At 46.1% G+C, this 126,756-nt stretch overlaps 3 protein-coding genes across 3 annotated transcripts; 2 read left to right on the top strand and 1 right to left on the bottom strand.

The window, feature by feature from the left end:
- The first annotated feature begins 5,839 nt into the window (after positions 1 to 5,839).
- On the top strand, positions 5,840 to 71,686 carry LOC140214368 (hemicentin-1-like). The gene is made up of 11 exons (XM_072285747.1): positions 5,840 to 6,167; positions 8,369 to 8,559; positions 24,167 to 24,509; positions 39,733 to 39,900; positions 42,330 to 42,518; positions 47,113 to 47,283; positions 49,043 to 49,219; positions 51,600 to 51,746; positions 52,934 to 53,053; positions 66,237 to 66,363; positions 70,410 to 71,686. Exons 1-11 carry the CDS (start codon positions 5,918 to 5,920, stop codon positions 70,768 to 70,770), a joined length of 2,244 nt encoding a protein of 747 aa, XP_072141848.1. The 5' UTR covers positions 5,840 to 5,917; the 3' UTR covers positions 70,771 to 71,686.
- A 23,007-nt stretch (positions 71,687 to 94,693) lies between these two features.
- On the bottom strand, positions 94,694 to 97,313 carry LOC126516564 (uncharacterized). The gene has a single exon (XM_050166690.2). The coding sequence runs from the start codon at positions 97,075 to 97,077 to the stop codon at positions 95,605 to 95,607; it is 1,473 nt and encodes a 490-aa protein (XP_050022647.2). The 5' UTR covers positions 97,078 to 97,313; the 3' UTR covers positions 94,694 to 95,604.
- Positions 97,314 to 117,342: 20,029 nt separating this feature from the next.
- On the top strand, positions 117,343 to 126,084 carry LOC126516563 (uncharacterized). Its single transcript, XM_050166689.1, has 3 exons — positions 117,343 to 117,914; positions 124,887 to 124,919; positions 126,009 to 126,084. Exons 1-3 carry the CDS (start codon positions 117,343 to 117,345, stop codon positions 126,082 to 126,084), a joined length of 681 nt encoding a protein of 226 aa, XP_050022646.1.
- Positions 126,085 to 126,756: the final 672 nt, after the last annotated feature.

Here is a 126,756-nt window from a genome sequence, read left to right as displayed (position 1 = left end):
CCTTAAACTGGCTCTCTTAACTACTACACGCAGAGACACAGCAACAGCGCGCGCATGCGATCCCATAGATGAGATGAATATATATATATATATAGAAAACTATCAGTCATAGCTCTCATAGTATAGCCCTCTGGGCCGTTTCCCTTTTTTTCTCTCTTTCGAAAGTAGTCCTATTAGGGTTATTATAATTACACGAAGGTATTTCGCCCTCGTCAGCAGCAGTCCTTGATATAGTTATTCTGGCGGCTAGCTTCCCACGCTATGCGTGCCGCCATCGCACCTGGTTAAGCTTTTCCTAGACGCTAGAGTTATGCTTTGTCCGCGCAACCTTGAGCGATCGGAAAGCGCGTTTTCCCCTCTTGGCCGGCGGAGAGGGGAGGCTTCGTTCCGGCCGCGAAGCTCTCCACATCTCTGTAAGGTGCCTTGTGGTGGTCTCGTGCTGACGATGCCCTCTCGGTGAGCGCATATTTCCCCCCTCATCTTTTAAGAGGTTCAATACATACAAGCATTTGTCTCGCAAACCAGATTTTTTTCAAGGGAATTTCCACGTCTCAGTAATTTCTCTCGTCATATTCGAGTGCTGATTGCCGTGTTATAGTTTGTTAACGAAGCTTTCCCTCAAGTCTAAATATTTTAAAGCAGTTTTCCTGGCCTCTAAAGCCGCTCGAGTTCGCTCTTCTCCTCGAGCGGCCATTTTTCCTAGAAAGTATGCCTTCTCTTTCCACGTAAGTGTGAGGCTCGGAGCAGGAGCTGTGGCGCTTGAAAGTAGCCTGGGGCCTGACGAACCAGCCGACTGAGCTATCTTTCCGGGCAACATCGAAGGGTCACGAGTTCAAATCACCTGTTATGTTCCTTTTTTTTGCCCCTTTTTCTTTCTTTTTTTTTTCTTTCTTTTAATGTCTTTTCCTTTATTTTATCACTGTACGGGAACCCTCCTAAAAAAAAAAAGAAAGATATATATCTTCAAATATGTATGGCCTCACATGTGCAGGTCATAAATACCAGGTTCTCTAGCCGAGTGCCATCCATGCGGTATAACCGAGCTCAGATTGGTCCACCTTGACTGATCAAATAGGGCACCACTGTAGGTTAAATGAGGCGTACAACTCCTGCGGGAGCCGCCGTGGTTGCTCAGTGGTTATGGTGTTGGACTGCTGAGCACGAGGTCGCGGGATCGGACCGCGACCACGGCGGCCGCATTTCGATGGGGGCGAAATGCGAAAACACCCGTGTACTTAGAATTAAGTGCACGTTAAAGAACCCAAGGTGGTCGAAATTTTCCGAGTCCTCCACTACGGCGTGCATAATCAGAAAGTGGTTTTGTCACGTAAAACCCCATAAATTAATTTTTAATTTAACTCCTACGGGGACGGTAGAGTATCCGTCTCCAGTGCAAGAGGAACGTGATTCAAATCCCGGTGCCGCGCAATTCTCCACCGGAACATACAAAAAAAAACCGTGTGTTGAGAAAATTGCACAAACAGGCGTGGAGTGCGGCCTGATCCCGGTGACCAGAACCGGTAACGCACTCTCTCACCAGAGCAGGATTGGCCACCCTGGTGCAGTACTCGGCCACAACCTCCTTTATGAATACAACAATCGAACCCCGGCCCTCAGTCCCCAGCAGCCGCGAAGCAACTGACCACGGCGGCGGTCAGATCTGTGACGCTGCAGAGGGTGCTAAGAATACCTGGCTCCGGACAGGCCGCCATTGGAATCTGAACCTGGCAACGTTTAACGTTAGAACGCTATCTAGTGAGGCGAGTCTAGCAGTGTTATTGGAGGAATTAGAGGGTAGTAAATGGGATATAGTAGGGCTCAGTGAGGTTAGGAGGACAAAAGAAGCACATACAGTGCTAAAAAGCGGGCATGTACTGTGTTACCGGGGCTTAGCGGAGAGACGAGAACTAGGAGTCGGATTCCTGATTAATAAGGAAATAGCTGGTAACATACAGGAATTCTATAGCATTAACGAGAGGGTGGCATGTCTTGTTGTGAAACTTAATAAGAGGTACAAAATGAAGGTTGTACAGGTCTACGCTCCTACATCTAGTCATGATGACCAGGAAGTCGAAAGCTTTTATGAAGACGTAGAATCGGCGATGGGTAAAGTCAAAACAAAATACACTATACTGATGGGCGACTTCAATGCCAGGGTAGGCAAGAAGCAGGCCGGAGACAAGTCAGTGGGGGAATATGGCTTAGGCTCTAGGAATAGCAGAGGAGAATTATTAGTAGAGTTTGCAGAACAGAATAATATGCGGATAATGAATACCTTTTTCCGCAAGCGGGTTAGTCGAAAGTGGACGTGGAGGAGCCCGAATGGTGAGACTAGAAATGAAATCGACTTCATACTCTGCGCGAACCCCGGCATCATTCAAGATGTAGACGTGCTCGGCAAGGTACGCTGCAGTGACCACAGGATGGTAAGAACTCGAATTAGCCTAGACTTGAGGAGGGAACGAAAGAAACTGGTACACAAGAAGCCAATCAATGAGTTAGCGGTAAGAGGGAAACTAGAGGAATTCCGGATCAAACTACAGAACAGGTATTCGGCTTTAACTCAGGAAGAGGACCTTAGTGTTGAAGCAATGAACGACAATCTCATGGGCATCATTAAGGAGTGCGGAATAGAAGTCGGTGGTAACGCCGTTAGACAGGAAACCAGTAAGCTATCGCAGGAGACGAAAGATCTGATCAAGAAACGCCAATGTATGAAAGCCTCTAATCCTACAGCTACAATAGAACTGGCAGAACTTTCTAAGATAATCAACAAGCGTAAGACAGCGGACATCAGGAACTACAATATGGATAGAATTTAACAGGCTCTCAGGAACGGAGGAAGCCTAAAAACAGTGAAGAAGAAACTAGGAATAGGCAAGAATCAGATGTGTGCGTTAAGAGACAAAGCCGGCAATATCGTTACTAATATGGATGACATAGTTCAAGTGGCTGAGGAGTTCTATAGAGATTTATCCAGTACCAGTGGCACCCACGACGATAGTGGAAGAGAGAATAGCCTAGAGGAATTCGAAATCCCACAGGTAACGCCAGAAGAAGTAAAGAAAGCCTTAGGAGCTATGCAAAGGGGGAAGGCAGCTGGGGAGGATCAGGTAACAGCAGATTTGTTGAAGGATGGTGGTCAGATGGTTCTAGAGAAACTGGCCACCCTGTATACGCAATGCCTCATAACCTCGAGCGCACCGGAATCTTGGAAGAACGCTAACATAATCCTAATCCATAAGAAAGGGGACGCCAAAGACTTCAAAAATTATAGACCGATCAGCTTACTGTCCGTTGCCTACAAAGTATTTACTAAGGTAATCGCAAATAGAATCAGGAACACCTTAGACTTCTGTCAACCAAAGGACCAGGCAGGATTCCGTAAAGGCTACTCAACAATAGACCATATTCACACTATCAATCAAGTGATAGAGAAATGTGCAGAATATAACCAACCCTTATATATAGCTTTCATTGATTACGAGAAAGCGTTTGATTCAGTCGAAACCTCAGCAGTCATGGAGGCATTACGGAATCAGGGTGTAGATGAGCCATATGTAAAAATACTGGAAGATATCTATAGCGGCTCCACAGCCACCGTAGTCCTCCACAAAGAAAGCAACAAAATCCCTATAAAGAAAGGCGTCAGACAGGGAGATACGATATCTCCAATGCTATTCACAGCATCTTTACAGGAGGTATTCAGAGGCCTGCAGTGGGAAGAATTGGGGATAAAAGTTGATGGAGAATACCTTAGCAACTTGCGATTCGCTGATTATATTGCCTTGCTTAGTAACTCAGGAGACCAATTGCAATGCATGCTCACTGACCTGGAGAGGCAAAGCAGAAGGGTGGGTCTGAAAATTAATCTGCAGAAAACTAAAGTACTGTTTAACAGTCTCGGAAGAGAGCAGCAGTTTACGATAGGTAGCGAAACACTGGAAGTGGTAAGGGAATACATCTACTTAGGGCAGGTAGTGACCACGGATCCGGATCATGAGACTGAAATAACCAGAAGAATAAGAATGGGTTGGGGTGCGTTTGGCAGGCATTCTCAAATCATGAACAGTAGGTTGCCACTATCCCTCAAAAGGAAAGTGTACAACAGCTGTGTGTTACCAGTACTCACATATGGGGCAGAAACCTGGAGGCTTACGAAAAGGGTTCTTCTGAAATTGAGGACGACGCAACGAGCTATGGAAAGAAGAATGCTGGGTATAACGTTAAGGGATAAGAAAAGAGCAGATTGGGTGAGGCAACAAACGCGGGTAAACGACATCTTAGTTGAAATCAAGAAAAAGAAATGGGCATGGGCCGGACATGTAATGAGGAGGGAAGATAACCGATGGTCACTAAGAGTTACGGACTGGATTCCAAGGGAAGGGAAGCGTAGCAGGGGGCGGCAGAAAGTTAGGTGGGCAGATGACATTAAGACGTTTGCAGGGACAACATGGCCACAATTAGTACATGACCGGGGTAGTTGGAGAAGTATGGGAGAGGCCTTTGCCCTGCAGTGGGCGTAACTAGGCTGATGATGATGATGATGATGATGATGATGATGATGATGATGATGACGACAGCCCGCAATAAAGGGACTGCATCTCCCTATTCCTATGCGCTTATTCACACAGGATTGCGAAACGGACACGTGTTTTGTTATTCTGAGTCTAATATTTGCCGCACAAAATGTTCCTGCCGCAATATAAGCGAACTCGATCCTCCGCCAAGCACCGGTATGATGGGGAAGCTGTTGGCTTCTGTCTTCATTCGAATGCGAACATCGTACACGCTGTTCAATTTCAATATCTTTTTCTGGCTACACACTTGCAGTCGGCACAACTGTTCTATTGGAGGTATCCACGAAAATGATGGAGTAAAGTCGAATGAAAAAAACAGTCACTCCATCACTATGGCGTGAGGAAACACAGGTCGCGAATTTGATTCTCTGCAGCGGCACAATCCTATTCTGGTGGAGGCTGAATGGAAAAACGATGTCGGCCCACCTCCGACAAGATATGCGGTCGACATCAGGCTGTACCTGCGCACTCCACTGTGGCTCTCCCTTCTATCCAGTGACGGGTCAAGAATGCAGGAGAAAGTCCTTGCCAGAAAACATGTTGCTTCTAGACTGAACTCCACAAGCGCTCATAAACATGAAAAACACTTCACTGTATTAGAAAAATCACTTAGCAAGGATAACAAGGGCTTCACAAAAGACAGCTTGGTGGCTTACAAAATGCAACCAAATTTATCCAGAACTACAACTTGGCTTCTCCTCAGAGAGAAAGCCGGAGCATAGAAGACATGAGAATCCTAGAGCCTGCATCCTAGGCTCTTGGAACCTGCATGCACTCGGTACAGTAGCTTTTTTTTTTAACGAGCTGTTTACTTTAGCTTTCCCAAATTTATCTTACGCAAGCGTCTGCATATTCCACTCAGAAGCAGCAAATCCTTGACCATCACTATCTGTACAGCCTTTTCTCCAAGTTATCTCTTGCCTTTGCCCTAACGGAAAGTACCAGCTCCCTCGCAGATTTCGCATTTTTATTGTGCTGATGTCTGCATACTTTCCTGTAGGTCACGCATTTTATTTCTCGCATTACTTTTGCTGCCTTTCACCCAAGCAGAGGTAATTCAGGCACCAATTGATTGCAACTGAAACATTATGGCCCGTTTCTCCTCTCTTTCTTCAGAGGTCACCTTCGTCGTCCATGTGTGGCATCATTCAAATGGCGTACAATCGGGTCTTCAAAAACACAAGCGAAGCTGAAATACAAAGGGCCAGCCCCAATACCCAATTTCCTCGGCCAGTCTGTCGCTCTTAATACAGCTAGGAAACCTAGCGTGCGAAGCGTTGCAACTTAGAAAGCTATTTTATTCTTCACACTGCAGCAAATAGGGGTCTTAACCGGTTATGGCTGAGGACAAAATAAAAATAGGAGGTTGTAAGTGCGCATCCGCTGTTCTACTACTACTACGTCGCAGTAAGTATGTGATATTGTATTATTTCCGCTTCCCTGCAGAGACGTATGCTGCTGGCGCGGAGGACGGCGTGAGTGAGCTGGTTCTGAAAAATGTTGTCCCACAAGACCAGGGCTCGTACACCTGTGTGGCTGAGAACGGTGCCGGGCAGCATAAGGCCACCGCAAACGTTGTAGTTGGAGGTGAGCGAGTAGTTGCTGCTGAGTCACGTATAATGACTGGCCTCTCGGCTATGCTTGATGACCACAGTGACCTGAGGTCATGGTTCAGCGCACTGTATTAATATGAACGACCATATTGTTTTGCTGACAAACATCACATTATTTCTTAATTTTTGTAGCGCCAGCCCCTCAGCTAAGAGGCACCTGTGAATTCTCGACACAACGCATGAAGTACAAGATCTCCGGAAACTAAGCCGAGAAATCTTGTTCACTTCTCCGTTTGTGTGATTGATGTTCAAATACAAAGAAAGGGCCGTCCACAGATAACTTTACAGTGACAGCGTTATGCACAGGCTACTTTACCAAATGTGTAGCATCCTTTTGTAGGATTTTGTTGTGGCATAGAAATATGTTTTGTATGCCTGTTCGATGTTAATTTGCCACCATCGACTGAGAAAAACATCACCTGTGCTTAATTCCCAGCATCGCTAGCAAAGTACTGTCCTGCTAGAAACCTTTTCATTTCTTAAGAAATCGGAAAGCTGGTTTTAGTTGTCTAAGAAGGACGCGCTACCCCGGCGCCTTAGGAGTAATTTTCTTAGCTCAGTGGGAAACGTGAAGTGGTCTCCCTCATACAGCTTTCCACCGAATGCAAAGTTTGTGGCGTTATATTTTAATGCATAAGCATAATTTGGCGAGTACCCCAGAAAAATCTTTGCGTAATGTGAAAAGTCTCACACCCTTCATATGCAAAATAAATGCATAATTCCTGAAGTTAAGACATTTGACATTATAGCAGTTTAAATATAGATTATTCGTAGGTTTAGAATCAATAAGAAAGGAATGGAAAATAAAAAAACACATATATATAAAGGATATAACTGTTCTCGTCATGCCCCCTCCTATGCTTATGTGCCTTGGAAGCTTTCTTTTCTGCTTTACTGCTGTGCATGCAAAGAAACCTGATCCGGGATTGCACAGTACAAAAAATAATAGAATAGCTGATTGGTAGATGTCATAACAATCTAATAGTAGATGAATGGTAGCCTTCAAAAATTGATGCCCTGGCAGTGTGAAGGTCGCAACAAAAAGAAAAGGACAATAATAAAGTGGAAAACAAAAAAGCTGGGGTGTGTCAAAAACAAGAAAACCGGTTGCGACGGCGTTTCGGCTCAGTTGATACGATATATCTGCAAAATAAATGCACAATTGGTCAAGATAACACATGGAATCGTTGTAGTGTAATAATATATGATTGGTAGCGATGGGTGTACATGCCTAAGGTAGCTAAATGAGTAAAAAAAGTGAAGTAGCAGCCCAGTCAAAGAATGCTTACGTAGTAGTAGACAGTGCTCATAATTTCTGTAGCATTTTTTGTCTATTTGCATGCAAGCAAGGTGGTGCTGGCAGAGATCCACGGATACTTGTACGACGCGACAGTGTCAGATGTAATGAGCGATGGTACGATCAGGCAATGGTGCAAGCAGTTCGAAGCAGGCTTATTCAATGTGCACGATGAATGCTGTACTGACTGCAGCCGTCTCGCGTTATAGTATGATAGAATGTGTGAGGCAAGCGACTAACAAAGTCGACACTTCACAACTTTTGAGCTCACCTTCCAAGTTTTCGGATACCAGCCGCTGCTTGCTGCATGGAACGACGCAATATTTGGCAGGTCGACATTTCGTTAGCGATGCTGTGGCTCAGGTAGAGGTGACGTCCTGGATTCAATGACTAGCGGCATATTATCATTACACTAGCATCCAAGAATTGGCCCTGTGCTACGACTAATTCCTACAAAAGCATAGTTCACTCCCGGTAGAATGGCCGGTACAATACTTAATCTGACAATATGAACTTTTTTTTGTATGTTCGTGCGCCGCGTAAAAAAAATCAGAACTTACTCACTAGACTGCCGTCGTACAAAGTGCTGAATGCCTTTCGCCATCGGTATCGATCACTTGTTTTGTATGATAACGATTCTTGTACCCAAGCGCTATGGAACTAAACCCTGGGCAACGTTGAAAGCTGATCTTCCATCCTTGTCCTACTTTTTCCAGTAACTTACACCACAGCACCTCGAGATCCCCCTCTTTTTATTTTTTTTCCCTTCCAGCTGCACAGATGGAATAGTGGTTGGTCTTGCAAGAGTGGTTGGTCTTACGTGTCTGGATGCTATTTTCTAAACTATCGCCTTCATACTTGTGCTTTGGCCGGCGCAGTCAGTCCTGTGATAGCAGAGGCGCCGTCGTACACCGAAGTGGCCGCAGGCGGCGAGCTGTGGCTGCACTGTGCCGCCAAAGGAGAACCTGTACCAAAGGTGTTCTGGCTCAGGGACGGACATCAGGTCGACAACGAAGGTGGTCGTATTCAGCATTGGCACAACGGCTCTCTGCAATTTAAGCCGGTCGAGGTACGTCGCAATCACAGTGATTGTCAGGTCATGCAAGATCGCATTTACAATTCCGAGGACAAATGGAGCCATATCCCAAAGCGTTAATTCTCTGAAACTCTGGAAACCGCTTCACGTCATCAGATGGGTGGATATTATGAGCATCTTCTTTGAAGCGTGTGGTCACGAATACCACTAAGCTCCTTATTCCCACCTTTCTGCTGCGCTCTTATTATCGGCAGTTCAAGGCTTTTTCAGGCCCACGTTTCGTGTTAACAAGCCATCAGCCCTCATATAAATTTGTTGCACTAAATTTTTTTTCCGTGTTCCCTGCTTTATCGCCTCCAACACTCGAGCCATTTTTTTAAATATCCACCAAAAATTCATTAACTTTTCCCTTATTACTCTTAACACTCGTGGCATCACGCTGGGTTACTGCGTCCTCGTAGACCTCTGGACAATTAGTGCTATATTCCAACAAAATACGCCCTGTGGTTTCCACACACTACATGTGTGCAGTTTGTCATCGGCAAATACTGTTCTCAGATATCTTTACCTGGCTTGGAACGCTAATGCACTGCCTGAATTATCCTAAAGCTTTTCTGTCTTGATATTATTCTTCACGTTTTACATAATTTCATCGCCGACTCCCCCATCGTGATTATTCAGTATGCTGTTCCATGTTTATGTAACTTTACGTTTACGTTTTGCTTTTTGCTGTCCATGCAGGTAACCTATTAGTTACTAGTCAATTTCCTGTTTTTTTTTCCTCCATTATGCGTGAACACTTCTCCTATATAGACATATAAAAACCTTATGTACCCCTTTATTTTCCTTGATCCCCGTCTATCATATCTAAAAGCAGATTTGGTTCTGGGCCTCTTATACTTCTATGGACGTCCTACCCATATCTTGCCTCATCTGTCTGCCAACGTCCGAAGCCAATTTTCCCCTAACTGAGGGCCATTGGGTAATTAAGTGAGTCATTTGGGAGGAAGTCGCCGAATACTGCACCAGGGAGGCCAATTCCTGTTCTGGTGAGGGAGTGTCTTGTTGAAGCTTACTGGGCCTTCCTAATTTGGTTGTACCTGGATTAGTATAGCCCCATTCACTCTCGGCATCTTTTGCCGATGACAGGCATCACTCCAAGCCTGCAGATGTTGTGCACTGGAGGAGGTGAATTTCAAGCTCACCATCGTCAAAAAAAAAAAAAAGCCTTATTGAGGGGTTTGAATTTCCGACTATGGCAACTGAGCATTCGACACAGCTCAGTCAGATAATCCCATAGGCGGCAAGGCCACCTTATCGCCGACAAGTACAGCCCAGAGGGCCCTACATGCCTAAAAACTTGTTTGATTTATCCGTGATAGAAGTGTTTTCCTGCTTGCGATTGGTCATTCAATATAGAACGATTTCTAAATGGTTCTGGCCTCGTAGTTCCGGAATAGCACGTGCGCAGTCTGCCGTGAGCTCGTCTAGGCAAACCCTACATGTGTAACGATGACCATTCACTGTTGCGAATACATGCTCGTGATCTACAGGAGTACAAACGGAACCCTGCGAAAGCTAATATAAGTGCAAATGTAGAAGAAATAACTAGACGCAAACTATGACTTCTTTTTTTTTTTACTTGATGAAAATCTTTATGTGAACTTTACAACTGTTGACGTTACGTTATTTATTTCTTATTGTTTACATGATACTGCAAACCTTCTCATCAGTTTTTCTAGTCCTTTAGCGCTGCAATATTTTTTGGGCGAGGAGGGGCTTTCATTAAAAAGCCAGCGCGAGGCATGTCGGTATTGTCAGATTATGTCCAGTTAGTATATATCAAAGGCCTGAAAACATGCTTGAATTATCCGCAGTATATAGGTTTTGATGATCGTGGCAGGTGGCACAGCATATTATTTCTCAATGGTTCTAACATTGTGGTTTCGGAGTCTCCCATATGCAACCGGTCATGAACGCGGCTCGATACACAATATATTTTCCGTGTAATTGAACAGCACTTAAAAGTAGTGTGGAAAACAAAGAAAATTAGAAACTGAAAAAGCTTTCAGCACTTACCGCGAATTCACTAGTTGCGTCTGGAGGGAGGTACACCACACAGTTCAAGGTCTCAGCGGCCTGTCTCATGCATTGGAGAAGTCTTTCAGAACGAGACGGAACTGGTAGTGATGCTCCGCGCAAGGCGGAGACGTCGGATGTGAGGAGGGTGCATTGACAGAGACTTTGGCTCAAAGACAAATTCTCAGTGGCGAGACGGGCCTCCAGACAATAGTTCTGAGCCGCGCGTAAAATAGGCGACATTGGAAGTGGCCTTGCTCTATGGTTGGAAAGCGCTTATACGACTCCTCCTTTAAGCTACAGCGTACGCTTCTGCCTGCGATCAGTTAGACATATTTTGGACACTTCTCGCGGGAAACCTATTGACGTCCCGTTTGTCGCCAAACTTGCAATACATGCAATTTAGCAGTTGCGTATACATGCTCGTAATCTACAGGAGTACAAACGGAAAACCACGTGAACGAATATACGTACATATATATGCAGTATATATATACGCAAATATATGCACACACGTATATATACGCAGAAACTTTCACTCCTGAACGAATCGAAAGACTGCGCCACTGGATTCTCTGCGACACAGAGCTCATACCGCTACCCGCGTTTAAAATAATAACGTGCACGATGCGCTCGCTTTGAACACAAAAAGGAGGGCATCTCAGTAGGCACATATAGGCAGCGGGATTCGGAGATTTCTGCAGCCCAGTTCGTAAATCTTACGTGCCTAAAAACTTGTTGATGTATCCGCGATAGATGTGTTTTTCTGATCGCGATGGCTAACTCAATACAGAACGATTTATAAACGCTTCTCGCTTCGTAGTTCCAGAATCGCGTGTACGCAGACGGCCGTGAGCTTGGCTAGGCAAACCCTACAGGCGTACCGACAACCATTCACAGTTGCGAATACATGCCCGTGATCTACAGGAGTACAAACGGAATCCCGCAAAAACGAATATAAGTGCTAGGCAAGGCACCAAGGCAACCAGTAGGCAAGATCTCCCAAGTAAGAAAGGACCTAATAAAGAAACAATAAAGAATGAAAGTGTCCAACTCAAGAGATAAGATAGAATTTGCGGAACTGTCTAAACTGATCACCAAGGCGAAAATAAGTGATATTCGAAACTATAACGTGAGAAAGACTGAAGAAGCCGTAAAAAAAATGGACGCAGCCTGAACTCAGTGAGGAAGTAACTTTGGCATATGACAAACCAAGATGTATGCACTGAAAGATAAGCAGGGTAATATAATCAGCAATCTCAAAGGTATGGTAAAAGAAGCGGAATAATTCTATACTGACCTGTACAATACCCAGAGGAGTCAGGATACCTCCATTAGAAACAGTAATGAACAGAACAGAAACTCCTCCTATAACTAGCGATAAGGTCAGAAGGGCCTTGCAAGACATGAAACGAGGAAGAGCGGCAGGAGAAAATGTAATAACAGTCGATTTAATGAAAGATGTAGGAGACATATTGCTATCGACGGCAAGGGTCCCAGAAAACATGAAGAATGCAAACATTATACTAATTCAAAAGAAAGGAGACATTAAAGAATAGAAAAAATATAGGCCCATTAGCTTATTCCTAGTATTATATCAAATATTTACCAAAATAATCTCCAACAGAATAACGGCAACACTGGACTTTCGTGAACCAAAGGAACAGGCTGGCTTTAGGAAGGGATACTTTACAATGGATCACATCCATGTCATTAATCAGGTTATCGTGAAGTCGTTAGAGTACAATAAGCCTCTCTATATTGGCTTTCATTGATTACGAAGAGGCATTTGATTCAGCAGAGATACCAGCAGTCATAGAGGCATTACATAATCAAGGAGTACAGAATGCTTACATAAATACCTTTGAAAATATCTACAGAGGTTCTACAGCTACCTTAATTCTACACAAGAAAAGCGGGAAGATACCTATAAAGAAAGGGGACAGGCAGGGAGACACAATCTATCCAATGCTATTCACTGCGTGCTTGGAAGAAGTATTTAAGCTATTAAACTGGGAAGGATTAGGAGTAAGGATCGACGACGAATATCTCGGCAACGTTTGGTTTGCCGATGGCATTGTTCTTTTCAGCAACAATGCAGACGACTTACAAAAAATGATTGAGGACCTTAACAGAGAGATTGTGAGAGTGGGGTTGAAGATTAATATGCAGAAGAACAAAAATAATGATGGATAGCCGGGCAAGGGAACAATAGTTCAAGATCGCCAGTCAGCCCATAGAGTCTGTGACAGAGTATGTTTACCTAGGTCAATTAATCACAGGGAACCCTCATCATGAGATGGAAATTCATAGAATAATAAAAATGGGTTGAATCACATATGGCAGGCATTATCAGCTGCTGACTGGAAGCTTACCGTTATCATTGAGAAGGAAGGTGTACGGTCAGTGCATTTTACCAGTGCTGACATATGGGGCAGAGACTTGGAGACTGACAAAGATGCTTGAGAGCAAGTTAAGGACTGCGCAAAGAGCGATGGAACAAAGATTGCTAGGCATAACGTTAAGAGACAGAAAGAGAGCGGTTTGGATCAGAGAGCAAACAGGTATAGACGATATTATAATCAACATCAAGAGAAAAAAAATGGAGCTGGGCAGATCATGTAATGCGTCGGTTAGATAACCGTTACAGATTAGGGTTACAGAATGGTTACCAAGAGAAGGGAAACGCAGTCGAGGACGCCAGAAGACTAGATGGAGCGATAAAGTTAGGATATTCGCAGGCGTTAGTTCGAATCGGTTGGCGCAGGACATGGGTAATTGGAGATCGCGGCGAAAGGCCTTCGTCCTGCAGTGGACATAAAACTGGCTGATGATGATGATGACGACCGTGTTCCAGCGCGTGATCATGCTCTGCGATCCGCTTGTTCTGCCTGAGTATTCGTGTAACACTGAATTATACTACTAGTCATGTGTCCTTGCGCACAGAGCGCAAAATCGTGCGCTCTGCAAAACGACACAATCACAGCAGCTCATGCGCAACGCCGTAAGCGCAAGTGCGCAGCGCTGAACAAAAAAAACTGAAGGCAGGGCCCGTGACGTATGGGTCACGCGATCCTCAAGGTCCAGTATGGGAGAACGCAGGGAAAGAATTTCGCTTGCGGAGGCTAGACGGGGCAAGTGGAGAGCGCTTCACTGTTTTCAGTGAAGCTGGCCTCCTGAAATCATGGGTTTGCGGCACTGAAATATTTCTATCTCGGCTATTAATGCGCCAATTTCCAACATTTTTGCCACAGAATGCTCCCTAGAGGACACGTAACAACTTCCGGCATAGAACCAAAATTTTGCTGTGGCACCTGGTGAGGGGCCCTTTAAATTTTTTTGCAAAATATGGTTTTCAGTCTGTCGATACGACTTCTGTAATGATAAGGTTTTGCTTGTGTTATGCAAATAGACTGCAAATCTTACAGTTAAATTTATTTCTAAGCATGTTTTAAAATAATCAAATAATGAAGTCACTGTGCTCAAGCTGAAATTAGGTCGCAGTGCAAGTTTTTAGGCTAACAATACAGCCTTCTGCTTGAAGCCATAATCGCAGAGGAAGGCATCAGCGTGCATATACTTTGTTGTTGTCCAAAGTTGCTTTGCACGTACACCAAATACAAATGATTACTCTTGTTGTACATGTAAGGAAGATGGGCGACGGACCCCGCTACAGAATGTAACTGTGCGGTACTTCACGAGACCAATCTAAAAAATAAGATTTTTTTAATGCCTTTTACTAACGCAGCACTAACACTTGCACGCCTATGCATCATTTGCAGCGAAGCATGAAGATCAGCCACTTACCCAAGGGGGGGCCCAGCCCCCCCCCCCTGCCCATGCCACCACTCCTCACACGCATTCCTAAAGCACCGCCAAATCAAGCTTGAGACTTGACAGCTACTCGGCGGTCAACATTTTGCTGCCTTTTTCACTCCTTTTGGATGGCGGTAGTTCCCGGATTCTGCTAGGGTGTGAAGGCCAGTTTTCACATTGATTCGTTGCCCATGCTGTTAACTCGAGATGCGTTCAGTTGTCATCATCTATTGCAACAGTCATGCGCATTGCTGTTCCTTCATTAGTTCAACCTTCTTTGTTTAGATTCATCGAGGGACCAGGAAAGGGATGCAGTTCGTAGTAAGCTAGTCTGTATGCTCTTAGAACGAGTTGCGGCTGGAGAAAATGCCAGCTGCCTTCAACTTTTCCTTTTGCCTCATTACTTCCTCGAGTGACAGTTCCGCGCGACGCTGGTAGATCCTTAGAACCATATGCCCATGATATGGGTTAGAAAGGTGGAAAATCATGCGAAACAGCGTCCGCCATCAAACCCTGCAATAACCGTTAAACCCCTAAGCAATACGAATGTCACCTGTTACCTCGGCTGGTATTTCCCTAATTGTACAGCACTTTTCGCCCAAATTGGCGACTGGAAACAAGAGTCGCAAGGAGGTTAGAATCTACGTGATCTACTAAGGGAGGTGCGATGCAACAGCAAACAGGAAGCAAATGTGAAAATTAACAAATTTAACCATTGTTTATGAAAATATTTATGTATCAACATCTTTTTATTTAAAAAGGAAGTAGAAAAAACACCGCCGGAAGTGGAGAATGATTCCGTGTGTTTTGAATGACACTTCTACAGTTATCAGTCGAGCCGCCTGACTTAGCCATTTCTCTGCTGTGCTTATGTGGGTATTTTTCTAACCTTCCGCGGTGGGCGCAGTACGTCTATAATTGCAGCGTCCTGTGCTGTAAGTGATTGTACGGGACTGGCCGCCACGCATCATTACGCAACTTCCCAAATAACATTACAAGTCGGTTTTGGGTCTTGGTAGAGCAGTAAACGAGGAATTCAAAGGAACTGTGATTGTTCCACAAATATATGTTTCTCTATAATTTTTCCAGACCTAATGCAAAAAACGTTACTAGAAATCTTTATTTTAGACTTTCGCTTGTTTACTTGTTCTTGGCAGTGTTCTTCCTGCGCTTCTTTCCTGCACGAGTCCATTTGGTGCGGTTCTTTGTTTGTCAAGTAAAGGACAGGCGTATCACACAGGCATACTTGTGAGATACACCTTATTTGATTTATCTTTTGCCAGTTTACGCGTCTTTATGGCAAACGGTAGGCATTATTCACGTTTGTACTAGTAAAAGTAGCCCCCCCCCCTTTTTTCATAGAAAAGTTACCTTGGGTTACCTCCCCCCCCCCCTCCGAAAAAAAATTCGCATGACGAAGATACATGGCTAATTTTTATATTTCCTCCAAAGCAGAACTCACCCAAACACATTACCACTGGTACTCTGTCCAAGGTTGTTCTACCTATAGGCGGTTTCCGGTAAATTTTAGTGCTATAGGCGTGCGCAGTCGGCTGTTTAGGCATTGTCTTGCTCAACGCTAGGTTAAGTGTCTGCTTATGACAGATTTGCCCGCGCTACTTTGTTTGGTGTTCCAGGATGCGTTTCTGTCGTCGGTTACAGATCATTGTTTACTTAAGAGTGCACAGAGATATACATGCCAGCTAGAGGTATGCACGGCAAAATCGCGGTTGCACTACTTTGTTAAAGGGCCCAGAGCATCCACACCGTGTCATTTACTGGGTGAGATACGTTCACTGAGCTCCTGTGCGATCAAAAGTCATAGTTCGCATGCTAATGCGAATCTAATTTGCTGTGACTGAAATCAGAAAATGCCGTCATTTCAATCAGTTTCAGCATTTCAATGTTGTAAGATGAAAGTTCCCTAGATTTGGGCAAGTTTTTCTATTTCCCTAAACAAAGCTTAAAATCCTTAGATATAAGGAAATTTTTCTATTGCTGGCAGCAATGTTTCTAGCCCTTTGACTATTCTCTAGTTCAGTTTGTCATTCGCATTTTGAGCACACCGTCAAGTTTCCATAATTAAGTCTAGAGATCCATAGCTCCTAATCAACTGGTCATACTACCTCATACTTGTCGTGCCCCCACAGCTCTCTATGCCTTTCGCTTTTGCTCGATGTTTCATTATGGCGGCGTTTGTCTGCCCTTTCGCTTTGAGCACTTGTTCATGTTTTTCCACGTAACTTTTCCCCTCTTTCATCTGCATTTGTATTCTTGAATCATCTGGGTTTCATTTGACTGTGTTCCGACCAACTGATCATATGCATCAGTAAACACTATAAGGCATGCACTTCTTTCCACTGAACCTGAATACCAGAGCGTCGCCCTCCTTTCTACAAATGTCTGCCACTAGCTGAATATATTTCTGGCTATCCGCGAACAAAGCAATGTCATCTGCGTACCTTGAACCTGGAAGACATTCATCCACCTGCGCACCGTCTTGTTCATAGGAACGACTCCCTGGCCTCTTTTTCAGACGTTTCCCTTTCGGTATAGCTTGAGAAGGGGCAGTGCATAAACATAAATGCACGAGGTTACACATTGCCTAGGATAAAAAAATCCAACCACACCTAAGCACTTCTTATGAGTTGTGAATGCGAAACCATTGATGTCCAAGTGAACAACGCTGAGCAGTCCTTCGAGTTTTTCGCTGCAAGTAGTGTAGCAGTAAGTGCTGGCTGAGCGCGTGAGCAAGGAGCAGCCTGCAATGTCAACGCCGCATGCCACTGACGCGGTGATGCACTCTCCCATCACGCAGCACCTGGCGCACTAGCAACCCAGCAGGTATTCCCTTTTGCCCACTCTGCCAATGCCTTCTAATAGCCCAAGGCCTGTGTACTTCGATCCATGACGTTATGCTACCTTGCCCTACTTCCATAGAATCGAATGGGGATGCTTCCGAATAAGCCGCGGAGATTTTAACGTCACCGCTTTTGTCGCAGCGCGCTTGACAGGAGAAATTTCGGTCCAAGTAGCATGACGTCATAAAGCAGAGTGCACAGGCCTACTATCTAGGAGGTGCTGGCTCTCCGCTGCCGCCCGCGACCACTAAGGCCTCGCAAGCCTGCCAGCCCGCAGCGGGAAAGTCGAAAAACGCCGCAAGAAGACGACGCCGATTCCGACGGTTCGTCGACTTTGAGCCGCATTCCCCACCCGTTGACGGCGGCGTTACTCACGATACCGCCGTCACTATCCTCTACCGGCCCATCGAGCGCAGAGCCACGTTCCTGGCTCTCTCACGAGACAGTGTCGCCGCTCAGCTATCCGCCGTGCCGGGAGTGAGGCGTGTCCGTGTCAACTTCCGTCGCAACGTGGTGGCTGTGGACGTGACACGCGGTGCCGACTCGGCGCCCCTTCTCGAGGTGTGCGTCATTGGTGACGTGGCGGTGCGCTCGAAGGCACTGCACAGCAACTCCTGTGTGGGTGTCATCTATGGGGTCGACCCTTCTTTCGACGCCCGCACAGTGAGCGAAAACCTGGAGGCACCCGTCGCGGTGCTGTCGTGCTCGCGGAGTGGCGCAAACGTCACCGTCACTTTCGTCGGGAGCGTCGTGCCTTCGAACGTGCGACTCTTCAAGCAGCTACGCGCCGTTTGTGCCCGTCTGCCCCGGCCACTTCAGTGCGACCGCTGCGGCGTTTTCGGCCATGCCGGCGCCACCTGTTTCCGCGACGCCCGCTGCCTCCGCTGCGGTGACTCGCATCCTACAGGAGACTGCCCCGCTGAGAAGCCACGCTGTGTAAATTGCGGTGGTCGACACCTTTCAACAGAGCCGAGCTGTCCCGAGTGGCAGCGCGAGAGGAAGGCGGCCGTGTTGTTGTCTACGTCTGAGCGGCCCCTCTCGAGAAAAAAAGCGCTTGAGCTGGCTAGCGCTACATCGTGCGAGCCGCATACAGCCGCTCCGCCGACGTCTGCTCGCACGCCGCAGGGCCGATCCTACAGTGACGCCCTTCGTGGCCGCAACACGCAGACGGCCGCCCCTGAGCCGTTGCGCGGTTTACAAACCGCTCCGAGCAGCGACCCCAGGGACGCGCTCATAGCCGCTCTCGCGGCTGCACTCCGTGCCCTGCTCGTTCAGTGCCCAGCTATCGACGGCAACGTGCGACAGATGTGCGACGCGGCTCTCGCCGCGCAGGAAGCTCTGCTTCACCACGACTAGGCGCGTCACCGCGCCTCATAAGCGAATGTCAACAACTTGCCCACGCGCGCTGTTTGGGCAGCCGCCGCCGCGTCTCTTTCACCCTTCTTTCAATTCCCTCTCCCACTTGTGCAGCGCGGTTGAGGTGTCCTCACCTGAGAGACAGTTACTGCGCTGCACTTTACCCCAATTTTTCCTTCCAACAAGAATCTCTCTCTCTCTCTCTCCCTCGCGGAGCACTCGCGTCGAGAGTGAGAGTGAGGGTGACATGGCGTCGCGGAGACGTGCCCTCTCCCCTCACGCAACACCTGGGGCGGCAGCACGTGCTCCATTTCGCCCGCTGTGCTCCGTCGAGACGCAGCTCGTGACGTGGAGTAGCAGCCAATGGCAATGCGATGTTAGGTGACGTTTCAGTGCTACAGACGACAGACGCAGGATTTTTCGCTCAAAAGGCCATTTGACGCATTCGCATCAAAAATAAAATTGTGCGCCTAAGATTTGGCTACGTAGCATTTAATTAACAATGTGACAAGAACTTCACTTCCTGAATGTTTGCATTAATCTTAATTTTATTTCCGCATGTCTTGTAAGTTAGATTAATTGTTCTCTGTCACCAGCTGTCTGGGATATTCTTCTATTCCAGTGATTTGGCTGACAATTTGCCCGTTTAGTGGCGCTATCTCATAGTCACAGTCATTCACCGGGCAACGATGGCTAATTGAATGGCAGTAATTAATAAAAATTATTTACTGACAAAAGATGGCAATGAAATTGCATTCGCGCTTGTATGTTCAACTCTCTCCCATCTCTAATTTGTAAAATTTCACCTTTGTACTAATTTCCAAAGGCTCATCTTTATATATATTGGCGCCTAAGTGCAGCCTTGCAAATGATACATTTGTACTTCCTAGCTAGGTATACTTGATCGGGGCTCGAAGTATATTTCGTGAAAAAGGGCATAGAAAAAAGAAGACAGTGAAGTGCCAATTACCTAGGAAATCTAAGCACTCTTAAAAAAGTTCACACCCTTTTGGGTGTATTTTGTCCCCCGACAATAATTGCCATCTCTCTTACCTGCATTTCCTTTCTTTCACACTGTGAGCCTAGTACTTCCAAGTCACGAACGGCATATGCTTTATCAGCGTGACCTAGCATTCTCTACAGGAAAGTAGCGAGCGAAGCATTTTCAAGAAAGGAAACACAAGCAAGGCAGATGACGATTATTGCTGTGGGACAAATATACATCCCAAAGGATGCAACTGTTTTAAGAGGGGACCAAATTGCCCAAGAAGAAGTCCTTTTCGAATATGTTTGTATACTGCATTGACATGATCGAGTGCGGGGCATCAAATTGCTCTAGGAGATTTTAGCTAGTATGTATGGTCCTAATTTCAACATGACGTAAAAGTTTTAGCCTTCACAGTGTACAGGGTGGTCCTTTATAAAAGGGAACACGTCAGCGGGTGGCCTGTGCCCTGCGGAGGCAAGTTCCCTCAATAAATTTAGAGGTAGTGACATGCTTTCATCTTGCCACCGCCGCTGCTGTGAGGAGCATTAGGGGAGGCAGGAGAGAAGGTCTGCATCTCCGAATTGGTTGAGCGTGGTCGCGTGGTACTTTTCGCACCCCTTTCTCTATCTTATTTTCTTTCTTTCCGCGTCCCGGCACCCTCACCACCATGACAGTTGGCCGTAGAGTTTCTCCGGCGAGGCTTTTACAAGTGATTCGGATGTTTTGACTAAGTTTCCTAGCTAACCGCATCATTTAAGAACTCAGTTTTTGTTTTGTTTTATGTTAGGGATTGATTTTAAGAGCACTAGAGGTGCAAACGTGTACGAACCAAGCTTTTTTTTTATTTTACGGGCTACGAAGCTCAAGCATGAGTAAGCTTATGAACGGGTGCTATTCTCGGTGCTCGTTCAGATTTGTTTTCCTGATCGCGCTATCGTAAACTGGTCTACGAAGCTATGGAGTGCGTAGTCAGTGTCCAGTCATATATCGTTCTAGAAACTTAAGACCAGCTATTGTTGTAGTACTGAGAGTGCGTAACTTTGACAGTCCATGCTTTCGTTAGGCAATGCAAGTGTATTTTTCAAGGACAAGCTGTTCACTACCAGTGCAAATTATTTTGACTATTGTGAGAAGGCTTTCTCCGCTTCGCCGTTTCGGCAGGATAAAGTGCATTAGTTTGTTGGCTCATGTTGACCTAATTGGTACTGCGCAAAGGGGGAAAGTACTCATTGATAGAAACTATTTCTATGTGTAACTTTCGTCCTTGCATACACTTTGTTCACAAATTAAGTACAGGTTCCACTATGATGTTTTCGCTTGAGAGCCAACGGCACCAGTTTGTCATAAAAGCGGAGGACCAGTTTCACTGCATAAAGAGAAGCCAGCGTCATGACGAAATTACGAAAATAGCTGAGATGCTCCGCGTTAAATTTGCACGTTTGTACATGACGCTCACGTTATTCGGGCGAATATATCCTGTGCCTTGCGTTCGGTCATCATGGTACTAAGATGATTAAATTACGAAGATGCACAAGCTGGACACATGACAGTCCATTCGGTACACGCAAGTACACACTTGCGTACTTCAAGCAGCGCAGACACAGCCAAGTTGTTGAATCGGCAGCTACATAGTGCTGCACACACGCTAGCACATCGCATTTGGCATGTACCGGCGAAACCTTCATCGTAGCCCTTTCACGCCGGGCAAGTGTCTTTAGAAAGCCAAATAAAGAGCCTGATCAATTCAATATAAATGAAAAATAAAATAAAGTACAATGCATGGCCTTAGACGACCTAACACTCAAACAAAGCTCTGGTATTTATTTAAGCATTGTGTACATTACGCATACGTTATTGGCTAGACAAAAAATTCTGAGTTTGTGCTAGTACTGGACACTAAAAAGAACTGGAAGCAGGCAGCCAAACCGAAGCGTGGAGTTATGCACTGAAAAATCACAAAAAACACCTGCTTCCGCCATTTTCATAGTGTTCCATCATCGCTGCCAGCACAGCACACAATAATCAAGCCTTAACTGCGCTAAAAATTCATGCGCAAACACCCAACAACAATTTTTAATGTCTCACCTCGTGTAACTCTATGGGCGGCTTCCGAGCGAACGGCCAAACTGCGAGGGTGAGCTACGAGAGAAAGAGTGAGCTGCGAGAAGGTTAGGAGATGGAGAGGCAGGGCGAGGAGGAATGTCGCTACCTTTAAGTTCTATTCAGGGACCTTATGCGGAGGCTGCTTAGAGTTCCAGCAAGTGGCAGCAAGAAGCAGCACGTCCGCTTGTGGCGTCATCTATTGGCAGCCAGGATAACCAGGCATGGCCGATAGGCAAGCGCCTGCTAGAATTTGCAGGAACCCCCCCTCGCATGACTGTTGTGCAAGATGCGGGGCCTACAGCTCAACGTCTGCTGCTAGCAAACAGCGTTGGGTACGCAAGCGCACTGGAAACGTGGAAGCACCAACATAAGCCCGGCAGTTATTCGGTAGTCTCAGCGTACCTACATTTATGCATAAGCATTCTAGGGCTACTTCCTTCGGAAGTCTGTCCATCCGTCCGTCCGTCGGTAAAGTGTGACACGATGCACTGCATGCATAGGTATACATGAGGTCCTACGGAGGTATATATAATGCCTTATGACTACGTATGACTACAGAGATTTATGATTATGAATATATATAGTGAGTACTGAGAGGTATAAGTTTACTTAAGGTTAATAAAGACTACCAAGATTAGTTACGATGAAATTAGTTAAACGTAACAACGATTAACTGAGGGTAATTAAGCATAGCGAGGCTAACTAAACTCAATTTATGGTAAAAATTTAGACTAATCTAGAGTTACTAAGGTTGAATCAATGGAGCCTAATAAAAATTATTAAGGGTACTTTGAGATTAGCGGGTACCTTAAGTAATCTTAATTATTAATTACAGATACAAACGTCTCCGTCATAACTTTAGCTAAGGCTAATAAATAATTAAGCAAATGTAGTCATTATAAAAATAACTAAATCTGCAATATTATCAAAATAACTACGTTTATTTACCGAAGCTAAAGTTTCACCTGAGTGCACTTGTCTCCTAAACCGCTCCGAATCAGGTGAGGTTTATTCACGCTATGGGGCGAGTGGGGAGCCAGAGCTTCGCACCGCAAGAAAGTATGCAGAAACTCTACTGGAATTGTGAAAGTGTGCATAAGCCTACCCTCAAATCTCAACTTAGCCCACTGCCAAATTTAAGTTGGCCGACATCTGCTATAGGCTTCCCCGCATTTTCTGTGTGTCCTATGTATCTCTATGGTTATTCTCTGTAACCATTTTTTTATTCTTCATTACCGCTTGCAAAGCTACCAATCATCTGCATTTACACTATATAATCGCCATCTGTCTTCCTTGCGTTTCCTTTCTTGCAAATGCTGCAGTCGTTACTTTCCTGTCGAGAATGCTCTGTCATGCTGATAACGCGCATGCCATTCCTGACTTCGAAGTAGCGTGCTCGCGGCGTTAAAGAAGGGAAATGCTGGCAAGATATATGGCGATTATTGTTATGTGGCAAATATATACCCCATAGGGTACAGCTGGTTTTGGAGTGCACGCCAACTTAGTGACCCAAATTGTATACTAGCTTGGGCCACGTGGTATCTGCTCGTACTCGGGATGCTGTTGTGGTCGTTTCATCGTCGTCTTTGCAGCTTCATCTTTCACTATTGTCATGCCGCAGTTATCAGGCTGTCAGCGAACCATCGTAAGTGATGACAATGGGCTTCCAGTTGTCGTCATGAAGTCGCTGTCGCATTGCCTTCGCCGTACAATCGACCTCGTTGCATCAGTCATAATTATGTTGTCGTCATTCAATGTTGATTATGGCGCTGTTATCATGCAGTTGTCATTGCGTCGTCGTCGTACAGTTGTTGTCATACCTTAGTCGTGAGGCTGTCGTGGTCGTTCCATAATCTTCATTCCAGTTTCGACATCCGATTCTCGTCAAACTGTCGTACTCTCATCTCCATCCCACTATCATCATGCCGTCGCGTCACGCAGTCACCAGTATACCATCGATATCATTTCAGAATCTTTACCCATTGTCGTCATACCACCGTCATCTTCCCATCGATGTCATTCTCTTCGTCGGTCACGACCATCACGGCGTGACAAGGAATGTATGGCGAAGACGTAGTAATAACGATGGAATGCACTTTCGCCGCAGCATCGTCATCATGTAGTCGCTTTCGTGTTGTCATCGTCATAGTCAGTGTTGTCATACGAGCAAGCGAGTGCGAGAAAATGGGCCGATCATGGATACAGTGTATGCCTCCTGTAAATGAAGTAATGGAAATCTCAGGATGACCACTGTAGATTGTAAATAAATGTGTCCTTCAGCCATGTCACTACATTTCTTGAATGCTATTCCCATTAACATTGAAAGTGATCGTGAGTTGGACTCTGCCGGCATGTTTCTCCCTTTCGAACCTACTCGACATCATCCAGCTGAAAGAGCGTGTTTAACGAAGAAAGTCCCTCTCCGTCATTCTTGCAGGTCGGCGACGCTGGGGAATACCATTGCTTGGCGAGCAACAAGTTTGGCATGGCCCAGGCCAACCTCACCCTGTCTGTCCTCACGCCGCCTTCATTCGACGAGCCACCTGCCGATGTCGTTGCACGTGAGAACGAACCTGTGACGCTTAAATGCGCCGCCAGTGGACGGCCGGCGCCCACGTATGCCTGGCTAAGGGTAGGGCAGGGCGCAGTCGAAACAAGCGCCTCGCCCAACGGAACGCTCCACATTTTACGGGCACAAGGCTCTGACGAAGGCCTCTACCGGTGCCAGGCGAGCAACACACTTGGCACGTCCACAGCTATAGCCCGCCTCCTCCTTCAAGGTAACTGCAAACCACTGAACAGGAGCATCGTGACTCTGTTGTGGGTCTGTAGACGGTGAACTCATTCCCTCAACTATTTCCTGCGATTTATGCGCTCTTTGACATCATCTCTTGCAACAGACATGAACATTTGCTCGCACAAGGAACAGCGGCAACATCTGCTCTTCCTGTCCACGTGGCTATTAGTCAATAGTATACAGTGATCGTGCGCCACCATGCAAAGGTTAGCTCAGCTCAGTGGCTCAATTATATTTCTGGTTTATGAAGTTCTCTTTAGACGTATACCGGGTTATTTCACTGTTCTTGAAAACGCGAAACTTCGCACCACACCTTGTTCAAAGTTGCTTTTGTGTAGATGCCTTGTATAATGCTACAATCTTGCCATCAGCATAACCACTGTTAAGAACACGTCTATACAACGCTACTGTAGCTGGCTGCAGTGTCGTTTAGCAGCACGACACAAAGGCAGCCATAAATGCAAACCTAAATGAATTGTGGTTTCGCTTCGAGACATAAAGGGAAGCTGAAGAGTCTGTCGAATTCAATAAGACGCTCATATACGGATGCGGGAACCTTATAAACCATGAAGGTAAAATTTTGGGGGGGATTTTTCACTTAGGAGCGACGCAATCGTCGGTTAAAATTGCGCTGTAGCTCCGCCCCCCGTCGAGCGCCGCGCGCTGCTGCTGACGCTGACGATGCGAGCGGAGACCGGAAACGGCGGCGTAGTGACGTCAACACTGGTGTTCCGCTCCTTCGCAGCCTCCGCGACCGTGCCTGACCGGGCTTATTTCTGCGTGCGTGCCGTTCTAACCTGCTTCGCTCGACCCTACATTCCTTTATTTGTGTGTATATATAGGAGTGGTAGTTGACGTGCGCAGCATCAATTGAACTTGTAGGCCGATCATGCCGGCGTTCTGTGCAGCCTACGCTTGCACGAACACCAGCGGCCGCGACGATGTTCCGATGTTCTATTAGTTCCTGCAAGACAAGAAGCTTTCAGCTAAGTGGGAGGCTGCTGTGAAGCGAAAGAACTTCAAGCGCTCAAGAACAAGTGTTGTGCTCTAACCACTTCCGTGACGATTACTACCGGAGTTTATCAATAATGCGTGCTTTGGGTTTTCCTAAAAAAGAAATAGTAGGCACGCTGAACGGAAGGTGCATGTTTATCGCCCACCCTTGACGGAGGTTTCATCGTCAAGCGCCGCGAATTTTCTTTTCGCACGTGTGTTGTGAAACAGTTTGCATGCAGCTACCTCAACGCAGTGCAAGAGTAAAGTTTGCATGTTTTGGAAAGCCTGCTCACGCCAAGACGCTGCACTCCCCCTTCTCTCGCACACATAAGAAACCGACCATCTCACGTAGCCGACGGAATTCGCTGGTTACGAGTAGCGTGCGGATGGCGCGCTGATGAAGGTTCTATACTACACGTGCTACAGCAGCCGGTAAACTTTTCCCGCGTTTAAACCGTCTGTGTAGATTGCCGACAGCTTTGGGGCAGCGCACAAATGTTGAAGATCGCATCACCGCTTACGTTCTACGAGGAGGCATGCAGGAACATAACACTACAGTTTTTTGCCCGGAAACGTACTCACTGGAACGCTGAATGCAGCTTAGCAAAAAACATACTCGCCAAAGAACATTTCCAACACAAGGAGATGCTAACACTTTGCCTTCGTTCGCGTGGAAAGCAGTGCTTGCACCAGCATTTTTTGCTTCTTGGAGAGGCCGGCTCTTCGCAATCGGCTCGTACATGTAGTATGTACAAGTATGTACGTACGTGTAGTATGTACAAGTATAAACCCCTTAGAAGTGATCTTGCACGTGACAGCGACAGCGCTACAAGCGAGGCGATGGCTGTCGCGTTCACTCGTCGTCTGCAAGCCGAACTCCACGCGAGCGACGGCTTTGAGCGACGACTTCCCGGAATGAGGGCAGCAATACACGCGCCGAAACTAACGTGACGCATGCTTATCAATTTAAGTTGATGTATTTTACTGAAGAAGGAGCATAAACTATTTCTGAAGGTCTTGCACTAGGTTCTTATTCTTGCACGTGTAAAATTCAATAGTTTGGTCGTTCCGTGCGACAAACAGCAGTATTTGAGTTATGTACATCCAGTTTCGGCTTCGCACAATTGGCTAGTCGCTCATAGCATTTCCGGACGACGAGCGACGAGTTCTAGATTTCTAGAAACGAGCGATCGAGCGACAACACCGAGCGATTTGTTCAAGCGACGGCCCGTTTTGTCGCTCGAAGCCGTCGCCCGTCACCGTCGTGCGCAAAATCGCTCTGGCAGAGTTTGGACTTAACGCCGAACTCCTCAGGGAAACGCAAGCTCTCGAAAATTTCCATGACCGTCTCAGCAAAACACCACCAAACTACTTTGCACCGTGCTTCGTGTGTAGCGGCAGCAGTCGGTCCGGACGAACACCATTGTTGACGTCACGAGGCGCCCGACCAATCACAGGCGGAAACGAGGCGCGCGAGCTGGGCGTGTCTGCTGCTGCACTTTTCGTCGAAATAAAATATGTTTGCGCTTTCTTTCACTCAATTTCGATGCGATATTCGAATTCAGAGAGTTGAAAACCACGGCGTACTGCTCTTCACTCATTTTTTCTAGAAAACCTTTCAGCTTCCCTTTAACGACTGTCGAATATCCGACCTAAAGATGGTGTTTTTTTTTTACACATCTTGAGTGTGGGGACCGAAACTAACGATTTCTCCCCTTAGTTTCGCTGCGATTCATGCAGACAGCGGAAATAAGCCGCGAACTCTGACACTACTCGTTGCGCACTGCAAGTCTTCGTTTGCGCCAACAAATAATTGGTTGCGTTTATAACTGTAAGTTGCATTGAATGTAAGGTCGCAAAAGGTTCAGACGATAGAGAAGTCAGTTGTAAAGCATATTGCAATGTATCGCAATACAGTGCTATTAAAGTTTTATTTAGTCCATCTCAAATACGGAAGGGCTTCTCATGGCACATGGCATCACACAGCCTCTAGTGCAAACTCAAAGTAGCGTTAGCAGTGGGTTTGAAGGGGCTGGTTTGTTCGTCATAGGAATAAAACAGAAACAGCGAGACACAGGACGAGCGAGTAAAGAGCGCAGCACAGAGCGCTGACTAGCAACCAAATGCTTTATTTGCAGAAGCAACATATAAAGATATCATTGAAGGTGATATAAAAGAAAAAAAAAGGAAGGATAAGCATTAGTCACTGAGTTAATCCAGCTCCTTTGTTGATAGCACGAGGGATGCAGAGCTGATGCATGCGCCGCCACTTGTAGATACGGAAAAGGCCTCCAAATATTTCCCCGAGCGTGCTCTTCACTATATCTTCCTATTTCGCATTTCTTAAAGATCGGAGTGCACCCACACGTGTTACAGTGGGCAACCAGATGACTGTACGGGTTTCCTTTCAGTGAAGCGGCATGCTCACGCAGGCGGTCATTAATGCACCTCCCCGTTTGCCTGATATAGCAACGTTTACAATCGAGCGGGATTTTATAGATGACCTGCATCGTAGAGTCAACGAACCCGCGAACATAATTTTTTAGCAGTTTTTTCGCATGATAGTATCCACCCTGTTGACTATTTTGCACAATCCGCTCTGTTTATTGGGGGCATTGCACATAACGTTCACTCCAGCCTTAGCCGCAATTTTCGTAATGTTATGCGAAACACGATGTACATATGGAATGACAGCAAGCCTAGATTTTGAAGGCTATGACTGCGTAGTTTGTTTTCTGACGTTCTTTAACTCTTTTACCAAGTCACCAGCAAAGCTGTACAACAACGCTGGTCGGGTAGCCTGCTAATGTTAGTCGGTTAACTTGTGCTGAAAAGCTCTGTTCAACAGAGTGCTCGCACAAATGCGTGAGAGCAGCTCGCAAACGTGCCTTAGTGATGCCTCGTTTTACGAGTTCGGAGTGTACGGACGAAAACGGGAGAAACCCTTTTTTGAGCGAGCCGAGTAGCTCCAGCACACGTGATGAGGCTTAAAAGCAATTTCAGTGTCTAGAAACCTTAAACAATCATTGATGGGCTCCTCCGTTGTTAATACAAAATGCCTCATTACCTCACTGAAAGCGTCTATAATTGTCTTGGAGGTTAACTCCATGTCACAAGTTTCAACTGGATAGAATACTAAAAAATTGGCAACAAAGCGAAATATTCCTACGGTTTTCAGCTGTAGGCAAGCAAGCAAGCCCTTGTATAGCGTGTGAACAAAATGTCGCCAAGTACGGGTGCCAAGCATGAACCTATCCACACTCCGTGCTTTTGAATTAAAAGCTTACTCATGACAAATGAAGGCGGATTTTAGGTAGTAGGCGAACATTTTCACGAAGCTGCCAACACTTGTTCCACAAGCATTTTGAAACTTCACTACCTCCTGCTTATTGATGCAATCGCCAACTTTCTCTGAAATCAGGTTACTTGGTAACGAATAGTACAAGCCTTTGACATCAATTGAAAAAGCGCGGGAGTTCGGTGGGCACTCACTTTTTTTTTTCGAATAAATTTTTTATCTTTTTATTTTTTTTTATTGCAGACATAGAACATACAGAAATACCAAAACTGGTTGGACCCATAGCCACAGGCTAGTTCCGGGTCCAATGAAAAATGCAAGAAAGTAGACACTTTATGTGGCTTCCGGATGAGGAAAGGGTCGTCCACTTCCAGATTTCCCAGGGTTTTTTGTTGGAAAACACCTAGGAGTAGCTGCCACGTTGCCTGCTTCGACACAATCACACGGAAAGGAGTTTCCACTTTATGGGTTTTTACCGAGAACACAATCAAAGTTGCACCTTTTGAACTCCTCACAGAGGATGCCAGCTTGGTCAGAACCCGACGACTCGCACAATTTGGCTGCTTCGGCCTTCACCTTTGCTGGCTTGACTCCACTTGCGTCCTTGAAGCGGCTGCTCAAGGCTTGGTCAGCCCTGAAATAGTAGGTCGCTGCAGGGGCGACTATGAAGCCACCTTCCTTGTCCGAAAGGAGCAGCCTCAGGTTATCGTCCCGGAGTCAGGAGACAACAGAGGCTACTTTCTCGCGTTCCTTGCGTGCATTGGGTCGCCCTCCAGGAAGACAATCGAGACACTCCTTGATAACAGGATTCTTTCCTGGTCCTTAGCCCTAGAAGCTGCGTTTGAGACCAAGCAGATCGTTTCAAACTTGTCCATTTTCTGGTGTGGGCAGTACTTCGGCCCCAATTTGAGGTACTGCTGTACGTCTTCAGGAACGCGGGTGTTGTCCAAAAGCACGACGTCTTGTCCGCAATCCTTGGAGGTGGGTTTCTTCTTGCATAACTGGAGCAGCTGCTGACGTCACAGGAATTCGGCTGTCTCACAAGCGAGGCGCAGATCTTGGTGAAAAATGGGGAGGTGCATTAATGATCGCCTGCGCGAGCATGCCGCTTCACTAAAAGGAAACCCATACAGTATTTGGCTGCCCACTGTAACACGTGCGGTTGCACCTCGATTTTTAAGAAGTGCTAAGTACATAATTGGACGATATAGTGAACAGCAAGCGCAGGAAATCTTTGAGGCCTTTTGCTTATTCACAAAGGCGAGCGTCTTTCATTGCCATCTCTCTCGCTTCGCTGTCGACTGTCGCCACAACTGGTGCCATAGCTGCACGATGTCAGCGACACAACACCTGTTTTTCTGTTTGCGCGCCGCTTGTTGCTCTCTCCACCAGCCGCTTGCTTTTTAACTACTTGACTAGACTGCATTTTCTTTATTTTTTCAAGGCCATCGCTCAACAAGCCACTTCATGCTTTCGCCTAAAAAATGGAAGCTGCTAAAGCTGTGCAAGAAGAAAGCTTCACTTTAAGTATTGCCACTTCTAACTACGATTATTTATATGATCGCACTGGTCTGGCTCACTGTTTCGCTTTTGTTGTTTCTATGGATACGGACAAAATTTGTTGAAGAAGGGGAGACAGTTGTTGCGGGTATCGCTTTAGAAAAGCATTGGGTAATCCGTCGGGCCCAGGTGATTTCTTTTCATCAAGCTGTAGAAGTAAGTTAAGAATGCTGCATTCTGTCATGACAAGGTGAGCATGCGGGAATGGTATTCCGCTTGATTGAATTCTGAGGCAGAAGCACGGGTGAACACGGACTGGAAATAGTGATTAAAGGCGTCCTCCATACAGTTTGCGTCATCTGTAATGGCTCCGTCTATTTCCGTTTGGTCGATCGAAGCCCCCAGTTTTGCCAGGTAACGCTGTAAGGTTTGGGGGCTCAATCCCATCGCTCGTAATCAGTTATCAAGATTGGAGTAGGGCATGAATTAGAAGGTAGCTTGCCCATGCCGTCGTCCAACTTATCCACGCTGAGGACGTTGTTGAAGGGAAGGACTGCTTCTCATCGAGAACGAGGAATATGGGTTTATTTACAGTATCTACATCAGGACGTTGCAGTTCATCAGTCTAGCATGACTGCGAGAGAAAGTACACTCGAGCAGCCGCACAACAGCGGTTTCTAAACACTCGGTCCTCCCTCGATCCCAAGGTGAGGGAAACGTTCGACCAGTCATCGCCTCTCTGCACGAGGGATTACACACACACACACTTCCGCACAGGTTCACGGTCCTCAACCGAGGTCAGGCGGTCGTCGCCTAACTCAGGGCTTATGTCAGGAAAGGTGCCTTTTATTCCCCGAGCTGACCCCCGCAGCGCAGACGGTTGCCCATTGTCTTGCGTATTGAACGGCGCGTGGGAAGGGGCCCCGAACTACGTTCCCTCGGGGACTCCCCCGTTCGCGGCAGACCGGGTAGGCGGTGTCGTGTTCCGGCACAAAGCCTGCTTCGTCGAACTCATCTCGGCTCCTGCGTCGGAAAGTCGAGAACGTGCGTATTGTCCTCCGGACACAGTCGACTTAGTGACGCTGTGGCTAGAGGGTTGCGCCGGCCTTCCGGGAAAAGTTTGACGCCGCTGTCGCAACCGGCTGGCAAAACTTGCACGTCAGCGGGCCGCTCTTAACAACGCCAGAACTTTCTTGGCTCGTGTATCATAAAATTGTTCAGCGTATTTGTGAAGAAATTGCTTCTTGCTGAAGAGATTTCTGCTCCGAGCATTTGCGAAAGCTCATTTGTGAAGCTCATCGACGTTGGATTTTTTACGCATTCTTTGTAACCTTCTTTTGAGGGGGATAATGCTGCGTGTAATCCAAAGTGTCTTCCTATTTACTTGCTTTTTTATTGTTGGGATAAATTTTTTCTCTCAGTACGCTACTATTAGTTTCAGCTTCCACCATAAGTCATTCATGTTTTCAAATCCCGACTGTAAATATCCCGACTTGCTGCGCAGCGGTGGCGTAGAGGTAGAACACCCGCCTCGCCTGCAAGAGGTCTGTGGTTCGAATCCCGGTGCCGCGCAATTTTCCAAGTGTCTCGGAAATGAAAACAAGATCAAGAATGGGGCTTGCTTGCTTTTGTATACGCGTTGGCTCACTAACCAACTGTGTTAAAGAAAAACTAAACATAACTTCAGAAGCATTTCACAACTACTGTGCTCGTTTCTACCAATTGTCAGATTTCCCCAGTCAATCCCCGTTAAGTTGCAGTCACCGACTAATATAAGCTTAGTACGCTCGTTAATTTTACGGCACAGAAAGTCGTGCAATTCAGCAAGATAGTCAGTTGATGCACTTGGTCGTCGGTATATGCCGCCAACAAACACCAACGTTCCAGTGATAGTGATACTGCACCACACGCTCTCGTGATTGGGTATTCCTTTGTATTTATTAAATTATAAGCCCTCTTTACCAGCAATGGCAACGCCCCCTTCCCGGCTATCGTGCTCGAAACGAACAAGAGAATATGAATTGGGAAGCACTTCTGAATCGTGAATGTGAGAATGCAACCAGGTTTCGGTGATGACAATTATATCGGGGCTGTATACCAGCGCTATTGCTTCAATTTTTTTTTTTTTATTGACAATGCTCCTTGCATTCATACATAATAGCGAGAGTTGAGGTGAATTTGGTCACGAGCTGGAGTGACTGTTTTCATAAGCCACATGGTTTTCGTGCTTCACGTGTGTCCTATTATTTTCAGTGCTATTCCAGGCATACAAATCGCTGTTTATCCTCACTTTATCAAATATTAGCTTGACCTTGTCTCCTCTGGTACGATTTTCTTGGGATGAACGCCATAGTTTCCGGCGCATCTCCCGTAATGCTGGTGAGAAGTCTTCCGAGATTGATATGGTTTCACCTTGGAACTTGGAACAGTTTCGAAGAACAGACGTTTTCTCAGTGAAATTGAAAAAAATGAAGAATTACTGGGCGTTCACGTGCACTACGTTTTTTGCCGATACAATGAATCCTTTCAATAGATTTAACATCAACTCCAAGAATGTCCTTCATGATGTCATGTATCACGCGTTTTTCCAATGTTGCCGGACTTTCGTTGTCTCCCTATTTAAGACTGTATACGATTAGATTGTTCCGTCGACTTCTGTTTTCCACATCTTCCAATTTATTGCCTAAGCGAGCCATCTCCCGATTCATAGTGTTAGTAGCTTCCTCGCATTGTAGAACCTTTTCGTTATAAAGCTGGAGAGAAGCAGGATTTGTCTCTATTTCTGTAAGCCTGACTGGGACACTCTGTAGACCTGACTTTAACTGATGTGACGTCTTAATTTCGGTAACAGCGCTTAAAATTACATCCAGTTTGTCTTGATCGGGCCCTGGGTTCTCTTCAACGTCACCACTATGCTTTAGTAACACGAAAATAACACGAGATAGGTCGACAGAACACTGGAAAAAGCATTGGGGACTGCGCAGCACCAATAATCCAACACAGTTACTTCTAAAAGGACTGCCACAAAATTGTTTCTCACCAACCTGTACAAAGCAGAACGCAAAATTCAGCATCGTGCGCCGTACGGTGCCGCCGAGTCCACTGAAAGGTGCGGCTGGTCGATCCATCATTTTATGCTCTTCTGATGACGTGATTCACCGGGCTCATGCGCAGAACGATGGGTCCATTGAGCAGCCCTGCGCAGCTGTCCTCTTGCGGCGGTGCTTTCGGTAGGAAAACGCGTGCATCGGTAGTCAGCACGTGATTGTGCAGGCACAATGCTGTTGGTGCCTCTGTACATGGACGGGATGCGTAGTCGGTCGGTGGCAAGGAACGGCCATGGGCGGATCCAGGCAGCCACAGGAACATCTGTACAAAGCAGAACACGAAATTCAGCATCGTGCGCCGTATGGTGCCGCCGAGTCCACTCATAGGATAGGATAACTTATCTTTGCCGTAAAAATACATGTATACCATTTGCAAACGGTAATTTCACTCTGCATCGGAACCACCAGAGCTGCCGTTCAGGTTGCTGGCCGCTTCATCCACATCCTGGTTCCACCACAGAATAAAGAACCGATGCGTCAGCCGCGCGAAGTCGGCGCGGCCTAGGCCAATAGCGCGTGGCGAAACTGAACGCACGATCTGTAGAACAGCGGCCTGCGATCGCGCCCAAGGAGAATAAAAAAACTGCTACAGTGGAGGGAGCGCCCGTCAGGTGAAGCCGCCGCGTCACCATCTTGTGGAGGGCAAAAGCACGCCAGTCGCCGCAGCTTGCGTTTCGGGCCGCTTATCTTGCCCTTCGCGATGCTATGGAGATCCCAAAATGTGCAAGTGCATTTGTGTATTTTTAGGAAAGCTGACGTACAAGCAGTTGACATATTAGCGTTATCCTTTTCAATTAAATAAGGTTGCAGATTAGCATTGCCTTGCTCGAGAATAAAGGAAAGTTTTATATTAAGGCTAAGAGGAAACGGGCACTGCCAAAGTTACGAGACCCTCCATGCAATGCTCATGATAAAGCACCGGCAACACCTGATGATGATGGACATAGTAATGAATAATTATGTTTGTTTCATGTACTATTATTTTTCATGCTACATTTTCAGCTTTTAATTGATTTTTGATCTGACAGTTTTCATGATTGATCAATTTCTACACTGCATTAAATAAAGTGAATAAACACTAGTTGTTATGCGAATCCTTTTTCTGTTTTGCAGCAGCTGCGTATTCATGTTGATAAAATGGGAAAATTCCCTAGTACTCGGATATCTGCGATTCAGAGACCTCCAATATGGCTCACCTCATAGTCCACAGTGTTGCATTAAAACTTAAAAATCCGGTAAATTGAAAACCATTGGAAAAGTCGGTGAACAGCGCTGCGAAGTTTTTGGCAGGCCGTGCCTCGCGCCCCACATGGCCGCCACTAGCTTCACCGGAGCCCATAGGCCGGTATAGGCCACTTTCACACCAGCAGTTTTTCTTTAACCTCCTTGATCGCACCCCAGCTCGTCCTCGCAGCCGCTTCCGACCATCTGCTGTTATCGCAAGCATCGCGTTGAAGCACACACCTATTTTGACAAGCACGCTGTGTGCGTCTCTTTCCTCAACCATCCTGATCATCTGTATCTCTGTCTGATCAGCATTTTCGTTTCGTTGGCAGATAAACTTTGTGTCCCGCAGCGGGCGTATATCACACACATCGAAACCCAAGACAGGCAGAAATGTGAGCCACAGGCATTCGCATTTGACACTACGCTCGACTATGATGCCGATCAAGTGCCAGCCACTTCGACTCTCCCGTGTGCCACAACCAGCCGCACATCCCGCGCGCGTGCTCTCGTATTGCGTCAGTCTAAAGTATGTAATCTGCGCATGTTGCAGCGAGCCAGTTGTGTTTTTTTCTCTCATGAATCTGCGAGGTGCCTTTGCGCCGGTACTGGCGGAAAAGATGCGTTAAGCATAAAGTGTGCTTGCTGTAAACACATTTGCGAGAGCCAAAGATTGTAGTCTCTCCGAAAAACAACAGCACTGCCGTTCAATCGTGGGACTGCACAGTACCAAACTTTGGGGTGCGTTCATCATGGGAGGGAAAAAAAATAATATTTTTTCACGACTAATTTGAGGGTGCGTTCATTACACGAGTAAATACAGTAATTACACGAAGAGGCTTGTATCACCTCAAGCATAGCCAATTATCATTGGAAACATCCACCCGCAGAAGAGCTGTTGTACTGATCTGGACGCCAGGCCATGCTGGGATAATTGGGAACAATGCTGCGCACGAAGCTGCCCGAGCAAGTATCAACCGGGAGAGTCGCTTGCGTCGCCCATCTCTCCCCGGACAACAAATTAACAAATATCCGAAGAGACCCAAACAGAACTATGCCGACCTGAACCAGATCAACAAAGAACAGTTTCCCAATACGAACAAATGGGAGATCAAATGACTACTCGCTGAGAAATCCTTGAATGCTATCGAAATGTTCGTTACTAATACTCTCCTCCTGACAAATCATTAAACAAGCATCAAGTAACTACGTGGAAACTTCTACAAACAAGCACTTTCCCTACACCGCTACCCATGCGCTGAATACACCCAGAAGTATACTCTTCACACTGTAAGACATGCAATACACCATGTGCAGATCATATTATATGGACATGCTCATCAGCTCCTAACAATATCAGAGGCTACAGTGCTCAGCGAATGCCCAGAAGACAAGCTCTGGGCTCTCGGGCTGGCTGAGGACACTGCTATAGTTCAAGGCCTGGCCTGTGTCTGACGTAAGGGGGAGCTTTACGGGACTAGCCTCCCGGCCCCTCCGATCCCCTTTCGAACCCAACAGAAACTTTTCAATAAATATGCTTTATCTGTCTCTCTCTCCCTTCTAATTTTTTTCTTCCCATTCTTGTGAATCTCGATGGCCTTTTTTGTTTCCATTCTTTGCATGCAATTCACTGTCTCTGTTTCTCTCACTTTCTTTTTTATGACTCCTGGTTGTGTATTTACACTTTTCATTACCCTGTACTTTGTGGCCAACTACCTTGACCTCTTCCTCCCTTCTGTTTACCCGCTCTTCTGGTACATATACCTGTGCACTTTAGCCACCCATTTATTTTGATGGGTGGCTTCTGCGACTTCAAAAGATTCCCAACCCATGTTACCCTGCACTGCCTCATTTGTGCTTTTACCATGGGCTTCCAAAGCTAACCGGCCTTCCGATCTTTGGTTAACTTCCAACCCCGAGAAGATTTCCAATTTTAAGAGCAGGCGCATTTGCGACTTGACGACGTCTCGCAGCAACAAGAAAAAAGAAAGAAGAGCACATATTATTGCTGTACTTTAAGTCGTTGCACGTGCGAACCTATAAAAAACACAACGCGGCTTGCATTAAGTGCATACGAATGTGTGGTACGTTTTCTTATGCGCAGAAGACCTTCCCATCTAGTTTCAAAGCGTCCTGATCAGTCGCCATCTTGTTTGGAGAGCAACGTAGCCTGCATCGTTCTTGACTTCGATGCTGTCTTTGCGGAGCTATCTCCTTTGATGTCTTCATCGGAGATAGAACGAGACTTAAGATGGCCGCTGTCATCTTAGCCGTCTATGGCGTGTATTGGAACATAACTAATAAAGGGACAGTTCGGGGACCTCGGGCAACATATGTCTTATCGCTTAAATGCCAGATGATGCGTCCATAATCATTAGATAAATCAGTACTCTTAATTAATGTTAGGCCCTATATACCACTGTTTCTTTCTCTTCACCTTGAGTACTACTTATTAACCTGAATTGACCACCAACCTTGTGTTTGGTGCTCTTTGGCCAGAGAATTCCCTTGTGCCAAAAAAAAAAAATCTACTACTAAGTCCCGTCGCTGAACCACGAAGCGGTGGTCATTCATTTATACGCGTATAGATGAGGTATGGCTCGCAGTATGACATGCGTGTTTAAGATAGCTTTTTTTTTTTCTATTGCTGACTGATTTTCCCACCACTTCACGTTTTATGGCATCATAAAAATTGCAGGATCACCAACACGTCACTACTAAAGGTGTCGCTGCGACCATTTATTTTGTTTAAAAGGGCGCAGGATGCTTTTTCTGGCAGGCTTCAAGCACAAAGTGGTAGCAAAATTGATATGATGGTGGCGAATGGATGGTGCGATGATCACATATCGCGTGCTAGACAAGTGCAGCCAGGGATCTTATTACAGCGCAAAGACTACATTGCAAAGTCGAATGCTTCTGTACATTGTTGAAAAATGAATCCCAGCATTTAGGTCAGCGCTACAAACTCGAAATAGTTTTCAGAGCATGTACACGACGTACGCGCACATGCAAACACGTGGTGGCGGCTAGTACACGATGCAACGCGCCATCCGCACAGTGTCCACCGGGAGGCGACTCCGCTCGATCTTGTGCCCTGAAGCTGCAGGGAATCCATTGGCACCCTTTAACGTTGCAGATCCATTACTGTGGCTAATACTATAATAATAGTACTAACTAATCATATGAATAATAAAATAATAATAAAAAGTCAGTTTCGCCGCAAGGGCGAAGCATTGGATTCGATAGCAACACATTGGAATGTTATACGAAGTAAGGTTAGACGCGGTATGCTGAATGCAACAAAGATACGTAGTGTTGTGAAGACTGCGTTTGAAGTATTTCCTGGTGCAGTGTCACAACATTGCCATGTCTGGAGATGCGATGAAGAGGGGCAGCTGAACACACGTGACGTGAGTCACATGTATAAAGTAGCACACTGGAACGGGCGCAGAAGTGAGCATGGAAGTTGCAGTGTGAAAGCGTAAAATGCCTACAAACGTGTTCGCCGACGTCTGCGGGCGAAGTGAAATGCGCCAGGTCGGTAAGTGACGCAGGTGATTGTGGTATTGGTATGGCTATAATGTCCGTAAATTCATAGCACCGTCATAACACAGTAAACACAATTACGTGTCGTGCATGCGGTTTCACGTTCTACCACGCGCTTTTAGGTACTGCCATGCGTATCAGACTTACGCAAGCAAAGTCTAACGGCACCCAAGTCGGCCATCGTGCATGGGCGGTCGTTTGTGGGCGCTGTGTCGTGACACTTTCTCGGCACACGGCGTCATCTGCGGTCACGCGATTGTGGCAGAGATGATTGCATATACAGCCGTGTGCAAGGGACAAAATTGTTTACCGTGTAATGTAAGGCGTGTGGACATACAATGCGTCACTGAAGGCACGCTTAATTAGGTTTGCCTTGCAGCGTGAATACAGTGGTCCATGCGCAACCAGGTGGATTTGAGTTCGTGCGCGTGGAGTTGAACATGCACATGAAAGCGCATCAAGAGTTGGTTATTTCCTCGACGCATTGTCACATCATGGCATGTGATGTAGTTATACTGATAAGACGCAGTGAAAGGAGTGTCGCAACGTAACTGTGTTGTTATTGTGCAGTTACGTAAGCAGGGAGCATCACATGAAGTCCCAGTTTCGCCCAAAAGGCGAAGCACTGACTGTGATAGCAAATTAGTGGACAGCAATAATCAGTAAGGATAGTACTTTTATTGGCCGTTTAATGTTGTAAACACAGGCATATTAAGTAAAGTAACAAGCATGGTGTCACGTGTGCACAAGCAAACATAAACACAGCTCACCCGATGACCTCGCAAACAAGCTGTCAAAACGCTGGAGGGAGTGAGCATGGCAACAGGAGTGAGCCAACTGACCTTCGTGCATCTGTCGCTTCAACGCGAACGAAACATCGATAGCGCAGCGCATGCGAAGCCACCGGCACTACGCGCACTCTACAAACATCACGGCCGTGCCGTAAGCAGCAGCCGCTGGAGAAGAACCCCCCCCCCCCCTCCCTCCCTCGCCGTGCCCTCGTGCCTCGCGTGCAAAAGGAGAGGGCGCGTTTCCGGCTGGCCTTCCTCGCTCAGGCACTGGAGATTGAGCCGTGTTCGCCGGCTCACCCTCGCACCCTTTCACTCACACATATAGCATACGGCGCGCGGCAAAGATATAATTGGCCTTGGACTTAATACGGCACCTCACGGCGACAGCGACGGCAATTACAGAAATGCACCTAGAGTGTATATGTAATTGCTATCTTAATAATAGTGTGTTTATGGGGAATTTAATACAGTAATATTCAACATTTTTACACCTGCGTCGCTTGTGTATACTTAATAATGTGTCTGCATAACTTAGGTACCCAGAAGCGTAGACTGTTGGGCCAGTTGGTGCATCATGTAGTGTCGTTGAACGTCTGTCTGTCCACTCGGTTTCTTCCCGCCCGTATTTCCGCTCAACGACACTACATTAGGTACCCACTTTTATGCAATACCCCTTTTGTTAGAGGTGTTACGGAAATGAAGTTAAACGAAATTAATTTTCAGCTTATGCGCACATACACGCAGTGGACGGCAAATGGTCCGAGTGGTCGGAGTGGAGTGAGTGCAACTGCGACGGCCTCCGGAACCGGACTCGACGCTGCGACTCACCGCCACCACGCAACGGCGGAGACGACTGTATCGGTGAAGCGCTCGAGACACAGGCGTGCAACGAGACGGCTACGTGTCAGCCTGGTTGGTCTCGCACTCCTCTGTGTACACGTACGACCGAACACTGGCCAAGTTCATGCCCTAGTTTTTCACTGTTACCAGCTGCCGTACCAGCTTAGAGCTGACAGTATTGCATTAGCTATCGAAACGACGCACTTCATCTAAGATGAGCGAAGCACCACAGTTTTCAGTTGCACTCTCTAGCACACGAATTTAGCGCAAAAGCCTTAGAGCACCCTGAACGCTGCTGTGTATCCAAGCGTATGATAAAATTTATGTCAATGTACAAGTTATTATTGTTACAAAGTTAATGTTTCCACCGTGGAGACAGGAGTGCCCGCGTGGAGTTGATGGATATTCTATGATGGCGTGTTTACAAGGAACGATATTACCAGACAGTACCAATAGGACAGGTAACTGTGCATGGAGCGGTGTTGGCCTGGATTTCATTTATACAGAGTGCACAAAGCATTAACTTCCGCGTCATGCTGTGAGGAAGACAAAGTCAATGTAGAAGACCACTTCCTATTTAAGTGTGAGCTGCGTCTGAGCTCGCTTTGTTACTATAGAGCAGATGACGTGCTCTCTTCTAACAATTAACGTTTTACAGAGTACAGTAATTAAACACTATAATTTAGAAGCTCAATAAAGTGCTGTTATATCACCGAATATGTAGCTGCACGTTCAGTGTTCGTCACACCAGCCTGCTGGCCACACAGTAATTTTCGCTCACCTTAAAAATGCTTCGTAAACACTGTATTTCTTGAATATTGAGCGCCGTGAATACTTTTTAACTGACAGTGCGACTTCAGTCCCCGAAGCACCTGTGTTACATAACCGGTTGCCGAGTCACTTCCACGAACAAAAGTGATGCTGCAAAAACAGGACCACCACTTGAGGAGTGTTATGCGATATTGATTTCGTGCTTCGGTATCAGATCGTTATCATCGTCTTTTATTCCCTGAAAGGCACCTGTCGGGGTATTACATACGAGAGAGGGTTACAGTAGACAATGGAGAGAAGAAAAGCATGCTTACATATGTCTCGCAAAAGCTCAGGCACAAGATTTCTTCGAGAACATGTCCAAACTAAAAAGTGCGTAGAATACAATGCAAAAGCTAATCAGTACGAAAAGTCCCTATACGGTACTTCTTTGTTTTTCGTTTCAATCGTACAGAAGTTATAAAATCACCTACGACAGGTAGCATAATTGTAGTCATTCAACTGGGTTTCTCGAAGTGGTGGACATTACTTGCACGAGATATCAAAGTACAAGATGGTCTAAATATCAAAATTGACTAATTACCATTTTAATGAATTACTTTACGGCACATACTGCAATTTAGGAATTGCACGATGAGTTCGCAAGTTAGAGGTCCACAATTTGTTCCAAGTGTATCCACTTGGAACAAATTTTCAAGGGGGCACCAGTTTCAGGATATTTATTCCCATTGTGCACAATGAAATACATGAACGTTCCAATTACTTTACTGATTCAGTGCATACAGCGGCGTTTCCTTAAAAAAGTAAGTGGTACAAAAACAGTGCATTTTTAGGGCTAGTTCCATGGCGCATATCTCAAAACCTGGGCCATCCTCGTTCGAAGTTGATATGCTTTGCAAGCTCACCGGCTACAATTCCTAAATTTCAATATGCGTTGTAAAACAACTAATGATAAAGCTAATTGTGATTTTTCTTAAATAGTTCATTGTGTATTTTGATTTCTCGTGAAGGTATTGTTCGCCTCATTGAGCAATTTAGTTCAAGGACTAGAAGTATGCCATATGCCATAGGCAATTTTAAATTTTGTGTATTGTCTAAAAAGAACATGCGGTATACATCACGAGTCGTAAAAATACACAGCATAACGTAAAATTTAAAGCTTTGATTATCAGACGATTGGTAAGCAGCTATTTAAGCTTGAGGAGGTTGCGCTTGTTGGTAATTCTGTCTGGTAAATTGATCCACTCTACGATGCAAAAAAGATTGGTTAAAAGAAGACTTTAGCGCACACAAGCACTGGCGGCTGCAAGAGTTAAAAGGTGATGAGATGTGCGGGTCGGTGGGATAAGAAGCTTCTACTTAGTTGTAGGAATGCTTAGTTGTAGGAATTTTACGTTATGCTGTGTATTTTAAAGCCAGTAGAAAAAAGGCGTATCTGAGCATTTTGCTGGCGGAATACCAATAATTCGAGTCTTAGACATGACTTTATCACATTACCACGTTCTTGACGGTACTAGGCAGTGATGAATCTGGCAGGGCAATATTGTATTGATTCTAAAAACAGACGCTCATTTTGTATTATCAGGGAGTGTGGCATGGTCTCCTCAATTTTTCGTTGCGGATGAATTTGCGTTTCCTTCAAATCTATTTCAAACTCTTATACGCATGGCCCAGCTTACCTGAAATGCAGAAATCTCATTATATGGAGACGCGGCGAAACTTGTTTGCAGTGGAGGAGCCGGACGAGGTAATGTGGGGCCCCTGGGGTCCGTGCAGTACGTCGTGCGGACCAGGGCTCAAGGAAAGACTCTGCGTCTCTGCCGCTTCCGGTCAGCCCTGGCACAGACCCGCCAACTCGGCATCAGCCTGCGAAGGGCGGATGCGTGACGTTGTTGCCTGCTTCGAGAGTTCCTGTCCCGGTAAAAAATGCGCCCACTGCGGGCACGCGCGTCATATTTAAGAGTTAACAGCTTTCGTGACAAGGCAGCATCATTTCTTCGGATGAGGTAGTACTATTGGGGTACAAGCATACTCTTGGCACAGTGTACATGTTTCTGTGCTCTTGAGGCTCTTCAGAAATATTTGGTGGCTATTCGCCCTGTTTTCCATAAAGTTTCCTGGAATAATTATTGGAGGGAACCCTGGCGCTGTGATCGTTCAGCCACTTTGTGAATAATGGATAGTACATCTTCGTGCTTGTGCCTTCGGAATTTCTTGTGGCTTTGGTTATTACGCTTTATCTGCCTTCATTGCCCTAATTTTTCTTCTAAGTGCTTCTCAAAGTGCTTTCATTCAATCTTTTCTAAGCGTAGAAGACTCTGTGAACACACATGAGCGCTGCTAACTACAGCAGTTCAGCCTGTCGAGGTGGCCAAATCGAAACGCGCCAAGTGTCTCACTGCGCTGGCTTGCCCGCAGGAAATTCATAAGCCCGTTCTACGCTGCTTGTCAACGCATGTGTCCGTGGTGCAATGGTTTCATTATTGGTTCTGTGCTCGAATCCCACCCTTGAGCAATTTTAATCATGCTTCTTTAATTATTCATTACACAGTACTTTGTTGAAAATGAGTTTACGAAGCCATTTGAAGCCAGAAGAATGGAAGTGTAGGCAAATCCATGTATAACCATCATTGCCATGCTGGCTGAATCACTCCGCTTGCAGCTCCCGTAGACACTATCGCCAGAGTTCCTTCTAGTAATTATTGTATGAAACTCCATTATTTTTTCAGAAACTGGCGATTTGGGATGCTCTAAGAGAAATAATGGCTACAGTATTTAGGGACAGGGTGTACATCTGCAATTGTTATTAAGTAGTCGCTGATCTCACACGTATATACTGAGCGAAGAAGTCATGGAAGCTGCTGCAAATATTGCTCGATAAATGCCTCGATGCACGCTGCTGGCTAAAACGCATATTGTGATAACAAAGACAGATACTGTATATGCATTGAAACTTTTGTCTCGCACCGGAGTGGTATGATGAGCGCTGTAGTTTAAGTGCCATGGCTTACTTTTGAGCATGGGTGCTACTCAGGATGTGATGAGTTTGGCGAAACTCGGTATCTTCACGAGCTCTGGTGACGCCGCAAGATAAAAGAACTAATGGTAGCAAGACAAATCTTGTCCCTTGGCACACCTCCAGTTTCATTGGTTTCTCTAGATTCCCTCGGTGTGGCCATCATTCCTTGGCCGTTGCCTTATAGGTGGTCAACAGACTGGGGCTCACGTGATTGTACCGTCGGTGCATGGCCGGGGCCTCCTTAAGCTGTTTGTCGTTCCACCAAGTGAATTACAAGCACAAGTTACAAAATAAATAAATTTAGCACAACATATTAGTCACTTTAATATGGTTTATAAGCATCTTAAAGTTTACAAGATGTACATTGTATGTGTACTAGACAAGATTTTAATCTAATACGTTTCGTGGTACATCACTAGGAAACGCTCCCCCAGCTCGCAACGTGCTTGCGCTCGCATTTATTTCCGAGCACAGATTGGTGTTCACCTGGTTCGTGCACTGGGCTTTTAACAGATCACTTGTTGCTTGCGCTAAAGTAAGGCTGAGACACGCGATGAGCAGCGGCTAGCGCAGATGTGGTTTGCGGCCCTTTCCGTGTAAGCACACAGGAATGCCTAAAAACACTCATACAAGCAAGGACTAAGAAAACTATGCTTTATTTCCCTTTACTTTGTGATGCACCTTCAGGCTGGGTAGCTTCGAGCGATGGCTTCTAACAAGCGTAAGAAGGGGTCATTGCAGCGCACGTGGCCGTTAATTCACTGCCACCACATCCATGTCAGGTGGGACTCCAGCAGCGGTGCAATTACCCTATACCCGCTGCTGACGAGAAGGCGCTTCACTTTATGGCACTAGCTTTCTATTTCTCTGCGTATGAGCTCTTGCGATGGGGTCCACAAAGTTCAGCTTGTGGTTGACTGTCTCCCAATGCAGACTGAGGCTCGCCCCGTTAGTATCCACTAAATTTGGGATACAGTTGTGTGTGGCCCATTCGACACTGTTAATAATGTTCCCCGATTGAGCATTAACTGCCATAATGGGGCCTAGCGTTGTCGGGTCTTGTCGGTGAACCTTTGAAAAGTTACCTATGGTCCACAATCTGATATGGTCCATGTTCCCGAGTTCAACTCGGGAGGGTTCCGCAGTGTACGAGTTTGGCACAAGTTCGCCTATCAATCAAAACCATAGGTGACGCCCCGCTCGTGGCATGTAACCCTTGTGCGCACAACCACCACGGTTGGACCACGCCCAAGTTACTTTTCGGCAACATCGGTGCGGTGCTCAGCTAAAAGGCATCAACAATCTTGACCGCCGAAATGAAACACGCACAACGCACTTTCATCGGTGCATATTGTGCTGAGCACCACTATCAATGAAGCTCCTGTGGTAAAAAGTCATGTTGCGGCACTGCGTTGCCATTCCCTTAATGGATAGGGAATGGTCAGATCATTGTCATGACTAACTTTATTGAGAATAGCACTGCAACACCCCTGACAACTGTTCATTGTATGAACTCCATCGTGCGTGTGACTCTGTAGAATGTATCCGCCTGCAAGGTTTCGCGTCACTGTCGCTACTCGCGGCAAGAAGTGCAAAATTTAATAATTCGCTCAATATCCGTCTGTCATTAGAAATTTAAAGCATTCAAAATGAAAAAAACAGACACTTTAAGAAAGAACATGTTTCTTTATTTGTTGTATTTTACCGTATTTGACTGAGGGAAAGGCGTAGGTCAAAGAATGCACTGCATGTGCCCTGTTCGCATTCGACGGATGATAGAAAGATAATGCCCGAAAGAGGAGGCACGCCCTTGACGCACCCGAAAAAGGCATGGTAAGCGGCTCACGGCAAGTGTGCAGATAGACAGCCGGACAATCATGGTATTGCTAAATTGCAACAATGTTGTCAAACACAACTTTTTCTCCGCTTCCCCCCACCCCCGCTGGTTTTGCGCGTTCCATGCTATCTCCTTTCACTGATTGCCATCGAGCAAACCGGGTGAAACCCGTTGGAATGAAAAGCTCGGCGCATCCTGCATAGCACCCCATATCTGGTAATTTGACGTGCGCTTAAGCCCCACTACAGATGGTCCTCCGCACAATGTAGGCCCTCCGGACTAGCATAGCGACTCGTTCAAAAGGACTCTTTTTTTCATGGCCTGCTCCTGTGCAGCAGTAAGTTGACCTTTGCAACCTTGATGCTGTTTGGCCTGGTGAGGCCTTTGCACTTTCTGTGCCCTCGTGTGTTAAGCATTAATTCATACCTGGGTGCAGCTGTCCCGGTCCACCCGTGCGATCGCTTGCATTACTTATATATTACGGCAAGCCAACAGAGATTCACTTGATGTCATGCTTAACCTGTTTAGATCTACAGGGTGTTTCTGCTAACTTTAGAGTTTAAAAATGTGCCGATCGACTCTAAGACGGCGCGACCAAACGCATCTTGCTCACTTTTGTGTGTAGTGTGTCAAGCTATTTTTTGTATTTTGCCTAATTCTATAATTAGTCAATACTGATTATTCAACTTCTGAAACAACGAAGCTAGGAAAAATTTAATTAGAAAGTTGCAGAGCGGTTTGCAAAATGTCCGAATAAACAGTTTCTGTCTTTCTCTCTATAAGGTATCAGTGTTTTTCAGCTTACTGCGGAAGCCCGCAAAATACAAAAGAACACCACGTGATATGCCCGCTTGCGTGTCGTGATTGCACTGCTCCCAAGCATTCCGCGCCCAAACGAACATAGAATTTAGCCTGGCGTGCTGCCGCCGCGTCTGCTTATCGCTATCATGAACCGCCGCGAGGGAAGCACATCGCTGGCGTAAATCGTGGAGCTAACGCCTTCGTCACTGGCCTGTCGCCTTTTAAGCGGCAGCACGCCCTGCTAGATGCTATGTTCGTTTGTACGCGGACATTTTGGGAGCGCTGCAATCACGGCGCGCAAGCGGGTATGACATGTGGTATTTTTGTTGTATTTCGCAGGCATCCGCAAAGCTGAAAAACACTTATACTTAATAGATAGAAAGTTAGAAACTGTCTATGCAGATGTTTTGCAAGGCGCTCTACAACTTTCTAATTGGAATTTTTTTGCCTAACTTCGTACTTCAGAAGTTGGTTAATTCATCTTGACTAATTATATAATTAAGCAAAATACAAAAAAATCGTGTGACACACTACATTCAAAAGTGAGCAACATGCACTTGGTGGCATTATCTTAGAGTGCATCGGCATATTTTTAAACAAGTTAGCTGAAACACCCTGTATAGCGAAATCGACCCTTTCTTATACTGCTATTTCTTCTTCCACCTAGTTTTCTTAATTTTAGTGGCGCTGTCATGCACTTTCTTTTGGCATTTATTCAATAAGTTTGCGCAAAGTAATCAGCTAATTCCTCGCGAATTGTACCCAAATGCGCGCCCATTTTTGTCATTTTCTTGACCACTCACTCTATCAAAGCCCTCACTGGAGATGAAGTGACGTCTCCTCCCCTTGCGTCCAGTGCATGGCGGCTGGGGTGCCTGGTCCGAGTGGTCCTCCTGCTCGGCGTCCTGCGGCGGGGGCATCCGGACCCGAAGGCGCAGCTGTGACTCGCCCGCACCTGCATGGGGAGGTCGCCAGTGTCAGGGGGAGCCTGAACAAGAAGACTTCTGCCACCCGGAGGCCTGTCCCGGTCAGCGCCCCGGTGTTTAAATGATGCACGATTCCGATTTCTTGCGTTTAAGTCATTGTAATAATAACTATGGCACTTTTAATGTCAAATTATTTGCTCGCCCATGAGAAACGTGTCGTGGTGAAGGTTTCCAGATTATTATGGTCCATGTGGGATTACTTAAACATCGACCAAAATCACAGCGAGAGAGCGTCCAGCAATCGAAATCGTTACCTCGCACTTAGCAGAAGAACGACATACCGTGTTTACTCGAATCTAGGCCGACCACGATTCTAAGCCAGCCCCCTAAAGTCCGAAGCCAACAAAAAAAAATACGTTGAATGTAGGCTGAACAAAAAAAGCGAGGACAGCGTTCATAAAATGCAAACAGCATTTATTGAATCTGAACGTGCAGAGCTCATTCAACGTCGTCGTCGGTGCTAGACTCGTCGCTCTGTTTCTTGTCACTGTCACCTTCAAACAGTGCACTATCTTCGGTACCGTCAAGCGCATTAGATATGCTGCACTTTTTAAAGGCGCGCACGATCAAAGTACCTGGGATGTCGTCCCACGCTGCAGCTAACCAACCCTCCAGCTGCGATAGCGATGCACGTTTAATGCGGCCCGTTGCCGTTAGCATGTTGTCTTCGTACAATCGCGATAACACCACGCCGCACACCGATACGGCCGACACGACACAGGTCAAAATGGCGACCTCGCTTGTGTGCGGTTGACTACTGGCACGGCTAGTAGTGGCTGCGATACTGACTTTTCTTGATGGCGCTAGCTATGCACCATATTTAGCAGTTTCAATGAAAAACTGGCGCGGTGTTTTCATATCCTCGAATCTAAGCCGACCCTAGAGTTTGGAATATGATTATTTGAAAAAAAGCTGCCGGCCTAGATTCGAATAAATACGGTAGTCACCATAGCCATAGACGCCATTGTTTCTGAAAACTTGATATGAAAAGAAAACAACCTCCCGCGAATACTAATTCGTGTATTTTTCTTGGAGGGATCACTCAAACTGTTACCCTTCAAGGCGATGCGGCCCATATTCGAACCGGTGCTTTTCAGTCACGTCATGTCGTTAATAGACTGCACATCAAAAATTATCACAGCGTGCTGCTGCTAAGTGCACGACATGGGCTGGGTGTCTTTCGTGCACTGCCACAGTCAAAGAAGAGTTAATATTCATGACAGATTGGCACATTTGATGCATTAAACTGAACACTCGGCAAGATGGATGTTCCGACGGTGCAGCAGCAGCATGGTGAGTGTGCCATGCCAGGGTACCAAAAACTTGAGCTCTGTGGTCCTCCCGGGCACTTACATCTCATATCCTTGCATGCTGTGGCAGCTCGCCTCCTGCCCTGGACATGTCATAGTTCACGTATCAGAGTAATTATGTACCGTGTATTCGCATGGGTTTTTCAAGGGAATTTGACATCTTAGGAGTATTTCATCGCCGCTGATATGCTTCTTAGGCTACCTCATAGTTAATAGCGAGAAGTACTTGGAAAGCATTTGAGCGTAGGAAGAATGGCACAAGGTGAAGGCACTGACGCCATTTTACAGGGTTTTTCTGTGTTTGGAGGGTTCATAGGGATTTACAAGGCATGGGCTCCTGCCCCTGCACAGCTAACCTATAGAGAAAACCCAGTGTGTTTATTTACCTTGTTCGTTGGTTACAACTTGAGGGACCAAACTGCAGACTTCTGGTTTCGCCCTCTCAGCACAGTGACCGAATGTATCACATTTTCCTGATGCGCCTGTGCAGTGCACGGTGGCTGGTCCGAGTGGTCGCCATGGGGCGAGTGTTCGGCCTCGTGCGGTAGGCGGCGCCACCGTCGCCGGTTCCGCACCTGCGACAACCCGCGCCCTGCTGCTGGGGGGCGCGGCTGCCTAGGTAGCGATCACGAGACGCGCCGTTGCCCGCACAAACCGTGTCCTCAAGGTGAGCCCATGGCACAAGTACCCATAGTCATGCCGTCCAATCAGTCGAGGATTAATTCTGCCACATAGCCCATTTATTTCCACTTAAGAAGCGGGAGGTGCATTAGATGAGAAACATTCTCTAAGCTCCCGTGTCCTACGCTCCTGGAAAAATTAATCGCAAGGCATAGATTCAAGTACACTCTTGCGTACAATAACTGGCGGCGCATGACTTTCCGATGGTCACGGTGAGAGCTGGAAGTACACTCGATCACGGTGCTCCAGAGCTGCCGACAATATCAACAACATGTGGCAAGTTCTTTAGACTTTACATGTACCGGCCTACACGAGTGGCGTTCACAGTATGGAGAACCAACGCTGGCAAGGAGGCCACGAAAGTGGTTTGGGATTTTGGATGATAACTGATGCGCGCCGGTGTCAACGTTTGCTTTAGCTCTATGCGTCCAGCCAAGCTCTGGCCATACCCACGTGCATTGGAGAAGCGCATGTGCTCATAAGTTCTAGCACGCTGTTTCCCAGCCAGGCCAGAATCTGGAAACATGTACCTCAATATGAGCAGTGAAATTGATGGCGCGATATCGCAGCATGCGCTACTGAAGAATGTTTCCACCGCTCGCTAGGCTGCGTGTTATGGCACTGCTGTTGACACTGCAAAGCTTCAGAGCTGGTTGCCAACTGACCATTTAGTACTGAGTAATACTGTCGCCGTTAAGTTTATTTTTCTAATATGCGGTTATCGTGCCTACAGCATTAAATTTCTATTGTCATCGGAAGCGATGCCAGACGTATGAATGGCGATAAGATATCGCGGGAACTAGTCAGTTTTTTTTTTTTTTAAATTGCAAGTATAATTTTTCTTTCTTATGAAAACTAATTGTTCAGTTGTTGACGATCATCTGCTCAGCACCCTTACATAATTGCATTCATGTCTTCTGGTTGGAGCTGCGTTTTCAGCGCGAATGAAGTGTAACATCTCACAGTCATGTTGTCGTTGTGGTTGTGTTTGTTTAATCATATTTTTTTCTGAAATACGAGAGTTTATTGAGCTCAAGCATTGAGAAGGAATTCGTGTGTATCAGGCATTTACCGTGTTTCCCCTAGACCACTGCCTCTCGACCAGTCGGTATCCTTAATGTTACCCATTTGGGTGGAAACTTAAAAATAATTATCTCAGCTGAAAAACAATTTCATCGTTCGTAAGATACCGTAAAACAGTGACTAATAGGCGTTCAAGTCTGGATTGGCCGATGTTTATCTTTAGGACAGTTTACATAATTTTCGTCTTTTTCATAGTTTGTATAGTTAGTAAACGAAGTATTTTCCCAGTAATTCCTTTTTATCAATGCACATCGCCCTCGCCAACACAGAACAGTTGAAGCATTAACGTAAATCATCCATACGCTCTTTTGTGTTATTTCTTTCCGTTTCAAAACTATGGTTGTTCCCACTTTAAGGTGAGTTTTCTTATAGATCATCTAATAAGTCTATATATCTGTAATGCGCGGCTCTTCGTTGGCCAGTTAAATCACCATAGAACCTTAGTCCCTGTAGAGATACAACGGCTATAACTCCTTTTTTTGCACACATATTATTTATTCACAACGTATTTGGAGTGCGGATTCCAAGGACTACTTGGAGAATATATAAAGTTTCTTTTTCACGCTAACAAATTTTTTTTTAAATCTCCTGTGGTTCATATAGCATCAGTCTATGCATTGAGCTAGATCACTTGAAGAGGCAGCCAACAGTTACAGTGCAAGTCAGAATGGATAATTGTTTTATTAGCAAAATTTTCCAAATGAACTTTTTAACTCATTACTTTAGCACACATATTGCAATACACGAAATGAAGCCAGTACTTTCACAAGGTACATGCGACTGAACAAATTTTAAAACTAGCACCAGTTGTGAGGTAAGTGCTGTCAAACTTGCACTAAAAATGCACGGTTGTTCCACTTACTTTTTTTAACAAAGCTGCAGCCTTGGAGGTCATTTTTATTGACGTTGTTAGTATTGGGGGCCAAAGTCTCAAAGCTTTTTTCTTTGCAAGTGTTCTTACCATTGACTGGCCACCTTCGTTAATAATATCTACATTATCTGGATTGGTTGGCATTGGTTGGCAGCTTTTTTTGTCTGTGTGATTGTGGTCAGAGGATTTTAGGCTTTTTGAGATGATAATCGAACAAACCAGAGAACTCAGGTTCACTTCACTCGCTCCTGATATGTAAATCCCATAATTCCCTATTCTTTGCCATGTGAAATCATTTACGTGCGTGCATGTGTGCGTGCAGTGTGCATGTGGGAAAAGCGCCACTCTTGAGAAATTACCTTTTTGTTTTACATTACAAACACCATGTTCACGTATCAAACGCTTCGCGCAGCACCTGCCCGTACCTCCACAAACCATCCTCGGAACAGCCCTCTGATCGCCGGAAGAATCCAAGAACTGCGCTCGGCGCCTATATCTGCCTTCATCAAGGACTGGACTTGTCCTGAAGGTTACCTAACAATGGACGGCGCGTGCGTGGGTGAGTGGCTCAATGTTCTGAATTACACAAAAGCTTACACCAGCACTTATCTTTCTTCCTTATGGGTGAACTTAAGTGCTTGGAAAAGATGAACTTCCATTCCAGTAGAGTCCACATATAAAAAGTGAACATTGCGAACGTCAATGAGAGACCTGTCAGTGGCTCCCAGGTTGTAGAGTCCCCACTGAGCAGATGCGTGAATAAGACCGAAATGCTTTGCGAGAAGGTTGAGCACAAAAACTACATACCCTCACCGGCCTTCTGTTTGAAATAGTGCTTGTCCTCTAGGCCCACCTCATACGTGGCTTCATCAGTTTGTGAACAGTGGGAAAGTTTTGGCAACAAGATGGAAAAAGTGTTGGCATGCCGACAATTTCTTTCCCTATCACACCCCTACCTCTGCATTCCTGGCGCTTGCGACATTAAACATCAAACATCAATGAACCCCTGCCCTCTTGTGTGGCTGGGTCAGTATATTGCCGACTTGACTTTTCTGGCTTATATGGCACAAAATTTGACCAACAATTGGTGCCAGTGAGAGTGCCACTGTTCTGCGCAATAAAGCAATCAATCACGAATAAAACGTATACGTATAATGTCAGTCCATAGGTATCTCTAAAGCACACAAGCAGGTCATTCAATGAAGCAGCGCATGATATGGAACGGCTTCTTCGATTTTGTTAAATTTCTCATATTTGGGCTGCCCCATTTTTCGGCAACTTGGCATGGGCCCATTTTGTGCCAGTGCTCCAGAATGGTTGTGTGCCACTATGAGACAAGGAGTATAGAGTCCTTAAATGCATTTAGATATGTGTCGTAATTTTCTGAGCATGCACTTGTTATCAGCAATCTTTGCTTGACAAGCACCAAGCATTGCCTCAGTCCTCCTCACATCGCTGCCACGACGTCTTAGTGTGTATTCGCCTAAAATCGTGCTTGCATTTCGTAACAGTTTGTCAACGCTGTAGTGCGTAAACATTGCACAGTTTCATTAGGTTAAAGTTGTGAGCTATGTGGTAGGCTAATGTAAGGATCGCACGAGGTTACGCCCATGCATAGGATGAATGTAAACACACCTGTACGCATTGGATTCGATTGCATAGCGTTTAATTAACGGCTCCACGAAAGCTTCGCACATTGGTTTGAAAACGTGTGCTGAATGTGCATAATCTTTTGCGGTGTTTCAGATGAAGACGAATGCGCAAACTACAATCAGTGCCAGCACGAATGTAAGAACAGGCCAGGCAGTTACGAGTGTGTGTGCCCGGTCGGCTACGAATTGGAAGATGACAGCTACACGTGCCACGGTAAGCAATTGCAAGGGACACGGGTGCCACCTAAAGATCTGCAGGTTTTTAGAGATGACCAGTGGCCCGTGTTAAGTGCACAGCCTCGTGAATTATTTTGTTGCACAACATCTTATACGATTCCAAATACTTCCTCCATTTTCTTAGGAAGCGTTACATGCTTCTTTTAGGTGATGAACAAGTGTGGGAAAGTTACAATAGGCAATCCTGTCCGTACAGTAATCACAGATTCGACATCTCGATCATAATAAGATTATTATAGAGAAGTAGACGGGACTGTCTACGCACACAGGTAGCGACAAGTGCAGTTTTGAGTACAGAAGCCATGTTAACATCAAAAGACTTCTCTATATTCACGTGTGTTTTTCTTATTTATTTCTTACTCATTTGATAATTTTCATATCATATGTCATCTTACATTTTGATCCTTTCACCATTTTCATTGTTTTGCCCCTTTTACTATTTAATTTCATTTATTTACTTGCAAGGCCGTACCGGCATTACAGAGAGGAGCGGCAATAGTAAAAAAAGAAAAAAAATGGCTAATGAGGCAGCACATGATCACAGATAGCCGATATGGACACATCATGATCTGTGATGGCGACGATGGAGGCGGCAAGGCGATTCCAGTCTTGACTTGTTTTCGGAATGAAGGTTTCGAGGTATTCATTGCTTTTACACTGAGGCACCCCAGCCTTCTTTCAATGATCAATGCGGGATGACAAACGGTTTGGAAGCGAAAAAAGTGTCACTTTAGGTCATTATTAGTGTAGTATGTATTGCGAAACAGCCATAAGCGGAAAATTCGACATCTACTAGAAAGGAGAGGTAGATCAAGCTGTTGCTCCATGCTAGAAACGCTGACTAAGCAATAATAGTTAGAGAAGGTAAATCTAGTTTAGTGGTTTTAACTGATTCTAAGGAATGTGTTAGTGAGGTAGTGTACGGGTCCCATATGGGTGAAGCGTACTCGAGTTTAAAACGCACAAGTGTTTTATACAGTAATGGTTTCAACGGAACAAGAGTGAGGCGGAAATTCCGGCGAAGAAAACCAAGGGTACTTTTAGCTTTGTTAATAACATGGTGGATATGTATCTGCCAAAACAGGTTTTTAGTAATATAGACGCCTAGACACTTGTAGCTGTCTACAAAGTGAAGAGGGCAACCGTTAAGATCGTAGCCTTGAGAAGTGGACGGGTCAATTTTTCGAGACACCCTCATTGCTTGCATTAGTTAATGTTTCGTTTCATAAGCCATGTGTCACGTCAAAAGGAAATATCATGAAGGTCAGATTGAAGAATGGGGAAGTCAAACTCATTAGAAATTATGCAGTACAGAACACAGTCTGCAAAGAGCCTTATATTAGAAGCAACAGAATCAGGCAGGTCGTTAATGTAAATTAGAAAAAGAAGAGGCCCAAGGACTGACCCATGAGGAACACCGGATGTTACATAGCATGATTTAGAGTCATGATTATTAACAGAAACATATTGTGTTCTATTCTGCAAGCAACATTCAATCCATTTAAGCGAGCTCCAACCAAGATGAAGTGCGCTCAGTTTCAGTAATAGTAGTCGATGTGAGACGGTGTCAAAAGCTTTCGCGAAGTCAAGGAAGATGCAGTCAATCACTGAAGCTCGATCTAAAGCGGAAGACAAATCATTATTAAGGGTTGTATTTGAGTCTCACAAGAACAATGTTTACGAAAACTATGCTGCTGTGACGTAAAAAATTTAATAGACTCGAGAAAACCAACAAGGTTGCAGTAGATTATGGGCTCTAGTAACTTGCATAGAATAGAACTTAAGAGGACGCTTTAACTCGGGGGCCCCTCTCTAAATACATGTAAGAGGAGAATCCGTTTTTCTTGACAACCACTGCACCAAATTTGACGAAGTTTGTTGCATTTAAAAGAAAAATTTAAAATATAGTGACTGCTGGTTTAGAATTTTTGAATTAGGTCGTCAACTTTTTATTAAAAATTGTCAAAAATCTAAAGTTTCCAGAAAACGATACTATCAAGTTTACAACTCCGTCACTCAGCAGTGAAAGATGCTATCACAATTTCGTGAATTGCATCTAATAGTACATCTAAAGCGGACAAGGTTGATTTGTTACAGATGAATTTCAAAAAATGTAGTATTATGAAAATACAGCTTTTGCGGAACCTGTGTACACAATGTAACAAATTAATGTAAAATGACATATAGAATGTGTCCGCTTGCAATGATCTAATGGGTGGCGTTTACAGAACCGTGATATCTGTTCTTGATGCAGAGCTATTAATTTGTAAACTTCGTTCTTCTATCTATTTCAAGCTTTCAAATTTTTGAAAATCTTTTAAACAAAATTCAAGTCCTAAATCAAAATTCAACTTCCAGCAGCCACTAGAATTTAACTTTCTTACTGAAATGCAGCAAATTTTATCAAAATCAGTGTAGGGGTTATCTCAGAAAAGCGTTTTTGCGTTTTACATGTATTTGAATAGGCCGCGTCGGAGTTGGGCCCGAGCCAAAGCTCCCTCTTAAGGAGATCGGCCGATTGTTTGAAGGGTTATGGATATCGCCAGAAGAATTTCAGAAGAATAAGAATGGGCTGGGTTGCGTTTGGCCGGCATTCTCAGATCACGAACAGCAGGTTGCCATTATCCCTCGAAAGAAAAATGTATAACAGCTGTGTCTTACCGGTACTCGCCTACGGGGCAGAAACCTGGCGGCTTACGAAAAGGGTTCTACTTAAATTGAGGACGACGCAACGAGCTATGGAAAGAAGAATGATGGGTGTAACGTTAAGGGGGGATAAAAGAGAGCAGATTGGGTGAGGGAACAAACGCGAGTTAATGACATCTTAGTTGAAATCAAGAAAAAGAAATGGGCATGGGCAGGGCATGCAATGAGGAGGGAAGATAACCGATGGTCATTAAGGGTTACGGACTGGATTCCAAGGGAAGAGAAACGTAGCAGGGGGCGGCAGAAAGTTAGGTTGGAGGATGAGATTAAGAAGTTTGCAGGGACAACATGGCCACAATTAGCACATGACCGGGGTTGTTGGAGAAGTATGGGAGAGGCCTTTGGGAGAGGGCGTAGCTAGGCTTATGATGATTATGATGATGAATATCACCAGGCTTGTGGACTGGATTCACCTTCGCCGTCTTCCAGTCGTCTAGAAGTGTTGAATTCTGCAAAGACTGAGTAAAAATATATGGCAAGAAAGCAGATGAGTATGCTACAGTACTCTTCAGGAATTTGTAATTTATGTTATCAACACCCGCGGATGAGAAGATTTAGCTTTTTTGAATCATATTGCATATGCCATCAACGTCGATCGAAATCGGCTCCATCTCAAGGTACATAAAGGCACGTGCTGACAGTGAAGTATCTGTTAGAGCGTCAGAAAAAGATAGTGAAAATGTGGCGTTAACAGCTGTTGAGCAAAGCTCACGGGCGACAGGAAATCCAGCGTCCGTTTTCTGAACAATTTCTTTAGGTTTGCGTACATTGATAACGTTCCAAAACTTCTTAGGATTGGTTGTGAGCATATGTGGTACTGTTTCAGAAAAAAAAGTAGTACTTGGCTGAGCAGATGGCCATGGTATATTAAGATGCAATACGTAGCTACATAGGCAGCTTTTGCTTTGGTTTCCCCCAGACAGCTTGAAGCATTGAAAAATGAGTTTTTTCTTGTTACGAAGCCGTTTTAAACAAACGTTAAACCAAGAAGCCCGATTGCATGAAGATAATAGGCGAGTCGGAAGATATTTTCAATTAGTGTTTCAGCCTTATTTTTGAAAAGGAGCCAGTTTTCTGCAATAGACCTTTCCCAGAACTGTGGAAAGAAGGAATTGGCAGCACTTTGTAACTCAGTATTGATTGAGGAAAACCTGCTCTACTGTAGTCGTGAATTTTCTTACAGTATTTTAGACGCTGGCACGAACGTAAGAGAATAGCAGAATGAATCACGGAATGGTCGCTTAAACCAGGTATAATTGATAATGAAAAATTGAATCAGGAGATGTGGTGAAGACGAGGTCAAGGATGTTGGAATAAATGGCAGTGACACAGGTAGACACAGGTAACTAGCTGGGTAAGGCCAAGGGTCGAACATATATCAAGAAAGGTTGAACATTGGGATGAGGACAGAGTCACTGATTGGAAGCAAACAGCCCAGTCAACATCGGGGAAATTGAAATCACCGAGCAACAATATTGGTGCCGCTGGATGTTCAACAAGGATTTGGTTAAGACAGTCAAATAGTTCATTGTAAAATGTGGGTGTACTATCGGGTGGTCGATAGCAAGCGGCAAATGTCACATCTTTTTTATTTATGTGACTACAACAGCACATGAATTCACTCTGTGAAGGCACGTGTATATCAAAAGAGGTGATATCCGATGTAATAACGATCATGGTCCCACCGCCACATCGTCCTATTCGATCATTTATATAAATATTGTAAGCATTACTGCACGCCAAAAGTTCCGAATTTTCAATTTTATCTGAAAGCCAGGACATCAACCAAAAGAACGATATCTGCATTACACGTGTCGATCACTACAGACAAGGCATCGCTCTTATTCATGATGGAGCGGATGTTAGTAAACAGTACAGAGTAATTGTTGCCATGCTTATTCTGTACGGCCGCGAAATGCTAACTTTAAACAGGGGAGGGGTATTCGCAGGGAAATTTATTGCGGTGCGGCCTACATTACTGCTGGCAGTAGCAATACTGTTCTGCTGAAGTTCATAAACAGTATCGGTTAGAGATCAATAGATGTAGCACGCTTTGTTGATGAACAGTTTGTTGTACCTGAGATGATACAATTGACCGGAGGACTTCCCAAGTTAATTAACGTATTCCTAGTTATTCTAATTGCCCGACAGAAGCTTTCTTGAATGGATAACCCGGATCCTTTTAGTTTCTTCTTTGTGTTAGTATGTTTTCCTTTACTTTAAATGATGCCAATTTCACCACCACTGGCCGACATTTCACCACCACTGGCCGACGTGCAGCGCCTAAGCGATGCACGTGTCCAGTTCCCTCTATACAAGTAATTGCAGCTAGAAAGATTGCACTAGAATTGAAAAAAAAATAAATTTTTCACTTTCCGTCCTAGTTCAAGTGGCAGTATCGGCGATGCCGTAGATACCATATTCGGGGTCTGTAGCGGCAATTGAAACTCTTGGAGGGGGGGGGGGCGAACTTAGCACCAAGAGGACATGTTCAAGGCTTCGAATAGAATAAAAGCCATAAACTTTGTTAAGTTCCAAAATCGTTGTTTTCTTGCCTACTAAGCTTACCTGATTTTCTCTAGACATTTGGCCGCAAAGTTGGTGCAGGGCATAGAGTTTCATACAATAACTAGGGAAAACTGTGGCACTAGTGACTACGGGAGCTGTAAGCAGAGCCGTTCTGCCAGCATGGTAATGAGGGGTAGTACATGGGTTTGCCTAAATTTCGTCCTTCTGGATTTAAAGGGCTTCGTCACTTTGCCATCATGTTATCATTTTTAAGAAGGTACTGTTTATAAATAATTAAATAGGCACTAATAAAATTCTCCGACAGCAGAATTAGAAGACAACACCCCTAGCACAAACGGCAGATTTGAAATCATTGCGCCACGGATGCATCGACAACTGGAACCACTGCAATAAGCCGCCATTATGCGTGCTTGCAGCGACAGCGTAATAAACAAAGCCACAAGAACACTGAAGCCCCAAGCCTGAAGATCGGACACATCCATAGACAATACCCATCATTCACATGGTGGCTGAATCATTGCAGGGCCAGAGCTCCCTCTGTAATTATTGTAGGAAACTCTATGGTGCAAAGCAAGAGTAAGACTGATACACCTTATTTAACAGGGGTGCTACTCTGGGGTCTCTATTCTCGAGACGCATGACAGCTGCACTGTCGCCATTATTCGCTAGGTTCACTCCTTGAATGGCTCTCGAGAGGTCGAGTGTTTTAAAATTTGTCCGGGAAAGCGGAAGTTTGCAAAATTCAATTTTGCGTTTTCATCAAGTTGATGAAACATCTAATACTTTTCTGATACGGGTAATATTTTTTTCTGGTTCTTGGGAGCTATATTGAGACGTTAGTGCTTCAAAAAGAAAAGTCAGCGGTAGCATGCAGAAGACAGTGCAATGCATCAGCAATTTTGCGAACATGTGGTGGCGGTCCAAGATAGCCACCATTTCGTCTTGCTGATTGGCTGAATGAATATGCCGTGAAGAGTGTCACAGGAAAGGCCATTTAGTAAGCGTCAATTGGAGGTTGCGTGACGTTGTGCTGGGCCGCCATTGCAAAGATTTTCCGTCAGAATTTGTGGTGCGACGAGCAGCGTGAATTATTTCAATGAGTGGTCATGTGCAATGGCGGCCAAGAGGTATGCGTATCACCGCATTTTCCCCGTCGTTTGGGGCCATGAAATTGTTTCGTTCATAATGCATTCTCATAGCATTTGCAGCACTTGTGGGTGTGTTAGCATTTGTGTTTCAGGCTTCATTATTTACGCATTTATTTGAAATAATATTGGTTGAACATTATAAACCTTGTGCGAGTTTTCGTACTTCTTAATTTCAATTTTTTTTCTTTAAATATCTGCGCACTTGTTACTTTCCTAGTGTACTGAATTACGCAACACACATAGGCTTGACATATTCTTTAGAATTGCTGTATCCCTCCGCTAAACTTTTTTTTTTTATTCAGGGCTCTCAAGTGCTAAAACAACGATGAGGCACACCGTTGTGGGGGACTCCGGATTAATTTCGACTGCCTAGGGTTCTTTACCGTGCACTCAATGCACAGCAGTAGACGGGCGTTCTTGCATTTAGCCCCGGTCGAAATACGGCCAGGTTCAGATTCTGAACCTGGCAACGTTTAACGCTAGAACGTTATCTAGCGAGGCGAGTCTAGCAGCTCTATTGGAGGAATTAGAGGGCAGTAAATGGGGTATAATAGGGCTCAATGAAGTTAGGAGGACGAAAGAAGCATATACAGTGCTGAAAAGCGGGCACATCCTGTGCTACCGAGCTTAGCGGAGAGACGAGAACTAGGAGTCGGATTCCTGATTAATAAGGATATTGCTGGTAGCGTACAGGAATTCTATAGGGTTAACGAGAGGGTGGCAGGTCTTGTTGTGAAACTTAATAAGAGGTACAAATTGATGCGCGTACAGGTCTACGCCCCTACATCCAGTCATGATGACCAGGAAGTCAAAAGCTTCTATGAAGACGTCGAATCGGCGATGGGTAAAGTCAAAACAAAATACACTATACTGATGGGCGACTTCAATGCCAGGGTAGGCAAGAAGCAGGCTGGAGAGAAGTCAGTGGGGGAATATGGCATAGGCTCTAGGAATAGCATGGGAGAGTTATTAGTAGAGTTTGCAGAACAGGATAATATGCGGATAATGAATACCTTATTCTGCAAGCGGGATAGCCGAGAGTTGACGTGGAGGAGTCCGAATGGCGAGACTGGAAATGAAATAGACTTTATACTTTGCGCTAACCCTGACATTATACAAGATGTGGACGTGCTCGGCAAGGTGCGCTGCAGTGACCATATGATGGTAAGAACTCGAATTAGCCTAGACTTGAGGTGGGAACGGCAGAAATTGGTACATAAGAAGCCAATGAATCAGTTAGCGGTAAGAGGGAAAATGGAGGAATTCCGGATCAAGCTACAGAACAGGTATTCGGCCTTAACTCAGGAAGATGACCTTAGTGTTCAAGATATAAACGGTAATCTTAAGGGCATCATTAAGGAATGTGCAATAGATGTCGGTGGTAACTACGTTAGAAAAGATGCCAATAAGCTATCGCAGGAGACGAAAGATCTGATCAAGAAACGCCAATGTATGAAAGCTTCTAACCCTACAGCTAGAAAAGAACTGGCAGAACTTTCCAAGTTAATCAACAAGCATAAGACAGCTGGCATAAGGAAATATAATATCGATAGAATTCAACATGCTCTCAGGAACGGAGGAAGCCCAAAAGCAGTGAATAAGAAACTAGGAATAGGCAAGAATCAGATGTATGCGTTAAGAGACAAAGCCCGCAATATCATTACTAATATGGATGAGATCGTTGAAGTGGCTGAGGAGTTCTATAGAGATTTATGCAGTACCAGTGGCACCCACGACGATAATGGAAGAGAGAATAGTCTCGAGGAATTTGAAATCCCACAAGTAACGCCGGAAGAAGTAAAGAAAGCCTTGGGAGCTATGCAAAGGGGGAAGGCAGCTGGGGAGGATCAGGTAACAGCAGATTTGTTCAAGGATGGTGGGCAAATTGTTCTAGAAAAACTGGCCACCCTGTATACGCAATGCCTCATGACTTCGAGCGTACCGCAATCTTGGAAGAACGCTAATATAATCCTAATCCATAAGAAACGGGACGCCAAATACCTGAAAAATTATAGACCGATCAGTTTACTGTCCGTTGCCTACAAAGTATTTACTAAGGTAATTACAAATAGAATCAGGAACACCTTAGACTTCCGCCAACCAAAGGACCAGGCAGCATTCCGTAAAGGCTACTCAACAATAGACCATATTCACACTATCAATCAGGTGATAGAGAAATGTGGGGAATGTAACCAACCCTTATATATAAATTTCGTTGATTACGAGAAAGCGCTTGATTCAGTCGAAACCTCAGCAGTCATTGAGGCATTACGGAATCAGGGTGTAGACTAGCCGTATGTAAAAGCACTGAAAGATATCTACAGCGGCTGCACAGCCACCGTAGTCCTCCATAAAGAAAGTAACAAAATCCCAATAAAGAAAGGCGTCACGCAGGGAGATACGACCTCTCCAATGCTATTCATAGCGTGTTTACAGGAGGTATTCAGCGACCTGGATTGGGAAGAATTGGGGATAAGTGTTAATGGAGAGTACCTTACTAACTTGCGATTCCCAGATGATATTGCCGTGCTTAGTAACTCAGGGGACCAACTGCAATGCATGCTCACTGACCTGGAGAGGAAAAGCAGAAAGGCGGGTCTAAAAATTTATCTGCAGAAAACTAAAGTGTTTAACAGTCTCGGAAGAGAACAGCAGTTTACGATAGATAGCGAGACACTGGAAGTGGTAAGGGAATACCTCTCCTTAGGGCAGGTAGTGACCGCGGATCCGGATCATGAGACTGAAATAGTCAGAAGAATAAGAATGGGCTGGGGTGCATATGAACAGCAGATTGCCATTATCCCTCAAGGTAAAAGTGTGTAACAGCCGTGTTTTACCAGTACTCACGTACGGGGCAGAAACCTGGAGGCTTACGAAAAGGGTTCTACTTAAATTGAGGACGACGCAACGAGCTATGGAAAGAAGAATGATAGGTGTAACGTTAAGGGCTAAGAAAAGAGCAGATTGGGTGAGGGAACAAACGCGAGTTAATGACATCTTAGTTGAAATCAAGAAAAAGGAATGGGCATGGGCAGGACATGTAATGAGGAGGGAAGATAACCGATGGTCATTAAGGGTTACGGCCTGGATTCCAAGGGAAGGGAAGCGTAGGAGGCGGCGGCAGAAAGTTAGGTGGGCGGATGAGATAAAGAAGTTTGCAGGGACAACATGGCCACAACTAGTACATGACCGGGGTAGTTGGAGAAATATGGGAGAGGCCTTTTCCCTGCAGTGGGCGTAACCAGGCTGCTGCTGCTGCTGATGATGATGATGGTGATGAAATACGGCCACCGTGGCCGGAATTTGGTACCACGCCCTCGAGCTTATTAACAGCGCAACTACATAGCCACTACGCCACTACGGCAGGTCCCTAAGCCTTTGCCGACATATTCATGGTCTGGTGCCCTCCTCGCTGGGCTTAAAGCGACGCTCTCCCTGCCTACTATCCCAGATTTCATGTCTTTCCATGTTCTTTCACCAGAAAGGACAAGCATACCAAGGTACAAGCTATACAAGCAAGCAAGCTTATAAGTGCGGAATTTACCCGCAAAATAGTGCCAGTGAACCCGGTTGTGTTCTTCATTATACAACACGACATAAAACCTGTACTTGTAATGTCAACGCATAAGCATCTTTAAAGCAGGCAAACCTGTCAATAGATATACACCTGATTTGCGACGACTTTTTTGATTTTTATAAATTTTTATCTTTCACCTACCCGATTCTTTGTGGGCTGGGTTTGTGTCAGCGGATGCTCCGGCCTGTATATAGAGCGGAATTTGGACAAAGTAATGACAGTGAATGTACCACTTTTCGATGTAATGAAACACTAAATCACGACATAAAACTTGCACATATAGCGTTGGCTCATAGGTATCTCCAAAGCACATGTACCTGTTATTGGAAAACCGCACGATATTCAGCGGCTTCTTTGGTATTTTTGATAAACTTACGATACATGGACTACCTATATTTGGCCACTTTGACACAAGTGGTGGCGAAGTTCTAAACGTACTTAGATACATATATTTTCTCAACAAATATGATACATCGCTTTACTCCTTGTGACATCGCTGTGTCGACGTATCACACTGCGCATATGCCTGATTTGCAGTTTACATTTCGACATGACTTGTGAATGGTGCAATGTATAAACATTAACATTGCATTAGATTAAAGTTGTGACCAGTGCTGTGCGTATAAATAAACACAATTTTAATCTTAGCTTTTAGTTGTATAGGATTTAAATAACCGATTCACCAAAGCTTTGCTTCACATAGATTTCAACACGTGTGTTGGACCTGCAGTGATGTTTTTGCTTAGTTTTGTCATGTTGCCACTTCATTACTTTGAGAAAAAGAATTTAGGAAATTCCCATTTCCTCGATTTGTTTTCTCCTGGAAGTTTCTGTTTTGTAAGTTTCATCTTTGTTTTGAAGCCTCGCCTAGGAAGGGATGTTTGTTCCACCACTCAGAATTTCCTCATCGATTGTAGCTGCTTGGCCCATTGAACTAGTTCTTTTTTCTTTCCTTTTTATACTTTTTAATTGATGTGCCTCTGTCAATTTATTTTTATGTTGTAGCTGTTGTTTTAATTGTTGCTCTTTACGTGCAACATGGTACTTTGAACTTTCTGACAGCGCTTGGTTATTATCAGTGCTATAGAAGTTGGCAATTTTAATTCAACTTTATTGGCTATCCTTGCGATGCCGTCATTACTTATAAAAAGAGAGAGGCGGTGGTACCGTATGGTACCAGTGCATTGAACGGCTATATCAAGGACTGTTAACGTCAGTGGCTCTCCTGCTTGGCGATGCAAAACAGGTGGATACCCAAGTGCAGCTATTATAGTGCATTAATATATAGTGCAGGTCGAATTACACCAATGTTTCGAAGCATGTAGTTAACCCGTACCAGCTGGCAGTCGAACTCCGTGACAGACGTAGATGTAAGTGCAGAGCCCAGACATTAGTATCATGTACCCACCCTGGGGGGTTGGTCAAGAACTGGGTAGTTCAATATAAATAAGACAGAAGAAATATAAAATAATCAAACAAAATTTGAGAATGGGTATCTTGCTCCTCTGCACACCTCGCATCATCGTCGTCTTGGTTGGGACTATGGTGAGCATATCAGCATCTCAAATGCACCGCCCCAAGAACCCTCACCTAGAGCTTTTTGGCAAATCCATCCATCATCCATCGATCAACTTCAAATTCCATCGATCAAATCAAATTCCATCGATCAGTAGATATTCGTACTTTACCAGCTCTGAACCCTGAAGGACATATTGTGGAGGTAATGAATCACCAGCTGGAAGCTCTCAAACCATATCCGTCTAATTAAAGGCATGGTACGACTGTCCCACAAATACGGCAAATAGTTTCAGAGTCCATTTGTCCAGTACACTTGTGGAATTCATTCCAACATACGACAGAAATGCTATATGTGCCAAAGATTGATGCGCACAGTGCTGGGTAGCCGTAACGTTAGGTCTTATCGTATTAAGCAGCGCTGTCAGTAACGTGTTTTTTTTTTCTAAAGACCTATTTTGACTAAGACACAAACAGGTGGTACAGTCCCTAAAGACTTAGTCCAAAGCTCCCAGGCCACCTTGACAGTGGTTGAGCATGCTACGTCACTTCCTAGGCATGGATCAGCGCTCACCGGCTCAGAGGATGAAGAAAACGAGAAGAGTACGGACTGTCGAGCCCTAATGATATCAACGTCTTGTCTCTGTATATTCAATGCCTTCATTGCGCTACTCTTGATGGAAAGATATGCGGTTAATCTGAGGGCCGCCACCGCATAAGGTTCTGATGACGCATGCAGTACGCTGCGTTTCTCCATTGTTTTTCAAATTTTTTCAAATCATTCTTTTTTCATCATGCGTGAATAGAGGCCTGAACAGAAAGTGAAAGTTATTTCACTTGGCTGAGGTACAGACCCCTTTTATGGTGAACACTGGCGCAATTGAGGGAGAATGACGACGTCCACATCCTGTGCGATACTGCATTTTCCTAGTTAAGGATACCACGTGACAGTTGCCCACCGCGGTGGCTTAGCGGCTATGGTGTTGCGCTGCCAAGCGCAACACCATAGCCGCTAAGGTAGCGGGATCAAAGGTAGCGGGATCAAAGACCGGCCGCGGTGGCCGCATTTCAATGGGGGCGAAATGGAAAACCGCCCGCGGTCCTCGGCTGGATGGATGGATGGATGTTATGAGCGTCCCCTTTGGAACGGGGCGGTGGGTTGCGCCACCAAGCTCTTGCTACTATGCTGCCTAATATCCTACCTAGGTTAACCAATGAAAAAAGAAAAAAAAAACGCTATGAACTACCACGTCCACACTTTCTAATCCCCTATTGCGAACTGTGCTTTTGTACGTCTCCGTCTTTTGTCGTTTCCCTAATTTTCTTCCACCAATCCTCCAATCGCCTCTTACTAATGTCTATTGCGGACCTGTTTGCTTTACCACTGCTCCCGCTGAACCCAAGGGCTTCAAGGAGGCCAGTGGTGCCATAATCGACCGCTGGGTAGACGTCTTCACATTCTAATAAAATATGCTCCGTCGTTTCCCTAGCTTTACCGCAGCAAGCACATAAGTGCTTGCTGCGGTAAAGGGGCTCAATAAGGTCCCCTGGTGGTCAAAATTAATCAAGCGTACCCCACTACAGTGTGCCTCGTAATCAAATCGTGTCTTTGGCGCATAAAACCCCGGAATTCATTCGTGCCACTTGACAGTGAATTTATATTTTCATCCGCCATTGCTTCGCAGATGTGGATGAGTGCCAGGAATCTCAACCAGACTGCGGCCTCGACCACGCCTGCTTCAACACGCGCGGAGCATTCGAGTGCGTCCATGTGCCTTGCCCGGCCGGCTACGAGAGGGACGCGCGGGAGAAGTGAGCACCTCCTTGTTCTTGCACGACGCTCGCCTTCGACTGAGCGGCAGTTTTTCGCAGCTATACTTCGGAGCACTTGCAGCGTTATGTCCATTCCTGTCTGGGTTCACCACTCTGTGCAACATGTGCTCGTGCTCATGCGGCACACGTGGCATGCGCACATGGTAGTGTCAGCGGTGAAGAGTTCATCCAGGCTTGTGGGGCCCGCAGGCACCTTTTGTACAATCGGCAGATGCATTGACCTATCGAGGTGAAAGATTCCTAGGAACCGAGTAGAGGCTGACCATACTCTGAAGATAGCAAAGCAAAATGCTAAATTACGTAAATAACTACCATTAAAATAAAATTTCATTTATTTATTTGTTTGTTTATAGTGGTACATACTGGTAATGTTGACTACATATACATTATGTCAGTAGCTTATTTTCCATAACATTATATGAAGGGTTGTGATACATGAAGTGAAGCAACACTACGTGAAATGCGTATTACATAAAAGTTTTTCCCAAGCCTGAAAAAGCCCACTGTAGCCAGCAAAAAGTGTCGTGCGTCTAGTCGCGTGGCACTTCGTGTTTCGCGGGCTTTCTTTCAGGCTTGGCAAAAAATCCTTTTATGTAGCATTATTGAGCAACAGAAAGCTGGATCAGGCATTTTTCAGGATGGTCTACAATCTTCTCATTCACACTTTTGCTTTGAATGTAATATTCAAAGTAAGCTTGATAATTAATAACTGATTATGTCATGCGGTGTACACAAGATCGTCTGACTTGCTCCAAGTGATGGCAAACAACATTACCTTGGCTCTGTCCCGCTACGTGGCACTTACATGTTTTTTAACTTTGGTACATGCTACGTAGGCCACAATGCACACACATGCACACACGCACGCATAGAAACGCACACACACACACAGTCGGCCGGTATTCAAAACGGCATAACGCGATCGTCACAGAGACAGACACAGGCAGATTGAAGACCTTATAAAAAACAAGAGATGTCATGGTAGAGAGCGAGCAGCAATTTCATTTTGACTAAGGCTTTTGCACCCAAATCTTGGTACACAAGCCATCAGGGGATGTATTCTGGGACGATCACTTTCGGCGATTCTATCGCCTCAGCCATCAGGCGCCCGCTGATCAGCTGGTTGATCAAATCCGGATGAGCTGATTGACTGGTTGAGCACCAAGTCACGCGAAAGCTGAAAGTGATCATCCAAGAATATGTCCCCTGCATACCGCCCCCACGAATCGAGGCCACGACCTCAGCAATAGAAAATCGCGGAGCCACATTTCGCCAAGGTATGTAGAAAAACAACACGCTTTTCCTCCGCAAATCTTGACAGCTCTGCACCAATTAGCTCAACACAGTGCTTGGTTGAGCCACAAGTTTATGGCTTCAGAACGCTGGTTTGTTCATCGAGTTGGGAATGCATGCTTTATTTAGGCAGCGCAAAATACCAGACGGAGGGAAATAATTTTTTTAAATGTTCATACGTGAATCACGCAGACGGCATAAATATTGAAGCCTTGCCCTCTAGCAAGAACATATCTTTAATAAAGCGAGCCCCAAAAAATATTCAGAAATGGTGAGTGTATTTTCTTTTTATCAATAGCAAAACAAGCAGCGTCAAGTGCCACAGCCTCTACTCGCATTTTTTTAAATTTTCACGAATGCAAAAAGTGCATGTCAACCATATTTAACCACATCAGCCTGAACAGAACACATATGAATTTTGTACCCGGGCATGTTCAGGCTGTCGAACAGTGGTAACGTGCAACACCAGAAGACTTTGTCTACGATCGTGTAGGCTTTCAGTTGTAGTTATGAAGGCGTTTTCTATTTGCATCGTCTTACGACAGTCTTTTGGTTCCATGGGTCAGCGCACAAAGTATTTCTCCTAAAGCAGTAAAGAAATTTGCTGATTGTAGTGCAACATCGCTTTTAAAGTACTATGCCTAAAAGATATTAGCGCTCTTTCTGGATTAACTTGCTTTATAAGTACAAATATTTCTGTTTATAAACTACATCAAATGCACATTTTAACTCTGCAGCACTCTCTGACGAAATAACCCACATCGTGATATTTCTTGTGCAGTGACTGTATGGTTCACCTGGCACACACCAAGCACACGCTGCATTGCGTTAGAGCGTGCATCCCTTGGCAATAAAATGCAGACCATGACACCATTTCTCAGTCATCTACGTTGCAGACGAAGCCAACTTTATCGTTTGCATCAAAGGCTGGCAAGCTTGGATGCAAGTCGGAGAAAATGCAGTGCTGACGCAAAAATTCAAAACAATAATTTCTCGAGTTCAGACAATACTACCTCTTTGTAACTTCTCACATGCATAGCAGACGTGTAGAGCTTTCTACTGACGTGTCATATATTTTGAGGTCGACCTCCAAAGGTAGTTGTTTTAAATTTTTAACATGAAGCCTTTCCCCCCAAAAATTGAGTTTTCTTTTTTTTTAAGTGATCAGCGGAACCTTGGTAGCTCCAAATAATTTCCAGGTATACTATGTCAACCTAGCTACCATTCTATTTTAATTTGTGGCTTCTGGATTTTCCTGCGTTCTGCGAAAAAAATTCCAACTTCGCATTTTTACTCGCTTATGCCGGTGCCAAAAGCACTCGAAGTGCTCAAAGGCTATTTTGGCAGTCACACCACTTCATTGTCTTGCCGTATTACGCACAATTGAATGACTGGGCCATACACTGTATGATTGAAAAAAATGTTTGATTGGTGCCTTCTAGCTCAGCTGGACAGAAAAAATAAATTGCCGCCAAAATCCTGCAAAATTTAGAACGAGTTTTGAACTCCAACAAACATGTGGAAATCTTTTCAGCTATATCTGTGACGTTCACAAGAAGCTGGAATTACTCGCGTGGTTTCGGATAACTTTGCGCATGTGTGCGTAGTGTAATTGCATGCGTGTTGGTATGCGCGGGCGGCTGTGATCGTGTGTGATGTGTGCTGGTTTGTGCGCGTTTGTGCGTGTTTATGTGTGCACGTGCATGTGCCTTCTTTGTGTCTGTGCGTGGTTGTGTTTGTGTTTGCCTAATTGTGTTTAAGCTCAGCGTGTTTGTGCGTCCATGTGCGTAATCACTTGTTTGTGTGTCTAAGTATGCTTGCTTGTGTGTGTGCGTGCACCTTTTCTTATATGCATGCATGTTTGTGTGTATCTATGTGTGTACACTTAGGTGTTTGTGGGAGCACCAACGTGTGCCTTTGTGTGTCTTCGTTTGCATGTGTACATGTGTTTGCGTCTGTGTATGCTTGTTTGGGGAAGTGTGTGCCTGTTTCCATGTGCATGCATGTGTGTGTGTGCATATTTGTGTGCATACACGCGTGTCGGCGTGTCTCTGCGTGTGTGGGTGCGTGTTGGACGTGTGTGTGTGTGTGTTTGTGTACGTACTTGTGCGTGTATATCTTCGTGCGCGTCCATTTGTACTTCATACGGTCGGTAGAGCATGAAAAAAGCACCTTAACAAATTGGTGCAGTGGTTGCCGAGAAAAACGATTTTCCGTTCGCATGTATCTAGATTGAAGCTCGTGAATAAACCTTCCTCTAAAATGCCTAATCTTGTGTTTAACAGTTTCTTGCAAATATATTACGAAACGAAACACTTGCTTTTATGAAATCCCGATTTATAACCCATTCTTACTGCGCAAATGTGGATTATTTTGACAAAATCACGAGGGCTTCCGTACACGCTCCAAGGCGACGCGGCGAAGGTGAGAACCAATATGGCGCCGGCGAAGACCGTGTCGCCACCCTATAAACCTGTTTGGCATCGAGGCACCCTACAATTCAACCAGCTTTTCGATCTCTTCTGCTTGATGACATAACCTCCATAACTTATCCGTGTATTCTTAGGACATGCTGAATTTTCGGAGTATACATCAATGCACATATGTCTGGTACTTGCTGGTCAATCTCGTGACAAACAGGATATTAACAGAGTTGGCTAGCTGCACGTCCTTTCCTTCCTGAAGAGCTGCCATTTCCAATGACTCACTCGTCTGCGTTGCCTATCACGCAGCTCCTGCAGGCTGCGCTGTTCTCACCGCGAGGACTGCAGCAGTGACGTGGTGACGTATGCGTCGGTGGCATTGCCAAGCGACGTCCTCTCTGGCACCCCGGTTGTGCGACTGGTGGCCAGGGACCACGACGGGGCCGCGCTCCACCACACGGCCTTCTCGTCTCTCAGCGGTGAAGCGCAGCCGTTCGACGTGAACGCCGCCGACAACGGAGTTGGCCTGGTGGTCGCCACTCGCGACCTGCAGCCTCGGACGAGCTATCGCGTCACCCTACATGCCGTTTCAAGAGACGAGGCCAACAGCACGGTGTTGTTCACCACACGGTTCTTCCTCTATGTCACGACAGGCGCCTACCCGTTTTAACCACGGACATGGGACGCCCGGACGGATTCACTCATTCACTGCCAATTCTCGCAACATCTTTTCCATCATTGTATAAATTGCACCTGAACATGGCTTGTGCGGCTACACGCCACGGCAAAAAAGAAGAGGCTCTCAAACATGCCCAGCGTACACAACCGAGCGCGCCGTCTGCGAGGTCAGCGTGAGAGAAGATCACCGAGTTTAGCGAAACAAATGCTCCGCCAATGATTGAAGCACATTGCAGCATGATGCTGCACTTGTCGCATTGTACACTAACCACGAGTCTGGCGCAGCAGTTTTGAGCCTAACGAATACTTACAAATGTGTGTTCGAAAAAAGTTCCAAGTGAGCGCCATTAGTGTCAACATCTGCTGCGACACATCTTCCTGAAAAAAAAAACTCAGCGTTGTTTTAAGAGGAAAGTCTCAAAAATCCAGGGTATCAAAAGTGCACACATTTCGAGGATTCGGTGGGCTTCTTGTTCCCGAGAGAGAACACAAATTGCTGTACACAAATTTTTTGGCTGCCCAGATTGGCCATTATCGTTGACAGGCTCATTTGGGTGATAATTACGATTCAGCACAGCTGGGTCAAAATAAAGATGTTTCAGTACCGAAAAGAGTATGCAGGGAATAAACCTAAGTTGATTAGTTTTTTCTTGCTTGCGTAAAAGAAGTGTTTCATACTATATTTTCTTGCTTGCTTGTGGTCACATTCATTTTCTCAATCATTGAAAAATAGTGCACGAGAAATTAAAAGATCTCTGCAGATGAACGTTGCCTAGCCACAACAGTGACATCAGGAAAAGATTCATTTCTTATCCATAAACCAAACCAAGTGTTCCCTTTGCACCGCAGCACACGTCGGAGCCGCGTTGCTCTACAATATACGGGAACGCCAAATAAATTATAAAAAATTAACAAAAACTGCCTTTTTGTTTCAACTTGTTTATTATGCTTGCACCAAGTTCTGGATGCATGGCATTACATCATTGACATATCTATATTTGCCACCAGCTGCTTAATGCACGGACGATTCTGCAAAGCCATGCATAAGCAATGGTTCCAAGTCAAATAAATATTCGCCATCACTAGGACTATGCTTTCTAAAGTGTGGAAAACATTTAATGCAAATAAATTGGGGGCATTACGTGTCAAGGCCACAATATGAATACAATGTACGCCATAGTGGGAGACTCTACATTAATTTTGATCACGAGGGGTTCTTAAATACGCCTAAATATATGTATACGAGCGTTATAATGCGTTAGCATTCTTAGGGCGCTTCCGAGGACCATCTATATATGTTTGTATCTAACCGCTTTCCCACCTACCTTGCAAGTGTATGTACGACCCTTGATCATTGCCTGTAACCGAGTGGCTGTGCTCGATGCAACCAGGCTCATCGCACCCGCTTACTGTTTCTACAAGAAACTGGCTTGGCTTCCCGTTTGTAAGAAACACTGCAAGGAACAAAATATGTTTTACTAATTTTTAAAATCCTTCTGTAACTCGTACGACCAGTGTGATTTTTTTTTTGTGCCTGCGTGTATTATCTGTTTCTACTTGCTCACTGTATGCCACTTAGTGTGTGACAAGCGAGGGAACAATTCTGAGCGTTCTCAGGGACCGGCGTGGCACTCTTGTCGTCTCGGACGCTATGTGTCGACTTCTTGGCAACGGGAAGACGAAGAAGACGAGTTCTTGATCAGGTGCTAGTCCTGCTTCGCTCTGGTTCTTCAATTAAATTTGTGCGTACCGACGCCCCCGTGGCGGGTAGGATATCAAAAGCAATGACGGACGTTCCGCCCCCTCTGCCACCAAGGTTGGGGGCTGGCCTCCTAGCTGCAAGTCCGTCTGCTGCGCCCGACCACCTTAACGCGACTCTGCCCAGGTCATCTAGCTGCTCAGACGTCGACGACATGGGTTCTGACGGCGGATATACCGAGGCCACAAATCGTCGGTTGAAGAAGAAAGTTCGTAGGACATCAAGTCCTACAAGTCCTTCTACAAGTCCTTAACTACAATAAGCCGCCCTCACAGCAAGCGTACGCAATCGCCTACATCCCCGTCGCTGCTACAGGGCACCTCAATTCCCTCAATAGGCAAACTCTCACTGCCTATATCGAAAGGCTGGCTGCAGGGCAAATGAGAGAGGTCCGAATTAATCCCAGAAGAAACATACTTACTGTAGATGCGACTACACGAACCATCCTCGACACTTTGAAAGCTGTAAGGCTAGGAAATATATTTGTCTGCTCATTATCAAAAAAGGTGAGGCGTGCAGACAGGACAAAAGAGAAGTGGACAACACGAACGCATAATTAATTTTTGCATAATTAATCTAGCTAACTCAATAATTTTTGCATAGTCAATCTAACTAGCTCAGCTTTCTGTCGTTCTTGTCCGCTCATTCATCGTACATGGAGGCAGCACCACCGCCGGTGTTATCTACGATGTGGATACAGATATTGATATGGCGATCTACCAACGCTAATCTCCTCAACTGTACATATCACAGACATACACCGTTTTGGACGGTCGATGTGCATAAAGCTCATTTTTGAGGGAGAGACCTTACCAACACATGTAAAAGTGGGTTATGTGAGACATCCTATCCGTCCATACATCCCTAGGCCCTTGCAGTGCCGCAAATGCCAGAAAATCGGCCATGTAAGTGCTGTGTGCGTGAACAAGATGACATATCCCAGCTGTGGTGGTGATCGCGATGAGTTGACATGTGCTGGCTCTGACTTGAAGTGCCCTAACTGCGATGGGCCGCAAGAGGCAACGTCGAAGGACTGTCCAAAATTAAAGACTGAAATGTCCGTGCTAAGGAAAATGGTACGAGATCGATCTACACACAGAGAAGCGGATACCAAGGTACATCGCCGCGAGAGGCGCTCACGTAATCGCAGAAGGAGATCAGCATCGACATCAGGATAATCTGTACTCCCTGAAAAGTCGTCGTGCACTCCTGCTATTCCTCAAATTCCAGAGCCACCTTTAACCACGTCTACTCTTCTGAACACCAGGGACACTACTATATGGCTTTCCCTGCCATATCGGAGTACAGAAGTGCAGCCGGAACGCCAGCGTGAACATGAACCTTCTACGTCGGATGGGCAAATCAAGGCAATGCTTGCACAGTTGATTCGTTCCTTGCGAATGCTGCTCATAGGAGTAAAGACGCCCGTTGCCAAGGCTGCGGTGCAAATTCTCGACGCGTTAGAACCAGTGCTTGCTGCTGTATCAAAGCTAGCAAACGCCATGGCGTCATCAACTTCAAAGTTGTCACTACAGGAAAGGATAAGCGGTTCCGTAATATTTTAGTGAAATGCACGAGGTCTACGGGGTCGCTTGGGAGATTTTAAACGGAGTGCACAAGCATCGATTTCCAGTTATCGTAATGCGTGCCGAATATGACATCACAATTTAGACTCTCTGGATGCGAACAGTTCGCGTCTGAGACAAGGGGAAATCCTAACAAAGTTTTACTATGTGTGCGATGTGACCTCACGTATTCGCTAAGCCAAGTTCCGGTGCATAACAGCAACGAGTACGTCTCTACAACACTGAAGCTAAAGCGCCGGATAATCTCAATCATCGGTGGCTATATTTCTCCCAGGGGAAGATTTGACTCTAGACACCTGAAACTTGTTCTTGACTCCTGCCAAGGACTTCACATTATTGTAGGTTACTTCAACGCGCACCACCATCTTTGTGGTAGTAAGCTCAAGTATTCGAGGAAGGCAACTTCTTAACTTCACAAGCAGCAATGATCTTGACATCCTGAACGGCGGCTCACCAACATTTTTTCGTGGCACAACGTACAGCAGCTGTCTCGATTTAGCTATGTCACAAGGCCTTTCGTCTTCTGCTGCCTGGTGCACAGATGCTGAAACGTATGGCAGTAATCACCTATCTACTTATGTACAACAGAGATGATTTACTAGACTCCCAAGTTCTCATACGCGACGCACTGACTGGGATACTTTTAAGAACAAGCTGGAAGAATACTGCAACTGCATAATATCACTAAAAGAGATTGAAGAGCGCATTACAGCAGCATTGCACGCAACAACACGTATCATCCAAACATCAAATTCGTCAAATTCAAGAACATCCATTGGCGTTATATACGAAGAGCTGCGGGCAATCCGACGTCGTGCCGAGAGGAAATACAGGCGAACTAAATTGATGTCAGACTTAAAGACGTCACGCCGTGTGCAAAAGAAAATGCAAAGATACTTAGACAAGCTCGACAGACAACGTTGGAGGTACTTTTGCACCAGCCTGGACCCAAGAAAATCGTTGTCCACATTATGGCATGTTGTACGAGCACTGCCATCTTCTCCACAACAACTACGTCCCTTCCGAGCTTTGGCTATCATCCAGACGCACAGTGAGAAGGAATTCCCGGAAAATTTCTGCATGCACCTCTCCGGATCTACAACATCGGTAGCTTCAGCGCTCAGCTGTCCTCCTCCAACAATGGACGATGGTCTCGACCTCCGATTCACGCTGCAAGAGCTACGTGCAGCGATTTCCTCTTCAAGACACTCAAGTGCGCCTGGGCCTGATGGCATTACCTATTCTACCTTGCGCCATCTAGGCCCTCGGGCGACTGCAGAGCTTGTGGCTTTATACAATCTCTCTTGGTCCTCGGGAACTGTGCTTGCACACTGGAAGACAAGCAAAATCTTGCATTATTGAAACCAGGCAAGACACCCCATGCTATGCTTTCCTACAGACCTGTGGCGCTTGCCAGTTGCATAGGTAAAACCATGAAACTCATGGTTTTGACGCGCCTGGAGTGGTTTTTAGAGAAGCGCAACATATATCCAGACTCAATGACAGGTTTCCGAAAGGGTAGGTCGTCAATCGATAGCGTCATTGACCTAGTAACAACTGTTGAACATCACAAACGTCGCCGTCGATTAATGGCTGCTGTCTTTCTTGACATCAAGGGTGCTTTTGACGACATTCTACATGATGCAATTTAAATGCCCTAGAAGAATGTGGCATCGGTGGACGTATTCATCAGTGGATAGCCAGCTATCTTCAAACGAGAACGATGTTCACGACAACTCCAGACGGTGAAACAAAGAACCGCCCCGTCAATCCTGGAGTGCCTCAAGGAGGTGTATTGAGCCCAACCTTACTTAATATCTATCTCTTTGGACTGGTCAAAGATCACGCAGGCACGGTCTCGGTCTCTGTGGACGCAGATGACATGTGTATATGGACCACGAGTTTAACGCGCTTGCAAGTGCAAACGAAGCTGCACCGCGCGGTGTCAATAACGTCCACATAACTTAACAGTCACGCACTGCAGCTCTCACCGACAAAAAGTGTAACCATTGCATTTACACGGAAGTCAATAGCCTGCTACCCCGTTATGATTGATGGGTAGATTATACCTTCGGTAACCCACTCCAAGTTTCTCGGAGTTATCATCGACCGTGACTTACCTTGGTCGAAGAACATCTCTGCATTAAAAAAAAAAAGCTGGACAGCTTTACTCAGATCATTCGACATATGTCTGGAAAATCATGGGGCCATCCAAATCTCTTCTGCAGCTCTACCAGGCACTTTTTGTTGGCTACCTCCGCTACAGTGCGCCTGTACTTTCTCGGGTTAGTACAACTGCTGTACGCACACTTGAAAGTGCTCAGGCATGCGCATTGAGAATTTGCCTAGGACTACCATGATGTGCGTCTACTTGGGGCACTATTGCAGAGGCTCGTGCGTGCCCAGCTCGAGTTTATCTGCAACATGACCCATTGCGAGTGCATCTAAGGGTACTGACCAGATACAGGAATCATCCACTCACGAACGTTACAAGCATACGGCCTGTCGCCGCCTATTCGGAAGCCGTGTTGTCGCAGCAAGACTTATTGCTGTCGGACTTCAAACCGTATAACATACCCGAAGTTCCACTCTGGATGATGGCAAACCCAATGCTGAGAGACTCAATTCTTGGAATAACGAAGAAGTCTAAAATGCCGCTTGCTGGGCTCAAGCATTTCACGTTATCATACATTGCTTATATGTATGGATATTCCGAACATGTTTTTACAGATGGTTCTGTGACACAGACCTCTTCCGCGGCGGCTTACACGGTACCTGGAATGGGGATCGCACAGCTACAGCAGCTGAGTCGACGGGAGTTCCAGAAGCAATTCGCTGCATACTGCAACAAAGCCTCGAGAACTGGACAGTGTTCTGTGACTCAAAACCAGCACTACAACTCATCAGCAATTATATGAATGATGGAACCGCATATGATATGGTTTATGATATCATGTATCTGCTTGCTGAGGCTTCTCAATCCGGGCGTACCATTGTGCTGCAGTGGATTCCTAGCCATTGTGGAATAGCTGGAAATGCACAGGCTGACGCGGAAGCAAAAAAGGCGCACACTGACGGAAAAATTATAAAAATTCATTTTCCCTGTATGACATTAACGCCTTGATCCATAACTCCATCAAAACTCCTCTGGCGCGACATTGGGACAACCCCGAACATGGGCAAGAGCGCCTCCATAGACTTGACGCTGGTTTACCATTCCGGCTTCTACTTCGGTTGCAGAGAGGCCAGGAAACACTCATTCATCGATTACGGCTGGGTGTGGCATACACCCACCGATACCTTCACAAGATTGGGCCAGCCCGGGACCCTGACTGTAGCATCTGTCACACTCCCGAGACTATAGCTCACGTACTTTGCATGTGCCCTCAATATGCGGCCGAACGCAGAGCACACAAGTCTACTGCTGAATGCTTGGACTCCCGCCCCTTTTCGGAAGAAAAGCTTTTGGGCGCGTGGAGGAGTGTTGACTGTGCCCAACGTGCCAAAAAATCACTTTTGAACTTTCTAAGTGAGACTGGTTTGGACGATCGCCTCGAGAACCTGTGAGACGTCCAGTCAGTGCGAAATGTGTTTGCGCAATAGCTTTTTGTGACAAGATTACTTTTTATGTGGACAAGATTGCTCTTGCGTGTATTGCGTCTACAGTGCGCATCCGCATCTGATACGTGCATATAGTAGCTCATTGTACCATAACATAATCACTCGCCACCTACCTTTCCTTGTATTTCCCACTTCCCCATTCCCCAGTGAGGAGTAGCAGGCTAGAGACACGCTCTACAGGCCGACCTCTCCTCCCTTCTCTTCATTAAAATCTGCTCCTCCTCCCTCCTCTTGGCAGTGCCACTAGATTTGCAATGTCTCCAGAAAGAAGCAGCAGCCCGGTTGCCACATTGCGCATGTCTCCGCATTTGCACGCACCAGCGTTCCATGCATTGCAGAGGCCATGTGCAGGCCTTGCGGCGGCGGTGCCATCTAGCGCCGCCGCCGCCAATCTTGCATTTCGCCCGCACCGATACGGTGACCGCTGCAGCCTGGATCGCACTCACGACTGCGAGCTCTGCAGCGCAACGGCAGGGCCACTAAACTATCGCGGCAGGTGTGAAGCACTTCTGCTGCTGTCTTGCAGCATATATTGCAATTTATGAATTGTAGGCAATGAACTTGCAAATCGCATTGAATTAGAAATAATACTGATAAAGACAAGTTACGGGAAATGAGTTACAAAATGTGTGACGAAATGCATGTGTTCCTGTCCCCTTTATTTTTCACTTGAATGCATAAAGGTTCGTATTGTTCAAAATGTAAATGAAAGCAGACTACAAGTTTACCGTAAGTTTGACGCCAGCTCAACTCAAAACTGGTGCTATAGCTTCAAAATTAATTCCAAGATGGGTGTGCCTCGAGAGCACACTCAATTCGTAAATTGCAATATGAGCCCTGAATTTATTAGTCAAAACTGAATTTGTAAAATTTTTTTAACTGTTAGTATTTATTTTGATTCATTGCGCAAATAAGGTCCGCGTTTTTGAGTAAATCAGTGTAATTAATAAACACCTTGAGATTTGTGCAGCGCTCAAGAAACACAGAACAACAGCAAAGGAAGAGGACACTGCGCATTTGATTGCTCAGACCTGCGGAAAAATGCGCAAGTCTTCGAAATCAAAAGGTAAACAAGCTGTTGAAGACGAAAGGCCAGACAGGGAAAAAGATCACCGACTATTACAATACTCCCTATATGCGTTTTCATTTCGCGATATATTGGCTGGTGTGGATAATCCAAGGTCAATTCACATGGTCGCGAAGGCACGGCTGAAATGCGGTTCCAAACCAATGAGCAGCGACATCAATTACGGCCGTGCGATTGAAGCGTGACTATATCCCGCCGGGCGAAACGCTAGTTGATGAAAATGATGCGTCCAATACGTCGCCGATGGAAACATTTGAAAAAGTACAATGTAACAAAAAATTTTTAAAATGTGACGTCACAGGCTCTTTCATCCATCCACGAATAATTATGAGCACTTAACTTTGTAGGCCTGCTTGAGTTTGTTCGTGGCGATGCGTGCTGAGCTATGCTGACGTATTTAGCACTGTAATGTCATCAAAACTCTCTTATATGCTTAGCCATAAAATGTAATGGCAATATATATGGTATAATCTATAAGATTTGACCAGTAACTTTATTTTGTAACGGCCTTTTCTCTAACAATTAAGTTTTTGTATCTATTCAGTATTAAAGAAGAACTGCTGCGTGCTGTGTTAGTCAAGATTAAAGTGCGGCTTTTGGTAATTATTTCAATGTAATGTTGAATTTATCTTAACACCAGAATAACAGATGTGTGTTGGTATTACTGACACATGCATATGGTACTTGGTTCAAAAACAAGGTGTACGAATCCATTTCTATGAATTCATTGAAAGCTCGAGGCTCGCCAGTGTGATGCGTGCCGTTATAGAATGAGGTCTATATATACAGATGGGTATATGCAGTTTGCATTGCCATGCGATGTTATGGCGAATGTTCTCACATCATTTGTACTGTTGTGTGCCTTGTGTGTGCGATGTGATGTTGGCTGGCGCAATAGCTCACTTGGCGCAAGAAGTCTCACAGGGTAAACATGATTTTTTTTCCACCGAGTAGTTGGCCCCGCGAAATGTAGATGGCGCTGCCATGCCTCCGCAAGCCTCGTTTGCAGACGAGTCGTTCATTTGAGCGACCGCTAGCCGTTTGTGCGCAGGCGCGAGTAAGAGCGGGCGCGAGAGAGAAAATCTGGGGGTTTTTGCTCCTTGAATATATGACTCTGCCTAGGCGCTACCGAGGAGGTTTCTTAGCGCGAATTGTAGGCGTGTGTCCCTAGGCGTGTCGGCATTGCGCAGTGGGGTCGAGTTTGTTTACGCTCGGACGCAGGCTGCTGGCGCGGTAAAATAGTTGAAGTAGCGGTCATTCACGCCCGATTTGGCGACCGCTGTGTCAGAAAGACTGTCTCGCACCTGCGGCGCTCGTGATAAGTCAGTCTTGGCGGATCATAGCTTTCTCGCGCCTTACTTGTACCTCGATGTACCTCGTAAATAACATTAAAGATTTATTTATTTATTTATTTATTTATTTATTTATTTATTTATTTATTTATTCGGTATACCTACATCGCATGTACGGCATTATCGTAGGGAGGTTAGAATACAGGGGTAACAATGGAAAATATTCAGCAATACCAAAAGAATACATCAGTAAATGCAACATCGGTTAAGCACTGAAATTCGCAATAGCTGAAGACAAACTAACAAAGTACAGCAGCATAAAAAAACAGTGCACACAGTAGCGTATGTTGCTACCACAGATGTTTCTATGGGCGCAACTAGGAGCGAGCGTAGCAAAGCCCGGACCGCATATATTGTAAGAAGTTGCGGGGCGCGGTAATGCTGAACTTAGCGTCACAAGTTGGCGGCTGCACATAACTATACATTTATTCAATCGTGTTTTTTTTTTGTTTTTTTTTTGCTAATTGTAACAACGTGTCATTATTTCGCTTCATTGGCGGCGCCTCCAGTACACCAAAGCTAGAACCCGAACTGATGCGTGGGTTGGGGCTCACCGAGGCCTGCGCGTGCCAGGGGTGCATAAGATGGGCTGTCCGATATCGCGGGCAGTTTTTTTTTTTTTTGTGCGAGCACACCCTGGCACGCTTCGGCCTCCGCGGCCCTAACCCACGGGCTTGCAGCTTTGATACCCACGCTACCCCTTGGGTGCCCCAGAGATCCTGCGCCGCCTGCTTTACTCTAACTTCAGGTGCCCTACTGATGCCTCCGTTTGCCGGTTACATGTGTCCTCCTGGAGCAGTGTTTGCAAGAAATCAAGTCTATCCTCGCGACGAAAAAAGCGACCCGCAATTTATACAGCACCAGTCGGAACCTTGCCCCTTCAGACGCAGCGATCACCAAATGGGGCGTTCGTGCCCACTGCCTCACCGCGCGGGCAGTCAACAGCGGTGCCAAATCGGGCATCAATGCCCGCTGCTTCACCTATTTTATCGCGCCTGTGCGAGCGTAAACAAACTCGACCGCACTCCGCAATGCCGGCATGTCTAGGGGACAAACGCAAAAACGTGCTAAGAAACCTACTCCGTAGTGCCTAGGCAGAGTCATATATGCAAGGAGCAAAAGCCCCCAGATTTTCTCTCTCACGTCCGCTCTTACTTGCGCGTGCGCACAAACGGCTGGCGATCCCTCAAATGGCCGTGTCGTGCCATTGCAGGACTTATGGGCTGCTATGGTACCTTCGCTACCATGTGTACATATACCTTGGATAATCTGTATGGGCGTCTTGCGCTGGAGTTTGAGGTATAGTAGCGGCGCCTGGTGGCGGCGCGGGAAACGACATCTGGGTCGTACCAGCTTGGGTCGTATTGAACCCTGGCTGTGGCGAAGCACGTTTCTAGGCCGAGTTCTGCGTCGATTCGCACTTTTTTCTGCCCTGTTGCGAGTGCGAAAAGGCTCGTCACTTCTTACAGACCACGCCGACCACACTTCGAGCTCGCCGCAGCCTATAGTTTAACGAAAACGGACTCTCCGTGTGCCGTGGGACGTAATGCTGGGAGCAGAAGGAATCGGTGACGCCGATCCGGAGAGACCTAGCCCAGCCTCGAAAAGGCGTTACCGTCATTACTTCTGCGTCGTGGGCTGCCACGAACAAGAAGGCCTGAATCTCAACATCAGATTCTGCCGTTTTCCTTCAAGGCCTCACGAAATGGAGCGTCGGGCGCGCTGCATAGCTGCAGTTCGTCGCGCTGAGTAATCGAAACTTCGCGCCATGCTGACTGCTTCGACTGTCCTGAAGCTTGCTTGATTATCTGCATTCTAAAGTTCGGTTTTTGCACCTACAGTCCCGACAGCAGACCGACATAGCAGCAGGCATGGCTGGTAATTCACGATTCGAGACCAGGCCACAGCGACAATTAACAATTCGACCGATGCGAAGTGGTGAAGTGACCAGGTGTGTGCAAATTAGCACAAATGGTCGGGCTCATTCGATGACAATTCACTACTCCACTACGAGCAGCACAGGTTAAGAGAGTTAAATGCGCTCATCCTTGATCTCAAGCCAGCACGTTGAGGCAGCGCAGCAAGGCAGTATTGATTGCAGCACATCGATGTTCGAGCGCTGTCATTAAAAGCTACATCAAGCGAGCAGCGCACAAGCTCGCGCTGCAGCGCGATTCGCACGTGCGTGCGAGCTCATATGCATTGCATCAGTTATTACCAGTTACTAAAAGGGACAGATGGCCGCTACTACAACGCAGGCATAACTACTTGTTTAGCGGCATGCAGTCAACAAAGATCGCAGGAGGCCCGCCGTTTCGCGGCATGTCGAAAGACCGCTGCTGTCGCGGCGCGTACGATCGTGCGCTCGAGCAGTTCGTACATCGCGGCGCGTACCGTCGTGTGCTCGAGCAGTTCCGTACACATGATGCCTGCTTATCGCTGCTGTGGATTCATTTATAGCAAGCATTTCCTCGCGTTTGTGCGCCTGAATCTAGCAGCTAGCGTGCAAACCTTGCCTGAAGTTCCACTTCGTACTCGACTCGCTTCACTTGCGTTTGACACGGTGCTAAAACTTCGCCGCCTAATTCTTGAACGGCGTACACGTATTCGGCACTGCATAATTTCTTGCCTTTACGCAGCGTGCCACCCCTGAAAAAAATCTTCGGCGCCCGATATTCGCTGCAGGCCATGAAACAACACAACCGAAAGTGGCGGGTCCATATTGTAAACGTGCTTTCCGAAGCAGACGACCGAGCTTGGTACGACCCATTTTAGCACAGAGAGCGCTTTTTAGCACCTTTTTCGCAGCGCCCCCTGGGCAATGCAAGAGCCCCATGGGCGTTTTGCGCTGGAGTTTGAGGTGTAGTAGCGGCGCCTGGAGGCGGCGCCCGAAACGTTATCTGGGTAGTGCCAGCTTGGGTAGTATTGAGCCCTGGCTGTGGCGAAGCACGTTTCTAGTCCGAGTTTTGCATCGATTCGCACTTCTTTTTCTGCCCTGTTGCGAGTGCGAAAAGGCTCGTCACTTCTCACAGACCACGCTGCGAGCTAGCTGCAGCCTATAGTTTAATGAAAACGGACTCTCCGTGAGACGTAATGCTGGAAGCAGAAGGAATCGGCGAAGCCGATCCGGAGAGACCTAGCTCAGCCTCAAGAAAGCGTCACCGTCGTTACTTCTGCGTCGTGGGCTGCCACGAACAAGGCCTAAATCACATCAGATTCTACCGTTTTCGTTCAAGGCCTCACCAAGCGGAGCGTCGTGAGGCGCGCTGGATAGCTGCAGTTAGTCGCTCTGCGTAAGAGAAACTTCGCGCCATGCTGACTGCTTCGCCTGTCTTGAAGCTTGCTTGATTATCTGAGTTCTAAAATTCGGTCTTTTGCACCTACAGTCCCGACGGCAGACCAACATAGCAGCAGTCATGGCTGGTGATCCACGATTCGAGACCCGGCTACAGCGACAATTAACAATTCGACTGGTGCGAAGTGGTGAACTGACCAGGTGTGTGAAAATTACCACAAATGGTCGGGCTGATTCGGTGACAATTCACTACCCCACTACGAGCAGCACAGGTTAGAGAGTTAAATGTGCTCATCCTTCACCTCAAGCCAGTACATTGAGGCAGCGCAGCAAGGTAGTATTGATTGCAGCGCATCGTTGTTCGAGCGCTGTTATTAAAAGCTACATCAAGCGAGCAGCGCACGAGCTCGCGCTGCAGCGCGATTCGCACGTACGTTACTGCGAGCTCATATGCATTGCATCAGTTATTTATCAGTTCCTAAAGGGACAGATGGCCGCTACTACAGGGCAGGCATAACCACTTGTCTAGCGGCATGCAGTCAAGAAAGATTGAAGGAGGCCCGCCGTTTCGCGACATGTCGAAAGACCGCTGCCGTCGCGGCGCGTACGATCGTGCGCTCGAGCAGTTCGTACATCGCGGCATGCTGAAAGACCACTGCCGTCGCGGCGCGTACCGTCGTGCGCTCGAGCAGTTCCGTACACATGATGTCTGCTTATCTCTGCTGTGAATTCATTTATAGCAAGCATTTCCTCGCCTTTGTGCGCCTGAATCTAGCAGCGTGCAAACCTTACCTGAAGTTCAACTTCGTACGCGACTTGCTTCACTTGCGATTGACACCGCGCTAAAACTTCGCCGCTTATTTCTTGAACGGCGTACACGTATTCAGCGTTGCAGAATTTATTGCCTTTACGCAGCGTGCCACCCCTGAAAAAATCTTCGGCGCCCGATATTCGCTGCAAGGCGTGGTAGAACAAAACCGAAAGTGGCGGGTCCATATTGTAAACGTGCTTTCCGAAGCAGACGACCGAGCTTGATGCTACCCAATTCAGGACAGAAGGCGCTTTTTAGCACCTTTTTCGCAGCGCCCCCTGGGCAACGCAAGAGCCCCATCGTGCGGCACATTGCAAACAGAGTGAAGACAGGCGGGACTGCCTGGCTAATCGGGAGAATGCGAGAGGCAGCGCGTGGGTGACGCATGGGCGCAATCCACAGCAAACGCCGCAAAAAAGACCTCTGCTCGTACAGCGCTTTCTTTTCATCTATAGTCGGATACAACTTTAGAAAAAAGGGGAGGCCCGCCGAGGCCCCGCCCAGATGACCGAAGCGCGACGTCCGATTGCCTCCGCGACTAAAATAATCCCTCTCAAATAATCGTGCTTCTGAAACGGGTAATTCTCGGTATAAATAAAGACTGTTGTATTTTTATGACTGGTTTAGTAGAGCTCTCATGTGCTACAGCACATGCCGGATCGCGACAGAAAAATAACCCCGTGCCTTCCACAACGCTGCCCGTCGTCTGCTCTTTAGCTTCATTGCAAATGACGAAAGTAGAAAGGGGCTCTGCATGTCTTTTGCGCTTCTTTACATGTACACGGCAAATATACTACTCCTGTTCCGAGCTTGAAATGAATCAGTTGATATTGAACAAGTACTTATATAAAACAATGCATTTATCATAACGATTACAAACTCAAGCTCGGTGTCAGCGAAAGCACAGTGTTCAAGGTGAGGAGGGAGGTCAAAGCTTCGCATATTTCGGATGGCAAACTGTCGACGCCGTCGCGAAAGCGCCCACGAAATGCGGAGAAAAGAAGACGCAGCACGAAGTATTACACGTTGTGCGCGCCGAGGTCGTGTGCACGATTTCTTTCGCCGCAGCGAGATACCGACGGTCGTGAAGATCACTAACGAGTTCTCGAAGCGTATATGGTGTTATGTTTGTGCCCTGGGATTTGCCTGACGGAAGGCCAGTGCTATGGTGTGTCTACCGTACAGGCAGCATTCATCCCCGCATGGTGCCTGCTTCGGGCACACGACTACGTGCACGGCTCGGGTTTCCTCGCAGCTGCGCGGCGTCCACGACTGAAGCGGCCACCGGATCACGGAGTGCTATTCGGCCCCTCCCCATGCCGGCAGCAATGCAACTCCCCCCTTCCTTTGTCCGGCGGCGCCCGTACCACGAACGACTCCCCTTGTGTTTGGGACGGTTTCCAAAGGAGGGCTGTGTTTCGACCCCGTGCCTTGCAGTTGGTTCCCTTTGTCCTATGCGGGCTATAAAACTTCCCCGGCGCACCATTCTGACCGACCGCCAGATCGGCCCGACGCCGCAGCGCGGTTCGAGGAAGCACCGGCCACCGAGAGCGGCGTTAGGACCACGGAGGCAGCCCGGACCCTCTCTCTCGACCTTGTTTCGCCCTTAGGGTCTGTCTGGGGAATTTGGGGACTGAGGGGCGTTATTTAAGCAGCTTCCAGCTGCTCTGTTGGTCTCTCTCCTAATAACGACCACAACATGTAAACATTGTATAAAGAATTCTTCGCCGAGAAAGCTCTCCTCGTCTCTGACTCTGCGTGAAGTGGGGTCCAGACCTCCTGCCGGCCACACATATTACCTCGGCACACGCAAAAATGGATCTCCCATCACTGAAGCGGTGAACTGTGCGTCGCCTGCTTGTCGAGATCTGATTCAAGCATGAGAAGAGGAGCCACAATTCGCTGCTTATCGACCGGGATGACATCGCTGAATGGTGGAATCGCTACCTTCTTGACGTGGAGCGCTACAGGCAGAAGGCCGAAAGATCTTTTTCCTATACGAGACATGGGTGACGGCGGAAGACACAGGGTCGATCATGTGGACAGACATCGTGGTGCAGAAGCGCGGACACCTGTACGCTCGAGCAAATGGCCTTTCGACGGGTCTGAAACAACTTTCTGGAAAAGGCCAGCGCCTGATTGTGACGCACATCGGCAGCGAGGATGGCTTCATCGACGGCTGCTTAGATAGGTTCCGTGGCCAAAAAACAGGCAACTACCACAATGAAATGGATGGCAATCGCTTCGAGGTATGGTTTAATGACGTTCTGCAGAAGTTGCCTGCTGGTAGCGTCATTGTTTTGGACAATGCACCTTACCATTCCCGGAGAGAAGAGAAATTGCCGATTGCAGCTTGGAAGAAGGAAAACATACAGGAGTGGCTCAAAAGCAAAACCATCACCTACAGCGAAAGGATAATTAGAAAGCAGCTGCTTGAGTTGGCCACGCTTTCTGAGCTACATTGTAGACAATGCAGCGGAAAGGGCTGGATGCATTGTACTCAGGCTACCACCGTCCCACTGCGAATTTAATCCTATCGAGCTCGTGTGGGCAAAGGTGAAAAATGGCATCGCTGTGGACAACGGAGACTTCAAGCTGTCCACAGTCGAAGACGTTTTGAGAGAAAAAATCAAGCACGTGACGGCAGAAGACTGGAAGAAGAACATTCACCACGTGATGGACCTGGAGGTAAAGTTCAGGCTTGATACGTCTGGAAGTGACCGTATCCAACCCATCATCATCCAAGTGGGCGAAGATGACAGTGAAGAAAGCGACTCCGACTGCGAGCTGTCCGGCATTGAGCCACTCGATGAAGCATAACAGCTTCTTATTAACAAAAGAACAGCCCTTATTAGGGCTACCAAAATTTTACCGGTGGGTTCGCAGCAGCCAAGCATTCTCCCGTGATCTCTCAAATAAATAAGCAGTTCATTTGGTGACATATTTCTTTTAATCGAAGCCCAATTCTGAAAAAGCATCGTCCTGCACAGATCATACTCAATATAAGATTTGGCATGGAAACGAGCTGAAATGCTGGAAAATCTGAATGCAAATACAGTTATTAACTCTGAATAACTTGCAAAATGCTCATTCGGGCAGCCACTGTCCACCTTCACACGAAAAAGCAGTAGTTAACGTGAAAGTGACAGCCACTCTTAGCAGCCTGCACGCCAAAGCATATTGTGCTTTGCGTGCAGTTGTTCTGCCCCTAATGGTTTTTCCAGCCCGTTGAGATGAATAATGCCAATGTCAGAAGACCCAAAATACTCTATTGGGCAGCCAGCTATGAGCATGACGGGCCCTGTGATGAAATAACAGTCATCGGGGCACGCTTGCAAAGCACCTTTAGTATCTGCACTTCAAAGCGCAGCCATGTCGTAGCCATTGTAGGTGAAGCAGCAGTAGTCAATGTGAAATTGACTGCCACTTTTAGCAGTTTGCATGCAAAAGCACATTCATGTGGTCGCAATTCATTTTGGTTACCTGGCCCAGGCAAGTTTTGCGAATAAGAACAATTATCCAACATCATTAGCTTAGTTAGGCCCAGAAATCTAATTTGGGTAGCTATTAATAGCAGTAGTCGAGGGCATGCTTGAAAGGCACCATTAGCAGTCTGCACGTCAAAGCGCAGTCAAGCTGCCGCCACTGTTGGTGAAACAGCAGCAATCAACGCGAAAATGACAGCCACTGTTGGCAGCTTGCATGAAAAACACAGTCATGTGGTGGCATTGCTTACTTTGGTTACCTGGCCCAGGCAAGTTTTGCGAATAAGAACAATTATCAATCATCATTAGCTTAGTTAGGCCCAAAATACTCATTAGGGTAACTATTAATAGCAGTAGTCGAGGGCACGCTTGAAAGGCACTGTTCGCAGTCTGCACATCAAATCACAGTCATGCCACAGCCATTGTATTTGTTTATCTGACCGGGCAAGTAACACCAATGTAAGCACAATTATTCACCCTGAATAGCTCTGCTAGCATTGTCTGTAGTAAAAAATGCTGAGTGAAGTTGAATGTGTTTTATTGAGGTAATTATTTAATTCACAAGCCATCGGCATAGTGACGGACAGCCAGGTTCAGACAATGACATTTGTGAAGTAATAAATGGTGAAAGTTGCAAAAGCTCTCAGCGCACTGCTTCGCTGGGCTCAATTCACTGAAAAATGTCTTTGCAACGATGAAAGCGTCAGACAGGAAATGACTCCCCACTGCACAATGTTATTCGTGTTGAAAACTTTTGCCATCATATGTGATGGGCAGCGAAACCGTCTGTTTATTAAGACTGAATGCATGAAAAATGCAACTGCATAGAAAGATGCTGCTTTGCAATATGCAGCCTTTCATGTGCACTTCTGGCGAGCTGCCACATGTACTGATGCATAAACATGAACAGAGGTAAGAGGCAAAGTTGCTGTGCAACCCACATGACGCTTTTAAGAAAATGTATCTCTAAACCTTTCTGTTTTCATAGGCGATCAAAATTTGTTTTGAGCAAGTTGGTTAATCACACTGAAGCAACAACACAAGAAGCAAGGACAGAAAACACAGCGAGTAGGCAGATTGATAAGACAAGGTAGACCATTGAGAAAGGTTTTAATGAGATGGAAGAGGCCAGCCCTGCAGTGTACAGGAGTTAGTGCTTTCAATGAGATTCGTTAATGAAAATGTGTAAAGACTTTGCTGAAAGAAAACTAGCAAAAACAAATGCTAATATAAAATAAAAGGACAGAAATAAGAGTATGCGCAAACATGCATGGAATCAGGCACACAAACGCGAAAACTAAGAAAAACTCAAATATAAAGAAATGTGGGAAATAAAAAAAAATTGACAAACGCAAGAACACATACACACATTTACAAACAGAGCTGGGTAGAGGTATTATAGGAGCGGGTTCACAAGCAGCTGTGTCTACCTTCTCGTATGTTTTTTTTTTTTGTTTTTTTTAACCGTTCTCTTAACAATGTCTTGGAAATTTTTAATTGCAACATATCACAAGAATCGAAAAGCAGCGCGAAGCTATGTTGTGGGAAACCATATCGAGCGCTGGCAACACAACTTATGCGTGACTGTGCCACAGCACGCATTCTACAGCTTGCGCGCGCGGTGTGCACTGGTGGAAAGCAATCAATCGACGGTGCCACACAACGCACGAGCACCGCCGTTAGACGCACGAGCACCGCCGTTAGACGTTCGGCCATCTCAGTGCTGAAAACGATCGTTCACGCTAAGTTGACGGCGACAGATCTTTGCGTTGGAGGCTTCTTTTGCAAATATTTTCTGTTGAGACGCTCGTAGGCTGGTTTCACGCGCGCACGCTTTTATCATTTCTCCAGAGAATGGTTTTGCTCCATCACTTCAACCCGTCCGACGAGAAACGCAGCGACACAGTAGACGAACACACCCGTCGCTGACAGTAGGCCCCAGACTATGGCAAACTTTTCTCGTCGTAACTTCACGCGGGAGCGAACAAACAGGCAGGATCTGTGTTTGCAGCGGTCGCCGTGGGATGCTGTTTTCAGGCAAAGCGTAGTGCAGCGTCAGCTATGCTTGCTGCAATGTTTCTTCGCCGGATCACGGCTTGGAATAAACGCACGAGTCACAAATGCCGCATCGTAAGCTCGAAGTAATATTTCCGGCATGATAGACAATCACAAACAGTTTGGGAATTCACTGTGACGAGGCGTTGACGCGCACAGCTGACGCGACTTGGGCGGCCATTTTCTCCGACGGCGGGGTCACCGGCCGTCCGGCGCATGACGTCGGTCCAGAGTGCGCGCCCATTGGTGAATATACATGTGCACCCGCCTCGGAGGAGTAAACGCCCCCTTTTTCTAAAGTTGTATCCGACCGTATGGTGTCAGTCGACGCTCTCGCCGTAGGCCATCGGTAGACAGACGACGACGCGCTACTCTGGCGCCATCCCATAGCGGTCGTTGCCGCAGAGCCCGTCTTGTGCGCGGCACTACGCTTTCCTCCTCACTATTTCACCATACTCTCCTCGTGCGCTTTCCTAAAAAAAAAAAAAAAAAAGATACCAAAGCGGAACGATGTGAACGTTGTTTTAGAGCGCAGCTATTAGGGAGTTATAGCTCAGCGGGTTTGCGGGCCAGCGGGCGCGCGGAGACGGCAGCGGAGCGCCGCACGAAAAAGTTTTAGCTCAGCGATCCCTCAATCAGCCGAGCGGAGTAAAAGGAGCTTTAGAGCGGAGACATCCGCTCGACCGAGTGAGGGATCGCTGAACTAAACTTCCATTCGTGTGGCGCGCCGCAGCCGTCTCCGCTCGCCCGCTTGCCCGTAAATCCATTGAGCTATAACCCGCTATTAAGAGCTGCGCTCTAAAAAGACCGGTGAGAGTTCATCTGTAAAAATGTATTTACCGAAAAGAATTGAGAGGGAAATGAAAACCAGAAGCGCTAAATAGTAAGTGTAAGGGTTCGCAGTAAAGTTGCTGCATCATCATCATCAGCCTATTGTATGTCCACTGCAAGACGGCCTGTCCTGCGCCAATCGATTCCGAGTAGCGCCCGCGAATTTCCTAATTTCATCGCCTCACCTAGTCCTCTGCCGTCCTCGACTGCGCTTCCCTTCTCTTGGCACCCATTCTGTAACCCTAATGGTCCGCCGGTTATCTAACCTACGCAGTGCATCACCTGCCCAGCTCCATTTTTCACTCTCACACTGTCAATTACAATATCGGCTATACCCGTTTGCTCTCTGATCCAAACCGCTCTCTTTCTGTCTCTTAACGTTATGCCTAGTATTATCCGTTAAGTATTGGCCAAAAATTCGTACAGTTGCATCCTTCGTGCGGCGGCTAACACTGCGTCGAGAATGGATATTTTCTAAGAATCCTTATTAACGAGGTGGTCACAAGAAGTACATATGGAGTTCGCGATGTGTGGATGCACTGTCACTGCGTTTTTGTACTCCTCGGTCGGCATCGCGCCAGGGTTGATTGAGCGCATACTCGAAAAAACAAAGGATCCTGCGATGTGCTCCTTTGCGCGAGAGGGCAGCCAAGTGCGCATAGTAGAGTGGTGCCGGAATGTTCACACTGCAGGTGCAGTGCGCGTCCAGGTGCCACAGGTTGTAGGTGAGCTGCAGCAACTCATTCGACCTAGAATCGGCGTCGTCGTCGTCGTTGACGACATAGTAGTGGGAGGCTCTGCTCGTTCCCCGCGCCACGGCGGGGCTGCAGAGGAAAAAGTTCAAGTCCACCGGGTGAGTCACCACCGAGTCCACGGTCGCGCCGGGAGAGATGTCTGCGCGACCCGCGCCTTTGTTGCATTTGACCGGCACAAAACGGGTGTGGTGCCGCTTCTGGACGGCCATGAACGTCACTGCAGGTTGGTACGTGTCGTCTGGTTTGAAGAGGCGGCAGGCTGTTCTGATCGCAGGCTATTCTGATCGCAGGCAGGCTGTTCTTCCCGCTGTCGCACAGTGCTAAACTGTGCCCTCGCTCACTCCAGCAATGTAGACGATTATCCTTTTTGGTAGGTTACACTCGGCGCAGTAGGATTGCAAGCGTTCCAGCACCATTGCGTACCTTAAGCGAAATTCTAATGAAGCCCATTGCAGAACAAGCTTCTCGCACTATTCAGAGCTCGAAGCCTGCAATGATTGCAGGGAATGAGAGCATTCAGTACAAAGAAGAGATACGCTGAGAAGGACCGCACCCGTGAATCATTGAGCTATTTATGATAATTGAAACACTACAGCGCAAAAATAGAACGGCGAATGTCCTTTTGTTTATGGCACCCATTATTTTCACGGATACTGAGCGTCCTGTTTGAGCGCAGTGGGTAGCAGCGTCATATTGGGAGCAGAGTTTCGTAACGGATATAGCCAATAAAGAGTGCCTTCTCGTAACTTACGACTTGCAAATGTTATCACAAGATCTAATCTGCAGTCCCTGCGTTCTCTGGCTGTCACAGCGGCCTTTCAGTTGAGGCTACATTCTACTCTCAGAGATTTGCTCTACGCTATGACAACAATAGCGGTATATGAACTGTTGCAGCAGTAGAAGGCGGCACTGCCAAGCTGGTCTTCCAATTGTTTTGCAAGAATGCAAACTGTGCAGCTAATTTTTCTGCCCTACCTAGAAAAAATTCTAAGTGAGTCGGAGGCACTTTCATCCAAGCAGGAGCGGACATCCTGAAAGGGTACGGTTACAAAAAAAAAAAAAAAAAGATAGGTTCGTTTTTAAGAGGACCAGACGCGGGCTGCCGCAAGCTTTACGCGTTGCATTTTTTTTTTTTTTTTATGTGATATACGGCGCTTCGACTCAGACTCTCAACGACTCATGACTCGGCTGGCAATTCCACCTATTCTGGGGTCCTACGTACCAAAACCACGATTACGAGTGGCGCAGTAGTGGGAGGCTCTGGATTAATTAATGTTCACTCCCCGGGGTCCTTTAACGTGCGCACAATGCACGGTACAGGGGCGTTTTTTTGCATTTCGCACCCACCGAAATGTGGCTGCCGCGGCCGGGATTTGGTGCCGCGCCCTTTGGTGCCGCGCCCTCAGGCTTAAAGCGCAAAGCCATTGCACTATCACGGCGGGTGCAACTGCACCTATGACTGACTGATGAACGCGAAACCAGAGTGAGCGCGCGTTCGCACTCGCCGTGGTTTTGCGAGCGTTCCGTCTTCCCTCGATATGTGCTGAATATTGCGGGAGTGCACGATAAGAGAAGGCAATGTACTCATCCTGAAGCCAATGGTACGGCACAGGGACTTACCGTTAGGACCTTGACATTGCGACAGGGCGGGAGCACCACTGTATATATATACCCGCGTTTTGCATGGCGCAGCAACATACACAGATTATAGACTAAAGAACCTTGCATGTGAACAGAAATCCATTTGTAGAGTAAAGGAAGCATTTTTTTTTTAATTTCCACTTAGCCCTGGAAATTCTTTCGTGTACGCAATGCTCCATGAATTAACGACACTTGTATTGCTTTACTTCAGCAAGCTGCCACTACTTGAATTAGTCGTGCACTAAGGTTACACGCCTGGCGTTGGAAAAAAAAGCTGGCCGGTTTGGACAGAAATGACATTTGTTTAAGGCAACCAGTGCGCAGCGCAGACCTGGTCCTGCTGGCAGTTATAGTATTGATGTTACAACAGCGTGCCTCCCCCGCAAGAAAAGAAAGAGTGGGTGAGCTTTTGAGGAGCCAATAAAAGGTTCGATTAAAAGGCAATTTACTGCCATACCACTCTTGAAGATGGAATGGCAGCGAAAGCACTTTGCTTTTAGTTTCAGAGCTTGTCATGGTTGTAATTTTTTTTACCCTTTGCGGCTCGGCCATTGTCCGTCACGACACAGTTTCGCCAAAGGCACCGGCAACACAGACGCCTAAGGCTTTCGTCTTAATAAAGAATTCTACGAAGCTTACTTGTGCAGTTGCCTAATATCGCTATTGCTATAAACGCTTCGCCTTTCCGCCGAAACTGCGACTTCTCGCTGCACAGCGTCAGCAAATTTGGCTGTGTCATGGCGTCCCGAAAAAGTCGTTGATGCCAGGTCGGGCATTTTAAGACAACTCTAGTACCTAACAAAAATATTTTATGCGTGTTTCCCAACTTTCACAACTGCTTAATGCTATCCGCGTGGGTACGAGAACCGGGTGCTCGAGTTTCCACAACTTGGAAAACGTGTGTCAGTACCCCTTTTACTCAGTACATCTAGTCGTTTATTCAGGACTCCGTATTGCATGCCTTTAAAGCAGAGCGCAATAAAATACATGCGCAGCTTTGAAATGTCTACCGAGTTAGAATGTTGGCCGAACCTGTGGGAGCATTGGCAACAGTAATCGCGTCACTGACACTGTTATTTAGAACGCCGTACAAAGTGTTAAATGAGCAATGCATGGGATGTAAGAATTCTGGCAGAATGCATCTACGATGAGTATCCAGGTGCGCGTCACGGATGAGGCGTCCACGTGCAGGCGAACTCTTCACCCGCGTTTCACATATACTCAAAAAAAAAAACGTATTCCCCATAACTCCTGCATACAATAACATCCCATGACACATAGGAAACACGGATTTTGTTCAAATCGGATTACTGGATGAGAAAGTTATGGGGCAAATGGCCTTTTCAGCAGCAGGGTTCCTGCGGACACGCTTCGCGTTCTGCAGGCGCCACCATGAAGTCCGCGCACACGTGGTTGCGCATGCGAACGGTGCTCATTTTTAGACTGAGCTACCTTCGGTATCGGCCCACATGTTAAAAGTTAACTATGACCGAGATTTATGCCACGTATTTTTTGGCGGGAAAGCTGGATAGCCGGAAGGAAAACCGATCTCACAATGGCAAGAACGCTATTCGCAATAAAAATTTGCGAGCATCCTATGTCTGTTCTCGCATTCAAGTGGAAATTGTATGCTTAGCGTCGTGGTATGAAAAAAACTGTTTATTCGAGCACCAAACCACAGCTCATATCACAGTGTAGCCAGAACAGTGGAGGCACGCCGAGATTATACAGAAGAAATAGCTTTGAAATTGCGCTTGAAAGCTGACGTGCGGTATTACAAACACACTGGTAAACGAAAATACAAACATTTGCTCTGTTCAAAATCTTACACATTCTCTAAGTAGAAGCAGTTTACATCTGTTGGTAAAACCGCAGACGACGGTTTCAAGTTTCCTCTGTGAGAACAGATTTCATAGTGGGAAACAAAACGCAATGCAGGTTTTGTGAAAAGGAACGGAGAAAAGATACTCTTAAACAAAAGAGAGATTGAAGGCATTTTGGTGACATCCTTCACATTTTTCTGCATTTTCCTTTATTGTGTGGTTGGAATGCAGAGATACATAACCTACCATATGCGCATATCAACTTTGTAATGCTGTCATTTAGCTTCCACAGCTCCATAATAAATCAATATACACCGGCGGCTATTGTCGACTAAATAAAAGATATAGTTAGTAGTCGACTACACTTACAGCCGTCAATTTATTTTCCGGTGACTGCTGCAGTATAAGCAACCAGCATTACGATGCGTACAGCAGGATTCTGCCCTGAACAATGCTGCAATCCCTACCCCAGTTAAAACAATAAAAACTAAATCATAGAGCATGTACTCTCATCTACACAAGGAGCAGAGATCCTACAAAGCTGGCACATTACCAGATTTTCATCCCTGTTGTCTACATTTTATCAGTTCCGTAGAAATACTAACATAAAAATATGACTAAAATAACGCACATAGAACACACAAACAGTAAAAGCGCTGAACAACAGAAGTAATAGTGATGTTGGGTCAATGATTATTTGCCACCACTCCAACGGCACAAGCCAGCTACCAAGGTGTCAACCTAAAACGCATACGGAGTTCATCGTTCGCAACAAAGCCGCCTTCTTCCACGCATGCAACACTAATAAATGATGGAATGTAGCCCAAACAGTGCACTTTTTGGCCCCTAACACGCTCCGGGAATGGGGGTGTATACCAAGACATTTCTTTAGATCGTATCAATTCCCTGGTAGAATCGGTGGGATGAATTAGGCGAATCCTAAACGTCCCATCCGAGGGTCTATCAGATGTAGCACCGTCAAGTCCTTTGAACGCGTATACGGTAAAGGATATGTCTCTCGCGGTTGATGTGGCGATGAGCTCTGGAACAAGCATGTATCCGTAGGAGAGCAAGCGCGTGCCGCAGTCACATCGACCTTGTCGGATATCGGGTGGGGCTTGGCCGGTGCTGAAGTGCGTCCAGTTTTCTATAATACATTCACAGCATTCTCGATCGTCAGCACGAACTAGCCTACGCGAGAACGGTTCCGGACGCCCGTCGAGACGCTTTCGTGGCACCGCCTGCGGCTCAGCAAGTGCCTCTTTGACCCCGTTGTTCATCGACGTTCCGACAACGTTCATCGACGTACATCGACGTTCCCCTTTGGTGCTCTCCAAGGGCGAAGAAGAAGTAGAGCAGGACTGCACGAGATCTTCTAAAGAAGTCGCTCTCGCCTTCTCTGTCACATCGCCCCTGGTCGTGCTAGGCTCCAGTCTCGCGCTAACAGCCGGTTCGTTCGCAGTGGCGGTGTTTAGGAGTTCACGCGACGACACAAAAGTCCCGTAAGTGCGAAGGGCGCTCTCGTATCGCTCGACTCGCACTATATCGGCAACAGCCAAAGACAGCTCCGTCATCACAATTTCTTTTTCGCACATGGGCGGCTCTTCAAGCGACTGCTGCCGCGCTGTTGCAGTCGCGGCTTCACTTGATATCTGCTTCAGCACTTCCTCGACCTCGACGACGCTAAGGAAAGGATGTTCGTCCGGTGGTTGTCGAGACGACGGGCCTGGACAGCGGTTCGCAACGTGGTTGACGACGTCCCGTCGCAATACTCGGATGCCGCAAGTGCGGCAGCTGACGGCGTGGAATTGGCAGAGGCTGAAAAAGTGCTCCAGCATGGTGGAAGCTGCGTCCTCGGCGACGCAACCGTTCTCTGCATTCCAGCAGCGCACTTTGCGACTGAGAATACTTTCTCTGCTGAGGCTCGAGAACACCACACCTTTCTCATCGACGATTTTCTTATCCAGCGGACAGCAGTTCAGTCTGCTCCCGTTGTGGTTGTAGCACTGCAGACAAAGCACGTGGCCGCAGGGCAGAGCGGCCGACAACCGGGGCACCAGCCCGCAAACGCTGCACACGTAGTCCGAAGAGAGAGCGTCTACGAACGAGGTAGGACGCCAGTCGAGACCATAGTTGAAGCCGAACACAGTGTGCTTGCTCGTGGTTTCCATGCCCGGATGCGCACTCGCAAACAGCATGAACTGTTTCAAACCACACCCCTGCGCCGGGAAATAAACGATCTGCTGTACGTGATAACGTAACGGTGCTGTGCACTAGCTTGTGGTCGTGCGGTTGATAAATCCTTGAATGCGATATTGCCACAGCTGATGCGCTTACGGTGGTACAAGTGCTGCTGCGTCGATCCGTGCAGCAAACTGCGTCAGCGCATCTGTTTTAATCTTGACGTACTTTGTTTCATGCGTAGCAGAAACAACCGCCACTGTGCTTGTCGTTGTCGAGCGCAGCTTTCTCTGTTTCTCCTTCTTTCTTCCGATCACGTGTCAGATGGGCTCCTGCAGCCAAAATTAGAGTACACTCTACCGAAATGCTCTCCTCACCACTCTGTTCAGGATGGCGACAACCACATCGTCTGCTCCGGCGTGCGCCATGTTGTGGCCGACGCTGCAGTACCGTGGGCCTAGAGTGTGTACGTGGGCCTCGCGCGGTGTCGGGAAAACATTTGTCGATGTTTGTGGCGTAAAAGGTTAGGAAAGGAAAGAAGAAACGGACAGAAAGACCGTCATTTGTAACCGAGAATGGTACGAGGCAACAACAGGTTAACCATTTTTTTTACTTGCTCACCTAAATATACCCGCCGTGGTTGCTCAGTGGCTATGGTGTTGGGCTGCTGAGCACGAGGTCGCGGGATGGAATCCCGGCCACGGCGGCCGCATTTCGATGGGGGCGAAATGCGAAAACACCCGTGTACTTAGATTTAGGTGCACGTTAAAGAACCGCAGGTGGTCGAAATTACCGGAGTCCTCCACTACGGCGTGCCTCATAATCAGAAAGTGGTTTTGGCACGTAAAACCCCACAATTTATATATATACCTAAATATGCTAGCGTATGATGATCCGATTGCCACGAAAAATTAGTTTGAAGTCACCGACCTCTTGAAATGCGGCTGCTTCATTGGCTACGCCTTTTCTATATATGTTGCGGATTTATTTTATTCTGCGGCTCACAAGAATCTTTTGTCGAGTGTTAAAAATTGAATCGAAAACAAGGGTTTCACTGCTTTTATTAGTTCTTGTGGCGTGCACAGCTTCTTGTGATAGCTTGAGTTTCGTGTTGACAGTACCTTTGTTATTTTTAATGACGAGCTCTTTGTCCAGGGAAAATGGATGTGCATCGATTCATGTGTCACTCCAGTGTCGCGCAACGTTTCTTTTTTGTGTCTTCTATTGATCACGTTCTATATAAGGTAGTTAGCGGGAGCAATATTCTTAGGTGATGCCCGCAAAAGCCACGATCTGATTAGAGGCACGCCGCCTCCGGAATAATTTTGACCACCTGGGTTCTGTAACGTGCGCTCAATGCACGTTCGTTTTTGCATTTCTACCTCATCTAAACGCGGCCGCGTGGCTGGGATTTGATCCCGCGACCTCGTGCTGAGCACGACGGGTCTTAAGCTTTTTAGGTAGGTTGACGATTTTCTTATGCTTTTAAATAGCTTTGACCTTGCGACTTCCTCTGATGACGTGATTACATTTTAACCCCTTTTAGGCAACATGGCAAAGGTTTACATTTATTTATCAGCTGCCAGACAACGTTAAGTTGCAGTCTTTTTTACTTAGTCTGACAATGCACGATCGACACGTGCGCTAGATGTACTGTCCCCGTGCTCGTAAGGATTTGCTCCCATTTGGTTCGGCGCACTCGAAAGCAGTAAAAAGGGCTATTGATATGCTGTGCCTTCACTCCGCCTTGCTCAAGTCATGCAAGTACGTGATAGATAGTAGGTTTATTCTGCAGGTATTGCGTCTGGAATGGGCCTGGTTTCATTGTTAGATGTTGTCCAATGTTTCAACCCCGATTAACAATTCACCAATGACTCGATTCTACGTTCACTCCATGGATAGATGGATAAGGCTTAACCCTTTAAATCGGGCGGCGGATGACGCCACCTAGTCGTGACTAGTAATATATATATATATTGTACTTTGTGGAGGGTGGAATTTCACTCTTGCCTTGAGTTTATCCGCCAATCAGATAACCTCCGTTTGGTTATTTGTACCCGCTTAAAATTTATTTTGCCTCCGCTTTCTGTAAACACCACTGCTTTGAAAAAATCACCCCTTTACAGGAACGTATACCAGATGTTCAGCCGTTTCCTCCTCCTATTCTCAACACCCACAGCATAACCTTGGTGCTTGACTCAGTACGTGCAGTCCGCTGTAGTCCCATCCTGCCTTCAAACAAAAAAGAGCCTTCCCTAAAATTATTGTAGATGTGTTTTTGGCAATTTCCTGCTTGAAATTACTGTATGTTCCCAGTGTTGCTTTCGTCTGCCTCCTATTTTCCACAGACCCCTGTCCGTTTCTTCGAGCTTTCTCTCAACCAATGATTCCTGGTTTGCACCCGTCCCGCTCACTCCTGTCCAAATATTAGCTTGACAATTTTCAGGCTCACTTCTTCAATTTTGTGTCAACATTCCGCATGTACAATTAACTGAAAACATTCCTCGCGCACTGCCTTCCCCCATTTCTCTCAATCGCTCCTCAAATTCTGTCTTGCTACTAGCTTCCCTGCCTTCGAAAGATGTCTCCCATGTCACCCTGTACCCCGTGATTTTGTGTATTTCCTTGTGTTCCCAAAGCAAGCCTACCTAACCCACGTGCTACTTGATTTACATCCTTGTTCGGACCTCTGATTTCATGCGCAGGACCGCATTGACGAGTCAGACTAGGAACCGTCACCCCATTCCAAATCCCTCTCACCCCTTCGCACCTGTTCTAATTCTACAGTGCCCCATTTTTCATCACAGCTGCATTCCTGCTACATTTAGTTGTGACATCTTTTTCATGCTCAGTTAGGTACTTAGCGCCATTGTTTTACCACACGCCAAGATATTTGCACCTATTCACTACCTCCAGCGTAACCTCTTGTATCCTATGCTCATTTCCATTATTAAAAATCATGATTGCCGATTTTTCGGTACTAACTTCACACCTAATCTGTCTCCTTCTTTACCCCAGATGTCTATAAATTCCTGCAACTATTCCTTGTTATTAGCCATTAGTACTATATCATTCGCGTACATCAGTCCTGGTAATGACTGTTCAATCCATGTTCCTTGCTTAAAAAAAGAAACGTTGAAGCCAAGTCCGCTCCTCTCTAATTTAGTCTCTAAACCTTGTAGATACAACATGAACAATAATGGTGACAGAGCGCACCTTTACCTAAGCCCCCGATGTATTTCTATAGGCTGCAGATACTCCCACCCTCCCGCATTTTATACGCACCTTGTCATTTTTACAGATATCTTTTAAAAGATTAGCTACTCGATCTTCCACATCTAGTGTGCCCAGTATGTCCCACAAAACCTCTTAGATTACACTGTCATGGCGACCACGCACCATGTGCCTGTGGTGTTTTCAGCACCAAACGAATTGTCGAGGCTTTGTGTCAGTGTTTCGGGAAAGAATGTGCAGTTGGCATACGCGAAGAAGTCTGCTAGGCCCTATCTGCACTGCGCTTTAGTGGTGGCATATGAAATTTGTCTGAGCTGTGGCAAGCATACATCGTCATAAACCGACCGATGTGTTAACGTTAGCGCAAAGGAACATGGTGCACTCAATTAAGAATGACGCTGGTTCACATTTGCCGTCCCACTGTGGCTCATGTGGCTCTGTGCCGCAGCTTGAGGGCATGATCATTCTCGGAAGAAGCCGTGATATGAAATTACCGGATTTTTACGTGCCAAAACCATGATCTGATTATGAGACACGCCGTAGTGGGGGACTCCGGATTAATTTTGACTAACTGAGAATCTTTAACGTGCACCTAAATCTAAGTACAGGGGTGTTTGCATTGCGCCCCCTTCGAAATGCGGCCACCGTGGCCCCGATTCGATCCCGCGACCCCGCGCTTAACAGCGCAACAGCAAAGCCACCAAGCAACCACGGCGGGTAGAGCACAGATGAAAGTGTGCCGACCCGCTGTCGTCTGCTAGCACCATCTGTTTCGGTGGTCACTGTGACAAGTGCAGGCGTCGTCTAGTATATTAAAACACTTTCTTTCGATACCGTGCATGGCGCTGGCTAGGTACCTTGCACGTGCTCTCGCCCGAGAACTATCGAACTGAGTGGCGGGGCGTGTTCTTCGCCATCCCATCTAGCCGTTTGAAAAGCAAGTGCTGTCACGCGAAAGCGTTGTAACGTCTGAAGGTTTAGATCAGGGCTGTACAAATCAAAACCAGACAGTGTCAAAATCAAGAATTACACGAGCCGCACTTTAGTAAAAGAAGTTGCATGTTTTGCTTGCAAAGGCAGTCTGTTTGCATGCTGTCATAACACTCGTTTCTGCCACATCGGTCATCGAAGACAGAATGTACTTCTTGTTCGGTCATAAAATACATTTCTCACAGACGCGGGTGTACCAACAGAAAAACATCATTTAGACGGCACTGGGTTCCTTCGTATAAAACTGAACGACGAACCGCTCCCGGTGTGTAACTTACAGTGTTGCGGCTCGAGGTGGCGTTTGGGCAGGAATCCACCAAGCCCATCGACGAGTAACGTCCGGTAGTAGGAATGAAGGAAAAAGGGTTCATTTTCCATTATTTACACTGGCTTCAGATGCGGAAGCGCACTCCTTGCAGGAGCATGTTTGGCGTCCGAGTTCACATGAGGACACGTCAGCCCCTCTCATTGCACGAAAGGTCTTCGCTTTTAATAGCGTCGTCTTCCCTAGACTACTAGGCTAAGGAATGTGATGGCTGTATCGTGGCCAATCCCAATCATCGAATCGTTCTCACCCCCCCACCCCCACCCCGGCATGATGTCGCACCGTTCCGCCGAACTCCGCCTCCGATGGTGCTGAATATGTCCCCGCATGAGCATATGCCATGCCTTTTTTTTTTTCTAAAGAGCTCGTTTTTTAATAGTAACTCTAGCGAAAAATCTTCCATGCCGAAGTTGTAGCGCTTGTGCAGAAGCATCGCAATATTTCATCTATGCTAAGATAACTGCCTCGTTTAATTTTTTCCAGCATTTCTTCAAAGTACGCGAAATTTCAGAAAAGACCACGGGACCGCTGGCTAACGTACCGCGCTTTTACTGCCCTCAAATGCAAGTTCAACGTATTATCAAAGGTTGCTACGCGCACAGAGATCACTTGAACAAGCGATCGGTGACTGCGACGGAGGTCAAGGGACAAAAGATGTGTGCCGTTTTAGGAAAGAATTCTTCAACGAAAATGCGGCCACCACGTGCGAATGCGATATGCGACCCCAGTCAGCATGGTTTCCATCTCCGTCCTTCATCACACTGTCAGCCTCGCCTCCTCCATCGGGTTTATTCATTGGTCCGAAAAGAAAAGAATGCCTGCGCTGCGTCAAATGCTGCTTCGGGTCCAATATCGCATTCGCACGTGGCGGACGCTTTTGCGTTGAATTGTTTCTTAAAACGGTGCGGCTCTCTTGTCACTGAACGTCTATCGCAGTCACCGACAGCCTGTTCAATTGATCTCGTTGCGTGGAGCATGCAGCCTTTGCTAATTCGTTAAACTTATATTTGAGGGCACTAAAAGCGTGGCATCTTAGCCAGCAGTGACGTGGTATTTTCTTTAATTTCGCGCACTTTAAAGAAAGGCTGGAAAAAAATAAACGGAACAGTTACCTTAGCATAGTTGAAATATTCCGATGTTTCTGAACGAGCGGTACAACATTTGTATTGGTCAATACAAATGTTGTAGCGCTTGTTCATAAACATAGTTGCTGAGTTACTTACAGCGTTAATTAATCGATCTTTGTTAATTGCCCAGCTTGGCGGATTGGGAAAAAAATCAGGAAGGGCTCCATATGGATTGGAATAATACTGCGCCAATTCAACACGTGTAGCGCCTATGTTTTTTTTTTTTTTAATACTTGGACAAAGTTAGCTGAAACACCCTGTAGACTTTAGCCTTACAATTTTTCTCGACTACTGTCGAAACAGGGTGTCCCAGCTAACATAAATTTAGCGATGTTGTTCAACGAAGAATAACGTTTAAAAAAGAAGGTGCAATAAGATGCGGTTTTAAGGCCTATGGGGCTCAGCTGTCACAAGTGTGACCTGTGGTGTTTCTTTGATAGTACATCTGGCACTGTGTTTTTTTTTAATATTTTATTTTCATTGATCACAGCTTGGGTAAAATAGCTGGAACACCATATATACTAGCTATATAGACCACATTTTTCCAACTATGTTTCGGCAGGCCATTTTATTCTGTTTATGTGTAAATACTCACTGCTGGGGGTTGTTCATAAGCAGCCTATTGGAAATGTCTACAGAAAACTTATTGCATCCACTATGCATATGGGAACGTACTTAAGGAACATCAGGCATGTAGATGCAAGCAGTCCAAAAATCTCTAATGTATTAATGTATGTAGCCGTCAATCTTTACGTAAGGCTGCATGAGCATTTGTGCCCAAGCATATTTAAGAAATATTACAGTTACATGCAATGCATCCATTTAGATGAAATCTGCTAGCTGTCTGCAATATACATGTTAGTTTAAATTTTTGTTTACATATGGCGGTAAAAAAATTTTGAATGTATATTATTCATGTGTGCCTGTTGCTTCTCATCTGCACTAATGAGTTAATATCAGTAGATTAATAATGCTCGTTAACCAGCTGCACTCTCATACTCGTATGTTGCATAAACAGAAATAACATTGAAGTAATTTCACTAGTGCTGAATCATGCAGTGCAAAAAAGAAAGCTAGTGCAGGGATATTGAATTAACTCTTTTTATTGCGCGATATAATAATTTTATTAAAATGCCGCGCTGACGCTATGAGCGAAATTGACTACAGATTTACAGACTACTTTCCCTTGGCAAGCAAGGTAGCCAGGCCGGCCTTGACCTTCGTGTGATATGTTCCAAAGGTGCAGCAAGTGTATGCTGCAAATAAGTAGCTGCATCAATGCGAGGCAAAAATAACAATTGTGTATGCTTTGTATGTTCAATAAAAAGCTTAATATATTTGCTCAAACCACTTAAGTCAATGCGGTTTAACTATGACTAATGGCTGCTTAATTGTCAATACAAATTAGCACTTTCATGTAATGTTTCATTTTATGGCATGATGAACAATTAAACAATCACAACATACAAACAGCCGCGACATACTGGTGCTGCAGCAACAGTATGTTCCTTTTATGAAAAGTTCATACATGACATATTATTGTGCTTATCCCAAATGATCTCTATATCAATTGCTGAAATGAGGTTAACAAGTTGGACTATCTGTACATTTTTTGGCTGGTAATAAAATATGCCCGCGGAGAATGATATGCTCAAAAGAGTGATTGGCGTATTGGCAGTATCTTTCCAAACATTGTAATTTATTTTCCCTCATACACATTTAAATGTCTTTCTCATATACCTAAATGAAACCATCATTGGCCATAGCTTCAACAGAAGGCAGATGGATTGATTGTATTGATATGGTCACTTCTCAATTTGTTATAGGTAATGAGGTCTCTTCGGCATGCTCACACCATTGCAAGTTAGGTATACCACATGAGCACCAGAAATACCACGTTAGCACTTTCTGTGTCATGACACGACAGATTGCACCTCCTGGGAAACAAAACCGAAACTATAGTTCGAATGAATGCTATCAATGTAAATTAGTTAAAGTGCACTCAAACATGAGTAGCTTTCCTAGGGTTTCGAGATTCAGGACTTTTAGTTAACGCAAAAAAAACTGAGTAAGAAGTGCCATGTCAGTAGCTTCACATTCATTTTTTTTTAATAAATCGTATCTGTTAGGCTGAATTTTTGGTGAGGTGAAAGGTTTCAAAAATATTTTTAAAAAGAGATTCTCCAGAAACCTTGCATTGCATATAACAAAAGAGCATACCTATGTTCACATTTTCAAATTCCCTGATCGTGTTCCAAGTCTTCCCTCGCACTATTTATGAAAATTCCCTGGCAGTCTATGGCACCCGCCGCTTCAGTGCAAAAAAATATTGCGGTTTAAGGCTTGCCAAGTTACTGCCAGTCCATAATTTTTTGATAAAATGAATAACACGTCCGTCACTTGACGTTCACTATTTGATTCAATTGAATTGAATCCCTTGTTTAATAAAGCTGACAAGGGCTTGGGCAAGTTTGTGGCAACACGAGCATAATTCATGGCAACACGAGCATAGCACGGAAGCCAAGGAGACAGACAGACACAGACATAAAGCAGATGCAACAATGTGAGGAAAAAATATTCAGTGAGTATTATTTTTACGGTTCATTAGTAGCTTTGCATATAATTTGCTCACATCCCTTATGTCTCTAGTTAACATGGTTTACTTCTGGCTAAACACTAGATGCCAATACGAATCAGTACCATTCTAATGTTTCATTATGCTACAGTATGACTAGCAGTTAGACAACCGTAATAGCCGCAGGTGTCACAAACGGTACGTTTCGTTTCAACACAGGTTCATGTCACACACAGTGTACTTATCAAAACAAGAAACAAGTGCGAGAATCCTAAATGATTCGGATAATAATAATTGCTCACTCAAACATACCTGGCTGGACTGTGCGCATTTTTTCTAGTGTTAATGCAATGTGCCCGTGCCGAACAAACTTGCCCCGAATAGTGACTGCAGCTTTGAACAATCACGTTAAGAATCGAAATTTATTTCCGCTTAGAACAACAGCCTGCAATGTCTTTTTTCTAATACTCTGAGATGAATACATTGTTTGCCACACTTTCAGTAGAATGCTCATGAATGGGGTGTGTTGATAACGTTAATTACCAGCAAGCAGCTCCTGCTGCTAAACTGTTCATATACGAGACCCCCCGAAAAAAGAAATCTGCGAAAAACTATCCTGAAACCTCTCGCACATTGCGAATACACGCAATGTGCCTAGAGCGGCCAGTCGCGCGGCAATTGTGCGTGTATTCACGTGTTCCTTTCACGCTCGGAAAAACACTTTTATGTAACACCTATTGAGCAACGGAAAGCTGTATCGGGAGTTTCTGATACTGTTCTACAATGTTCTTATTGACACTTTTCATCTAACAATAATATCGAGAAGCTGAATAAATAAATAAAACTAATTATCTAATTAGACTGAATGCGAAAAATACTCTTAGTATCTACAGGCGACGGAAAGCAACATTACCTTTGTTCTGACAAGCCACATGGCGTTTGCCTCTTTTAAAATCTTGGTGCATGATAGTTAATTGGGACAGCCTGTGTCCCAATTGCTGTCACCTCCCTTCTGAAGAGTAGGCAGGCGTTGTGCCCCTTCCCGTGGCAGTTGCATGCCTGCTCCTCGCTTTCCCTTTCGTGTTAAATGTACATATGTTTTCAAAACAAATAATAATAATAATATAATGTCGCTGGCCCCGGAGTTACAATTTCAGAGAAAATGAACAATAATCATTGTCTTTTGCACGATACATTCTGACGGTTCGGCTGGTGGACGAGCTTATGTTAAAGTATATAATATATATATATATATATGTATAACCCAAAATATATATTTCTATGACATAAAAAGATCACGTGCTCGTGACGCCTGCGGCAAAAAGGACGTTCCACGTCTGCCGCAAAGGTCTGTGAGTGGTGGCGCTGGCTAACACTCCCAGGGTTCTACTAGGACACATAAATACCCAAGAAAGTTGGTGGGGAAACGAAGCCGTGGTAGCTCAATTGGTAGAGCATCGCACGCGAAATGCGAAGGTTGTGGGTTCGGTTCCCACCTGCGGCAAGTTGTTTTTTCACCCACTTTGATTTCCATTGATTTATCGTTTCTTCATTTCATTTATTAAGCACAAGTAATTTCCCCTATGTTGTCGTTGGTGTCAGTGTTTGTTGGCTTCTTATGATATGACTAATAAAAATCGGGCCCCTCGGTTAAACCCTTTTCTTCTCGTTTATATGTGTGTGTGTGTGTGTGTGTGTGTGTGTGTGTGCATGCGCGTATGTGTGAAGAATTTTAGACTCGGAATAGACAAAAAGAAATGTACACCTTATTGACTCTCGTCTATGGACAGTTTATAGACAAAGAATCAACAGGGATAAACGGAGTCTATATCGAATGTTGTCTACAGGTAGTCTATAAAGCAGATGTAGACAAAAGGAAACAAGAATTATATCGACGTTTTACTATAGACCGACTAAAGAAGGGGAGTAGACGAAAAAATAGAAACCTTATTAACTTTTGTCTATAGATAATCTATAAACTGGCAGTAGACAAAAAAAATCAACACCTTATTGACTCTCGTCTATAGACATTCTATAGACCAAGAATGAATAACAATAAACAGAAAGTGTATCGACTTTTGTGTTTAGGTAGTCTATACAGATCGGAAACAGACAAGAAGAAACAGCGTATCAACTTTTGTCCATAGACAATCTATAAACTGAGCGTCGAAAAATATAATCAACACCTTATCGACTCTCGTCTATAGACGAATAATCAGCAAGAATATATAGAGACTGTATCGGCTTTTGTCTAAAGGTAATCTATACCGCGAAAGTACACAAAAAGAAACGAAATGGTTATCGACTTTCTTGTATAGGCAATCTATAAACGCGCAGTCGACAAAAAGTATCAACACCTAGTTGACTCCCGTATATAGACAGTCTTTAAACGAAGAATGAACAATTATAAATAGAGACGATATTGACTTTTGTCTATACATAGTCTATAGAGCGGAAGTAGACAAAAAGAAACAAGCATCTTATCGACTTTCTTCTATAGACAATCTATAGACAAAGACAAAGACATTATCCTGCTGCAAGAAACGGCGACGGTGACCCCCACCCTCCCTGGGTATCGCGCTCACGTTGGCCAGGCGGAGGGACGGGGCGTCTGCACGTTCGTCCGCAAAGGGCTCACGTTTATAGAGCACCAACTGAAACACGGCCGCAGCAGGGTGGAATACGCCTTCACCGAAATCATCTCAAGCAAACAACGGAAAGGCAGCCTGTTCATCGCCAACATCTACAGTAACCCCAAGCACCAAACACAGAAATTCAAGACCCTACTACACACAGCCAGCAGCTAAGCCAGAGACAACACGTTGCTGATCGGAGGGGACTTCAACGCCGCCCATCGAGCGTGGGGTTATGTGAAGGACACGGCCAAGGGACGGGACTTATTACAGGATACCCTGGACCACAAATGTGTCCTAATCACGGACCCCGCGCATCCTACCCGCATCGGCAACTCCGTAGCACGAGACACCACACCAGACCTTACGTTCATAAAAAATGACCACACGGGTAAAGTAACATGGCACAACACGGGCGTCGACCTGGGCAGTGACCACTACATCCTCGAAATTACGATACCCAACCAATCACGGAGAAATACCATTATACATAAGTGGACGGACTGGGACGAATTCCGTAAGGGGCGCCTCACCACAGCAGAAGACATCACAGAGATCGAAACCTGGACGGCGGAACTCCGCGATGCAGTGCGCTCAGCCACAAAGACCATAGAAACAAACGAGGACGTCTTCATCATGGACAGCCGCCTGGCCCACGTGTTAGAGGCCAAACGTTCGATACAGGCGCGTTGGAAGCAGCACCGGCTGAATCGCAAATTGAGGAAGAAGGTGGCTGACTTAAATAGGGCCATTGAACAACATTGCAGGCTCCTGTGCCGTCAACAGTGGAACGAGATCTGCAACCGAGCTGACAGGGAATTGCATCGCAGTTGTACATGGAATCTATTTCGGCACCTCCTAGACGAAACAAAGACCAAGTCAAACCAGCGCGACCGCCTGGCCCGCCTCATGCACACCATCACGCAACAACAAGGACAAGACACTGTTATCAGGAGCCTGGAAGCCAAGTATCTGCCAGACACGCCAACGGAAACCCACCCGCCGTACGGGGGGCTGCCCAACGCGTGGCTCGACCGAGACATTACCATATCAGAGGTACGGGTAGCGCTGCACGAGCTCAACACCCGCTCAGCAGCCGGCCCAGATCTCGTTACAAACAAGATGCTACGCAACCTGGACGACGCTTCGATAGGGGCCCTAACCGATTACTTCAATGAATGCTGGCATTCGGGCAAGCTCCCCCGACAGTGGAAAACGGCAAGAACGATCCTGATTCCGAAACCGGGCAAACCACTGGACATCGGCAACCTGCGTCCCATCTCGCTGACGTCCTGCGTGGGCAAGGTGCTGGAGCACGTGGTCGCCAACCGGTGGCAGGAATACCTAGAGAAGGAAGGCCTCTACCCTGACACGATGATCGGCTTCCGGCGCAGACTCAGCACACAAGATGCCATGTTACAACTCAAACAAGAAATCGTCGACAACAAGACACACGACAGCAAAGTAATTCTGGGTCTCGATTTACAAAGTGCATTCGACAAAGTCAAACACTCAGCCATATTAGGACAAGTATCAAGACTCAACATGGGGGTAACGAGCTACAATTATATTCAAGACTTCTTGACCAACCGCACGGTAGAACTGCACGCCGGAGACCTCAAGCTCCCCGAACACAAGCTCGGCAGTACGGGTACTCCACAGGGTTCGGTCATATCGCCGTTGCTCTTTAACCTCGTCATGATCGGGGTAGCGAGGGCAGTAACGGGGACCGGCGTCCGGCATACGATCTACGCCGACGACATTACCCTGTGGGCGGCCGGCGGCACCGACGCCAGCATCGAGCAACAGCTGCAAGCGGCGGTTACCGCCATCGAGCAGCAAGCACCTTGATGGCACAGGCCTAATGTGCTCGCCCGCCAAATCCGAGCTGTTCGTCGTCACACCGCTACGACCGGGACGGAAGCGCGCTCCTCTTCGGGCGTGTGATCACATCAAAATTGTGACTGCATCGGGGCAACGCATCCCCGAAGTTCCCACGATCAGGGTCCTGGGCCTGCTGCTCAACAAGAGCGGCCGCAACGACGACACCATCAACAAGCTGACCACCAAGGCAATGGACGCCATCCGGCTCATACATCGAGTCTCTACACGACGGGCGGGCATGCGTGAAGACAGTCTCGTGCGCCTTGTCCAGTCGTTCGTGATCAGTCACATCGCCTACGTTGCGCCCTACCTTAACTGGCACGTCACTGACAGGACCAAGATCAACACGCTGATCAGACGGGCTTACAAGACAGCGCTGGGTTTAATGGAGACCACGAGTACGGCTCGGCTCTTGCAGCTCGGCGTCCATAACACCCTAGAAGAAATAGCCGAGGCACAGCTCACCGCGCAATTCGAGCGCCTCTCTACCACCAAGACGGGCCGCTGTATACTGACGTCCTTGGGTTACAACCCCCAAGCTCCCAGCCGGCAACCGTGCGATATCACAGATGAGGCGCGGGCCCACATTTACGTGGACCCAATCCCGAAGAACATGCACCCAGAATACAACCAAGAACGGCGGCAGGCGCGGGCCAAGGCCCTCACCGAGCAACACGCTCAAGACCCGCACGCCCGGTACGTGGACGCCGCGGAATACAAGCGGGAAGGCTTCGCGGCAGAGGTCGTTGCGGCGGCTACCGGCACCAAGACAACGGCAGCGAGCGTGCCGTGCACGAACGCCACAGACGCCGAGGAGGTTGCCATCGCTCTGGCGATCACCGAGGCCGAGTGTCGCACCGTGCTCAGCGACTCGAGGAATGCCGTGCGCTACTTTGCCAAGGGGCGAATATGCGCGCCGGCGGCCGCTATCATCGGCAAGCTCCAACTTCAAGACCGCGGCAGCACCGTCCGTATCAAGTGGTTCCCGGCGCACGCCGGCGAGTGTGCATCCTCACCGAACCACAACGAGACGGCCCATTCGGCGGCGCGAGCGCTTACCTTCCGCGCCCCCGAGAGTGACCGTTCCGTGTGGTGGCTCGAAACCAAGGACAGATTGACTAGTTATGCCGAAGTAACCAAGTGTTACCGCTTAGCTCGACGGACAATGCCGCCTCCCCACCCGGCACTCAGTCGGGAGGAGGGCGTAATCCTAAGACAAATACAGACCGCGTCACTCCTCGCCCCCGCAATGCTGCACGTGCTTCACCCAGAGCTCTATCCGAGTGGGCTGTGCGGTGTTTGTGCAGCGGGTCCGGCGGACCAATGGCACATCATGTGGGAATGTGCCAGGTTCCCGACGGCAGCTACCTCCAGGACTTACCCGCCAGAACTTCAAAGTGCACTGCAGTCAGCAGACAAGGACTCACAACTATGGGCCGTCCAGCAGGCCCGGGGTGCGCTCGAAAAGCACAAGCCTCATGACCCACTACAAACGGGCCCAACTGGGCTAGTGCAGAGTAGGGTATAACCCCGGGTCGACGCTTGGCCAGCGTCACGACTCGTTAAAGCGTCGTTTGCCGGCACTTTATTAAAGTTATTCCTATCCTAAATAGAGATTGTGTCGACTTTCGTCTACAGGTAGGCTGTACACTATCAGACAAAGGTACATCCTTTGGGGTATATATCTGCCACACAACGATAATCGTCATCTGCCTTGCTTTCGTTTCCTTTCTTGAAAACGCCGCGCCCGCTACTTTCCTGTCGGGAATGCTATGTCATGCTCACAACGCGCATGCCGTTCGTTACTGGGAAGTACCGCGCTCGCAGCGTTAAAGGAAGGAAATGTGGACAAGACAGATGACGTTTATTGTTGTGTGGCAAGACACAACCAAAAGGGTGTAATTTTGCTTTAGAGTGTAGAGGAGAAGCTGACAAAAAGAAACAAACATGTTATCGACTTTTTTCTATAGACCGACTATAGAATCCGAGTATATAGACCAAAAGAAATACAAACATTATCACCTTTTCTCAACAAACTGTAGATTTTGTCTCAGCAATAAAACCAAATCTCTAGAAAGGCAAAGTCGTCTACAAGAAGTCTATAGACTTTCTATAGACAGTCTAAACTCATTTTTGTAAGGGATAGGAGAGAATGGAAGGCCATGTAGGGTACTTCTGAACTCAGCTTCTAAAAAGGACATTGTCCATCCCGCATAAATGACTGTTGCAGATTTCGCGGGAAATTGTGCACGGATAACAAATAATAAGAAAAACAGCTGATGATAAGAAAAACAATTTAATAAAGCGTTCGTTTGTCAATAGCTTGCATAACATTTGAGGTTCACAGTAACTTTTCACTGCAGAAGTGCGAAACATTCCCAAGCACTGTTCCTACTTATTTTAACATAGCTCGGATGTGCTTTTCAAGATTCATTTTGAGGGATTCTGCTGCTGAGGCTATGACAGGTTCCAGAGACCACGGCTCAGGTAACGAGTGGCGACGAAACTAGCAAGGAAGGAACCGGCAAAAAGGAAGCGGAGAATGCAGCATCTGTGTAGTCGCAAAGCCACAACAATGATGCTAGCGACGAGGTTTCTGGGTAATCTTGAACTTCGCTAACAGGACAACGATTGTATATCGATGATACCCGCAGCCGGTACCACTATGGTGTGCAGGAAACACCGAGACACATCGTGACGCATAGAAGGCACCTGAACGGGGCTTCGGAAATCATAAACGCTGCCCAAACATGACTGGCACAAAAAGATGACACGTTCCCGTGGAGGAAGGTGCGTTCCTTTTCGATGTTGCAAAGACAAGTTTGCAACAAATCAGCTTAACCTTGCAGATGTACGCGATAGAAGGGCTACAATGAAGTTAAGCCACTTAGACCGACGTGACTGTAAAGGAAAATATTCTTTGGAACTTTGTGATATGTAAGTTCCTCTCTCGCATCTCATTAAAGGGACGGACAACAAATTTTAAGGTAACCACTTTTTTTAGTGCAATGGTAGCTTACCGGCCAGAGCGTCTAACCATAAAGTAGTAACGCGGGAAACGCCGTGGAACATTTCTTGTCAGAATTTTTCGATCCGGAGTGAGGATGAAGTCATTCACTGGAAGCATGCTGAAAACTGTGATAGGTGAGCGCGATAGCGATTATAGGCACTAGTGGGAGGAAGACGGCAAGCGCGGCCGTAGGTGTGGGAAAATATTATTTTGTTTGTGAAGTCGATGTTCCTGCGATTCATGTTTTCCAAAGTGTTAAAGCATTTCTGCGATAATAGCTACGTGTTTTTGGCGGTTTCCTGTCCTATTGCTTTGGCATTAGACTAGTCAAAACTAAATCAAGCGCATCGAAAACGAAACGGCACTTTCACACGTGATAAGCAGTTCGTGTTGCTGTAGCCCAGCGTGCGCTTCTGATTTCCGATGTCGTCTCACGATGAAGTGAGCAAGCTGGAACAAAGTATTTTAGCTTGCATACGTGCTGAGAATTTATATCCTTACGAAGTAGCACCCGAACGTCATGCTTACATGGACTAAAGCGACAGCGGAAGCGACGAATCCGACTTGCACGAAAGGCCACCGTCCCCGCCACAAGCAGCGCGCCTAGAGAATGCCGATTGGTAAAGGTTGACTCACACGAATGTCAGCGACAGCGTTTTTCCTTCGTGTCGGCGCCTCTGTCACACTGTATCGACGCCGACAATCTGCTGACAGTCGGCGGAGAGCTTGGCGTCGGTACAATGTGACAGAGGCGCCGACACGAAGGTAAAAAACGCACCTATTTACGGCACAACCCGTCAGTGGCATCTTGTATCACATGAAGATCGTAAAACTCTGGGTACTTGCAAAAACTCCGGTTATACTCGTGCGCGCACAGACTACGCACGTAAGCAACAGATTCCCGACAAAGCGACTAAATGTTTCGAGGTGGTTCAGAGTGCCTGTCGAACATTCGACTGCGCAAAATGCTATCTATGCCAAGTAGCATGTACATGTCTTATGGTGGATGACAGGGATCTTTAAAAGGTAAGAAACGAATTGGGTACGCTGTAATATCTAAATCTTTATATAATTGTTATTTGTAGAATGTTCCACAACAACACGGTATCCCTGCAATCTACAAAACAGTGATCAATCGTTTCAACATGCCAACACAAACGGCAGTTCGTGGACCGCGGCACGAAAAAGCCCCTTTTTTCCAACCAGGTTTTCAAAGGAAGGGTTACAGAATGTAACTTAAAGCAAGCCACTTGATGCGTCTCATTGTCATTCCTAGAGGGATCAAAACTGCAATACACATCCATTCCAATGATGCCGCGCAAAACCGCATGTCTATCGTGTTTCGCAAGCGTAGCAAATATGCTGAGCGTCAGCGGCAACTAGTACAGATTACGACAGATAAATTCAAGCAGGCGCCTTGGAAGAGCGGCGAAAAAGAGCAATAAGAACTAATGGATGATGATGATGATGATGGTGACCAAGAGCAGCAGCAATAACAGAATAAGAAAAAAAAAGCTCAAGCTGTCTGACGCTGCGGGAAGCACGACGCCGTCGTCTTATGGATGCCTCTGTACGGTTTTCGTGGCATTACTAGCTCGCAACTGCAGCTAGTAGTAGTGTTGAACCTGGTTGCTCAACGATGTACCCGCCACGCCATGATCCGAGGCCGCATCCGGAACCGCCATCACTGCTTCTGCTGGTGGTGCGCAGCTTGTACCAACAGGCCCTCGATGCTTCGGAGGCACGCTATGGCGGTGCTCTGCTGCAGCGGAGCCAGGGGCCGACGACGATGGCTGGCTTTTGCAGGGACTGTCGTCTGCGGAGCCGAGAGCGTCCAGGAATATGCCGTCGTCGAAGAACGAGCAGGGCAGAAAGGAGACATCGCCTTCTTTGTCTCGTGCAGGAGCGAGCGTAAGAGTGATAACAATGGTGATGTTAACGACGATGGAGAATACGCATTTATGAAGCCTACTTCTCGGGGAATATGCCAAGAACTGGGCGACGAGAGATGTCTTCGGGTGAACTTATCAAAATAATTTTCTCAGAACAGAAACGTCAGCAGTGAGACTACCTGAAGCAACATTATTAATTATTTAATAAACGAGAAGACAATAAAAACGTAATAATAAAGAATTTCCGAAATCAATATCAGTGAAATGAATCATGAACATACAAGTAGAGTGAAGCTACAAATATTAACACGGCAATTCTTTTGCTGTTTTGAAAAATAAAATCAGATACGGCACCGCAAGGCTATCCGGTGACTAGAGCATATTGTCGAGTCTCTATATCGTAGTATTAAGGCAATGTTTATTTTTACTCCAATCTGGCAATATCGAGCTTCGAGCAATTTCTTTCTCTTATTGAAATACCGTCGGCAGGATGCAAAATCAGTGTAGTCTCGCTGAGCAGAAATACGGACGGGATAAAAAAGAGTGCACAGGACAGACGCTCAGAATGCTCAAATTAGTGGCACACAAATTAAAATTTATTCCGGGCATGGCTTAAAAAATATCTATGCTCTTCGTTTCTCCATTAAGGCCCTTAAGCTGTTCTTTTTTTTTGGGGGGGGGGGGGGGGGAGGCAGAAGTATCGTCCTGCGAGCTGCTGCTCCTGGTTACCGCAGAGCACTGGCTGCCCACTGCTGGGTGACATACAGTGAACGTCGCCTCGAGGGACGCGGCTTTTGCACTCGCTGCAGCTTCCCAGCTTCGGTTTCGCGCGCTTGATAGGCGATATTCGTCGTGCCACAGTTCCGCGGCTAATGGCATTGCCCGTATCTAAAAGTTGATATGACTTCTACGGAGAGATCTTCAATTCCGGAATTGCGATGAGCCCGCTGAAACAAACAGTTTATAAGTTAAAAATGTTTTTTTTTTCATTACTGACTAATTTTTCATATTTTACATACTAATTTTCGCCCCGTGGGTGCCACCACTGACACCATGTCTACGAAGAAACCTTGCCATCACTTCTAAACGGCGATTTTTAGATATGACTTCGAGTCTCTGTAGAAACACCAGGTATACTTTGCCGACGGACTCCATCCGTACGTGAATCAGGTTTCGACGATCCGCGACTGTGGTCACGCAAATGTTGTCTTTTGAGGGTCGCCTTTTTTTATGGGCACAAGTTCCTCTAATAAAGAGTTAGATTCATCACTCTCAGTTTTGGCTCGACCTTGATCTTCACAGTCAATGTCACGACTTGAAAATATCGAGCTGCATGGAAGTGGTTTCAGCATTGACATTTGTGAAAACGCCCATCGATTTGTATAGACAGTTGCGTCGTCCGAGGCGACGAAAAGCAATAGTCAAGTGAATTTCGCTTATCGCGAGTTGAGATAAAAATCAACGTGACATGCAACGTACCACGCGATGTTGCATCTTCATCTGTGTCTTACGGCTAAAAAAAAGAATATTTAAGAAAAGGCTCACGAGAGGACAGTTAGTTTCTTTACTTACATGAAGATAATGCCAGTACCAAATAGCCGGCTTATGTTGAAACGGGAGTATTCATGTTCGAAACATAACAGTTACTATATTACGAATAATAAGAATCAACTTGACAAGCACTTTTGTCCCTGGGTGCAGTCACATGCAGCCATTTGTCACCTAAACACCGATGTTGGCGTCTTGCATCGGATGTCGTTTAGCGAGAAACTCTGAACCACAACCACGTTGGCCTTCTGTGTGGCGCTGAGGCGTTACTGAGCTAATTGAATTCCTCAAAGTAAGATGCGTTCAAAAAATCCTAATGTACGACGTAAACACAACCTACAGACATGATAGCTTCGGATTGTAATATTAATATCCCAGAAAATATTAATCTGTGACCCGGGAGCTCAAACATAAACGCCTTTTTCAGCGTTTCTACCATTCGTAGAGCGGCGTGCTGTGCTCGCTTCCTTGCAACAGCACCATCCAGATGGCGCTCGCATCCGCGCATCTGCACCCCACGCAAGAAGCCTCCTTTCTAGTAGAAACTGGCTCGTTCGCCCTCATGCAAAGCATTCGCCGCCAGCGTTTCTTGGTAAACATTACGGTTACTTAAGCTGCGGTTGCCGGGAAGCATGAGAAGCAGTCAACGATCTTTGAACACTATCTTGTTCCGCTCTTAAAGGTGAAGCTTAAGGGTCCACCAAATTTTCGCAGTGCATTAAAAGTTAGGCATTCTCCAGTTGGCAACGACCATTTGTGTTGTAAAGTGACGTCAGCCGCAATCAGACTGCCTTGCAAGCGCTGACGGCACGTGCGGTTATCCTTTGATATCTCTCCCTTGTTCTCCCTTTCCCCCTCTCTGTTTCGTATATATACGCTCCGAGACGGAAGCAAGAAAGATTTATGTTCCAACCTTCGAACAGCGTGCTGTAGTATACATTAAGACACGCCACGTTTGTCGTAACTATATAACAGTGGCGACGAGGCCAGACAGAACCCTCGAGGTGAAAAATGAATTAAGCCAGGCAGTTAGGCAGGAAACAGCGGCCGCGGAAATACCGACGATGGCTCATCATCAACTACCGGAATACGATGACCAGTCGGACAACTGGAAGGCCTACATCACGATGGCAGAAGCTTATTTTGAGGCAACTGGCGTCAGCGACTGGGGAAAGAAGAGGGCGTTGCTGGTAGCAGTATCGAGTGCGCGCACCGTGCAACTGCTCTCAGGACAGGTTGCACCGAGGAAGCCAAACTCGCTGACGTACGAGGAAGCAGTCAAAGTTTTGGATGACTACTTCGACCCCAAGCGTCATGAAATAACGGAGAGCTACCTGTTCTTCAATTGCTGCCAGTTGGAAGGAGAGCCCATTCAACAGTTCATCGTTGAAGTTCGCAGAATTTCGGATGGCTGTAATTTCGGTGGCATGCTAGACCGGGTGCTTCGCGACAGGATCGTCTGTGGAGTGAGGTCAAGCGCTGTTCAGAAGCAGCTATTAGCGAAAACAGATTTGACGTTGAGGGAGGCTGAAGCAATTGCCATATCAGCAGAAGCAGCGGAAAAAGATACAAAGAAGATGTCTTCTGACATTGAACCCGTGCTCAAGGTCAATGCACGACAAGCTGATGAACCGGTGTCAGTATGTGGGCGTTGCGGAAGTAAGAAACACAACAGAAACGCCTATGGCTGGGCGAAAGCGAGGTGTTACCCCTGTGGTGGATACGGCCATCTGGCGAAGATGTGCCAAAGCGACGTGCGGAAAGGACGCCAAAAAGCACGTTCACAATGCAGGCAAGGAGAAGCGTTTGAAGTAACATCGGATGTCGCTGAGGAAAATGGAGACGATGCGCACATTTGGACACTAACCGCACCCTCCAAAGGTCGGCTACCACCACCTATTCTTCGTACTTTCACATGGTGTGGCATTGACGTACCTATGATTGTGGACACCGGCTCACCAGTCTGTGTTGTGTCCAAAGAGATTTTTGAGAAAAACTATAAACATTGGCCGCAATTAGAACCAGCATGCATTAAGCTGTCCTGTTATCTTGGAGAACTTCCAGTATTAGGGACGCGGTTCCGAGACCTTGTCTCGAAGCGGCTTCCTCGGCTTGCTGGACGGGCCAGAGTTGTGCTGTCAGGTTCGAGCTGAGCAGTGCGGTCTTCCAGCGCACTGGAAGACCGCACTGGTTGGCACTGCCCGACATGTTTGTTAAGTTAAGCGGCGGGTGCCCAGACCCACTAAAAAGACGCCGGACTCAAATCTTACTTATTTTAAAGTAAAGTTTACGCTCTCTCTCTCTCTCTCTCTCTCTCCAGTATTAGGGAAACTGAGTATGTCAGTGTCCTACAACGACAAGGAGGTCAAGAGTTCCTTGATGGTCCTGAACTGTTCAGGTCCGAGCCTCTGCGGACGAGAGTTGATTTCCAAGTTCATTGACGCAGGATCCTCGGTGTTGAACGTATCAGTGCAACAAAGCTGTGGTCCAGGAAGCAGCCGTACCCCCGCCGTGCATGCCGTTCTGTCAGAGTTCAAAGACGTCTTCAGCTCCGAGCTAGGTCTAATTGACGGACACCCTGTCCATCTGAAGCCCAAGGAAGGCGCCATGCCGAAATTTTGTAAGGCCCGTTCCCTTCCATTTTCTTTAGGCGACAATGTTTCGCAAGAGATTGATAGGCTCGTAACGCTTGGAGTACTGTCACCTGTAACGCACGCCGAGTGGGCTACTCCCATTGTGCCTGTAATGAAGAAAAACGGCGCGATTAGTATCTGCGTTGATTTTAGGGTTACGTTGAATCCCACCTGTGAACTGGAGCAGTACCCGTTGCCAGCTATTGATGACATTTTCGCATGCCTGATTTCGCATGCCGTCTCTCAAATTAAGCACGCTTAATTTGAGAGACGCACCAAGGATCGTCCGCTATGAAGGCGGTTGCTAGATCGTCATTCCGGTGACCAGGGTTAGATCGCGAGATAGAGGCAGGGACAGCATCATGTCAGAGTTGTGTTCAAAACCTGCCCATGCCAGCTACAGCAACGCCAAAATGCTGGCCCGCTACTGTTGAAAAATGGGCAAGGGTGCATATCGATTTTGCGGGTGCTATTGCAAGGAACATGTTACTCGTGGTCATGTACGCATACAGTAAGTGGATTGAAGCTGTGCCACTCCGACAAGCACACGCTTCATGCACAATCAACTGCCTGCGCGGTATCTTCTGCAGATATGGCGTGCCACGAACCATCGTATCCGATAATAGAACGCAGTTTACCGCTGACGAGTTCGCTACTTTTGTGAAGAGGAACAAAACGTATCTGTATATCACCCTGTTGTATATCACAGCTGTATATCACCCTCAATCGAACTGTCTAGGTGAAAGGGCTGTCAGGACAATTAAGGACGGGCTCAAGAAGATTGGTGAGGAGCGGTTGGAAGATAAGATAAACAGGCTACTTTTCAATTACAGAAGGACACCTAACCGCTCTGGAAAATCGCCGTCAGAGCTGCTCTTCGGGTATAAAATTCGATCCCGTTTAGATACATGTTTCCCTCCTGTACACGTAGGGCCAGCCAACGAAGCAGACGAGTGGCCATTGCCTGAAGCTACCGCGTACGCCCGCAACTTCGCAACGGGTGAGAAATGGACTCCAGGAATTGTACAGTCTACAACAGGCTCTCGGATGGTGAGTATTCGAACACCGGCCGGATCAGTAAGACGACATGTTGACTAGGTGCGGAACCGGGAAGATACGACGCAACCGCTTGGTATAGACCAAGAAGCGGTAAATCTAGAATCAAGAAAAGGTACTCCTAGCGACTACCCACTGTCGCCGAGAACGCCAGGTGAACAAGGGGGCATAACAGAACCTTAGCATGAAGTTCAGCCGGAACTCGCAGGGAGCAACGCTGAACCCGTCAGATCACCCCAAGCCTTGCGGCGCTCTACACGTCAAAGAAAACAGGGTACAGCGATTTCAGTATTAAGGAAGAAGAGATGTAATGTGACGTCAGCCGCAATCAGACTGCCTTGCAAGCGCTGACGGAACGTGCGTTTATCGTTTGATATCTTTTCCATGTTCTCCCTTACCCCTTTTCCCCTCTCTGTTTCGTATAGAAACGCTCCGAGACGGAAGCAATAAAGATTCATGCTCCAACCTTCGAACGGCGTGCTGTCGTATACAGTAAAACACGCCACGTGTGTCGTAACTATGTAACAGTTTGTGTTAGATTGACATCTTCGTTTGTTAGATTTCCAAAAGCGACCGAAGATGAAATGAACTTTGTAAACAACTCTATACGGCATTCCACAAGCTTGCTAATATGCGTTACATCCCACCCGTCAGGTAATACCGAAGAGGTTGCATAGCGAAAACGTACGTTGAAATGAAGAAAAAATACACAAGACACAGGGTTAACTTCCAACAGCATTTTATTGCTCGAAACAGCGACTTGTACAACTCGGCGCCGATCTGTTACATGGATGCTTGACCATTGAAGGAATTCATCCTATTTATACATACAATGAGATTATAGGAGTTGTGCAAGGCTTGTCTACTGTCTTGAGTACAGTTGACTGGTCAAGGTTTAAGAAAGATATGGATGACGCATGTCGGGAGGGCCTTTCACACGCTATCGAAGATGCAATCGCAGAGGCATTGAAAACATCCATATGCTCACTTACATGGTCATCAAGACGAACAGACTTGGACATGGAACTGGAGAGGCTGCGTGCGGCACGCCGACAGGCAGAGAGGAGGTATCGGCACACGAAGTCCGTCTTCGATCTGAGGGCTTCATGACGCATACAAAATAAACTCCAGCGTCGTATGGATAAATTAGAAGACAAGCGATGAAAAACTTTCTGTCAGTCGCTTGAGCTCCGAAAATAGCTCGCACACATATGGAGAACGGTTAGGGGTCTTCGCTCATCTCCGCATCAAAGGAAGCCTTTTGCTGCTCTGGCCCTCTACAAACTCCGCTCGGAACTTCAAGTTGCTGAAGAGTTCTGCGCACGGGTTGCTGGGTCCGTGGCCATCATTACTGACGCAGCACTGAATGACATCCCTGAGGCATTTGTACCAGAAATGAATGTGCTATTTTCAATCGAAGAGCTCGATGCTGCGTTGGCAACCGGCAGGAGTTCGTCACCAGGACCTGATGGCATCACGTATGCTGCCCTATGCTGCCTTAAAATGCGTCGTATCACGACTATCAGCTGTTCAAATTCTAGAAGATCAACGGTTAGACCAAATACAGAGAAAAACGACACACGTATTCCTTGAGGTCACACCTGGAATAAATTTCAATCGATACACCTCCTTTTTCTTTTTATCCGGTCAAAATATTGAAACCAGAGAAAGAAGGTGCTCGAAGGTCGGCATTCCCACATTGGAGTAGGAATAAACATTCCATTAATACGATGATATCAGGCCTCGGCAATATGCCGTAGTGACCGCGGGTATCTTTGGGGTTCCGTGTTTGATTTTTTTTAAAGAAACAAAACGATTACCGTGCTAGTATATTTAGCTTCACACTACTCTTTTCATAATTCATTTTATTCAAATTCATTTCGAAATCTCTTTATTATTTGTTTTTATTCTCTTTTTTATAAACACGTACTTAATAAACTTGTTTTAGTTAGTCTGACTGCTCACTTATGTACTATACTCGCTTCCCTGGTGTTTCGTATGGTTTGCTTTTTTTTTTGTGTGTTCATAGAATAATATTTCAACTAATTCATGTTTAACCACATGCTGCCGCCCAATTTCTGACTTATTCCCTTAGCGAGTACGCTCCATAAATTGGGATCTTCATCGTCGTTACCATCATTATTATCACTATTACGTACGTTCCTGCTCGAGACAGAATACGACTTTTCCTTTCTACCTTGTTTCTATATCTTATAAACAAGAACTCATTAAGATCGACGAAAAATAAGCGCACAGGAAGACACACTAACAGCCGAGAAAGACACAGGACTGGCGCTATATGTTCTCGGTTGTTCGTGTGTGTATTCCTGTGCGCTTATTTTCCTCGATCTGCAATGCCCCATTAAGCCCGAGCTGTTGTTCAGAAAGAACCCATTCCCCAGGTTGAATACGTGAAATATTTTGAAATCACCTATGATATAGAATTCAACTGTCCTCAGGTAACTACGTAAATAAGGGACAGGTGATGTGTAGGTGGACATTAGAGTGCGTGGCGCAATTACGCTTTTGCCGCAAAATACGAATTGACAACCTCTGGGGTACTATACGTGTGTTTTATAAACGTTGCCGTATTTAAGCCGCTGTCCTGGGAGAACTATAATAGCTACTGAGCACAACTTCGTGAAGAGGCATGGGTGGATTACTATATCGCGATTGTGTCAGCGAGTGTGGTGATAAATTTCAGCGTTTGTCAAAATATATTCAACAATAATTATGGGATTTTACGTGTAAAGTCACCATCTGATTATGAGACACGCCCGAGTGGGGGACTACGGAAATTTGGGCCACCCGGGGTTCCTTAACGTGCTCCTAAATCCTCACACCGCACTGCACGATGCACTCGCACCGCTCGTGCATCGTGCAGTGGTGCACTAATACCTCAAAAACAAGCCTTGGCCCTGTCCAAGTGTGTGCTCCATGAGTGTCCGGATGTTGTTGCGCCATGATTCTTCTACACTTCCCCTTTACCGGAAGACAAAGCTGACAGATGTTCCTCCTCGTTGTCACCTGGTCTATGACTAGTGTTTTTCTCTGCCGAGTCTCATTCTGCAACTGCAGTAACTTCCCAGCTTTCGATTCCGCCCTCAGTGGTTGTTCTGCATGTCACATTCCACAAACGTACTAACAGCTTAAAAATTACTGTGCGTGTTCTGTTTTATCTCAGTAATCGCCGATTGGAAAACCGCGCGAACAACCTTCATGAGTAGGCATGACACGCTTTCTTTTCTTCTGCAAAGCATGAGCATTGCAAGCGTCATAAATGCAGATTTTTGCAGTTTGTGTTTATTACACAAAAGAGTGCCCAATAGGTACGACTTAGTACCTTAAGTGACGTAATTTTACTGCTAAGCATTGCGTTCCGGGTGAAAGAAAAGTCGTGATGTTGGCTTAGTTTACATGGTCTTTGAGGAATAGGCCTTTCTGCGAATATTTTCTATGCGCTGCTACAAAAGCCCACTACATTCTGTTCTCTCTTGCCACTGTTACTCCAGTTGTGGCCAATTGCACAATAATTTGATAATCTTTATTTCAGTTTTAGTACACTGTTATTTTTGTTGTGCCATGTCTTTCATTTTGTGCAAAAGTAATGCACATGTCACGCATATCATATACTTTTGTACAGGTTTAAAAGTAAGCTCTTGTTCCTTTTTGGTATGGCTGACAATCAAACTATCTAATCATTTTATTCTATTTTTAGGTATTTTGTGTGTCATTGTTTTTGCCACTACCAGTGAACTTTCCCTTTCTTTAGTTGTCATGGCTATGCCATTCACGTCGTTCAGTTTTGTGCAATATCTCAGTGAGTATATCAGAAGCTCTCAGTGCGCATATCAGAAGTACTTCTACACTTTCGTCTTCAAAATTTACCTTCACATCTAAGTAAGCGAATGCATCTTCTTATTCAGAACACCACTCGACTAGACTCCTCTCGTGATGCATTACAAATGTTTGAGAAGCGTCACACTAGAGCGTTCTTTTTTTACCTATCACTCTGTCTGCAAGGGAATAAAGAAAGAAGACAGTGAACAAGCGGAGCGGTGTTTTTATTTACGGGTTTCCGTTCAGTCATAGGGAATCGCTGGACAGGCGGATCAGCGCAACCGGAATTGTACTGGCGAATCTACATGTCATAGAATCTGTTTAATTATTGCAATTTGAACAATCGTGCATCTACAAAGGCCACAGCAGAGAGTAATTGAAGCGTGATGTTGTGCCGAGTATTTCCGTGCCAGGAAGCAATCAACAGCTGAGTGCCTAATACGGACGAAATCAAATGCATGAGCCTACATCTTGATAGCGTAAACGTTGTACTAACTGTGCAATATTTTCAACACTTCCTTCCATGCCATATTATGTGACATATCTTTTCTGGTCGCAAATGTATGCAGTGAATCTATTTGCTTGATTGACTCCGGGCCTGTGGGACCGTTCACTTGCACTTCATGCTGAGTCTTCTACCTGTATTCCTCAACTGCAGATATGCACATCAGAGCCCTACGAGCATTTTCAAAATTCAGTTATTCTAGACAACACGCCCATATGCAATACTGACATTATCACATATACGACTGAGCAGCTGGGACACAAACATTTGTTGAGTATACTCTCAGGTAAAATAATTAGATCATGTGAAAAGCTCCAGCTCTTTAAACCAGTGTCTTCAAGGGGTTTGCAAAAATAACCTTTTCCCGCACCGATTATCTTGCTGCATAAGCAAGAGATCCCTCCCCCCATTAGTGTAACATATGTTGTACATCATACTAATATGTGCTTTAATTTACCAAGTGAGGTGAATTATTTTTGTGGCTCATTCAGTCAAATCACACTGCAAGCTGCAGTCATTATTCTTCGGTTGGATTTTGCAAATGTTCAATGACACATGTTTCCTTGTTATGCAGATGCAATGGCAAGCCCTTCTGTGTGTTCCAAAGGTAAGATTTAAGCTATAAATTATAGAAGACATTTCTAGTTGGAAACAACAAGGAAAAATTATGAATGCATAGTATCAGAAGCCCAAGGTACAGGCATTATGAGAAGTGTCGAATGATTTTTTTAAGGAAAGAGTGGTGTGTCAAAATGCAACTCTTTAGTGGAGGTCAAGCGAGCCAATCTAAGTGGAATACTCTGCAAAATTATGCAAGTAATGGGATGGCAAACAATGGGTCAGGAAATGCATTATCTTTCTCCAAACAAAAGTTCATGACTGTATTACATGAGTCACTTTAGCATCATGAGACTGCTCCTTGATAAATTTAGAAACAAACCAAAAACAAGTCATGCAACAATAAAAAATAATGAAGCTCTCTCCACACTGGGATAAATAAAAAGATACGGATCACATCTAATGAGGACATATCAGACACCTTGTGAAACACTAAATGAAAAATTGAATTTCGAGCTATGGCACTTGCTGCATAGATGTGTGGGGCCTTGCACCAATAGCGATAGTTAGCATTGCATTTAGAAATTGAAAGCATTCATGCAGACAAGGATGCTTCTTTATATTTTTGGCTAACGCTTAAAATTCCTCCAGCAAGTGTTACCATGCTGCACGCAGTCATACTGAGGATCTCACAGCACACTTGGAGGTAAAAAGCAAAATCAGTCAAAGTGCTCGTGCCCCCATTCTGGACACCTATCTTTGAAAACTTTTAGGCAAGAACAGTGCATGAAGCAGACATAAGGACTGCAGTTATTTCCATAATTCCCCCTTTGAATGGCCTTTTCTTTTTGCTTAGACAATGCCTACGCCTAGCCACAACAGCTCCCTCGTGCAGACTCCAAAAGCCAAGACCGCGTGTAGGTAAATGGAGGTAAGAGGCAAGAAGCAATAGCTCTGGTATTGAGATTCTTCCAATTTCTTTTTTTTCTTACATTTAAGCAGCCACCACACCTCGAACAGGTGTGTCACCCTAGTCGCCAAGGAAGCACTTGAAGGAAAGCGACACACAATGTAAACAGCCACTTCTCCATGCAAACGGTACTTTTTCTAAGATGACTCCTACGCCTCGCCATGCCAGCTCACCTGTGGAGACTCCACCACCAAAGATGCTGCGGAGGCACGTGCAGGTCAGAGGCAAGAAGCAGTGGCACTAGTGTTGACATATACCCAATTTCTTTCTTTTTCTTACGCTGAGACAGCCAGCACACCTCGAACAGCCACCTTGACTGCAGGTGTGTGAGCAGATTCGTGTTGTAGATATGCTCATAATAAACTTCAGTTAACTTGAACTTGATAATAAACTTGAACGCAAATGCGACATTGATGCATTGATTTTTTGATCATTCAGTGTACACATACAATATATGTCATATGTTGCAGTGCTACGGAGCGACTTTGGAGCTTCCCTCTATATTTTTGACCTTTAATTACGTATGTGTTGTCTGGTCCTTAATGCTGCAGTTCATGTTGTAGCAGCTGCTTTGTCTGTGTATCGAACACTGGGTTTACCTTGTGATATCCAGATGTGCAAAAGGGTTATACTTCTTTCAAATATACAAAATGTGGTTCTGTGTAGTTCTCAGTGTTAGAATAAAAAATAAAAGTAAACAATTCCATCGTGGAATTGTGTTTATTACAGTAATTCCTATGAAAGTTATTGACAACTTGAACTGGTCAGTCCGTCATAGGAAGGAATTGTATGTATACATAAAGAAAATAAAAGGGGTATGTGTGTCTGTGTTTTTAGGGGGTATAGGATTAGCGCGGTACGAAAGCACGTACCTACACCGTCCTCTAGACCCATTCCATTATGGTACCGTAAAAAA

This window comes from Dermacentor andersoni, chromosome 1 (assembly GCF_023375885.2).
Source record: "Dermacentor andersoni chromosome 1, qqDerAnde1_hic_scaffold, whole genome shotgun sequence".
Taxonomy (NCBI): domain Eukaryota; kingdom Metazoa; phylum Arthropoda; class Arachnida; order Ixodida; family Ixodidae; genus Dermacentor; species Dermacentor andersoni.
Note: the sequence above shows the minus strand (reverse complement) of the source record. Positions and strands in the feature narration are given on the sequence as shown.

Coding starts and splice junctions, on each gene's coding strand:
- LOC140214368 (XM_072285747.1), top strand. CDS start 5,918: ATGGCTGAGGACAAAATAAAAATAGGAGGTTGTAAGTGCGCATCCGCT. Junction 39,901..42,329: donor GACGGCTACGTGTCAGCCTG/GTTGGTCTCGCA, acceptor ACTTGTTTGCAG/TGGAGGAGCCGGACGAGGTA. Junction 53,054..66,236: donor TGACAGCTACACGTGCCACG/GTAAGCAATTGC, acceptor ATTGCTTCGCAG/ATGTGGATGAGTGCCAGGAA.
- LOC126516564 (XM_050166690.2), bottom strand. CDS start 97,077: ATGCTGTTTGCGAGTGCGCATCCGGGCATGGAAACCACGAGCAAGCAC.
- LOC126516563 (XM_050166689.1), top strand. CDS start 117,343: ATGGCTCATCATCAACTACCGGAATACGATGACCAGTCGGACAACTGG. Junction 117,915..124,886: donor CGACAAGCTGATGAACCGGT/GTCAGTATGTGG, acceptor CTTGTTATGCAG/ATGCAATGGCAAGCCCTTCT. Junction 124,920..126,008: donor CCCTTCTGTGTGTTCCAAAG/GTAAGATTTAAG, acceptor TCGCCATGCCAG/CTCACCTGTGGAGACTCCAC.